This window comes from Rutilus rutilus, assembly GCF_951802725.1.
Source record: "Rutilus rutilus genome assembly, chromosome: 24".
NCBI lineage: Eukaryota > Metazoa > Chordata > Actinopteri > Cypriniformes > Leuciscidae > Rutilus > Rutilus rutilus.
Window position 1 is genome coordinate 8,922,465 of NC_140228.1, and position 134,284 is coordinate 9,056,748.

General features: G+C 36.3%; 6 protein-coding genes across 8 annotated transcripts; 5 read left to right on the forward strand and 1 right to left on the reverse strand.

Annotated features, from left to right (window-relative positions):
- Positions 1-18,036: 18,036 nt before the first annotated feature.
- Positions 18,037-34,294, forward strand: LOC311283714 (asparagine--tRNA ligase, cytoplasmic-like). Its single transcript, XM_084398325.1, has 15 exons — positions 18,037-18,239; positions 20,067-20,149; positions 20,242-20,307; positions 21,546-21,638; positions 21,740-21,829; positions 24,592-24,670; positions 24,836-24,906; positions 25,406-25,492; positions 27,542-27,763; positions 28,282-28,481; positions 29,343-29,478; positions 29,696-29,809; positions 29,902-30,033; positions 31,188-31,319; positions 33,721-34,294. Exons 1-15 carry the CDS (start codon positions 18,206-18,208, stop codon positions 33,850-33,852), a joined length of 1,671 nt encoding a protein of 556 aa, XP_084254451.1. The 5' UTR covers positions 18,037-18,205; the 3' UTR covers positions 33,853-34,294.
- Positions 34,295-38,344: 4,050 nt separating this feature from the next.
- On the forward strand, positions 38,345-72,013 carry palmdb (palmdelphin b). 2 transcript variants are annotated; one of them, XM_084399608.1, is made up of 9 exons: positions 38,345-38,424; positions 43,558-43,920; positions 52,689-52,740; positions 53,814-53,894; positions 54,163-54,293; positions 56,336-56,450; positions 68,688-70,755; positions 70,890-70,978; positions 71,056-72,013. In XM_084399608.1, exons 3-9 carry the CDS (start codon positions 52,696-52,698, stop codon positions 71,137-71,139), a joined length of 2,613 nt encoding a protein of 870 aa, XP_084255734.1. In that variant the 5' UTR covers positions 38,345-38,424; positions 43,558-43,920; positions 52,689-52,695; the 3' UTR covers positions 71,140-72,013. The 2 variants fall into 2 exon arrangements, with proteins under 2 accessions (XP_084255734.1, XP_084255735.1); XM_084399609.1 differs by lacking the exons at positions 38,345-38,424; positions 43,558-43,920; positions 52,689-52,740; ... (1 more) ...; positions 54,163-54,293; positions 56,336-56,450 and adding an exon at positions 62,711-62,791.
- Positions 56,755-59,057, forward strand: LOC311284550 (palmdelphin-like). The gene is made up of 2 exons (XM_084399611.1): positions 56,755-56,988; positions 57,978-59,057. The coding sequence occupies exons 1-2, from the start codon at positions 56,853-56,855 to the stop codon at positions 58,952-58,954; spliced, it is 1,113 nt and encodes a 370-aa protein (XP_084255737.1). The 5' UTR covers positions 56,755-56,852; the 3' UTR covers positions 58,955-59,057.
- A 244-nt stretch (positions 72,014-72,257) lies between the features above and the next one.
- Positions 72,258-80,838, reverse strand: frrs1b (ferric-chelate reductase 1b). Its single transcript, XM_084399610.1, has 16 exons — positions 80,731-80,838; positions 79,442-79,637; positions 79,193-79,344; positions 78,936-79,030; positions 78,355-78,502; positions 78,033-78,215; positions 77,493-77,591; positions 76,607-76,757; positions 76,413-76,526; positions 75,673-75,788; positions 75,507-75,593; positions 74,819-74,916; positions 73,835-73,893; positions 73,400-73,543; positions 73,090-73,190; positions 72,258-72,988 (listed from the first exon to the last, which is right to left on the reverse strand). Exons 2-16 carry the CDS (start codon positions 79,623-79,625, stop codon positions 72,896-72,898), a joined length of 1,824 nt encoding a protein of 607 aa, XP_084255736.1. The 5' UTR covers positions 79,626-79,637; positions 80,731-80,838; the 3' UTR covers positions 72,258-72,895.
- Positions 80,839-80,905: 67 nt separating this feature from the next.
- On the forward strand, positions 80,906-110,821 carry aglb (amylo-alpha-1, 6-glucosidase, 4-alpha-glucanotransferase b). 2 transcript variants are annotated; one of them, XM_084399607.1, is made up of 34 exons: positions 80,906-81,122; positions 82,345-82,451; positions 88,176-88,386; positions 88,467-88,636; positions 89,975-90,178; positions 91,684-91,865; positions 91,965-92,076; positions 92,171-92,297; positions 92,942-93,044; positions 93,148-93,245; positions 94,086-94,225; positions 94,369-94,556; positions 94,817-94,940; positions 97,131-97,294; positions 97,401-97,502; positions 98,530-98,685; positions 99,725-99,875; positions 100,086-100,210; positions 100,451-100,563; positions 101,652-101,786; positions 101,966-102,096; positions 102,175-102,311; positions 102,477-102,610; positions 102,695-102,870; positions 104,151-104,253; positions 104,334-104,559; positions 106,619-106,736; positions 106,828-106,963; positions 107,110-107,222; positions 107,533-107,744; positions 107,823-107,920; positions 109,139-109,226; positions 109,320-109,453; positions 109,587-110,821. In XM_084399607.1, exons 2-34 carry the CDS (start codon positions 82,370-82,372, stop codon positions 109,702-109,704), a joined length of 4,611 nt encoding a protein of 1,536 aa, XP_084255733.1. In that variant the 5' UTR covers positions 80,906-81,122; positions 82,345-82,369; the 3' UTR covers positions 109,705-110,821. The 2 variants fall into 2 exon arrangements, with proteins under 2 accessions (XP_084255733.1, XP_084255732.1); XM_084399606.1 differs by lacking the exon at positions 80,906-81,122 and adding an exon at positions 81,427-81,493.
- Positions 110,822-111,761: 940 nt separating this feature from the next.
- LOC311284323 (putative ferric-chelate reductase 1) lies at positions 111,762-119,306 on the forward strand. The gene is made up of 16 exons (XM_084399301.1): positions 111,762-111,784; positions 111,893-112,076; positions 112,738-112,874; positions 113,026-113,123; positions 113,218-113,317; positions 113,422-113,613; positions 113,960-114,061; positions 114,157-114,301; positions 115,368-115,481; positions 115,571-115,686; positions 117,163-117,249; positions 117,799-117,890; positions 117,978-118,036; positions 118,118-118,258; positions 118,966-118,991; positions 119,114-119,306. Exons 2-16 carry the CDS (start codon positions 111,893-111,895, stop codon positions 119,201-119,203), a joined length of 1,683 nt encoding a protein of 560 aa, XP_084255427.1. The 5' UTR covers positions 111,762-111,784; the 3' UTR covers positions 119,204-119,306.
- Positions 119,307-134,284: the final 14,978 nt, after the last annotated feature.

Consider the following 134,284-nt stretch of genomic DNA (forward strand, 5'->3'; position numbering starts at 1 on the left):
CACACAAAGACTTCACCTTAACATATGCATGGCCAACCTGTGAAAGAGTTCCTCAGGTTAAAGAGGAAGAGATAATACGATTTTGTTTACCTCCTTTGGGGGAGTATGGTGGAAATGTGAACGACAAGGGGAAAAAACTGTATTTTAAAAAAATGAAATAAATTTAATCGGGCAAAAAGATTTTGTACTTCCAAACTCCTCGACTATCATCATTAGAGGTCAAAACCCTTAGATGCCATGTAGATTTGTAAATATAAAATTGTATCACTAAACATTTCACAAAACTATAGTTCTGTTTCACTTATTGTGTTGGGATTTTTTAGTACTCTCAGTTTCTTTTTAGGTGTGTATTCATCATTTTGAAATTAAAACAAGACAAGGAAATTAAACCTAGCCTAAATATGTATCTGAGACTGTGCATCTTTTCAGTTTTCTTTTAAACTCTTTCAAGTAATTTATGTACAATCGTCTGTTTTTATACTTTTATTAACTTATAATGACTTTTGAAGGTTCCACCCATCCATAAATTTTATAGTAGGCCTACATACAAATATGTACAATGACTCAGACTCAAACTCAATGTTCATTTTATTGTATGTAATTAAAACATTTATTATTTTATGGTGTTCACAGGTGATGGATGTGTGTCAATGCCATAATTTCCAAAATGTGGTGTGAAAATATGACACTTTGGACAAAAAAATTAAACGAGTTGTTGTGTTTACTAAAATAATAATTCTGCATACTAAATGTGAAACAATTGGCTTCGAGTCACTGTAGGCTACAATGTTCATTACACTGCCCTCGCAAAAAAAAAAAAAAAAAAAAAAAAGATTGTAAGCGCGTTCGGTGTAAATGGCACCTTAGATGACAAATACTTTAATACATAACACATTTAAGATTATTAAATACAACGGATCAACTGTAACAGTCTCTAAATCAATAAACGCCTCCAAACTCTTCTTCACTGTCTCTGAACCTCGAGCTGTCTCGCTTCCGAATGGGTGAATCTGCATCTTTTCAATATGCGATGTAGCCTAACTCACTGGACCAAAACACCAATGGAGTGAACACACTGATCCAAAAAAAACATACAATGGAGCGAATTATGTGCCATAATTAAACAAACAAATCCAGCATTTTGCAAACAAACTCGATCTGCTTTGCAAAGGAAAACTCGACTCGCAAACAAACAGAAAGCAATATGCAAGTACAAAGGTCAGATTGAGTGAAAATGCAGTGGAGTAACAAATATGTATTGTGTTTTACAAATATAAATAAATGAGCCAAGATAATACTTCACAAATACAAACCATCCTACAAATTGCATGTAACCTTTGAACAAATACCAAATCTAGTGCATACAAATGCATATCTGTCTGTTATGATTGTGAGACACTTGGCTTTTTATGAGATCTCTCGGCTCGATTTTCTCACAAATGCAGTTGAGCAACTTCCTCTTCTAAAACAGTAGATGGCGCTAAGATAGGGGATTCATTTAGCGCTAGTCTCCCGGGAGAAGCACTGATTTGAAACTTGTCTTTGCCTACAGCTGAGGAAAATGTGTGTGTTTCTGTCTTAATTTATCTATAGCCTAATTAACCTTTTTGAGGTTTTCTTTTGCAAAATGTTTATTAGCCTACATAGGCCTATCTAGACAGATTAGCACTCTCTCTAGGATAGAGGAGTCTATAAACTGAAAGCTCTGCCATCATGTTGCTTTTTTAATTTTTTGTAAAAACGTTACATTTACTGAACAAGTCTATTTCTTTTGTTCTCCATAAATTAATGAGAACATTTCATTTAATTGAAAGGAGGGTCCCACTTATTTATTTATTTAGTTGTAATTCAGTCAGCTTAACTGTTAATTTAATAAAATAATTAATGAACAAAACAAACAATATACAATAGTTTCTTAACTTGCCTGTGACGTATGCAGTGCCCAACCCGCCTCTCAATTAAATGAAATGTTCTCATTAATTTATGGAGAACGAAAGAAATAGATTCGTTCAGTGTAGACATAATCACTAATTTAGTCATTTCGCATGCGTCCGATGTAGAAAAAATGTTCAAAAAGCAACATATGATGGTAGAGCTTTCAGCTTATAGAAGATTCCCCTATATCCTATAGAGAAAGTGAAGTGCTACTAAGTGCTAATGTGGATTTCTGTCAATGCAATAAACATTTTGCAAAAGAAAACCTCAAAAAGGTTAATTATAGATAAAGTAAGACAGAAACACCTGTTCACCGGTCATTTTCTTCAGCTGTAGCAGGCAAAGGCAAGTTTCAAATCAGTGCTTCTCCCGGGAGACTAGCGCTAAATTAATCCCCTATCTTAGCGCCATCTACTGTTTTAGAAGAGGAAGTTGCTCAACTGCATTTGTGAGAAAAATCGAGCCGACAGATCTCATAAAAAGCCAAGTGTCTCACAATCATAACAGACAGATATGCATTTGTATGCACTAGATTTGGTATTTGTTCAAAGGTTACATGCAATTTGTAGGATATGGTTTGTATTTATTTGTTAAGTATTATCTTGGCTAATTCATTTACATTTGTAAAACACAATACATATTTGTTACTCCACTGCATTTTCACTCAATCTGACCTTTGTACTTGCAATTTTTTTTTCTGTTTGTTTGCGAGTCGAGTTTTCCTTTGCGAAGTAGATCGAATTTGTTTGCAAAATGCTGGATTTGTTTGTTTAATTGTGGCACATAATTTGCTCCATTGTATATACATTAACGATGATTTGAGACAAATAAATGTACATGTACATCTAATGTAAAACTATGTAAATGGCGCTCTGTGGCGCGGCAGGATTTTGAACAAGGTCCTGAGCCGTAGCTGGGCGCCGCGGACAGACGCCGAAAGGCGCCACCTTCGAATTTAAAAGACGTGGTGCTGCGCGACGCGGCGCTGCGCGTCCGCTGTGCGACCCCCTTCAGGGGCACAGAAATAAGAATCCAATATATGGTGACATAACGCTCAAAATGTTAACATGTAGGCCTAATTTACATTTTAAATGATTTTCGTAAAAAAAAATATCTGGCGACATTTGGATTGCCAACCAATCAGCAAACAGCAGCTGACTGTGACCCCAGCAGCTCCCCTGAGATGTTTGCCGCGCAAATAAACAACAGATAATTTTTGATTACACAATCACATTGCTAGCTAGCAAAATGTCGCAGAGATCCCTGCTTAATTTTTTTTTTTTAGCAAAAAACCTCAGCCTGTTACAAGCTGTTCTGTGGAGCGCTTGTTTTCAGCAGTGAACCAAATCAAATCCAGCAACAGAGCAACCATGCTCACAGAAAGACTAAATAGCCTCTCTTTGCTGACCTTTGAACGAGAACTCGCAGAGAATCTGGACCTGGATGATATAATTGAGGCTTTCAAGGCTAGGCCACGCCGTCTCGCCCTTAAGCAGCTAACAGGCACTATCCCAGCTAACAATTTTTGGTTCCCATAACGTTAGTTTTTGGTACCCAGAACATTCTCAGAATGTTAGTTTATGGTTCCCAGAACGTTATTTTTTATGGTAACCACCCAGCAACGTTCTGGGAACGTTATTTTATTGTTACATAAAAATAAAACCAAAAAAGAACGTTCCCCTAACGTAAGTATTTGGTTCCCAAAAAAATAACCAAAAAATAACATTAGGGGAACGTTCTGTGTTAACTGGGATGTTATGACTATGTTATTGGCGATCTTGAGTGTAATGTGTAGTTGTATTTTCTATAGTTTTATGGTTATATGGGGCATGGTTATATGGTTATGGTTAATAATTTTGCACAGTTATCTGACAATAAATGTGGCACACCCAGATTTTCAGATGCACACCAGAGTCTCTTTTCTGGCTACGCTACTGGCTTAAATACATATAGGCTATTATTTTAGTAAATACTATAATTTGTGTTATCTTATAACTTTACTTCCTGATATCATCTCATAAAATGCTATACAAACTCTGACCACTTTTTACTGTAGAATTATTTTTTTAAGGAAGCTTTGAAAATGGAATTTTACACACTGCACAATGAGCTGCCTATTGCATTTTCTGCCCATCGGTGCTGTTTCTCGGCAGCCTCAGAGTGCGTTGAAGTGGACATGAGCCCATTATAGTAGCGCTACTACTCTAACGAAATCCAAAAATTGAGCAATTATTACTGTGTAACTATTTTTTTATGAAGCCTTGAACTTGACACATTACACAATGCACAAAGAGCCACCTATTGCATTTTCTATTTCGCTGCGCTGTTTCTCGGCAGCCTCAGAGGGTGCGTTTAACTGGACATTATCCCATTATAGTAGGGCTGCTACTCTAACGAATTCCAATTTTTAAGCAGTTTTTAATTATTTGAACATGTAACATGCTGGCTGGTCCCAATGGAGGTGATCTCAGGTTTTACTATTCTTGTGGGGACATTTGGTCCCTGCAATGTAATATAAACCTGTACACACACACACATAGAGAGAGAGAGAGAGAGAGACCACACACAAATAACTTATACAGAAGACTGTAATATCTTAATTTTGACTTTATTCTCAAAATATTACGACTTTATTCTCGTAATGTTTCTACTTTAATCTCGAAATATTTCTATAATCTCGAAATATTTAGACTATAATCTCGAATGCTAGACACTAATTCTTTAGAGTGTTGTGAAACTGTTATCTGTCAAGTAAGCATACGTCTATGATAACCCATGATTGGTAACAGTTTTGCAATTATTCACAAATTATGATGACCATGTAATTTTAATGGTCATATATAAACTTGCAACATCATGTGACAATAATTTGAGGAACTTCAAGTTCACAGAAAATGTATGTATATGTGTAGCATCAGGATGTATTAAATGTTCACAGTAGCATGACCATGAATGTATTGGCAGAGGGCAAGTCTCGATACTTGCTCTGCAGCAGCAATAATCAACAGCAGCAGCAGCAGCGTAGCAGATCTATTCCGCCAAGACCATATACATTACATTATCATATCCATTACTATGCCAGTTTCTCTGAGTTTTCATGACAAAGCTGTCATGAAGCTCTAGATAGTGCAGGCTGATAGGTCCTTAACTCAATCTGCTAGCAAGCACATTGTTATCTCATAGCGCAGCTGATTGATTGTTATTGAATCAGCAGCCAATGAGCTCGTTGCTAAAACATTTCAAATATAGCAGTAGTATTTGCTATAGCAGTTTGCAGCATGCTTTCAGAAACCATCCACCTTCCCCAGCTCCACCTTTATAGATCTGCTAGGGGGGGGGTTATGTACACTCAAAAAAAAAATTTGGTCTAAACATAAGATTTATGTATTTGAATTGCATAACAAATTTCCATGCATTTGGTTTACATAGTTTTAACATAAACCAATCAATACTCCTGAATGTGATTCATATTTTTAAGTCATACATAAATGAAACAGATAAGATTTATGTAATTGTATTAATAAACTGAATGGGATTTATATTTGTCAGTCATATGTAAATGAAACAGGTAAGATTTATGTAATAGTACACAGAAAAACGCCCATGTTAAATTAACACTGCTCAGTGTTCATATGTGTGCACACTACAGAGTTAAAGCGGTCTTGAAGTTAATGAGATAATTAAGTGATGATTGAGCATTAATTATGAACACCTGCTGTTAACAAGCAGAATCACTGAAGGAAAGAGAAACACAAGAACTACAACTGACTTCAGACACAGCCTCAGATTAAATCAACTGAAGAGAAAAGAAGACATTAAATCTGTGAAGATCTCAGCAGAGGAGGATTAAACAACTCCACAAACAGCATTACCAGCTTCACTTATAACCAGACTGACTTTATTTCATTTCCGTTTGAATGAAATCAATAGTTGTATTTTAAAGTCACCATGATGGTGGTTAGCGTTTGCTTTAGTTATTTTTTCATCTAAGGCTGTGTCTGAAGTCAGTTGTAGTTCTTGTGTTTCTCTTTCCTTCAGTGATTCTGCTTGTTAACAGCAGGTGTTCATAATTAATGCTCAATCATCACTTAATTATCTCATTAACTTCAAGACCGCTTTAACTCTGTAGTGTGCACACATATGAACACTGAGCAGTGTTAATTTAACATGGGCGTTTTTCTGTGTACTATTACATAAATCTTACCTGTTTCATTTACATACGACTGACAAATATAAATCACATTCAGTTTATTAATACAATTACATAAATCTTATCTGTTTAATTTAGACTTAAAAATATGAATCACATTCAAATTATTGATTGGTTTATGTTAAAACTATGTAATCCAAATGCATGGAAATTTGTTATGCAATTCAAATACATAAATCTTATTTTTAGACAAATTTTTTTTTTTGAGTGTATGTTAATGTGCAGCAGCGGCAGCGCAATGTATTAAATATTCACAGTAGCATGACTGTGAATGTATCAAAAGGGTCTGGCAGCAGACATGCACTGGCTTCACACATGCACATTATAGACAGCCTTAGAAGTCAGTTTTCTATACATACATATATATGCACTAACATTTGTATAGCATTTATGTACAAATAAAAAAGTTCCTGTGCAAAACTAAACTTGTAGTTAGGCACTGGTTTGGTATAAAAAAAGTCATTTTCATGCTGTGCAGGGCCCCACCACCCCTCTCGAATCAATGTAAATGGTACGACCCGCAGTTCAGGTGTTTCTGCTGCGGACCTGCGGTCGGTGAATCAGTTGATGAGACAGGAGCTGGAGTGAGCCGTGATAGGAACTAGGAAGACAGGGGAAGAGTCATGTCTTTCCTTAAGAAAGGAAATTCAGGGGCTCAAAAACGAAAAGAAAAGAAGATTAAAGAGAGAAAGGCAAATGAGGGCAAGCAGTTGCTCACTCAGTTTTTTTAAAAGAAAGGTGAGCTCCAAATGCATCATCGAGCATTGACATTGTTTTAACATAAATATCTACTCCAGGTAGAATAGCATACATTTATGTTCGTACTCTATTTGAATTATATATCAATACTTTATAGTATCACAACCTACATAGCGAGCAAACAATGTTTCTGGGTAAATAACGGAGTGAGAAGCAGACGGAGGCGGAGCTGGGAGCTCAACACACTGCCACTCCAGGCAGCTGCGCAGCTTGTCTCCTCTTCTGCTGCAGTTCTCCCCGGAGTCAGAAGTTTACATGAAAACACTGTATATTTCCCTCCATTGTCAAAATCTAACACCCGCGAAAACACAGATCGTTAGCGCCTATTTTACCGCAATGTTATGCAAATTAGCTCGCGCACGCTCTTACATTAAGTACAGGATTGTTCTCAGTTTAATGCACATCTTAATGATTGAAAATGACTTATTTTAAAAACGTAATTCAAAGACTGAATGTCTAGTTTGGCGGTTAGTGTACCCTGTGATTCTATAGTCTGCATTTATTTTAAACAGACAAATAATCATCAATTAACTTGTACTTTTGACAATAAAACAAAAATATATTAATCAGAGTGTGGCTTATTTTGTTTACATTTTAAGTGTTTTTATGATAACTTTTTTTTTTTATGATAAAAATTTGGGCCCCCGTACCAAATACCATAGTGATACCAATGGGTGGGGTCATTGGTATCACTATGGTATTTGGTACGGGGGCCCAGCAAGATGGTTTGTACCCAGGGCCCAAAATTTGGTGCTACGCCCCTGGTGACGGGTGCCAAAACGTTAAAAGTAGGCAAGTCATTTTCGCTGAACTCTTGATCGCGGTGACATATTTTCACCAAACTTGTTATGTTCATGTACGAGCTCATTCTGTGGTCACACAATAACATCTGCGGCGATTCATCACTTGGATAATAGAAAAAAAAGCATAAAACAGCTATATGCAACCGTTAGTCCGATTGACTTAAATTTGCATGCAGTGTCTTTGTCCAAGTTTCCTTTAAGATTTACGACAGCATTCGTGAATCTCAAAAAACATGGCCACCATCGGCCTTTGAAATTTGAGCACCGGTAATGGAGAGCGATAGGGACGAAACTCGGAGGGCCTGTTTGACTCATGGCCCTATAGAGGTCTGTGTCAAGTTAGAAAGAAAACCCAGTAGGCGCAATCACATTTTAGACCCTATACCAGGGGTGGGCAAACTACGGCCCGCGGGCCACATACGGCTGATTAGTGAGGCTTGTTAGGCTGTTTAATCCGGCCCGTCGAGTATTTAAAAAATTGTCTAAAGATCGCATTCATTTTGCCTTTTTCTTGCAATACTTTGCATATATATATATATATATATATTGCGTTGCATATATTTGACAATCGGAATATCAGATATTTCACACCATAGCTAGCAAATGTAAAAAAGGAAAAATGACATAAAAGCAGATCATCATTCATTCAGCGCTGTTGTGGCTGCGGTGTGTCACGTAACAAGCTAGACGCGTCACCATGGAAACCAAACAGACAGCAACTTAAGCGCATAGACTTGGTGCACGTTAATGTTTATTTCTTTTTTTGAAAACTCACAGAGAAAAAAATGTTCGGTAACCGCTTGCACACGTTTAGTTTTTCCTTTGATTTGTCTGCTATTTAGTTTTGCTACTGGATTTGTGGATGTATCCTCCTTTATCGCCCGGCTTTCGACTAACGTTACGCTCCCCTGTCTGCCATGTACAGAACCCGGTTTTGTTCATTAAATGTTCTGATCTGCCTTTGCTTTTTATGTTTTATTTTATTATACTTAAAATAAATTTGTATAATCGTTTATTTCGTTTTTTTTCCCACAAATGTATGACTTTTGGAAGTGCAAATTGATTGCCATGCAGTTTTAATAAAGTTGAATTAACGTAACATTCTGTCATTTTTACTCTTCTAAGTGTACACTTAGGTGTTTTGTTTCTAATTTACGGTTAGGCCCATTAAATAATAATAAGGATAAACAATATTTAAAAAGTATAGGCTATAATTATCAAACATCTAATTAAAAATTAACCTCAAAACATAACATGCTAAATGGGGGATATCTAGCATAAAAAATGTATTGTCAGAATGTCGTCTCTCAGTTGTTGAATTTCGCGCAGACGTTGCCACAACGTAAATGTGTTTGCTCAGCCCGATCTCATGAAAGTTCGAATACCACGAATTGTATTTGTAGTTCTTATGAAACGCAGTTTTCGCGTGCATATGATACGCACTTAAAGGGATAGTTCGCCCAAAAATTAAAATACGGTCATCATTTACTCACCCTCAAGTTGTTTCAAACCTGTATGAATTTCTTTTTTCTGCTGAACACAAAAGAATATATTTTGAAAAATGTCGGTAACCAAACAGTTGATGGACCCCATTGACTTCCATAGTATATATATATATTTTTTTCTACTATGGAAGTAAATGGGGTCCATCAAATGTTTGGTTACTGACATTTTTCAAAATATCTCTCAAATTATTTCAAATATTTTTTAAAAATTGCACTCTGCACCCCTAATCCTAACTAATGGGTTTACAGTGCGCAGCATATGCACGCAAAAAATATATATTTTTGGCGTATAAATGGTACGAGAAATTTAATTCGTGGTATATATACGCACTTTCATGAGATCGTGTTTCATAATCTGCTACTGGGCCGGCCCTCTGTCAAATTTTAAAACCCAGTGTGGCCCTTGAGCCAAAAAGTTTGCCCACCCCTGCCCTATACTGTAATGCAACGCATCACACATACACACAATATTCATATCATATGTTGATATGAACATATGATACTGTACATATGTATAATGTAATGTACATACTAATAAAGTTCTTTTCACAGGTGCTTGCATTCATTATAAAATCACTTATATAACAATCACTATAGCACAATAACAGGCTATTTTGTCAGAGTTTATCACTTCATTTGTTCTGAGCTGAGCTCTCAGTTTTGACAATTCAGCCACAATTCAGTAATGTGAAACCTGAAAATGGTGTTTTACAGAGGAGATTTGCAGTAAGCATTTTTTTTTTTTACCTATAATTTATCTGAACCCAACATGCATAAATACAATTTTTAAAAAGAAAAACATGACTCCGATGAAACTCGAGTCTGACCCATTTTTAAGCCCTGCATGTCAGCAGCAATTGGTGACTTTTTCAACCGGTATGACAGGCCAAAACCAGAGGCGAGAAGTGGCAAATAAAGGAGAGAAGTCACAAGACTCACCTTACTGTGGTCGTAATATAGGCTATTTGCAACGAAGATAAGTACGAGAATCGTTATATATTTTTTAATACATTTAATGACTTTCAAATACAAAATTATCATCAAATAAAGAATGACTAATTTAAATGTGAAAATATAAGCAAAATGTTTTATGATGTCAGCCTTTGATCGGCCTATATTTCCAGCACCTTGGTAAAAATAAATGAATAAATAAATAAAACAAAATAATTGGATTATTTTGTTTTATTACATAATAATAATAATAATAATAATAATAATAAATGAGATAACAACGTGATTGCTAGCAGATTAAGTTAAGCACCTGTCAGCCTGCGCTATCTAGAGCTTCTTGACAGAACTTTGTATTTCTGTCATGAAAACTCAGAGGCATAGTATTGGATATGATAATTATGCAACAGCTAAAAAGAAGACTATTGCTATACATTAGTAAAGCACATTTTCACTCTACACAGTTGCACGGGGTAATGGAAAAATAGACAATACAAGCGATATACACATACTTTTGAGAGAGAAAACGGCTGCTATCGGCAGATATGCATATCTGCACAATGAATGACACAGACAGAAAGGATGACAAACACCCCCCAAAACAGCAGATCTACCACCACATTTATAGCCTCGCTAATCCTGATTCAACTCATCAGCTCATTATACACATGAACGGCATTAACTTATTATAGGGAGACATCTAAATGTGCAGTGTCTGGGTATCAGGACCAAGACTGCACTGCATGTAGGCCTATGGTGCATCAGGCAAATAAACAAAAACATTTTTACATTGGATTAGGCAACTTTTCTGTGAATTTTAAGTTCCTAAAATGATTGTCACTTGATGTTGCAAGGTTATATATGACCATTCAATTTACATGGTCATCATAATTTGTGCATATTGCAAAACATATTGTTACCAATCATGGGTTGCCATAAATGTGTGTGCTTACTTGACAGATAACAGTTTTACAACACTATTCAGTTAGTTGGCATAACATAAATAAATGAGTAATTTTGATTAAAAAATCCTTAAGATGTTGGGTTAACTCAAAATTGTATATATATATATGTATAATGTATAATTTGAATGTATAATTACTTTAAATAAATGAAACAAATTATTCAAATAAACTTTCAAATATTTCTGAATGTATAATAACTTTAAAAAAAAAAAAAAAAAAAAAAGCTCGGAAAGCTCAAGAGCTGAAAAGGCTCATTATGAACAGAAGTAGGCTACTTAATGTGAGTTAACAGGTATGATTAAAACATCATAAATTACAATTATATAAATAAATATTAAGAATATATATAAATATAGTCATTATATATTAATTATTCATCATCAGTAGATCAAAATGATCACTTGGAAAGTTAGCGTAAATGTGGGCTATTTGGTGATTCAAAACTGTTTATTTATTTATTTTGAAACATGCCATGTTTGCATTTAATTAATTAACTCCTAGCCGTTTGAAGTTTAATTTTCTTATTATTACGATTCCTGTTTTTGCGTCCCAAGATTTAAAACCTCCTGAAATTAAAATTGATAAAGCAGCACTGATGGAACACACTCACTGAATCTAAAACCTTACACACAGCAGGGAGTCGCCGAAAATGCAGTTGCGAGTTCCTCAGGTGAAATGTTTTACTTTTTAAAAGTGTGTTTGTTTATAGAATGCTGTTGTCATTGCTGCAAACTCCCATTTAACTAGAACAAATTTTTAAAAAAATCGAATTTACATGCAGCCAGTAGGCCCCTCCCCAGTGTAGGCCCCTGGGCTTCAGCCCGTTGAAGTCTGTGCATTAATGCGCCCCTGCTTGCATTGACTGGAGATTGACGTGTTGTACACACCACCAAACATATTCGCCACCGGCATAACCGTCATCTTAATACGAACTGGATTACAAACTGGTTCCCCTCACAACACTATAGGCAGAAGAGCATTTTCCATATTCCACTTGAACATCCAATAACAGTTTCCCAGCACAAAATGAATAAAGTACAACATTAACATTAAACAACATTAAACACATTGTTATCTGTAACAGCAGCATTTTGAACACGTTACAGTACTATTACTTGTTAATAAATCACTCAATGGTCTATAGGACTTCAATATATTGCAGATTTGCTCACTGAATATAAACCACTCAGATCATTAGAATCGAAACGTTTATAGATACCGATGGTTCACTCAAAGCATGTTGAGTCTGCCTTTAGCTATTATGCCACCCAGAGCTGGAACAAGCTTAGAAGAGAACTAAGAAACTGTCGGTTCTTTCAAATGATTGAACTGACTTGTAAGTGTCCAATCCTTTCCCTGCTTCACTTTGGCTAATTCAGTCATTTTCACTTTTCCATGGAAATTTCTTTGTCTCTTTGTGTTTTTGGTTTATTCATCAGTGCCTTGTTTGACCCAGTTTCCCTGTATGTGTTTATTAGATACAGTTCACTCGTCATCTAATTAATTAGCTTATTAGTCCCTCGTTTGGAGTGGAGGTACGTCAATACCTTAATGAACCAGACTGATTGGGCATCCAGGGGACTTGCTTGTGAAAAGCTGGATCCACGGTCCTTCTTTTCTCAAAGAACCAGAGAGCAAGTGGCCTGAGACAAATCATGACATATCAACAAAAGTGGATGACAGTGAGGTTAAACACTCAGCCTCAGTGAATGTTGTGTGTGCAGTGGATGACACAGATGCTGTGAACAAATTGATCAATTATTACTCCGATTGGTACAAATTAAAGAGAGCCGTATACCATATACTGTCAAACTCGTAACATGAAAGATTATATAAAAAATTTACAGACAACATATGTTCACATTCATGGCACAATTCAAACGGGACCAGAAAATAATTATTTTCTCCCATTCACTTGCATTGACGATTTTTCAACCTAGAGGTCCAGTGGGGTTAGCGAAAGGGGCGGGACTTACCAGCTCTATAGAAATACACTCTTTCAAGTATAGAAATAGTACAAAACTAATTATGAAAGGTTCCTTTATTTTTCAGTGCATTTGTTTTACAATTTATTACTATCATGGGATTAATATTATAACTATTATTATGTAGTAGTGTAATGTAGACTGACACTGTAACTAAAAGAGGTTTGAATTTTTCTTTGTTTAATTTGCACACTGAATATGGGTTGGAGCTTTTAATTTTTAACTCTCAAAGTGCACCAGATTGATGATTGCCAAAATTGTTGCTGCATATCCCTCTGACACTGGGTAGTTGCGTCCCTGTCTATAGCCCTTGCGTTGAATACTTTTACATATATATATACTGTATGCTTATAGTAGTGGAACGAGTATAGTTAATGCGGGCGTGTACGCATGTGTAGGCCTATACCAAGGGTGGTCCGATTCGCATCCCTCCATAATGAAACGCCCCAAAATTCAAAGCACCTTCTCTTAAGTGTTGAGCATCCCCATAGCACCTGCAACAAAAAATCTCTGGAGCCGCCACTGGATGAGAGCTTGCATTCATTCCTGTATGAAGTCAATGGAAGCAATAATAAATGACAGACCACTTACCATTACAACAAATGACTCCACAGATCTTGAACCCTTGACACCTAATCACTTATTAATGAAAAGGTAACCAGCCTTACCGCCTGTTAATGTTTTATATATGCACATTGCAAATGGAAGCAAATTCAGTATCTTGCTGACCTATTCTGGAAGCGATGGGTGTGTGAATATTAACCTTTGCTCCAGGAGTATCAAAAATGGACTCAAGTAAAGAAAAATCTTTCAGTTTGCCATGTCGTCCTGATAATAGATGACTCTTCCCCAAGAAATGCATGGGTCTTTGGAAGAATCATGAAATTGTTTCTCTCCTCAAATATCAAGAAGTGTTTCTCTGCCACACAAAGAAATGGACATTTCAGAAAAACAGATAATGGACACTTAAAGTTCCTAAAGTGATGCATAATGTAAATATTATATCAGTATGGCTCCATTGGTTTTGTTGAAAAGGTAATTGTCAGTCTGCCTGTCTGTCAATTAGGGGCTGGAAGTGAGCCATAGTTCATATTTCAAAATGTATATTTTCACATTTTTATTATGTAAATTGGTATAATAATTATTTTTGTTAATTAGTAATTTACTGTAGTAATAAACAGTGGTATATGTCAAAACTTGTGGAATAACTAAAAGACATTCACATGTCCCATACACTTATTCTTTGCAGATTTTTGTCGTTACATTTTTTAGTAACTTTTTAATAATAAATTTAACAATGCGGAACTGATTCTAATTCAGATATTAAGGGATCATTGAAAGAGATGGTTGAAATGTGTAATAAAAGTGAAGAGCACACAATTGTGGTCAGAATTTAGAAAGGTTCATTTTGATTTATGTGGTTCTCTAAGAGTTCAAATTCTGGATGAGACCATATAGCTTGACCATATGGGAGCTAGAGCTGGAAGAGACTGGAGTCTGTCCAACAAGTGGGTAATAGGTAAGGACAGGCTGCAGAGAGAACAACAGGAAGTGCTGATGGGCCTTCAGCTTCTTTAGAAAGAGGAAGTTGCCATTTCTGTCAAATGTTTTCAACATGGAAAAGTTCAAGATTAAACAAGGCGGTCAAGTCATCAATATCCCTCAGTGAATGTAGACAACAACAACCCTTGCTGCAATAGAGCTTTAAAAGTTAACCCTATACACAAACTTTGTTCTTTCATGGTTTAGACATAACTGCTGCTCTCCATGCCACAATGTCAAAAATAATAATAATAAATTGCTCCAGCGACCTGTGATTTGGCCAACATATCATTTTATAATTCGCACAGACTTTTTAAGGCTGTGACTAAATGACAAATGCTACACTAACATTCTCTTCAAATACATAAAACATTAGCCTTATATATCGTGTTTCGTGAATAAAGAAAACGTTATAGGCTACTTAATCTGAATGTGTAGATTGTTTGATGTGTAGACACTGTAGGCCTCTCTGTGGCAGCAGAAACTCTTTATCCCCATCGTCCTGTGAAGATGAGCATTTGGTCGAGTATAGCCTACACTTTATAACACTATTTGTCATGGTGTATTGAGTAGGTTACTTACAACTGCCTGGGGTTCTGTTGGGACAGGAGGCTCCAACAGACAGATATTACCATCAGAACCTGTTGGGACCAACAACAACAAAAAAAAAAAATTTAATTTTTTTTTTTAAAATTTTTTTTTTATTATTATTATTATGCAATAACAAATACAAAACAACCATAAATGAGCAATAAATGAACATATAAACAATACACAGAAAAAGAGGGTTACATTACATAAACATAAAGAATATTAAGCTAGCTTAAATGATTGACACCAACGTAGAGTCTTACAAGCAGCAGAGTTTTTAGAATTCCTCAAGGAGTTCAAATATATATCAAAATCTTTCTTAAAAATGAAAAAGGAAGGAGTTTTCTTTGAAAACTTACACTTGTGAATATAAAATTTGGCAAGAAAAAGTAATAAGTTGAGAATAAATTTAAAATGATAAGGGTCTACTTTCATAGTCACCAAAAAACACAATTTTTTGGCTTATACAAAAGTTTACAGACATATATCTTTTAACAAAATTTGAAAAGTCACCCCAAAATATTTTGCAATACATACATTCCCAAAATAAATGAGTAATTGTCTCATCAACCTGATGACAAAAGGTGCACAAAGGGGAGATACTATTATTAAATTTAGCAAAATTATAATTAACTGGATAGCAATTATGAATAATTTTAAAAGATACTTTAACAACTTTATTAGATAAAAATAACTTTTTCTGAAGGAGCCAGAAATCTTCCCATACTATATTATTATCAAATTTGTTGTTCCAAAAGCTTACACAAGCAGGTAAAGAAATCTGATCCTTGTTAAGAATTGAGCGAATTTTCTTGTTTGACAATCTGCTGAAAGGAGTTTGATCAACAAATAAATTAGTGTTGTCAAATATAGGTGGAGAGCATAAAGGACCTTTAGGGCCAGGATTGACAATCAGGTTTTATACAATCAGGAATTGCCCCAAAAACAATGGCATATTCTCTTGGGGGGACTGGAAAAGAGAATTCTTGCATAAAGTGTTCATAAGAGAGCAAGACACCCCTTTCATCTAAAAGTTGACTCACTAAAAGTATATTTTTATCAAACCAATTGTTTAAAAAAAGAGATTTATTTTTGGTTGTTCCAAATAAAATAATTATGCAGAGAAAATGTATACTTATATATCAGGGACCAGCATATTAAAGTCTGTTTATGAAAACTAGAAAGAGTTAAAGTTGTTTTAGAAATGTCATAGTTGCAGCGCAACAAAAAATGCAAACCTCCAACTGAACTGAAAATATAATTTGGGATAATATTCCAAAAAGATGTAGGATTGTTCAAGAAAGATTTTATCCACTTAACCTTGAAAGAATTATTAAGAGTGGAAAAGTCCACTAAGTCAAAACCACCCATTGTCCGATCAGCTATCATAACACTCTTTTTGATTAAATGTTTTTTAGATTTCCAAACAAAGTTTACTATCATTTTGTCCAGCGTTCTAGAAATCTCCACAGGAACATCCAGAGCCATTGCAGGATAGATGACCCGAGATAACCCATCTGCTTTGGAAAGTAACACTCTACCTGATATAGACAGATCTCGCTGTAACCAAGAATTAAATTTGCGTTGAATAGAAAGAATAAGAGGTTCAAAATTTAGCATTGATCTTCTTTTTTGATCTTTACAAATAATTATACCTAAGTATTTCACTTCGGATTTGACTGGAATGTCACATACTTTATCATCAGTGGAATCTTTAATAGGTAAAAGTTCACATTTGTGAATATTAAGTATTAAACCAGAAGCGGATGAAAAGAGATCAATTATATTTAAGGCTACAGAAACTTGTTCTTTATTTTTTAGAAATAGAGTGGTGTCATCAGCCAATTGGCTTATTAAAATTGATTGGTTTGCAACAGAGATACCTTTCAGATTACTATTTTGAATATGGATGGCTAATAATTGCATAGGAAGCAGAAAAAGATACGGCGATATTGGGCAGCCTTGACGGATGCCTCTATCTATATTAAATCTATTAGTAGTACCTTGCTGTAATTTAATTGAAGCATTGGCGTTATTATACAAAGTTTGAATTGCATTGATAAAGTTTGGGCCAAAACCAAAAATATTCAAAGATTTAAGAATAAAAGGAAACTCAACAGAATCAAAAGCTTTATAAAAATCAAGAAAAAGCAAGAAACCGTCATCAGAGATCAGATCCGAATAATCTAAAGTATCAAGAACAAGTCTAATATTAATATAAAGTTTATAAACCCGACTGAAAGTCATCAATTATATTATCTAAAACACATTTAATTCTTTTAGCAAAAATCGAGGCTAGTATTTTGTAATCATTATTTAATAAGCTTATAGGTCGCCAATTTTCAAGTTGAGAAGGATCCTTTTGTGGCTTAGGGATCAAATTTATAACACCCTGAGTCATAGAACATGGGAGAGTTCCCTATAGGCTTTCTAAATACACTTGGAGAAGAAATGGAGAAAGAATATTTGAAAATTTCTTATAGAACTCTGTGGTCAGACCATCATTTCCAGGAGACTTATTAAGTTTCAGCTTGTCGACATTAATTAATTTTCTTTTAATAAAAAATAAAATAAAAAAAGTCACACAGTTAGTGGGGTCTTGGAGCCCCCCTAGAGGTCGGTGGTCGGCCCGGTGGTCAATCCGGCCTTGGGTTGAACTCGTTGCACTGTTGCACATTTTCCACATTGCCGCCTACTTTCGTTTACTTTTAAGGCGAGGCTTATTTGCGTCATCTTGCGAATGTACCAATCATAGATATTATGATGTCTATGGTACCAATCCCCAGCTGAAGCGACAACAGAAAGGCTTGCGCTTTTGCGCATGCGTCCTCAGAAGTTCGTGAGACGTGCGCCGGTGGTGAGTAGCGACAGGAAGAGAGACGGACCATCCGATTAACGCCGCGTTTAAAACAACTGCCGAACCGAGCCGGACAAAACTCATCTGAGGTCTAAAGAGCACAATATGGCGGACGAGGGTGTCGGTCAGATGTCGATCAGTGAGTTTGATGATGATGGAGATGAAGATGCTTCTGCATATTGTCTGCAGTGTTGCGTCAGATTATGCACTCTATACCATACATGCTGTATTTTATTTATGCATAATCCAGTGCACACTATACTATACTATAACCTACTATATAGGGATGTGTCCGAAGCCGAAAATCATGTTGGGAAAGGAAAGGGCGTGTATAGCCTATGGAGCCTCTAAAGGGAATACGAAATGGAAGTAAAAAATATATCTATTTCAGTGCTTTCTTTCGCAAATTATATAGGTGGGTAATAATACTGTATATAATTTGCGGGCATCTGGGAACCGCTATTAGAAAGCAGAGTAGGCCTATTGAAATCGCTTTTGAATGCGCTCTTGTTTCACTTTAACTTTCACTTTTGAGATTCGCTATCACTACTCCGTGTAGGGAGCGGCAGTAAGATTAGATATTCATCAATGGCCCTTGGGATCTGACAATCATTCACCATTGTCCAGTCTGCCAAATCTCCTTACTTTCTTCATGTGGTCAGACAGGGGTGTCCAAACTTTTCGCAGGGGGGCCGGATTCAATTCTGTGGACACACGAGGGCGCGCTAACTTGTATGTTCACCAAGGCTACATTTATTTAATCAAAAATACAGTAAAAACAGTAATATTGTGAAATTTTATTACAATATTTTAAGTAATAGGTACATTTAAAGTAAGAGTGATTTTATTTGATATTAATGCTGTAAAAATACAGTAATAAACCGTTATATTGTGAATTTTAATAATCAAACTAATATAAATGCCAATAGCAGTTCGCATCAAACTGGATTTAGGCTTCTGGCACACCCCTAGTATATAGGATAGGTGCTTCTCAAGCGGAAGGCTGTGTTCTTCCTAGTCCAGTCCTTCAGAGGCTTGTAGGTTGTTGTCCTCCTCAGCATTAAACGCTAGAATGAGACAGTCTAGTAAGTGAGTGAGCAGCAAGGATGCATCACACATGTTCCCGCCCCCACCGTCACAGCAGGGAAATACTATTAAAACTTCATTTTTGGAAATACTTTGAACATAACATGCTTTATAAGAAGATAAATCTCTCATCTATACGCTCATAATGTATTTAGTCATAAAGTGACAAGATCTGTCAAGTCTAACAGGTTCAGTGTTGTACATGTGCAATAACCTGTTGCTTTTAAATATAAATGCTTTACAATTTTGTGAATAAAAACGTATATGTTGATTAATCAAAAATAATCGGACTAATCAAATAATAGCTTTAATCCTAGTGCCAGGGATGGGTGATGCCAAACTGTTTTAGTTTGATAGCGATACTTTTGGTTACAAATTTTAAAATACCAATATCTATTTTTTTTCAAATGTGTATGTGAATTTTTTTTAGGAGAACACATCTATAATGGCTGTTTCAAAAGTTAATATTAGCACAATAAAAAAAAAATTGTAACAACAATAGGTGTAAAAACAATTCTTTATTTTACAGAAATATTGTGATTAAATAATTGATTATAAGTAAACATGAATAAAGTTAAAATTAAATCAAACTAAAATACCAACAACATAAAACAAGCTCATTTTGCACTTTCTTGAAATATATTCTTTTTCTTCTTAAAAAGGCCATAATAGCTGTTTAGGCCTAATGATTTTTGAATATCGATATATATATATATATATATATATTAGTACTGCAAAATCGATGTGTCCATCCCTACCTAGGGGCCTCAGTGGCACACTAAAGCTACAGACGTTGAAGAACCTTTTACAGCAGTAAAGTCTTCTGTGAATCTGCTTGCAAACTGGTGAATGTTAAATCTGCTGTTGTTTGGTCCTGCAGAAGAACTGTACGTGTCTGAAAAACATGGCAGTGATGTGGATGGAGATGGATCCGAGCAGAAACCCTTTAAAACCCCACTCAAGGTGCTGTGAGTTTTCTCTGCAATGATATATGATGCCATTTTCTGTGTTTTGTTTCAGCTTTTTCTCATTCATATATCTCTACATGTTTTCAGGCACTGTTGTTTGCGGGACAAGAACCTTTTCCAGTTATCTATGTGGATTCGCAGAAGGAAGGAGAGGTGTGTAAATTTGCAGTTAACAACTAACTAACCGTAACAAAAACAATCATATAAATCTCATAAAAATAATTATATAAACATAAATGAGTATTGATTTAACAGATTGGTTCCTGACATACACATACACTCTGCCCAGCAACTACAGTGTGTTACTACTTCCAAATTGACAGTTTTACAGTTGTAACCAAGCATCCGTTACTAATTCTAAAATGTCACCTTAGATCTAGTAACGAAGGAATGTTGAGTCGCTCCAGTGAAGCTCAATGTGTTTTGTACCTATTCTGAGTATTATTGTGAGAGAGAGAGAGATCGCCTGAGTATTATCTGCATCTGATACAGCATTCATTCTTCAGGTGGATGTCCATAATATTATATTCATTATAAAAACAATCAGTTTCAACATCCTTTTAATGGTTGAGAGGATTTCCCATGACAGCTAAAACAACTTCCTTTGTTTAAATTCAGTCCCTTTCTTTTGCAACTGACTTACTCATAAAGTCTTTGTTGCCATCTAATGGTGTAATAATGTAACTTTCACAGAAGTCCATATCACTACCACTAATGGACAATTTCTCAATACCAAATACAGCATATCATTTATGTAAAAGTAATATTTATTGAACAACAATATTTAAATGAACAACAATGGACATTTTAAAAGACAATAGGAAGTTTAACAATTGCGAAAGCAGTGCTCTAGGACAAGATTTAATTTAAATATAGCCTAAATCTAAAATTAGTAAAGTTAACAGCCCTTAACCCAATTTCATTTGCCCAGGAACAAGTAATATATTAATAAGAGCAAAGATTGCCCATTTCATACATCCAGAATTAATTATATCTCATGTTTAACCACTGTAAGAGCCAGCGGTAAAGACTGGCCAACATTGAAAAAAGTGTAGGGGGTCTGAATACTTTCTGAATGGACTGTATATATATAGTATTATACTATAGTATAGGCTATAGATAGTATTTTGAAATAAAAAATAAGGAAAGGTTATAATTAGCTATAATGTATCTGTTTTGATTATTTGACATTTTAACAAGATGAAAGAAACTAAAATGAATCTTAAGTCTAACATTGTCACACGTGCATTTTTGTTGTCATTTGCTGCATTCAAAATTAGTGTATATTTAATTAATATTTAAATAACTTGGCAAAGTTTTGTAGGAATAGCAATTAACCTGTAGCATATTGGTCTTAATAGTTTGACATTATGGTGTGTTTGTGTTGTCAGCGTTGGGCCGTCATCTCTAAGACTCAAATGAAGAGCACAAAGAAGCTCTTTAATCGAGACCAAGTGAAGAGTGATAACAAGGACAAGAAGGAGGTACCTGGAACATTCTGTGATTATAGACCAGTAATTCCTGTTGTATGTATCATGTTTTTTTTTTTTTTTAACCTCTGCCTGTTTGATGTCATGATTGACAGACTGAAGATGCTGAACGCAGAGAGAAGAATCTGGAAGAAGCTAAAAAGATCGTCATCGAGAATGACCCCAGCCTTCCTGAACCCAAAACCGTGAGTGTTTTCTTCATACTTCCAGATTATATAATAGCTCTGAGTTACAGTCTCTGGTGGTTTTAGGAGCAGTGATGGGTGTAAGTAATAATCAGCTGGAAGTTTGCATCTCTGTAAACTTTAAATTTGAGAATTCTGAGAATTTCATAGTTTTGGAATTCTGAGTTTCCATCTTGCAATTCAGACTTATTTTCCCCCCCTCAGAATTCCAAGTTTACATCTCAGAGGTTTGACTTTGACTTTTTTCCTTGGAATTCTGAGTTTATACACTGCCCGGCCAGTCACTGTTTGGATTTTAATTGGCATATACTTTAGAATCTATGATCAAATCATTATTACAGTGATTCTAGCATGTATTTTGTCTGGCAACAGTTCTTTTAACCCTAAAAGATGGAGTGTGTGGCTTTTCATTTCTCTATCAACTTTGTCAGGAGACGTATTGTGGCCATATTCCAGGATGCGAATGCCAAAATTTAAAGGGTTAAAATTGTCAAATAATGGTTGGTAGGGAGCATGAAGAATCATTTTCACACATGAATTGGCACCTCTGAGTCCTGACCTTAATTTCATTAAAAGTCTTTGGGATGTGCTGGAGGAGACTTTACAGAGTGCTGGACTCTTGCATTGTCAATACAAGAGCTTGACCAAAAATTGATGCACCTCTTGATGAAGTAAATGTTATTTCCATCAAGAGGTGCATCAATGTTTGGTCAATATACTCTTTTTATTTTTTCTGCTCCAAGAAAGAACACTTCCTGAATGTAGCAAACATCAAACAAAACTTAAATCTGGACCAATGTTCCCTCTAATTTATTATAATCTAATTTATTATAATCTATTAATTTCTATAATCTGAAACGATTCATTTCGACACCCCTAATTTTAAAGGGGTCATATAATGGTACATGCACTTTTACAAGTTGATTGTACTGAAACGTGTGTTGGCAGTGCCTGTACACAACCATCATATAATGATAGAAATCCATCCAGTGTTTTTTTTTAATCTCCTTATATGTTTTCCCTTGTCTCAAATCGAGCCGTCTGACCATGTGACGTCACACGGTCGGACGCCCCTCCCACGATTGTTAATTGACAGCAGCGTTTCAACACAGACCCGCCCTGAGCGAGCTGTCGTCATAGTCCGCGCGGACATTGTTGATACGCTGGAGCAGAATGGCGTCTAAGCGATTGTGGTGTTCTGTTCTTGGGTGTAATAAGGAACACAGCAGTCATTTTGATGTTCCTAAATCCGAACCGCTGAAGACGCTGTGGCTCACGATCAACGTCAATGCTTTCATGTTTGCGCGAATCATTTCTCTCCAGACTGCTTTATAAACGAGGGTCAGTATAAAGCTAAAGTAAAATGTTTTTCATGACCATTAGCTGTAACATCAATCTGTCAATGAACTAACTTATACATCAGTAAACACATAGCGTTCGTATCTCACTACTCTACCCTGCCAGTACATACAAAGATAGATCAAAGTGACATTACGTTAACCAACCATTCAGAAACGTCCTGTTCGAGCCTTAATTGTCGAACTTCTTCGGGGCCGTCATCTTGTTCCGGGTCCGACTCCGGTTCAGATTGAGACGGTTGCACAGATGTGTCCTCAGAGACTCCCGCTGCCACTCTTTCTCCAAAATATTCCCTCAACTGTTGTCAAGGCAACACTCCACGTTAGTGATGCGCGGGTCGTCTCATAACCCGCGGGCCCCGCGGGCCCCGCGGGCCCCGCGGGTAGCCCGCGGGTCGGGTTGGGGCGGGTCAAAAAATTGTCACTTTATTTGTGGGGCGGGTTGGGGCGGGTCATTAAACAAAATAAAATAAAAATCCATATGTTGCATGCAATGTCCAGCCTATATTAAATATTTGGGAATATCAATCTAATCATATTTTAGTAGGTTATTTGATAAGGCCGTAGCAATGCAACTTGCGTGATTTCCCCAAACCTTTGGCGTCACGTGACACAGCTCGCGCAAAGCAGCTCGCGCCAAGCAGCTCCCGCCACCAGCCACAACAACAAAGACAGAGAAATAAAAGTGAAGATGGAAGATGAGGTGCGGGAGAAATTGAGGTCGGGATTTTACATAATTAAAAGAAAAAAAGGTGAATGATGAATTAGATGAATACAAACACTGCTTTGTAAATATTGAAAATGTTTAAATCATTATTAATATGACCTGATTTATGGTTCATATTCAGAATCGTCTGTTATTGCCAGTTTACAGGGCGATGTTTCCAAGCACTTTCAGGCTGAAATAAAGGCTGTTTTCATTTACAATACAATGCCTAGTTTGTCTATTTAATGGTCGCGGGTGCGGGGCGGGGCGGGTTGTAAAAATAGATACAGTGGTGCGGGGCGGGCTGAGGCGGGCCAAATAATTTCATAAAAGCGGGACCCGCGGGTTGGAAAAAAAGCCGACCCGCGCATCACTACTCCACGTGTGTTGTGTCAAAACGCCCCACAGAACAGAGGGGCGGGGTGAGCAAAGCTCATTATCATTTAAAGACACATGCACTTAAATGGCGTGCTGAAAACAGAGCTGTTTTTGACCAGGTAAAATTAGTGTTTTCTTACAATACTAATGAGAATTTTTAATTAAATTATATTACAAACTTTTCATTTAGACCCTAAAGAATCATATTAACTTGTACAAAAATGGCATTATATGACCCCTTTAACGTAGGCTGTGAAGTCGATATGGAAATAAAAGTCTGCCTTATAGAGATTTTCTGGTTTGCTTTCTGTCACTCTCAGGTGAAGATTAATAAACTGGAGCCGCTCAGAGAAAAGAGGGTGAAGGTGTTTGGTTGGGTCCATCGGTTACGTAGACAAGGTGAGCAGATTTGGTGTGTTTGTTCATTCAGAATCGATTCTGTCTTTCTCAGCTTTCTGACTGAATGGCTTCTGTCTGAATCTCACAATATTTATAAAGCTCAGCTTCAACGAAAATACACAGTATACATTCCATTTAAAATGTATTTGCTAATTATTTTCTCAGGAAAGAACCTTCTGTTTATTGTGCTACGTGACGGAACGGGCTTCCTGCAGTGTGTTCTCACGGACAAACTGGTACTGTGTGTGTGTTTGTCGATATTTTACACAATTATAAATGTGTAAATCAGTCCTATTTACTCTGTTAGTTATCAGTGCTTTTAGTTATTAGGATTAAGGCTAGACGTGTTAGCAATTTTAAAAATCATGTTATAACATGTTAGCTACATGGTAAATCATACTAGCAACATGCTTGCAGTGTGTTAATTCATGTTAAAAATAAGCAATTCGTTAAATCATGCTAAAACATAATTTTGTTAAAACATTAACAATGTGTTAAAATATTCTATCAACTTGCTTGAACATAGCATTTTATTGACTTTGAGGCTTTGTCAAACCTACATCAACTTTGTTCACCTAATCATCTAGTTGGAATTTGTATTTGCTCTGAAATGTGTTGTTTATATTCAGTTATCTAAAACAGCTGTGTTTGATGATATTGAATGTAAGAAGTGAAATACAGTCAAAGTGTAGCTCAGATAGTTTCTGAGATGATGGATGTGTGTGTTGTGTGCAGTGTCAGTGTTATAATGGACTGGTGTTGTCTACGGAGAGTACCGTCGCTCTGTACGGAACTGTGAAACCTGTTCCTGAGGGCAAACAGGTGAGAAATTACCCTGATTAATTCATTACCATCAGTGTTGGGGAAGCTACTCTGAAACTGTATCTCGACAAGCTACTCGTAATTTAAAGTAGTTAAGTTGCATTTAAGCTACCCTTCTGAAAAAGTAGTTCGCTACACTACAAGTTACAATCAAAAAGTAGCTAGCTACATTGAAACTACTTTTCTTTTTTTCTTCTTTTTTTACAATGACATTGTTACAAATAACTGAATAATTGTTAATGAAGAATGTTATAAGTAAAATATTTGGGGTTTAAAACAACTTTTATTTCAATTTTATTAAACAAGTATGATTAGGGAGAGTAGGGTAAATTCAGGTTGATTGGGACACTTTTTCCCAGTCATTTTAATGGCAAAAGTGTCCCCATCGGATCCACACAATAATAAAATATAGCCTATGGGCCATATTTTAACGATCTGAAACGCAAGTATCAAGAGCGAAACGCAAGTAACTTTGTGGGCGGGTCTTGAGCGCTGTTGCTATTATACCGGCGGGATAAATGACTCTTGCGCCCGACGCAAATCCAAAATGGGTTGGTTATGGGTTGGTCCGAAGTAGCTTCATTATTCATAGGTGTGGTTTGGGCGTAACGTGAAATAAACCAATCAGAGCGACATCTCACATTCCCTTTAACAGCAGGCGCGCTTGTTCCATGGCGGATTGCTATTATAACGGCAGATTGGCCAGGAGCGGTTCACAGCCGAGGAGACCGACGTTCTCGTCAGGGCCGTAAAAGACAGAGAAGTTACATTGGGGATGGGAGAAACCCACCCAAATTAGCTTCGGTTAAACAGGCGTATAATAATTTGGGTAAATGTGTAAGCTAGATTTATGCCTATTTTTTCACATCTTCATGGACACAACAATGATTGGAACAACCTCGTGTGTTAATATTTTTCCTTGTAATAATGTATCGTTTTCTAAAAATGAGAACTGCTGTGTCTGTGTGTAGATGAGAGAAGCAAAGTGTATGTGCGTTGTGCACACGCTACATTGATTATGGCCAAGCATGCGCCCTTAAAATAGCATATGAATAACATGCGCAACGGGCGGAATTGTTTTCTAAACCTGCAAAATAGCATCAGGGAACGTTTGCGCCGAAACACGCCTCCTCTTTGCGCTGAACCGCCCCCCGGGAGCGCAAGTTCATTTCCTAATTTACCGACGTGCGTCTGTGGAGGGAAAAGTCCGTTGTGCGCGGGTGCAAAATAGGAATGATACATGCGTCGGTGTACAAAGTCAATTGCGCTGGGTGCAAGATAGGGCCCTATATCTCAATCTGACTGTCAAAGTGCAAAACTGCTACAACTGTAACATCAATGCAAGAACAAAATGTATGCAATTTAAATTGGAAACACAGGAGAAGTAAAATATGCAGGTTTAACTCACAGCATATTCAATATTTATTGTGAACGGAGCCGCTGTGAGACGCCAATCATGAGCTGCTCACAGTGCGCTTTGCTTGAAATCCTGCTGCAACCAGCCTTTGCCATGTGATAAGCGCTCTACTATATCACAATTTTATTTTCTGTTCGATTAGTGATCTTTTAAGTTTATTTCAAAACTTTGGTGGGACAGATTAAACTATGGCAGTTCATCATTGTAATTAAATCAGAAATAGAGCTGACATTTGATATAGAGTGCAATAATCAGTTTGTGATCTAGTTAGTAGAAGACTTTTAGAAGACAGTTTGTGATCTAGTACTAGTAGTAGTACTCTTACAGGCTTGCGACTCGTCAGAACGCAAAATGGAATGTAGCTTTTGGTTGCGCTACACCGCTACTTGCTGGAAAAAGTAGTTTGCTACTGGAAAAGCTACACTGTTTTAAAAGCAGAGCCGCTACTATAACGCTACTTGCAGCTAGCTAATCCCCAACACTGTTTAACATTAATATGATTTTAATATAATATAATTAATATTTTAACAGTTTATCAAGATGAAAGTTTGCTCACCCTTTAAGCCTTTCCCATACTTATTTGAATTCCAAAACAGAAAAAGAGTGTGTTTTTTTTTGGTCCTTTTTGAAAGGCTCCGGGCGGCCATGAGCTGCACTGTGATTTCTGGGAGCTGATCGGTCTGGCTCCGGCGGGAGGTGCTGATAACCTGCTTAACGAGGAGTCTGACGTGGACGTGCAGCTGAACAACAGGCACATGATGATCCGCGGGGAAAACGTCTCCAAGATCCTGAGAGTCCGATCCACGGTCATGCAGTGTTTTCGGGATCATTTCTTCAGCCGTGGTTACTGCGAGGTCATTCCCGAAGCCATGCACATGCACACATTAAGCACAGGCTCCTTGATAGTTCACCCCAAAATGAAAATGATCCAAAATTGACTTCCTTCTTTCAGCTGAACACAATCAGAGTTATATTAAATAATATCCTGGCTTTTCCCAGCTTCAAAATGGTTTTTGAAGCTCTAAAAAGTGCACCTATTATTCATAAAAGTAATCCATACGACTCCAGTGTGGGATGGGTTTCTGTAAGAAAAATATCTATTTTTAAAAATGTATACTATAAACTATAATCTCTGGGTTCTGGCAACAGCCGTACACGTGTCTACGAGAGAGTCAAGTTCCAGCAGAAGGGCGACCTCTGACGCCAAGTCTTAAAAAGTCTCAAGATTGTTTTTTTTTTTTTAAGTCCTATTTTTGGGGCATAGACCACAAAATTAAATTTCCAACTTAATTTGTTATAAATCTTGAATACTCTGGAGTACAGATTTAAGAGATGTTATTAAATGTGGAGGTGTGTTTGTTGTGGTCCTCAGATAACTCCGCCCACTCTGGTGCAGACGCAGGTGGAGGGCGGTTCCACCCTCTTCAGTCTCGATTACTTCGGTGAGAACGCGTACCTGACGCAGTCGTCTCAGCTCTACCTGGAGACCTGCATCCCTGCGCTGGGCGACACCTTCTGCATCGCCCAGTCGTACCGCGCTGAGCAGTCGCGCACCCGCAGGCACCTGTCCGAGTGAGTCTGGAGCCATTTACTGAAATGTGTAATGGAGTTTGGGATGATTATGAATTTTTGTTTTAGAAAGAAACCTCTTCTGATCACCAAGGCTGCATTTACTTGATCAAAAATACAGTAAAAATTGTGAAATGTTATTACTATTTAAAATAGCTGTTTTCTATGTTAATATATGTTTAAAATGTAATTAGAGAGACACCGATTGGAATCAGACGGTTTTTCACATGATCGGCCCGGACTGGTGACCGGCCGGTCAGTCTCATCCGTTCTGTCGCCAGCGGCACAGACAATAACGTACGGAGCAGTGCACATGACATGCATGAAAAAAACTCCCTCATTTTACTAAATCGTATGCAAAATATTTGCTTGTTTGTATGATGAATAGTTTTACAACGCATATACTGCATGGACATACAACTGCATGTGTGATGCACGAGAACAACATGAGAGTGAGTAAATGGACAAAGAATTTACATTTTTGGATGAACTAACTTTAAAGTTAGGCAATAGTCATTTTGACACACTTTGCGACTGTTTGCATTGATCATCTGAAGTGCATACATGCCGGATTGAAAGCGCGAACATTTAAATCACCATATCGCATTTATTTTTAGCAGTATGCTTATTCAAAGCATTTTAGATGGTTTATTCTTATCATTGCATTATTAGTCACCCCTTATTTAGAATCAACCCTAATTTAGTCTATACAGTTGCAATCAAAATGATTCACCTCTTTCCAGTCACAGAGCACTTTATTTTGAGAAAATACTGTAACTTGGTGCAGTTTGGGGGAAATTATATTGTTTGATATTTTATTTTAGTCCCCATAAACCATAAAAACCAACACGTGTGTGTTCTCAGGTACACCCACATTGAGGCTGAGTGTCCCTTCATGACTTATGAAGACCTTCTGAACCGGTTGGAGGATCTGGTGTGTGACGTGGTCGACAGGGTTTTAAAGTCTCCTGCTGCGCAACTGCTCTACGACATCAACCCAGTACGACCCCGACCTCACACAACGCCATTATATGCGTCTGAGTATCAGTAAAATATTATACAGAGGTTCTGGATGTTACTCAAGCCTGGAAAATTCATGAAATTGATACATTTTAAAAAGCATTGTGAATATTCTTCTAAAAATTTGTACAATATGGATCTTAAAATGTCAAAAGTATGGAGAGACTGGAATCTGTACATTACATCTATTTTTGCAGGACTTCAAGCCTCCCAAACGTCCGTTCAAGAGGATGAACTACCCTGACGCCATTGTGTGGCTGAGAGAGCACAACATCAAGAAGGATGATGGGAGATTTTATGAGTTTGGAGAGGTTTGTTATGATGAGTCTCATACATTGTTGCTCAACTGCGAAGAAAAGTTGAATTATAATGATATTTGACTATTTGTGTGTCATTTCTACAGGATATCCCAGAAGCCCCTGAGCGTCTGATGACTGACACCATTAATGAGACCATCCTGCTGTGTCGATTCCCGGCTGAGATCAAATCCTTCTACATGCAGCGCTGCCCTGAGGACCGTCGCCTCACTGAATCGGTCAGGACCAGACTTATTAACCTGTCATAACCAGCGTAAAACAAAAAAATCCAGTAATAAATGATTTTTTCCTGTCTACACCAAAGCCATTGCATTCAATGAGATTTCACTGTGGGCGGAGTTACCAGCCAGGCACTAAATGAGGCGGAGCTAATAGTGATCAGACACTGGCTGAAACAAAACGTTTTACAAGCAACTCATTTTAGGTGATTTAATGATCAGTTGATGGCAGTTATCAGTTACTGTCACTTTTTTGCTATCCCATATTTAAGTTATCATAATTCGAAAGCTCAAACACTCAAAATTCATTATGTGAAAACCATTTTGAAATTGGACATTGCGTTACCATGGAAATTGTACTTTAAAACCTCTTAAAACTAAATTTTTGTTATCTTTACTATATTTGGTTAGACGTACGGCTAAGATTTTCCTGCAAATCTAGCAATTTTCAAGTCCAATCTATTTTTGTAAAATATGCATTTTTCTATAAAATATAAACGTTAAAGTGCCGCTCTTATGCTTTTTTGCATATTATTCCTTTTCATGCAGAGTGTAATAGGGCTGCAACTAACGATTATTTTATTTTAGAATCGGTTCAATTTTTTTATTATTTTTTTATTAAATTTCTTATTTATTGACAAAATACACTACTCCACATCCTGCCCAATTCTGTCCTTCAAACAAACGTGTCAGCTGAGTGCTATGAAAACATACATAGTGAATATATCTACCCTTACAAAAATTAAACATGGTTTTACAACGAATAAAAAAGAATAATAAACAAATAAATAAATAAAACAGAGTTGCTGTAGTTATTCCATGTTAACCATAAATTAATCGTGGTTTTGCTTCAAATCCATAGTTTCATTATGGTATTTGTGTGTGGTTAATCAAATGGTAATCAATAAACCAAAAAACATGGTTTTACTATAATAATGGTGGGGTTTAGAGAGACTGAATCCTTAAGTGAGCTATTTCGGACAACAGTTGATGCTGCAGTGGATATTATTTTATGACAAAATTTGTGTTTTTTTCGACCTTGAATGCATGTAAACCTGTTGTAGGAGACACAACTTTCCGTAAATGAGTCTGTAGGAGAGCAGTATTCAGCTGAATTGTGTTGTGCATGGCTGATGTGTTTGTGTTTATGTCAGGTGGATGTGCTGATGCCCAACGTCGGGGAGATCGTGGGAGGCTCCATGCGTATCTGGGACTCTGAGGAACTCCTGGAAGGGTATAAGAGAGAGAAAATCGACCCCACACCCTACTATTGGTACACTGACCAGGTAACCGCCTTCTGCCAGCAGTTCATATAGACCAGAGGCCTCAGCAAACTTGGAAAGATTAAAATGATCTAAAATAATACAAAATTATTTAAAAATAGACAAAGCAAGCATTAAAGGGGTGGTTGATTGCTATTTCACTTTTTTCATTTTAAATACTGTGTAATGTTGCTGTTGGTGCATGAACAGTATCTGCAAAGTTGCTGCGCTGAAAGTTCAACGTAAGCGGAGATATCGTCTTTTAAAAATCAGGAAGTTTAATGCCTACAAAAACGACTCGAATGGGACTACAACGAGATACTTCCCGGGTTTTATACGTAACTAACCCATACATTTACATCAACCCTCCCTCCGGAACATGTTCTGCTGTCGAAGAGGAGGAGTTATAGTGGAGAGAGCTGTAGCTGTCAGGTCTTCTGTGTTCAGGCTTCCTACAGACACTGTAGTTCGTCAACAGTGGTTAAAATTTAAGTTTGATTATGTTCCTGACAATTACAATCGTAGTTTAGCTCTCTGTGCTGCGCATTTTACGGAAGACAGCTTCCAGAATCTACACGAGTTCAATGTCGGATTCAACAAGAAACTATTACTCCAACATGAAGCAGTTACAGCTATAAAACCAGAGGCAGCAGTTGTTGGGCCACAACCTGCAAGTAAGATTTAATCATTTTAAATGTATTTGCCTGTATAATTTAAGACGTAATGTTTTAGTTTTATCAAGGATGTAAAAAAATGCCAGCGCTGGCTTTAGTATATGACAGATGCGTACAAACATTTTGGATCCGAATTTGTAATATGTAGAAATTTTGTAAACGTATTTTCCATGTATACTTTATGACGTAATTTTTTGATTTGATCAAGAACGCAAACCAATGCCAAAGCTGTTTGGTTATAGTAGCTAGTTAGTTCGATGTTATTTTGTGTGTATAAGAAACGTGTACAAACTTCAAAAAATGATCGCAACAGCAAACTTCAGCTGCTGTTATCATGTAAGAAAACGACAAACTGAGTAAACTACCGGTAAGTTTTGTGAATAGTTAAACGGTTGTTCATTCTATCAATTAAAAAACGGTATTACTCAGTCATGTATTCAGTTATATTAAATGTTTAATCAGGGGGAAACCGTATCTCAAAAGCTAACAAACAGTAGCATTTTCAAGTATCAGCGTGTGGAATTTCTTTGAGAAAATAATAATAATAAAAAAAAATTACCATTCAGAAACGTTTAGTAAGAGCCGTGTTTGCGGAGGTTCTGCTTGACTCTCTTCATCACCGCTCTCTGGGTCTGATTCTGGCTCAAACTGATGAGGCAATATTGACACCATTACATTTGACCGGGTCCGGAGCACATGCAACTGTCGCCCGTAAAGGTAATGGGCGTGAAGATTCCGGACGCAGTTTAGCCAATTACAACACACCGGCCGAACTAACCAATCTGAGCTCATTGCCTCTTTCTGAGGGAGTGGTTTCATAGACTAAGGAAGTCAACCGGTCGTTCAAATGACAGAGGAGGAAGCGGCTTACAATAAAGGTGAAATTTATGAAAAATAAGGCGTTTTTTAACAAACGAAACACGAAGACATGTTATATTGCAGCCCATAAACACAATCAAGCAAAGAAAAAAGGCAGTAAACCACCCCTTTAAAACGAGCAACTTCAGAACAAAAAAAAATGGGAAATGGGGGGGATGGGAAATAATTGTATTCATCAAGGAAGCATTGATTGATTTCTGAAGGATCATGTGACACTGAAGACTGGTGTAATGATGCTAAAATTCAGCTTTGATCACAGGAAAAAATTACAGTTTACAATATATTCACATAGAAGACAGGTATTTTAAATTGTAATTATATTTTACAATTTTTACAGTATTTTTCAGCAAATAAATGCAGCCTTGATGAACAGAAGAGACTTCTTTCAAAAAAACATACAAAATCTTACCGACCACAAACTTTTATAAAGGTGTACATCTTAATATTTTTGTATTTGCCCTGAAGTCATCTATATAGTGGATTTTTTTTGTTTCGAAATATCCATTGCTGGCAAGTAGATTAACAAAATATATATATATATAATGTAAAATCTAAATCTAGTCAATAATTGTAATGATATAATAACTAAGCCTGGTTTGCAGGAAGAATGTGAAATCATTTTCATTTACATGCAGCAGTATAATACATAATAATAAACAGCAATATTTGCCTGTATATACAATATTTTAATATATGAGTGACATAGTTTTTGTCAGATTTATTTATTGAAATGGCTTGATCACAATAATGCAATTGAACTTGACAAAAATGCCACCAAAATCATCTTGAATATTCAATGTATCAGCCAGCCCTTTGTGATACCACATTGATTGAAATATTCACCTCTAAGTGTGTAACATTGTGTGTTGCAGAGAAAGTTCGGCACGTGTCCTCACGGTGGATACGGTCTGGGATTGGAGCGGTTCCTCACCTGGCTCCTGAACCGCCACCACATCCGTGACGTCTGCCTGTATCCGCGCTTTATTCAGCGCTGCCGGCCTTAAGCGCATCCACACACACACTGCAAGAGACCAACTAGGAGATCCCATCACTCACACTTATTGCTGGAGAGAGACCATATATAAATAAATATATTTCTAATGTTTGAAGATCTAATCAAAAGATGGTTTGAAAGATGATTCAGTGGTCCATTTTTTAATAGATAACAAATACACAAAATGACAGTATATTAAGCAATAAAAGTAACATACCTTTTGATTTTCATTAACTTTCTTATTAGAGAAATCAGATATATAGAGGTTTAAGACTTTAATAAAAAGGTTAAAGAAAAGCAAAATTTACTTTTTGTGTATAAAAATACACATTTCTGATCAATTAATGGGTCCATGTTATTCCATAACATAAAGTGATTGTCTTCATAATGATATTCAGATATAAGAAATTTCACATTACAGAAATAAAGGTTTGTGAGATTTTAATGTGGTATTAAGTGTTCTGATCTCATATTTGCAAGCAATAGACAGTTGAGGCAGTGAAACAATCCTTTTGATAATAATGTGGCCAATAATTCTTACCTAAACATTCTGTCATCAAACAAGGATAAAGATTTTATGTTAATGACAAACTGACAACAACAACAATAAAAACATTTTTAAAAAACTTTTTGTTGATTTGGTGACATGAAAGAACACTTCAGGGAAGTGACACTTTAGGGATGCGTTGTGGTCGTGTCAATTAGGAAAGAAAATCCCCTCCTTTAGCCCTATCTTATATCCTATATATATCATTACTAAAGGTAGTAATTGATATTATGGACATTAAATATGAAGGCCCTAACCTGCAACAAATACAGGAAATAATAAAGGGGAAAAAAGAAAATACAAAAATAAATTTAGGACTAAGTGTGTGTGTGTGTGTGTGTGTGTGTGTGTGTGTGTGTGTGTGTGTGTGTGTGTGCTAAATGTCTCTCTGCATTAGAGAACCTTTCAATAAACAACTTTCTAGCTTTCCATAACAGAAACATGGCTCTTGATCAAACATATCAGAGATGATTACAGTAAAAAATACATATTGATTCAGTGCAAAGTGATTTCACACAGGAGGAATGCTATAGGCCTACCCTCATATCAGGCTGGAGAATGCTATAGAACCCTTGCCAGAGATTCACTTCCCTCTATAAACCATTGATTCCAGCCATTACATTCAGACCTTTAGTTCCAAATCCCCTCACACACCAGATCTGGCACCAGTAAAGCCAAGTCAGTAAATCCAGCACAGGTGGGAGACTGTTTTGGTTATTTATGGATGAGATAGGGATACGGGTTGGAACTTATTTAAGCATGCTATGAAATGGTTTAAGTAAATTACTATTAGTTTCTGCCTGCTAGAGATTTTGTAAAACAAACAAAGCTGAGCTAAAGTTAAAAGTGACAGATATCTGCAGGAAAGGGGTATAAAAATGTTTATTGTAGCAGTAAAATTGTTTAAATAGAGCCTGTATATAATCGTACAAATGCACAAACATATGGATATCTATACTATATAAGCAATATTAACATATTTTTTAATGCAATTCATATTAGGCTATACACACACCTCTTAAAAACGTATACTTTGTATATAGATATCGGCAGAACATTTTCCTCCCCTATATTTCTTTAGGAAATCGAGTAAAAATGCTTCAAACAATAGGCTAAATAGTGGGCATACCAAAGATACTCATGGGTTTTTTTTTAACACACTCTCTCTCTCTAGGATATATATATATATTGCTAAATATTTGTCGTTATGATTATTTAGCTTATCTTTAACTTAATTATTTTTAGTTGGTCACCGACCGTTGCACTGGAAGGGCAAGATTGTGAGCATTGAGGGTTTTCAGATAGATCTATTGAGTTGATTTAGATTGATTAAAACTCGTGAATAATTATAATGGATAAAACTGTTGTTTAAATATGCGTTTTTAAAATAAGCTTGTGGTTGTGAACAGGCCAGCTATGAGTTTTTGAACGATTCTTTTGAGGATTCTTCAACTTTTTTTAAAGACGTTCACTCGTCGCCACCTGCTGGCTTAAAGGGATAGTTCATTCAAAAAAAAATAAAAAATAATTCTGTGATCATTTACTCACCCTCAGGTTGTTCTAGACCGGTATAAGTTTATTTGTTTCGCTAAACACGAAGATTTTTTGAAGAATGTTTGTAACCAATGGTTGTGGGCTACATTGACTTCCATAGTATGAAAAAAAAAACTATGTTTTTTTTGTTTATTTACCCAATGTTGCCCCACAACTGTTTGGGTACAAAATATCTTCTTTTGTTTTCAGCAGAAGAAAGAAATCCATACAAGTTTGGAACAATTTGAGGGTGAATGATCACAGAATTTTCCTTTTTGCGTGAACTATCCCTTTAACTGTGCAAGTCTGAAAGATTTGGTAAACAGTCAAAAGATTCAAGTCCCTAGATCAAATTCCACTACTGTTCTTCTGGGATGTGTAACAGTTTGGTAACTGAGGTAATGGACAGTTATGCTCAGACATGTCAGGCCCTTCAGTTTAGGCGATTCCATCGAACTCCAATGCCTCGAAATCGATGAATCAATTATTTTTGGAATCGAATCTCATACCTTGCAACCATCCACAGCATCATTGTGGCACCATGCATTCATGACTCACATTTTGCTCAGTAATACAAACTCTAGTTATTTTTGTTAGAACATAGTGAGAGGAGCAGAACATGAACCTTTCATTTCTATGGGTTTTCTGGCTGCCATGGCAACAGAAACAGTACCTGAATGGAGAATTGGGCTACAGCTGACAGCTGGGTCGTTGTAGGATTTCATGATCATAAAACATACTAATTCTATAAAGAACATGTGTCAAACTTTATATGTAGGCCTACATGTGCCATTGTGACTCCTAATGCGATTCATATGTTCCTGTGTCTTTTTCAGGAAGTTTTACACAATATGTGCACTGGAAACATGGGGAAACTGCTCTAATATAAACAAAGGTAGGCTACTTAATTATTCTGTTACATATCAGGTGACTTCCAGCCAAAAGCATTTAAAATAAGGCACAGATAAGTGGATTTATAGGCATGTATTGAAATGTCTACAGCAAGGTTGTTAATTTCTCATCATCAGCAGCTGTTTTGTCATTTTTTCACGCAAAGCTCACAGTAAAAGTTAACTCTATATTCTCATTCAAACTCTTTTTCACATCCACATACATGGATTCCAGAGTTCTTGCTCTATAATATCATAATATTGAAGTTATGAACACACTAAAGCAGATAGATCTCCCTGCAGGCCAAAATAAGTGCTGTGTAATTGGTTGAACAGTGAAATCTTAGGTATATGTGTATTACTTTTTCTGAAAGAAATTATAAATATTTTATTCAGTAGCAATGATGCATTATTTGATCAAAAGTGACAGTAAAGACATTTATTGTTACAAAATATTTGTATTTCAAATAAATCCTTTCCTTTTTAATTTTTCTTTTATCAAAAAATCCTGAAAAAGTAGCAGTTTCCATTTTCAATATTGATAATAAATATATATATATATATTTTTAGCAGAAAATCAGCATATTATAATGATTTCTGAAGGATCATGTGACACTGAAGACTGGAGTAATGATACTGAAAATTCAGCTTTGCATCACAGGAATTAATCAGATTTTAAAACATATTCAAATAGAAAACCTTTATTTTAATTACATATAATTATTATAATGTTTCACAATGTTACTGCTTTTACTGTATTTTTGATCAAATAAATGCAGCCAGTCCATTTCTTTTTTAACAGTTAGTGTGACCATAAATAACTACACTTCTATAATCAAGCAAAAGTACCATTGAAACGTGTTCTCTTTTGTGACTGACAGTTCAGTGAGATCAGGAGAGCATTGTGGGTGTTTGTGCGATCAGAGTCACTCCAGCGCTCTGACAGACTCTTTGTGTTGCTGATGAGGGAAAGACGCTCTAATGGATCAGAGGAAGACACTTCAGTTTTACCACTCGCTGCAGGGCCACAATATATAACATTGAGATTGAGTCTGGTGTCACATCTGTCTGTCTGTCTGTCTATCTATCTATCTATCTATCTATCTATCTATCTATCTATCTATCTATCTATCTATCTATCTATCTATCTATCTATCTATCTATCTATCTATCTATCTATCTATCTATCTATCTATCTATCTATCTATCTATCTGTCTGTCTGTCTGTCTGTCTGTCTGTCTGTCTGTCTGTCTGTCTGTCTGTCTGTCTGTCTGTCTGTCTGTCTGTCTGTCTATCTATCTATCTATCTATCTCTCTCTCTCTCTCTCTCTCTCTGTCTGTCTGTCTGTCTGTCTGTCTGTCTGTCTGTCTGTCTGTCAATCTATCTATCTATCTAGCATCCTGTTGTTATGCCATTCACAAAAGAGTTTATCTCTCTTCCTCTTTCCCCCCTCTCCTCTCTATTGCTCTCCTGCAGGGTTGTGAAAGAGAGACTATATATCTATCTCCAACGAACAAACATTGACTGGCGCTTCAAAGACGTCAAGCTGTCATTCGGAGGGTTCATCCTTAACATCACAACTGCATCTGGAACTGACAGATTCATAAAAGGTCTGCATTTCTTAGATGTTCAAATGGATGTACAGTTTTCTTTTACATGGATTAATTCCTCTCTTATATGACAGACTGTGTGTAGGCAGCTTGGCTCCATATTTTACAGGACAGCGTTCTGGTGACAGATCCGCCCTGGGTTTCCGTTCATTAGAGAGCCAGCAGGAATGTGGCAGGCTGCGATGGTGTTGTACGATGCGTAGCCAGCAGCAATGTCCCACATTTCTGTTCACTCTGCAAGCTGTCCCCTTGTGTGTGTGTGTGTGTGTGTGTCCTGGTAAACCCTACATTATGGGGACAAAATGTGCTTGAAATATCACTTACAGCAAGTACCATAGCATTTCCATGTTTTTTTTGTTCATGGTATCATGATAGTACCATGGCTTTTAGAACCTGGTAATTCCTGGTATATAAATAATAAAGTAATATGTTAGTCACTCACAAAAAGTGCATGGTACTAGTACTGTGGGACTACCATGGTTTATTTTATTAATATTCTTAGAAGTATGTAAATAAATACCATATTACATAGTACCATGGTTTATTTAAGAGTACCATATATTACCATCTGATACCTTCACTTTACCATGGTACAGCCACAGTACTATTTTGTAAGCATGGCTAACACCAAGTAAGAGTACCATTTTAAATACAATGTATATGACTGTGGTAATCATGCTACTTATCAAAGTATCATGGTAATACAATCAGATATTGTCATACCATGGTATTTTATGTTACAAGTAGCAGCCTGTCTCTTGTTTCCTTAAGCATAAGCGTCTTGTTGTGTTTTTCTTTTACAGTATGAGGTACAGGTGCTGATGGTTTCGGAATCTCATGCAGTGCAGACTTTCCCGCGTGTGCTGCGTGGGTCTATCTTTAGTGTGCTAGGACCAAATAACTTGGCATGGGATCAGCCCGTTGCCATGGACACTTTTGTACAAGCTCCAGGCTGCTGATTCGTGAATGTAGGGTGAAAGCACGTGCCACACAACACAGCAGATCACAAAATCTAGCACACATTTGCCTTTGTACATTAGGAATTACATCAGATCATCCGAAGCATTATTTAGTTTAATTTCACAAGTGTGGCATAATTGAACACACATGTGCGATTTGATCAAACTGGGCAATAATGAGAATGTGATTCCTGCTGGGGGGCAGAGCAATATAGAAATAATGAGCTCGGAGCTCATCAAGTTAATTACAATAAGAATGGTCATGGGGATTTGTGTAGTCTTGGAGCAAAAAGGCAACACTCCCAGAAGAACAGTGATATTAAACTAGAAAAACTGGACTTACATTAAAGGAGGGAGCAAAGTGGTATCTAGGAACCGGTATCAGCACTCACTTAGAACATCATAGCAACTATTTAGCAATGTGCTGAAACATTCAGAACACCACCACATAGCAACGCCCTGGCATCCATCCATGTTGCTATGCAATGTTCTGAGTGTTTTTAGAATGCTTCTATTTTGTTACTATGTTGTTCAGGTGGTTGCTATGGTGCTTGATTTTGTGATAGTCTACCTGGAGCAAATGGGCAACACTTCTAGAACAACAAACTAGAAAAAAAAGTGGATTTTAAGGAGAGAGACAAACTGTATCTAGGGACCAGAATATCCTGGGTCACCCTAAAAAACACTCAGAACATCGTAGCAACTGATGAGCAATGTGCTGAACACATTAGCAACCGCATAGCAACATCCTGGCAACCACAAACTACTATGTTGCTATGTGATTGCTGAGTGTTTTTAAAATGTTTCAATGTTGTTCTGGTAGTTGCTAGGGTGCTAGATTTTGTGATGGGGATTTAAGTAGGCTACCTGAAGCAAATACACAACACTCCCAGAATGGCGATATTAAGCTAGAAAAAAGTGGAAGCCGTATCTAGGGACAAGAATATCACATTTCACCTTGGCAACCACTCAGAACATCCTAGGACACAACTAGAATTGTTTTTTGCTTGTTGTATTCTTCATTTGTATGCTGTGTTGGATAAAAGCATCTGCTAAATTAATAAATGTAGATGTAGCAAAGTGCATATGTGCTAAAAAAAAAAAAAAAAAAACCTTAGCAATCTCATAGATACACTATGGCAACCACCCACATCTATTGTACATTACTATGCAGTTGCTAGGATGTTCTAAGTGGTTGCTAGGGAGATCTATGATATTTTGGTCCCTGCATATGTCTTTTCTCCCTTCATAACAACACTCAGGCAATCACCCACAATCCTATGTGGTTGCTAAGGTATTCAGAGTATTTTTTTATAATGTTTCTATGTAGTTGCTATGTTGGTGGTTGCTAGGGTTATTTACGATGGTCCCTAGATAAAGCTTGGCTCCCTTCTTAAATGTAAGTTCATGAGAGTTGAATTGTCCAATCATTTAGAAATGGACTGGCAACATTTCCCCTCAACAAGGTGCATGATTTGAGGTATCATTCAGAACTTAGCTAGAACACATTAGCAACTGCATAGCAACACCCTGGCAACTACCCAAAACTACGTTGTTATGTGGTTGACAGGGTGTTTCTAGACATTGCTAAGCAACAGGCCAGCCATAGAGTCATGCAATTATACTATTCTCACGCCACACGTCCATTTTCTCACGCAGTGAAAAAACACCAAGTCAAGTCAAGTCAAGTCATCTTCATTTACCGGTATATAGCGCTTTTAACAATGTAGATTGTTTCAAAGCAGCTTTACAGAGATGGAGCAAAGAGGACACAGACAATGCACTAAATTATGCACTAAATAACTAAAGGTCTCAGCTTTCAAATTTTTACATTTTTATTACGAAATTCAAATAATAAATACCGATTTGGAACTCTGAATATGGCGTAACACGATCGACAACGGCTCAGATCAAGTGAAGCGGGAGCGCGCGCACTTGAACCGATCATCTCTCCCTTTTTACTTCTAGTTGTTACAGCACAAAATAAACATAAATGAACATCAGAAGGTATGTTGAAAGAACCAGTACAACTTACTGAAATGTATCTTGTCTCATGTAATCGCTCAATCAGTGTTTTTGTAGCTCTTGTCTTGAATGTCACGTAACATTGCATTTACCTCAGAAAAGCCACTCAGGTCAGTGGCCATAAACTGTACAGTAGCGAGAAAAAGAGCATTTTGCAAAAAAGCATTATATTACATATTCATTATTTTTACTCTAATAGCCTACCATTAAAAAGTTATTGCTATAACATTATTATTATTATTATTATTATTATTATAAAAACGGCCTTAATGTAATTGTATACAAATCAGTAGCCTACTTATATGTAATTGTATACAAATTGTATCACCTTTAATAACAGTTTTTTAGTAAAACTAACTTGTAGGGTAAGGTAGAACAGGGCTAAATAGAACACGCTTTTCATTATAATTGCAGAAAATAAAGTCCTATAGGCCTATGTTTCAATTGAACGTTGATGAGTCAACACATTTTATGGGAACATAAATCATAAAGTTGTTTGTTTCGCCTAAAAAATCTTGTAAATGCGTGGTGGCAAGGAGGGTCACCAGAATGGGGCAAAAGGCCCCCATTACTGATACAAATACTTAAAGGGGTCACCGTATGCCCATTTTCCACATGTTGGTATGATTCTTTGGGGTCTTCATGTAAAGTTTGTAACATACTTTGGTTAAAATTCCTCAAAGGTTGTGTAAAACAACACCCTTTTTACCTCCTTAAAAACAGCTCTGTTCACAGCGACCCGTTTCGGTGCATGTCTCTTTAAAGGAACACGCTTTTGGGGACTTTAGCTTATTCACCGCATCCCCCAGAGTTAGATAAGTCCATACACACCCTTCTCATTTCTGTGCAAGCCGTAACTCTGTCAGACACACCCACAGCTAGCCTAGCTTAGCACAAATATGGGAGGTAAACGGCTCCATCTAGCATACTGCTCCCAATAAGTGACAAGAATATCGCCAACATTTTTCTATTTACATGTTGTGATTTGTATAGTCACAGGGTGTACAATTTACAAGGTCACATGAGACACAGCCATTTTCTAACCATCTTCAACTTCTAACATCTTAGACTATACAAATCACAACATATAAATAGGAAAATGTTGCCGTTATTTTGTCACTTATTGGGAGCAGAATGCTAGCTGGAGCCGTTTACCTCCAGTATTTGTGCTAAGCTAGGCTAGCGGTGGGTGCGTCAGACAGAGTTACGGCATGCATGGAGATGAGAAGGGTATGTATGGACTTAACGTTATCTAACTCTGGGGGATAAGGTGAATAAGCTAAAGTCCCAAAAAGTCGGCGTGTTCCTTTAAATGATAATGAGCAACTGCTGACCCCATCCCTCTCTTCTGTGGGGGGTGTCGAGACAAGACACATAAAGTGCTGCCTTGGCAGACAGTATACAAATGGCTGAGGGTGGAAATATGCTAATATGGGACAGTACGTCAGTAGTCGTGGGCGGAGCAAGAAAATCCAAATGGCTTGATTATTGAGAGTGTTTAGGCTTTTTGAGGATAAAAAAAAGGAGTGAATGGATTTTTTTCAAAATCAAATCGCCAACCCCCAAAATCTCACTCAAAGCTGAACTCAAGAGTTGGCAGCCCTGGTTATTAAGATGATCTAAGTGGTTACTAGGGTGTTGCTATGTGGTTGCTAAAGTGATTTGAAAAATGTTCATGTGGATGCTATGTTGTTCTGGTGGTTGCTAGGGTGATATTTGTAGTGTGAAATGTCCAGGATGCGCAAATGTTTAATACCTAAACTGTTCAAAATATGTTTTTTAAAATAGGTCTTGTTCACAAAATCTGCCTAGTTTGAACGTCTGCCGTGAGGGGAAACTCTGTTTTTTTAATATCACCACTGTGACATGAAACTGAGAGGGAAATAGAGAGAAACAGATGAAATATTACCATCTTAGCGGGGGTAGTTCACCACAACACACACAATACACACTTGATAAAGCCCTAGATAAAACTAGAGTGTTTGCAAAACCTTTGAGCTGTTCTTTTAAAAACTAATTTTGGAGAGGAGTAATTTAACAAATTGTGTGTCAGCATGTTCATGTAATAGAAACAACAGCTGATCTCTCTCTCTCTCTCTATCTCTCTCTCTCTATCTCTCTCTCTCTGTGTGTGTGTGTGTGTGTGTAGGCACAGTGTGTTGCAGTTGTACGTGGGCTAACACATGGTAGAGCAGCCCGGCTCTGACAGCTCGAGAGCGGAGAGAGAGAAAGAGAGGGGATGAAGAAGAGGGAGGGAGATAGAGAGAGAGCGAGTGATAGCATGACAGAAAGCGAGGGAATCGGAGAGTTAAAGAGAGAGAGAGACAGCGAGAGGGGGCAGCCTGCCAGTGAATGGTAACACAGGATCAACCCTCAGCCTACAGTACCTGCACTTGAACACACACACACACACACACACACACTCATTACACACTCATGCAACCATGCTGGAAGGAACAGACTGAATTCCGGTCAGCGCTTCCCAACTAAAACCATCAGCAGAAGATAACTGGTGAGCATTGCTCTCTTTCTTTTGTTTGTGATTGTGTCTAAATATTGTCTGTTTAGTGTAATTCAGCTTGCTATTTTCCTTCTAAATGTTATTTGCTGCCTGCCACTTAACAATCTGATAGTACTTATGCTTGGTTAACTGGTTAGCTCAGTTGTGTTCAGGTACTTGCTCTGTATGTTTTTGTTGTGTTCAGTGTGAAAAAGAGCTGGGGGGGTCCATTGATTCGTAAGCTTTTAATTCCCCTAAGCTTGCCTTTTTTTGCCCGCTGTCCTGGCTGGACGCCGGTAGGTCCGTAAAGCCTTTGTCAACTGATTTAATGGGGTCTGACTTTTAGACTGCCAGTTTGTTGTGTGTCAAAGCATCAGGAGGCTTATGGCGTCATTGTGTTGGCATCACCCTAGCCGGGGACACCCTCTTCTCTCTCAACTCACCACAGAGTGACTGGAAGTCTTGTATAGTCTCGTACCTGCGAACGGTACACACACATGGAAAACCACAAGGGGGGAGAGAGAGGCTTTGCTTCTCTCTTCCACCCACATATATGAATCAGACTGCATGCGAATATTCTAGCACACCACGTCCATACACATATGATTTAGTCTGTCGGTATTTCATGATGAAGGTTACTTGTAAAACCTGTGTAGTTCACTTGATACACAGCACTGTCTGATTGGTTACTAAAAGTGTTTAAGTACACTGTAAAAAAAAATTACATCCCCAAGTCAAAAATTTCAAGTGACCAATAACATCTACATTTTTCAATTAATCTGACGTATTATTTCTCATTGAGCCAATGTTAACAGACTATTGCAACAAGAATTTCACTTGGGCCAATTGAAAAATTTAGATGTTATTGGTCACTTGAAATTTTTGATTTGGGAGGGTTAGAAATTTTTTACAGTGTAATTATAATGTTCAGTCAGCTGGTTGTTATTGCAAAATAAATTCTGACAGGGTGATCAGGACCCCATCATGAAGGCACATAGACTTGCATCACCCTTAAGCGGTTTATTTTGTCATAATAAGGTTGATTGTACACTATCATCTTCATTATAGGGCTACTGACCAGTTTTTGTTAAAAATATTTATAATAAATCATGTTTGAGTTGAAATTACAATATTGTATAGAGGAAAGAGACCACAGTGTGATACTAGAGAGATGAAAGTAGTCTGTTTTTTCATAGACAAGTCATAGATTTTACATTTAAAAAAATAAATAAACATGAAAATTTATATCTTAAAATTATGTATTAAAATTAAGTTTTAAACAATACAGGTTAGTGAATGGTAATGCAACTACATTGAAAATATCTATTTGAATAAATCTAATTCACAACATTTTTTAATAGTCTACTACTTTTGCCAGGATTTTTTTTTCTTGAGTTGATTATTGAGTTTTTGAGAGGAAATCAGTTGCCAGTAATGATCAATTTTAATGTTTAAGGGTTATTATACTGAAATATTTGACAGCAGAATGTTGAAATTGACCAATGAGAATGAAGTATTCCAGAGATCTGTGTAATACCTTTTTATAATATAGATAATATAATACTGTTACAAGTTTTGAAATAAGAACAGCAGTTTTGATAAGTGAAATTGGTGGTGTAAGGAATTAGTTTTATACACAAGAGAGTTTAAGGGTTTAAACCTTGTATGATGCCTTGAGATAAACACTGATGTACTTGTGGTGTTAGTGGAATACTTAGTTTCTCTGTTGAATTATTGAAAATTAATGCATATCTGAGGTTTTGTTATAAATTCTCACCTTTGGGTGTCATTACATGGAAATACTTTAAAACAGGACGTTTTCCACACACTAGCTGCAGACCCCAAATTTGACTTTTAAACCATTAGAGATTAGATTAGAGACTGGAGATAATAGGTGTCTGTCTCTAGACTGAATCTGAGCGAAATCTTTCTGTCAGACTCGAGCGAGGGAGATCGGGCCGCTATAAGAGCGTGTTTGATCGGTATTATATCATGCACCATGAAAACCTTTGATCTCTGAGCTGTGACTGTGGCTGAGAGGCTGTTTGCTGTGATCGCAGCAGGATTAGGACATTTTTTTAGTTATTGCGTTACAGATTTTGAAGTTAAAGTGCGACACTGTGGTTCAGTGATGGTATCAGATGGTATTACCAGGGTACTTTGTACCTTACCATGCACTGCCATATTAATTTACTCTGGTATTTAAATGGTACTGTGGTGTATATCAGAGTATATCATCATAGTATTTTATGGTAATACCTTGAAGAGTACCCTGAATTTACTATGTTTGTTTGGACATGCACAAAACAGTACAGTGAAAATAAAGGATTTACATCTAATTATTGCCATGAATTCAATTAATTCAGATTCATGGTATATACAGAGATCCCATGGCAAAACCCGTTAATATTATCAAGTTTTAAAAAATAAAGTCATTAAAATGAAAAATATTAAGTCAAAGAAATTTCTTTAGTGATTAGTGAATATATTTTTCTTCTAAAATTATAAATGTATTATACGTAATAAAATTATATCCACTATAGACATTTCTATGACTTTTTAAGATATTAGTTTTCATGATTTGAAAATGTTAGTAAAATCATATCCATTAATCACTAAAATTCATGAAAATGAACATTTTATATCACAGTGAATATATTTTTTATATCTTAATTAATTAATTTAATTTAACTAAAACTATAAACATACATTTTATTTAAATAAAATAAACTTTAACTGAAAAAAAAGAAAAGAAAAGAAAAGAAAAAGTAAACTTATTTTATTTCAGCTATAGTTGCCCAGGCATAATTTCTCATTTCCATTATGTGTAACTTGATGTACTAAAATAACTAAAACTAAAATAGAAAAAAGTAATAAAACTATATAGACACATTTAATATAAATATAAAAATAAAATCTGATTCAAAATATTAATAAAACTATTGATGATACTCAGTGGTACTATTACAAAAATAACAATATCTTCCTAGAAATAAATTAATATCTGAAAAACAAAAACAGAAAAGCCATAAAAACGTTTATATCTACTCAATAAAATAGTAAATATATATATTTTTTCAGTTATGCTCGGCTCGAAAATATTTCATTGGCTAGAAATTGTAGAAATAGTAGTATAATCAAATTGTTAAAAATCCTAATCCTATCATAATGAACAACTGGAAAAATCATAGAAAATTAAAAGGTGGGAACTCCATATCATATCATCAACGCATAAGTGTTGCTATATGATACTATCACTGTACCATGCTGCCACCACAGTATTTTTTAGGTACCTGCTTGTGAGTCATGCAATCAGAGAGATGGAAATAGAAGATGAGAGGAAGAAAGAGAGCAGTTGGCATGGTTTGGAGGAGGAGAGGGGTGCATGTCTTAACAGCTGATGGATCTCAGAACTCAAGAGAGGTCGGGGGCCAGCGTTTGCCTGACTGTCCAGCACTGACAGTCCAGCTGTGAGACGAGCACTATTTTCTTTCTTGCAGTACCCGTCTCAAACCTGGCAGTGAGAACCAGCGTGGGCAGAACTAACTAGCATGACCTTCTCCTGTTTGTCGCCACACTGGGTGTCCTAATTCCCTCACTGAACCCTGCCAGGCTGCTGTAATCTGAGCTGACTGAAACAGAGAGGAATGATAATGCATCGGAATTCTGGATGCAGGAATTAGAATTCCAGTTCTGTGGATCTGAAGTGCTTCGGAACATTAAACTGGGAGACATTTATATGCAGCAGCTTGTGTGGGTGTATGTGAGTCTGTGTGTAATATCCTCCCTCTCTCTCTCGGGATAATTTTTAGCTGGGGCATAATTTATTCTGATTTGTTGCATAAATTAGCTCTATTGTGTGAGCATCTTTCAAACACTGCAGAATTGAAGTGCAAAAGGAATGTTGTAGCTTTCATTAAAAATCAGGGGGGAAAAAGTCATTATAAACCAGAAAGTATTTCATGCTGTTATTGTGCTTGGCCGGTGAGGTATTTTTAGAGCGAGGACAGAGAAAGAGGTCAGATTAAACACAGGTGAACATCAGTTTCCTGACCTGCCCTGTATAACTACAATACTACAACTAACCTGACTGTGAGCTCATTATTTTACCATGAATGAAACTAAGGCTTTCACCATGTCAATTAAGCGAGCTGTAGACCTCTTCTTTGACAGTGTATGTTTCCATCACCCTGTTTTTATGCTCATTTTGAAGTACAAGTGATGGAAACCCCAAATTTAGGGAAAAAAAATCCCGTAATTTGCAAAAAAGTTTTTACACTCGCTTTGATGTGGTTTTTGACTTGTGCGAAAAAGAGTTAATGCGAATAATGGTATTTACCGAATACATTTTGACGTATCGAACATTAAACCCGCGTGACTAATCGGCTGTTTCCGCTGATGGTGTTTTATTTACTGTTGGTTACTAGGTTACCAATACCACTGTCATCCACTCTAAACAACGTGATGGAAACGCACCTAATTCGCATTTGTTTGATTTTTTTTTTGCTAACTTTGAAAAGATTCCCTTTATGTTTGGATAGAAACCCAGCTTATAATGGATCTTACATTGATCTTAAAGGGGTCATATAATGCCATTTTTGTACAAGCTAATATGATTCTTTAGGGTCTAAATTAAAAGTTTGTAATATACTTTAATTAAAAATTCTCATTAGTATTGTAAGAAAACACTAATTTTACCTGGTCAAAAACAGCTCTGTTTTCAGCACGCTGTTTAAGTGCATGTGTCTTTAAATGATAATGAGCTTTGCTCACCCCGCCCCTCTGTTCTGTGCGTATACCGATTTTAACACAATAACCATAACACGTTGTTCATTATAAACGTGGGATTATGAATTATAATGAGAACGTCGTACATAAAACATGCCGTAATGTACCCTGAGTGTAAACAGCCGCATTCATCGTGAAGCGTGCAGCAAGCGATTTGCAAAGATTAATACAAATATTAATATAAAGGTTAATAAAACGTTACACTCACTTCTTCTTCTGGAGGTGCAGCAGGAACACGAATAGTTGGTACTGATCCTTTTTTCAGGAGCAGCTTCTTAGCAAAACCAGCTTTATACTGACCCTCGTTTATAAAGCAGTCTGGTGAGAAATGATTCACGCAAACATGAAAGCATTGACGTTGATCGTGGGGAATATTCCCTTCGAAAACAAACTCAGCCACTGCGTCTTCAGCGGTTCAGATTTAGGAACATCAAAATGACTGTGTTCCTTATTACACCCAAGAACAGAACACCACAATCGCTTAGACGCCATTCTGCTCATAGACAGTGCTCCAGTGTATCAACAATGACCGCGCCGGTTCTTGCGGACTATGATTGACAGCTCATGAGCGAGGGCGGGTCTGTGTTGAAACGCTGCTGTCAATCAACAATCGTGGGAGGGGCGTCACACGGTCGAACGGCTTGATTTGAGAGAGGGGAAAACATAAGAAGATAAAAAAAAAAACACTGGATGGATTTTTATCATTTTATGATGGTTGTGTACAGGCACTGCCAACACACATTTCAGTACAATCAACTTGTAAAAGTGCATGTACCATTATATGACCCCTTTAATAATGAATAGTTCAGCCTTGAAACTCTATTCACATTCTGATTGGTTGTTTCAACGTAACTTCCACAGCCAATCGATTTCACGTATTCATTCCTACTAGCCTTTATAACCACGATGCATCCAAAATGAACACACTAAGTCTGCCTGCTATGCAAATTCTTATTTTAGCCCTCCTCCTCCCCAGCACCACCTGCCTAGACAAAGAGAGTAAAAAAGAAGACAGTATGCCTTTTATTTTATTTTAAAATTGTGACTTTTAGCCATATACTGTATCTGTTAGCTTTGATGCCATCTATGATTGTGTACTCCTGAACGTTGGCAATCAACTTTTCAATTTTAGACTAATTTCAAATATTCATGACATTTATTTTACTTTATTTCATAATTCCCATACTTCAATTTGTTATTTAGAGCTTTGATTACTTAGCCTAATAATAAAGTTAAATTAGTTGGTGTGTCCTAACTTTTAATTAGTAGTGTAATTCTTGTCCTTGTCCAGAAAAAACACACTATTTACCATGGTACTATGTCCAAAATACCATGCAGAGTATTTCTTAGTAAAAGCAGAAAGCAGCTGCTGTAAATACTTTATTTATTGTTTGTTTAAAAAATAATCTCTCTTTTTTTAGTGCATTAATTGACTGTCTGTTTGGTTATCCTTTAATCCGAAATATTTATTTGGTTCTAAGTATACCCATTAATTCTAATGCTTATGTTTTTCTAAGTGCTGAAAGGGTATGTGAGGACAGGGACGTCTCTGATTGCACATTCTAACACAACCTGATGCACTAATATCTGTAAATGCATCTCTCTCTGCCATACTACTTAATCTGCATCTTAAATTAGTGAGGCATCTTGTTAAGCGGTGAGACATTTAAAGGCATGATGGGTCGCTCAGTGGTGTCATCAGGGGAAATGTCATTTTTGTTTGTGAGTTCTCGGTTCCTTTGAGAATCTGCAGGGAAACTGACTTCATGTGTTAAGGTCACTAACTGCATTTAGATTTAAAAACAAAATAGTGCTTGTTTGCTTTGTTGTAGATCAATTTATTAGATAGCGTCAAGGGTGTCAGTAATGTGGACAGTCACCAGGCAGAGAGGATGGGTGCAATCGGAGCAGGCATTACACTTAGTGCAGTATGTTAGTCACAATGATGTCAGATGGATCCTCATCTGAGACAACACACATTTTCAGGACTGTTTGTTTTTAAGAAAGGGACAAGCCTGATATTTTAAACCAAAGGCCACATGTGACAACGCTTAGCACACTCTGTCCATGTCGCAATGGGCTTTCTACTGTTTGAACTCTTCACCTGTCAGATGGAGCATAGGTCACATTTCACCAGGGAGAGAGGGGCACATGGAAATATATAAAAATTTTTTCAAGTTTGTAAAGGATTTGGCCCCATGAAATCTACAATTGTGACTTTTAGCCCATATGTGTTAGCTTTGAAGCCAGCCATATATGCTAATGTACTCCTAAAAGTTGAACATCAACTTTTCAATTTTAGAAAAATAAAAAATATCCAGTATCTACTATAGAATTTTTTTATTGTTATTATTTGTATTTTATTTTATTACTTCTTCCTATAAATTAGCTTTGAATACTTAAATTGAAAAATGGAAATTACTCGCCTAGTAATACATATTTCAATATTCCTCACCAAAACGTCCTGTAGCAATAGGAAATATGTTAACATAGGGAAAAAAAAACTTTTGGGGGTGACATTTTATATCACACCTGTGTTTCTGAGCAGATCACAGGGCCTCAGAGGGTTCGGTCATTCACGTGTGTTTCATAACCACATGTCGTTATCTGAATGCCATTTAACCTTGCAGTCCACCTGTGACAACAGAGTGTATATCTTGCTGACCGTGTGTTTATTTCTGTACAAAGGGGATGAGGTCTGTCTTCAGTGGGCTATTCTTAACCCAACAACTTTTGCTTTGCAAGTCCAAACATCTGAGAAATGGCCTTGAATGAAATTCAAGATACATGACATCAATACTGAACAAATACAAAGCAGATATTTACAGAAATGGGTTGTCTCACTGTGCTCAGCTCCATCTCTTGATAAATAAACTCAGCACTTTCTTTTCACGCACCCGATATTATATAAAGCTGTAATTACTTTGTCCTTTTCCATTTTATTGTACAGAGAAAGATTTGGCAATAGGGAAACCTGTTTGGAAACCATAGTTGTGTTTGCTAATTTAAATAATTATAATATTGGTCTATTATTAATCATTCTAGTACCTTATATGCTTTTAAATTATTATAATTTATGTAATTATATTTAATGAAACGTTGTATAATATTCTTCAATTAAATATAATAAAAAAAAAATTCAAATAATAATAATTGTTATTATTAGAATAATAAAAAGTAATGTTATTTTAGGAGGGCTCTTTTGATCATCTAGCAAATACAAGAAAATCCTAGTGATCTTATCACATGTTCTAAAAGACTCCAAGACATCATAGCAATGCCGTAGCAACACCCTGGCAACCACCTACAACACTTTAGCATCATAGCGGCTACATCTGCACACACAAGTACCATTTTCTTCAGGAAATGAACAATTTATTTAGCAATTTCTTTTGATAAAGGTTCAGTCTTCCTTTAATATATATTTTTACATACTACATCATCAGAAGTCGCACTTAACGCAACCTCTTCTGTTAGGTGGAAGCTAAATGACCCCAGGTTGTAGCGCAGTAATGTCAGGCTATTTATCTATTATTTATTGACATGAGACATTATGTTACTCTGTCCCATGGGCAAAGCACTCCACGTGGAGATATCTGACGCATGAAGTGTCAAAGAGTGACACGCTAGCTATGGAAGTTATGGTTAGTTAGCACATCATGGATAGCAACAACCGACACACACACACCCTTCTTTTGTACATCTTTCATCTTTTATGTGCTCGTTCCTCCTTCAGGCAGAGAGATAGTGGGTGAAAGAGCCCCCAACAACTCTTCCTTCCTTTCCTCCAGCTTTGACGCCCACCATCAAGTCTCCCCTTACCAAAACTTCTCTCATGCCAAGTTGCCAACCCACATGTGCCAATCAAAGCTTGTTACCAACCTGTTCTTAGTCTTCTAGACAGACATTGACGGAGGGTTGTTAGTGAGAATAGGTTGTTTATCTCTCTCTCTCTCTCTCTCTCTCTCTCTCTCTCTCGCTTTTTGTGTCAGGAGCATAATGGAGGAGGAAACCCTGCTGCGAGAGAGACTGCAGGCTATAACAGTGAGTATCAGGCTGTTCTTTTTGGTTTTGTGGAACAGAGAATCGAGGTTTTATATTGGCAAGGGAAATATTATCACATTATATATTGTTATTTGGCTTTGGTGTCAAGTTGGTGATCACAAAACCTTTCTAGGTGTTTGAAACGTGTATATAACAGATGAATTTTTCTCCGTTGTGTCTGGTAACCTTAATAAGGTGAGAGTTTTTAGTGTGTCATTTAAATAAAAGCACTTAATCCCAGCATTATGATCTTAATACTTTTGTGGCTTTGATGATATGAACCACACAACCATTCACTTTTTCCCTACCAGGATTTTTTTTCCCAACTTGCCAGCCACCGGCAGCATTTTTGATAATTTTCTCAAAATTTTGATGGCCCCCAGAATTTTTGTATGAATACGCAATATATCAAAATAAAGAACAGAGTCTACTTTTAAACAAACAAACATTAAAGGTTTATTCTAGCTTTTTGAACACTTGAATGCGAGTAAGTTTCATTTAAAAAAGCAACATTTTGAACTTAAAGCTGAAAAAATCACTTTTATTTTTTATTTTTTTGACTACAAAGCAATGCTTTTTATCACTTGTTTTGTGCTTCTTTTTTGCATGTGTTTTGATCTGGAGATTCAGAACTCTTTCAGAAGATGTGTTATAGCGCCCCCTACCGTATAACAGTGCAAACAAAGGAAAGCTAGAAAATTCCGTCAATGGCGGCGAAAGAGTTAATGGCCAGACAACCAATCAGAGAGATTAATCCTTGTATATCAGTTTCTGTCAGTATGTGAACTCCATCAAAGAACATTCAGAGCATATATGGAGATATCTGTCCATGTGTTATTTCTGTCCACACACAGCCTTTGAGCTGTTCATTTTATAAATGAAGTCATAGTTTATTAGAGAGTTAAAAATAATGCTGCAAAGCCTCCCTCTCAAAAAGACTATATTAGTTCTCTCCCTATGCTTGTGTTAATAGCAAGACGTGAAACAACAAAAGAGTATGGGGTCAAGGTGAAACTGAAAAAGGTTTAGGATCTTATTTTACTTTACATAGTATGACTCTGTTTTCTCATCAGGACAAAAGAAAAATTCGAGAGGAGATAGAAAAGAAACGAAGGAACACTGAGGAAGAGAAATTAAAGCTACAATATCTAAAGGTATGTGTTGTTATGTAATTATATATATATATGTAAATGAAATATTGAAGTATATATGAAGTATTCAAATAGTATATCAAAGTATATCAAAAGGTGAATAATTCAATTAATGTTTACATTTGTTATGTCAAATGATCATTATATTATTGCAACAGATTGTGTTTGCATTTTGTGATTTTATTATATTAATTTACAACACTGTAATGTAAAGAAAAAAAAGTCAGTTATCTTGATACAACATGCTGTGTCGCTTTCTTTGCCCGAACAGAAAAAAACTCTACGAGAACAATGGCTGATGGATGGATTGAGCACTCAGAGCGAAGAGGAGCAAGAATCTGTGAAGGCCCAGACTGAAGATTTCCAACAAAAGACTAAACTCCTGCAGAGCAATATCGACAGGTACTCTCTACAAATAAAAAGTGAAAAAAAGTTTGTACTCCATCACTAATGGTTGGCAAGGTTCTCGACTTCCTGATTGTGAGAAGCAATTGGATTATTCCTGTTTAACCACTGTGATGGGCTTTCAGTGTTAGCCAAGGTTCAGACAGATAGACCTCACTCACAGTATTACATAAACTGTCTACTTACACAACCCGCCTTGGCAGTGAGAGCCTGTTGACTTACGACAAGCTTTGTCTGGGAAAAAAACAACAATCATTATGCAGGAGGTCATACCTGGCGCAGGAAGCATGACTAACAAAGCAAAAGGACAAAATAACTGAGGAAAAATCTTTTTCAGAGATAGAAAATGAACCGCTCTCAAGTTACCATAAGCTGTAATACAGTATATCTGTGAAACACTCTCTGCCTGGTTTCTCCATGTGGAGCTTTATTTAGATGGAATGGAAGTTTGCTTTCAAGAAGTTGTTAAGGTTGATTTAAAGGACTCAAATCTCCAAAGAGCTTTCTCAAATAGACTCTTCAATATGATGGCTGCAGTTTAAACCAGTTGGATTAAGAGCAAAAAAAGCAATCAGAAGAAAATCTCCGCCATCACAGGACAGGCTAGTCATTTCCCGTCAGTTATCTTGGCGTATAGGTTCATGGCCCCGCTCAAAAACATAAATGAGGGTATACATTCTGAAACTAAAAACTCATTTTTTGATATCATCAGCTCTCTGCACATGCCACAGGCCTGGGGAATGTTAAAGATTGAACAATACTGAAACATTACACAAGGAGGTGCCATTATATAGAGTGATTTTCATGAAATTAGGTTACTTCAAAAAGGGCTAAAACATTTTTTTATACATTTGTTACTATATATATATGAAATAAAATAAAAAATAAAATAAACTACTGAATTAGATTACATATATGGATGATGTGCAATAATGGTGAAGCACTCGTTCAAAAGAAAACGGAGCTACTTGTTTTGTTTAAATCTTTTTTATTATATTATATTATATTTATGTACAATGCATCTTTTTTAGTGTTATTCTGAAATGCTTTTGTACAATCCCTATGCAATATATAAATATATAACACACACATACACACACACACACACACACACACACACACACACACACACACACACACACACACACACACACACACACACACACACACACACACACACACATAACATATATATATATATATATATATATATATATATATATATATATATATATGTATATAACAGAGTTAACAAATTGAAGTGGTTTGCACTACAAAAATTAAAGGCATAGTTTACCCAATTTTTTTTATTCTGTCATCATTTCCTCGTGCTCATGTGGAACCAAACTTTTATGACTTTCTTTTTTCTGTGAAACACAAAAGAAGAACAATGTTTTTTAGTTCAATGTTTGTCCACACAATGAAAGTAGGTGGTATTTCAGTGTTTTGGACCTCTTTGACTTTCATTGTATGGACAAAACCATTTAAAACATTTTCAAAGTATCTTCTTTTGTGTTCTACAGAATAAATAAAGTCAGATTTGGATCAATATGAAGGTGATGAAATCATGACACAATTTTCATTTTTGGGTGAACCATGCATTTAAGTAAAAATATGATGTTGCATTATTTCATCTACATATAACTTAATTGAAAAATAAGCTAAATTATATAAGTACGTAAGTAAAGCACCTTTAAAACTTATATAGCACCTTTTAAAAACCGTTTACAAAGTGCTTTACAGATCATAAATACGTGTGCATTCACAGAAAAGAAAGACATACATACAGACACATAATAGAGATAAGATTATAAAGAAACAGACAACAATAAAATAAATCAAAGAAAGACCGTAGTGATCAAATGTGTTTTGAGAGACTTGCATAGTGAGTCGATTGCTTGTAGTTCGTCAAGAAGAGAACTTGGGACTGAAATGACTAAAGGCTGACTCACCCATTTTTAGCTGTGTTTTTGACCTGATTACTGGCTTTTAGTAAAAGAGAGTCAAGATATGTAGCAACATTCCCTGCGTCTTTGCAGAATAGAGCTGGAGATTGCGGCTCTGGAGACGCAAGAGCTGGAGATTTCTGCAAAAGAGGAGATTCTTCTGAAACAACTGAAGGAGGTGGAGAAAACTCCAGAGGACATCATAAAGGTATTGCTTGTGTAATCACTTTAAAAGGCCTGGAGACTCCTTACCGCTTATTACAACACCGAGCCTCTTAAATTGGATCCGCTTTTGAGTTGGGAACTAGGGAAATCACTACAATGCTACATGCTGTGATGATTCCCCTCGGTTTCAAATTGACGTCAAGATAAAATTGTTTGATGCCAGTTGGTGCTGTGAGAAAAGGATCTGTTTGCGTGATATGTGATTTGTGTGAAACCTGGTTTTGTTTTATATCTTCAATCAAATCTGGTTTTGGCACTGCGCAAACTACTGTATTTCCCCACAGGAAGTAAACGCAAATATCCTCCCAGGTAAATACATTTCTTCTTTTTCCTATATATCTATTTGTACGGCATTTTTCCCTTGACACTTCCTCAACAGACCTTTATGTTGCTTCCTACAGAACCAGTCCAATACATCTACACTGCTATACCTGATGTCCCGAAGAGCTATACTCCCACAACTAGGAGGAGAAGTGTCACACCAGGGAAACACAAAACTGATGAAGAGCAGGAGAAAAAAGGTACAACGCAAGGCAACTATTTGCTGATATAATTCAGGATTTCCTGAATATTTTGTTTAGACAGTGCAAACATGTCATCAAACTGTCCACTTCTGTAATTATAGCAATTCAAGGTACATACAGTAAATGCTGTCTTTCATTTTTCATTTTCAAACATGAAAAAGATGGTTTCCATGACTTTAATTATGGGCATGACATAGAATTATGAAATCAAGTTATCACCATCTGAACACTGAACAGGATATTGTATATAGATACAGATTGCAAGATCACAATTTTTATTAAAGCAATAAGCCTCAAGAGGCCATGTGTTACTGTGTTTTTACCACAGGTATTTTCAAGCATATTAATTATAATAAATAGAATAATTCTTCCACCAAATACACTTCCGTTCAAAGGGTTGGTGTCAGTAAGGATGCACTCATCAAAGAATCCTGAAACAATTTATCACGGTTTTCACAAAAATGTTAATCAGCACAACTGTTTTCAACATTTATGATAATAAGAAATATCAGAATGATTTCTGAAGGATCATGTGACACTGAAGACTGGAGTAATGATGCTGAAAATTCAGCTTTGCCATCACAGGATTCAATTTTATTTTAAAATATTACATTGTAAAATATTCTATATTTTATTATATTCTATATGATATTATTTTAAATTGTCATCACAATATTACTGTTTTTACTATATTTTTATCAAATAAATGCAGCCTTGGTGAACAAGAGAGAACATGAAACATTTTTAATTTTTTTACAAAAACATTAAAAATCTTACCGATCACAAACTTTTAAATGGTATTGTATTTTAAATCTTTTGTGTTTTAGATATATTTAAGTCTTTGATTTTTGCTAATAATTTTTTTAATATATATATACACACATTTATTTAAATGTTGGATCAATTCTTGTTTTTGTTTGTCTGTTTTTTTAATCTCATGATTTGATTCGCAGTGGTTTGTGTTTAACGCTTTTCTTTCCTTTCAGCTACATACACCATGAAGATCAGTGTGGAAAAAGATCTCCGCACCGGTGAGAGTCACATCCTCTCCACGACCTCCATCGCACCTCTGGATCTCCAACAGCAAGGGATCAAACTCTTTGAAGATGGGCGGAAATCTGTCTACGCCTTGCCACCTGATGGCCAGGACTCCCAGAATGACATGAACGAGATGAGCCCTCTTGAAGTAGAGGAACTTCTGATGAAAGCCGCGGAGAAGAAAGTCCCATCAGATGTGGAATACCACGAACCTGTGTTTTCAAGCCCATTCAGTCGACCTACAACCCCTCAGAGGACAGAAAGAGGTTACATCAGTCTTCATGGCCTTCAGATGCCCAACAAGAACCAGAGTCCTTTTCAGGCTGAGAAATTTACCAAACAAGAAGCTCTTTACATTCCAGCCACTAAAACCAACCAGTATTTGGAAACCAACCAACCAGCTCAAAATGGACCATATGCTAACAATGAATACAGCGACATTACCAGGATCAGCCCGGGATCTTCTCCCATACAGGAGTGTGAGGAACAGCTTCGGATAACTCCAACGGCAGACTCCGGGCTGGGATTCGGACGGTATTCCCCTGTGAATCCGATGGAAGACTCTAGTCTCAACTTTGTGAGCTTACTCCCACCCGAGGTGGAATCTGGTGAACCTGTTACCATGATCTTCATGGGTTATCAGAATGCTGAATCCGATGAGGAAGATGAAGGAATCCAGGCTGAACTGGTAGTTATTGGTGATGGTGATGATGATGATGATGATGATGAAGCTCCTCTGTCGTACCACCCTCTGGGCTACCACAGCAAGATCTTCAAACCCAACAGTGTAGTGTACCGCTCTGAGATCAGGCCTGGTGCCATCAGAACCTCCGGCTCTGGAAGACACACGTTTGGAAATGAAACTGAAGACCCGATAGCCACAGGTACCATTCGAAGATTGAGGAGACACTTTGGTTTCCAATAACATTTCTTAGTTCCTTACATGTAAATGTACTTGACAATGAGGTTTCATATAAGGGAGAGTTCACCCAAAAATGAAAATTCTGTCATCATTTAAGGCCCGTTCACACCAAGAACGATAATATTAGCATCCACAGCAACGCACAATATTGTTGTGCACTTATAGCTGCCACTTTAATTGCTCAAGCTCTTTAAAGCAGAAAGGATTTTGATTGGCTGTTAATGTCTTTATTGTTTATCAGCTGGGAAAAAAAAGTGATTGGACTCCACTATTCTCATAGTTATCATTATTATTCTAGTTATCGTCCTTGGTGTGAACGGGCCTTCGTTTACTTGAAGATATTTTCGAAAATGTCTTGACAATGGAAGTCAGTGGACTCCAATGTTGTTTGGTTCCTTTAAATATCTTCTATTGTGTTCGACAGAAGAAAGAAAGTCATACAGGTTTAGAACGACATAAGGTTGAGTAAAAGGATGACAGAATATTCAGTTTTGAGTGAACTATTCCCTTTAATGCATCAGTTATCATGAACATCCACTTTTATAGCATTTATTAATCTCGGTTAATGTTCATTTCTACATTTTAAGTATATAAATTAACGTTAGTAAATGTTTTAAGAATAAACAGAAGCTAACAATAAAATATGTACACATTCACATTAACCTAGATTAATAATTTCTTTAAAACAGTTTAGTTTAGTTCATGATACCTAATGTTTTAACTGATGTCGAACCTTACTGTAACTTTAAGAATGCAAAGAAATATCCGGCAGCAAGACTACTAAAAATACTAGACTTGAATGTTTATAATCAACTGAAATATGCTGCATTGTGTTTGGAGCATCCGCACGTAATATTATATACTAATAATATTAAATAACACAAATGCATGAAATTAAACTTATTGTTTGTCTTATAACAACTGTCTTGTTTTTATATGAATAATAAAATAATTTCTGCTTTGACATTAACTTGCTGTTGTCATACTTTTTTTGGGACATTTTGGAGTAATATAACAAGATTGCTAATCAGACTTTAGTGGCTTGGGATTTAAAAGACAAAACTTTTCTTACAAAAAATGTACCATGGTAAACAGTTAATGACAAAAACAAACAAGCAAACATATAATCTGGCACTTTTAAGACCACTGCACACTGTCAAAAATAATCCAAATACAATAATATTACAGAAAGGAAATCCCATATTCATTTATTGTAGTAATTTCTGTGGCGGAGACTGGTTACCATGGTGAATGTGTGCAATGGCTGATAAAACATAATGGCTTTTAGATATCTTTAAGGACATGTTATTCATTTCTTTATTTTGTTTCATTATAGGTTCAGCCGTTTCCGACAGCTAATGTGTGAATTAGCATAGTATTTTTTTTTTCTCCTCCAGAGTAATGCGCCGTTCCCGTCCATCAGCTATAATTGAGCACTTTGCCCTTGGTTGCTTTTAAGACATTGTGTCTGTTCAAAAGATCTTTCATAACATCTGCCAAAAAGACAGTTATGTAATAATCCTTGGCTTGCGTTACGTAAGGTGCAAAATGAATGCTAAAACCTGCGATGTTCGGCATATTCATTGTTTTCTCTGTTTTGTCATCCCCTCATTTTGGCTCGTCAGTGCAGGGTAAATGTGCTAACTGCAATCCCATCATCCTCTCTAATGACAGATCGCAGACAAATCCAATGATTTCATTGATTGATTGGATCGTACTGGATTTTGATTGGGGTTGAAACTAACTATCTAAGCAACTGCATGCAGAATATCCAGGTGTGGTTGAACTGAAATATTCTTACTGTCTTCTCCACAGCGCTGCCAATGAAATGTCTCAGCTGAGAAATACATGTAAGCTCTTCAAAGCAAGATTACAATGTCGGCAGCTTGTATTTGCTGATGAGGATGGAAAGGACTGAGAGACTGATCTGAAAAAAAAAAAACAAAAAAAAAACTGCTTATGACATGAATCATATTTGAGTGCCATCATGTTGTACATAATGTTTTTCAGTTGACTGTTATGTAATTTATTTTGCTTTTTGGTAAAGTTTTTTTCTGTTTTTTATTTTATTTTATTTTTTTATGTTTCTTTATCAAAGTGATGGATGATACAAATTTTTGGTAACACTTTACAAAAAGGTCTCATTTGTTAACATTAGTTAATGTATTAACTAACATGAACTAACAATTAGCAATTCATTTGTTACCGTATTTATTAGGGGTGTAACAATATATCGTGTCACAATATATCGCAATACAAAAATGCAACAATATGTATCGTGGATAGTGAAAATATGTATCGTGGAAAGTTCACCCAAAATAAAAATTACCCTGTGAGAAAAAATGGAAGTTTTCAGAGTCAGTAGTACTACATTAAACTACAATATATTATGTTGAATATAATGTATAATAATGGGGGGATATATGTGGGTCCTGATAATGCATGTTATAAGTCTTATGTTACCTGTAAAAAGTGGCCTACATTATTTTAAATATATCTAGCCAGTGACAGAGTGCAAGCATATTCGTCTAAAATAATTCTGTATTTTCAGCTTCAGAGTCATGAATATATTTATTCTGGTGTCACCATTGTCTAAGCCTATTCATTTACACCCACAATGTTATATCAAATTTAGCATTAAATCAACATTACATTTTTTCCTAACCTTTTATTATATGTCTTGGAGTATCGCAATAATATCGTATCGTGAGTTCAGTATCGTGATATGTATCGAATCGTGAAATTAGGGTATCGTTACACCCCTAGTATTTATTAATATTTGTTAATGTTAGTTAATAAAAATACATCAGTTATTGTTTGTTCTCTGTGCATTAACTAATTTTAACAAATACAACTTTAGATTTGAATCATTTATTAGTAAATGTTGAAATGGACATTAACTAAAATTAATAAATGCTGAAGTGTTGTTCATTCAACTAAAGTAGATAACTAATGTTATGAAACCTTATTGTAAAGTGTTACCATTTTGTCTGTCCCCTCCCCAAAACCTCCTTTTGCAGGGGCAAAGTTTTATGTAAGGTGACTTAATTGAATATATTATAAATAATATTACATTTAACAAACTGAGTTGTATCTTGCCAACATTCACACTCCAAATGTTATTTTCCTAATCAACATTGCTGTCATATTTTCCAGCAAAAAAAAAAACATCCTTCAAATAATATACATTTACTTTAATTTTTTAATTGACCAAAATTGCTAAATATATATATATATATATATTTTTTTTTTTTTTTTTGTTGACCATAAATCTAACAAAATGAGTTGTAGAGCAAGAAAGAAAGCAGGAAAAATATCTAGTGGGGGTTAAAAATTAAATTTGATATATTCTCTCAAAACAAGTTTTAATGTTACGCATTTAGTGAATTTGTAAATTTATCCTGCTTTGATATTTTTACAATAAAAAAAGATACAAATATTCTTTTTGCCAGTCTAATGTATGTTTACATGACACACATCAAAATGAAAAGAAGTGACAAGTGTTTAAACACATTAAACACTTAAACTTTATCACTGCATCAGAGCAAAGGGCAGGTTTTTGAGCGGATAGTAATGAACCATATTACGTCATATTCTCTAAAGATGAGAAACCGATTACATGAAACCTTGAGAATATGCTTGATTGACAGAAAAGCTTTTAAGAAATTCCTTGTGAAACTGAGTGCGCGCGTCGGAACGGCTGAGGCTGCTCAGCTATTGGCTGTTTCTGGCACATTCAGAGTAAGTCACAGTCTCTGTGGTTACAGAGAAGCAGAGCTTCAGCCAAGACAGAATCGCTGAGCACGTTCCCTGTCCTCCGTCTGCTCGTATCACAACAAGGTAGGACGCAGAGAACTTTATAAATGGTCAGACTTCTACTTAATGAAAATGTATGGGGTGAATGAAACTTGTTTAGGTGTCATGCTGTTGGTTTTACATGTAGTTTGTGCTGGATTGCTGTTATACATTTTTCAGTGGTGCTGTAAAGAATGTGATATTGTTGAGATGCTCTGACAAACAGATGCTGAACTCATTGGGTTTGTGCTAACGTGGTCTAAAGAGACTTGATTTGGTGCAAACAAGAGTGTGAGAGTGTGTGCGCTTGCATGGGGTGATAGGTTTCTGTCTGCTTTTCCGACTGAAACATTTACTGTATTAAATGTGAAACTTAATATTGTTGCATCATAAATGTGAGAAGTGAGATTGCATTGATACTTGATGATATGTATATTGTTACATTTTTGTAATCTGGCTTAAATGACATCCATGATGTGCATCTTTAAAGCATTATGAATTAAAAAATGCCAGTCATATCAATAAAACTCATTATTTTGGGCTTCAAAATTCATCAACGTCCTCTCTAATTTAAACCTGAAGCGTGAAGATGGAACAACACGAAGAACAGAAGCTGTGAAAGTTTAATTAATCCCAGGCTGCTTGTACAAACCTCGAGCACTTCAGAAAACGTGGAATATGAGATCTGAGATGTTGTCAGACAGCATCAGCACTGGGCTTCTCAGCTGAATGTGTGTGTGGGTGTGTGAGTGTGTTTTAGAGTGAATTAAAGTGTCTGCGTGGGTGAGTGGAGGCGTGCGTGTGTGTGTGTGCCTAGGGTAAATGTGAGACAGAGATGGATCCTCTTTGGAACTGATTACAGATGAGAATGTCTCCTGGTCCATTTCACCCTCCCATTAATGCAGAGAAGAGCAGAGAGCTGACACATGAACTGTTATTAATATGTCAGCAAAAATATGGGTAACACTTTCTATGCAGCCTGTACTCATAATACACAGTATTCATTATGGCTTATTTTAGAATTTCAAATCAGGTATGTTCTTTTAATTAATTGAAACCAATACTTGAAAATTCATGGTTAAAACACAGCATAATCACCAAATTTCACATATTATAATGGATTATTCTCTTGATTATATTGTATTCATAATAATAATAATAATAAACACCTTGACCAAGTAAATAAATATAAAAATGTATATACAGCATGTATATAAAATCATATATAATTGTATTTATAAAAAATATTTAAATGAAAATAGATATAGTTTGCATTCATATTATTATTATTTTTATTATTTTTCATAACAATTACTGTGAAGTCTAAATGTGTGTGTGTGTGTGTGTATATATATATAAATATTTTCTAACAATATAGATCTTAACTATCACTTTTTATCAATTTGACACATTCTTGCTGAATAAAAGTATTAATTTCTATAAAAAGAAAACAAAATTACTGATCCCAAACTTTTGAATGGTAGCGTAATATTGTTATACAAGATTTCTATTTTAAATAGAAATAGAATAAAAAGTAATTTTTTTACTTTTTATTCATCAAAAAATCCTGAAAAAACGTATCACAGGTTATAAAAACATTAAGCAGCACAACTGTTTTCAACATCTATAATAAATCTGCATATTAGAATGATTTCTGAAGGATCATGTGACACTGAAGACATTGCATCAGCTTTGCATCATATAAATAAATTATATTTTAAAGTATATTAAAATAGAAAATCATTATTTTAAATTGTAATAATATTTCTCAATATTACTGTTTTTTTTTCTGTATTTTTGATCAAGAAAAAGAGACTTCTTTCAAAAACAAAAATAGTAATGTTTCCAAACTTTTGACCGGTGTGTATATATTTACATATTATATATACATACATACATATATACATGTGTGTGTGTATATATTTTTACTATTTGCACTGTAAAAAGTGAACAGTTGGATCAACTTAAAAAAATTATGAAAAATGAAAAAAACTTAAATTGGTAACACCTAAAGAAATGAAGTTTTCTCAACTTAAATTATCACGTTTTATCGTGAAAAACGTGATAATTTAAGTTGAGAAAACTTAAATTCTTTAGGTGTTACCAATTGAAGTAATTTTTTTAAGTTGATCCAACTGTTCACTTTTTACAGTGTGGTAAAGGTCTGAAGTAATATCTGAACTTCATTTTTGTATATTTATATTTGTATATTATATTATATTGCTATATTTTTTTATAGCAATAAAATCCAAGATCCAACTGTTCACTTTTTACAGTGTGGTAAAGGTCTGAAGTAATATCTGAACTTCATTTTTGTATATTTATATTTGTATATTATATTATATTGCTATATTTTTTATATATATATTTATTCTCTTGTATTAAAAACTATTTTTATGTGCAAGCAGCTTCTCTAAATAATTTCATTCAAACTGATGAATCTCTACAGAATTCTCCCTTCGAGACGTTTGTGTCTTATTCTGCAATGCTCTCATGCCGCATAGTGATTTTTATCACCCGAGAACATCGCCTTCCCATTTCCAAAGGCTCAGTGCTCAGTCACATGCATCTGAATGGCCACCTACGCTCTGGCCCCCCAGCACCTGTTACTGTGATGCTCCACACAGGTTATTATTTCATTCTGAATAGAACAACCTTGAGCATGAAATGTTCTTCTTTAATGGCCTTTGCTCACACAATGCTGCACACAGCCTATAGATACCGAAACAGTTACCTTGTTACCAGTTACCTACAAAATATATACCTTGCTTATATTTATTAGTGAAATCTCTGCACCAACTATGACATAACTTTCATTTAAGGAAACCCATCGACCTCATTGACAAGCCACTTATTGATCAGTCAGCCAAAACTGCAGCTGTTAATGCAAAAACACTGGAGCGGCAAATCAGAGTTGAGATGCCCTGAGGTGACCACTCATGCCAACATCAGTGACATCAGATCAACTCGCAATGGCATTTCTGCCAATAACTCCCATATCAGGGCAAGTTCACTTCCTATCCATGCATCCACAAACTATTTACTCAAGCCCAGAGTGCATGCAGGTTTCACCAGGAAGATTTTCTTGGCAAAGTGGTGATGATCTCCTTCTGGCTCCTGTTTCTAAAGCTCACGGTAGGTATTGGGACACGCTGGTACCTCCGTCTGCCTTCAATGCAAATGTTATTGTCACTGAATAATTTGTGGATTACAGATTGTCATGACACAAATGCTGAGACGGAGAGGGTGCGAGAGCGTTGAAGTTTTCTCACAAGCTGAGCTGCTAGAGGAGGAGCCGGGTAGGGGGGTGTTGCTATGGTAGTCAACACTTTACCGCTTGTCATTTTCATGAGGCTTTGTGCCTTTTGTGTAGCTTGATTGGGGTGAAATGGGCAGGCGCTGAAGTGGATGGTAATTTCACATAATTTTGACTGTTTTTAGTGGTCGCATTAGCATGCCGCTTGAGTTCTGAATGATTGTGGGAGACTTTCGTGCAATGCTGGTAATTGTACCAAACGGGCATCAAGGAACAGCTAGACGACTGAAGTATTTCAAGCCAAAATGAACTTATATAATCTATGAATGGTGCTGTCAATTTATAGATTTTGATTTCAACACAACCCCCATATTGTACTGATATTGTGTTATGTTCAGCATTCAAGTGTGTAATTGTGGTTTTGATGTTGTGAGAGAGAAAAAATCCCTTTTCTAATCCCCATGGCTGCAGATTTAGTCTGTCAGAAAGTGTTTGAGTGTTAGATCACACATCACTTTGGCACTTGGTACGAATGAGATCAGAAAAATCCATGTAAACAAACCACGCTGCCATGATCAAACGCTCTGCAGTGGCGCATCAACAAGACAAGACAAGACAAATAAGGACATGCAATGTGTGATTGATTGTTTATTCTCATATAAAATGCTCTCTCAGTATGCAATATAAGAAACCATGTGGTCAGTGCAGTGGCAGTCTATGAGGGTGTAATCTTTAAGAAGATTTCTTCTTTCTTTTCCTGTCTGATCCAGAGCCTATGCTGCTGATTAAATACAGGACATGAATAAGAGCCAGTTCTGCAGTCTTATATAATGAGTCTACCTACTATAACCCATTTTTGTGAAATAATTCACTGTAATTAAACAAGTGATTTCACTTTCTTCTTAAACCCTAATATAGGGAATAAATGTTGCATATTTTACATAAGGAAGCCCTGGTGAATTTCAAATATTTTAAAAATAACGTTCACACTATAAAATGTGTTAAACAGATGTAACAAGGTGCAATTTGGGAGAGTCTGTTCAAAAGGTAAGCATTTCTGTGCAGAGTGAAACTAATGCTTGTGACTAACCTGTTTTTTTAAGTGCTGTGCAATTACAACAACAACATGGTGCCTTTCAAAAATCATAGGCGTTGCTGGACGTTTAGCAGTGCTTCTGTCGCAATTTTTCATCTCAGCCTAAAAGAATAACGTTACATAAAAATCTGTCATTATTTTATCTCAATTCTTACCTGAAAAAGAGGCTGCAGTAACCAGTAAGCTATCTGAGGTTATTCACTGTTCTTTACATTAAATAGGCCGCTATATATGCTTTCTTCTCACAGTAGATTCGCATCTGTTCTCTTTCAGAAGGTCCTATTAAAGAGATAGTTCGCCCAAAAATGAAAATTCTGTCATCAGACAGAAACATTCTCACCCTCAAGTTGTTTACATTCAGCAAAATATCTACCTTTGTGTTCGTCAGAATAATGAAATTCATTTCATACAGGTTTGGAATAACTTGAGGTGAGTAAATGATATAATTTTTATTTTGGGGGGAACTATCCCTTTAAAACCAGGACGGAATGATATTGATAACGTTCGGTTCCATTGCCAATTCCGAATACTCGGAAGTGTCCGACATTTCAGTGCAAAACGAATGAGTCTTTTTAGTGAATCACATACAGCACGATATGTGAAGTCCCGAGCTAATGATTCATATGAGCCGGAACATTTTAGTGAATCAATACGTATGCAACGCGATCAGTGAAGTCAAATCACTCAACAAATTACTCTTATTAGCAGTTCTTTTAAATGATACAGAAAAACGTATAAATCAGTTGAAGCAATTTCACAATTATTCTCATTCATTTACTGAACAGCAAGTCATTAATTTCATCATGTCTAAGAACAACATTGTTGTTCATATGACAATGTGTTGTTAAAGATACACATTATTTTTGTGGTATTTAAAAAAAAAAAAAAAAAAAATTCTTATTTAAAATGTATTAAAAGGATAGTTCACCCAAAAATGAAGGTTGATAGTTCACCCTTTATTTCTTCTGTTGAACACAAAAGAAGATCATTTGAAGAATGCTGGTAACCAAATAGTTGATGGGCCCCATTGACTACCATTGTAGAAAAAACAAAAAATACTATGTAAGTTACCAACATTCTTCAAAATATCTTCTTTTGTGTTCAACAGAATAAAGAAACTCATACAGGATTCGAACTAATTGAGGGGGAGTAAAAGATGTCAGAAATTTCATTTTTGGGTGAACTATCCCGTTAACAACAGAATTGGATTTTTCCCTTAAATTCAAATAAATCGTTAATGGAACCATTAAAGAACCGGAATTCAATTACTCAGTATAGAATGCATTCATATGTGCCATCATTCCTGATGTATTTTAGTGGTTTTACTTTATTTGTAAAAGTTGTTAGTCAAGCAAGTTTTTCAACCTCCTGCCAGGAATATTACTTTTAGCTACGTCAGCTCAAGCTCAGGAAGTTTCCTATATAAGAATCAGCCCTGAAAAACGTAGAAATTTAGTATTACATAAGATCGGTACTAAAGATGAGTGGGTGCAAATTTAGCTTTGGTATGCTGTGAATGTTTTGGTGATTAGGGAAATGAGATTCCTCTTGCTGCTTTTGAATTTATTTGTCGTATTTCTCTCTTGCAGGGAGCTACGAGTGAGCTTGAAGAGGTGGACAGACTGGAAGAGATTGCAGGTTCTTCTCATCCTGAGAATCCAGAGCATACAGAGCTGAAGTCCCTGTCTGAGCCTGTAACCATGGAGACAAGTGAAAACTCCGGCACAGCAAACATAATTGACTGTGAAATGGAAGTCCTGGAGACTGAGTTACCTGAGAGCAAGGACACAGGAAACATAGATGAACAAGTTTGTCATGATGCTGATGTTTTAGAGTCCATTAGTACAAAAGTTGTGGCCGACATTTTAGCAGGCTTACCTCCTACGGAAACCAAGGCTGATGAGCTGGAAGACATTTGCAGTCCAAAAGAGGCGCTTGTCTTGGAGGACACTCAAGAAGAACTTTATCGCAATGAGTCAATTACCTCTTCGATATCCGACACTCCGTCAAGTGCTGAGAGCGTGTATGAAAATGACGTCACGCATAAGAGGCAAGATTCGCTGAGACAGGAACCGTTGGAGAACATCGCACCTCAAACAGATGATGTTGACGATGCAGATATGTTAGACCCATTGGGTATAGACTCACATGAAGACATCTTAGAAAGTTTTGGATGTGAGGAGCCGGAAGAAACCATCCTTGAGCACTACATCCGAGAAGAAGTTCTGTCAGACGTCTCCACAGAGTCCTGTCACGACCCAGACGAAATAGACGAGTGTCTTCGTGTCGAAATAGCTGCAGCGTCATCAGACAGCGAAACCGATGATAAATGGAGGTGCTTCTTCTCTTCCTCAATCAATAAGGAAGATGATGATTCCTACCTTGACAGCCTTGAGCTGAGCGCACAAGAACTCTTTATTCAAAAAACAGAAGTTCTGAATACTGAGGAAATTTCAAAGGAAACTGAAGAGCAGGAGGTTCCTGTGGGAGAAGAAGTGCTAGAACAACCAGGGAATGACCCAGATCAGCAACCGGAAGAGATATCTTACAATTCATCCACACTGTTCCACGGCTTGTCCAAGATTTCCGAAGATGATGAGGATCTTGGACGAGGCTCAGCAACCCACAAGAGCAATTCATTCGATTCCGTCAAATCCGATTCCGGCAAAAAGGTGCCGAAAGATTATTGTGTGATTCAGGAAATGAAAAGCGAGAACGTCAGTACTGAACATGTGGATTTCAAAGTTGCTCGCCAACAGTGGCTAGAGATCGAAGAGCAAACGAAAAACTTGACACACCATCCAAGCACACCAACAACTCGATCTGGCACCTGCCAAGGTAGTCACAGTTTCATGTATACGCCCGTCCGCAACATCGACCGGCCCAAGAGGGACCTTGAGAGCTTGTCGCTTGCAGAGGACTATGCGCACACCCAGTTTAGCCCTTGCTCTGAGGATTCAGGTCTGGATGACTCTAGTTATAGATCGCAGTTTGAAGACCCAGAGACTCCAATTGAGAAAGAGATTCGCATGACCATGGAGCGTGAGGACAACCTGAGGCGTGAGAGGGGAATGTCAAAATCTTACTCCAGTGACTGCGTACAGATGAGGGTGAGATCTGCCAGCTTGAACCCTGGAAAGCTATGCCAAGAAGTCGATGAGAAAAGGAAGATGTTTGATCACCAGGATGACGATAGTAGTATATCCAAATCTCTCATCAGCATGATGCCTTCTTTCACCATTACCTCCTCACCATCCAAAAGCTCACAGAAACTAGACTTGGCCACCAACAGCGTTATCGTCCTCGAGCCAGAGCCTTTCCCTCCAAGTCCACGACATGGAAAGATGGTGTCCTCCAAATCTGCTGACTGGAGACCTGAAGATACCCCTAATCTCATCATTCTGGAGACATCAAACCTCATCATTCGAAGTGCATCTGAGTTCAACTTGAATTCTGCTTCTGAGGAAATCCAGGAGAAGATGTTTCTCAACAACCCGTTTTTTAAGCTGCGGTCCAGGAGTACGATATCTCTCGTTGATGAGGAGATTAAGATGGTGAAGCAGCGAGAAGAGGAACTGAAGCGTCAAAGGGCCAGTGTTTACTCAAAGGATCACTTCCTGATGTCTCCAAATCGTTTGGACAGCTCATCATTTACAGGTACTGCATGCCAACAGAAAATTACAGACAGAAGTTTTCATTCCATTGATCTGAAGTAATGACTACATCACTGAGACTGCAAAACACATTGTCAGAAAAGATCTGTTCATTATTGGTTTTCAATATAATTTCAGATGATGTGCCAATTAAATGTAAATCATCCCCTTCATCTCCAATGAAAACATGCAGAATGGATCGTTCAGCTTTGGCTTGTGATCAGAGAGTAAGTATATGTATGTATATATATATGTATATATGTATGAATGTAAATGAAAATCACTTTTATTGTCCTCTCAATAGTTTCTTGAAACCTATGCTGGAGGCCGACGTAAAAGTGCCATGGCTTTGCGCTGGGAGGCAGGGGAGTTTGCGAACAATGAGTAAAATAAAACCAAGATGGACACTGATCGTCAATTTGCAGCTGTTTTACGTAAGAGAATTTTCAATGCTCAAAATTGTTTGTTTATTGTGACAGCATATACACTTGCTACTGCTGCTTGTGTGACTTTGTTGTTGATCCTGAAACAAATCTGCATAAGCCGAGATGCCTAAATGTTATTTGAATGTACTGTTTCACGCATATTTGTGATTCCTCTTTGATGAGGTATCTAGAGAGACTTATAAACCATATTTTTTAGTGTTTTGTCTATGAAGTTGAGGAAAATATGTACTGTATATTCGTATATTCATATATTCGTATTTTCTTGTATGGAAATGTTTGTAAATCCCTAAATAATATGAAAATATGAAACAGTATTAAAGGGTTTTAGGATCAAATTTAAGTCAAAATATACACAAAATGGATGCATTTTGTTAAATATCGCAGAAAACATCAATTTGGTATCTTTTGTCAAAAGGAAATCATTGAGAGATTCCTTTTTTTTAAAGAATGAATATGAATTTGATTGCTAGGAATAGAGGACATTTTTTGAAGATACTAATCTGCATCCAGATAACATTTCAATACTTCAGTTACACTCAGTATGAGCTTAAAGCTTAAATCTATTCAGAAAATCATCTACTATCTAAAAATGACCTGTTGCTTTGTTGTCCACAGAAAATGTGCATATTTGTCAAACCGCCATGCTTTTAAAAGAGTATTGCTTGCTAACCTTGCTTACCATGTCAGTCTCAAGAAAATACTTGCTTTGCATACCATTTGAACAATCACATGTTCAAAACAAGAATTAAAAAATAAATGTCAATTAAAATCAATTGTCTTTTTATACTAAAACAGTTAACTCTGACGAGCAAACGCACAAGATTGTTTTTTGTATTAACACTTCACAGGAGAAAACACATTTCCTCACACAAAAATGTGATTATCACACACACACACAAATAAATGGCATGATATTCAATCTATATGAAATAACTCACCAAAAGATGATTTTAAAGAGAGGCAGCAGCACATATTCTTAAACGGCTGAAATTACAATGCAAAGAGATGTATTAATACAAAATATATGCACAAATTCTAGAAGATAAAGCCAGTAACACAGTTTAATTTAAAAAAAGCTTTATTTAAAAAAGCAATAGATCTGTCATAGATTGTCTTTTGTGCAAAAACCTTCATTAAAACTACATTCAGTCTTTGTACAGAATGAACACACTAGTCTTTAATGCGGTTGTGAATGTTTACATCTCAGGCAACAGTAACAGTCTTTAAATCCACAATTCACTTTCAGAAATCCTCATCCAGAACACAGTGTTCAAAACCATAATTGCATATTTACTTGATCAGTAAACATGATCAATAATGCTTTCACCAAATAACACACAAAGGGAATACGTTCTTCAGATTCGATAAAAAAAAAGCAGATAATCAGGAGACATTTAAATAAAAGCATAATTTGTTCTTTACAACAAATACTTTTATAGGTAAACCATATATATATAATGTTATAAACCATATAACATTTATAATAAAAATAAATTACAAAAACTTCTAAGAAATTATACAACTAAATTGATTTATACCTCAGCAGTAAAGAAATGTAATTTCAAGTTAAACAAATTAATTTTAAATAATCACTGTAAATTGACAGGTAGCCTACTCCATATTTCTTTGGCTTGTTTTAACATAGGCACAACTGGTGAAAGTCCCAGAGACTAAATGTGGAAATGACTGCTGAGAGTGTCATACTGAACTGATGGTCCAAAGGAGAACAGTCAGAAATCCCAGATTTCCACAGAGATAAACAGCCAAAACTATGTTTTTAAAATAAGATTCCTAAAAAAAAAAAAAAAAAAAAAAAATGCAATGGGTATAACGTTAATGTAATGCGCATGTTTGTCATGACTCATGAGGAAATAAATACAAACTCAACTCACCATGCTAGAAGTCTCATTCTCATCAGGAACAAACATAATCTCCTCTTTGTCATCAGAATTAATATGTTCTGTGTAGATTTTGACGTTTTTAAAATATTTACCTGAAAAGGACACATACGCAAAAACTGAAGCTGATCAGCATTCAACCCAATATGTCAATTACTAATGCAGTGTAATAAAAACTTTTACAATTTAATGGATTCATACGGCAAAATTGATTTCCAGGCGAGACGCTAAGAAACACTACTCATAAACAGTAAATTGAGGAATCCAGGTACAAAACCCAGATGGTTGGAGGCGGTTCACTGACCTATTGGTAAAATCCCCCTTCGATGAACTTCCAGAACCAAATCTGCCAGCACAAACCAGATCACAATGAACGCCAGGACCACTGTGGACCATGGAGCCGGCAGGAACAGAGCTTGCTGATGGATCCCGAGGAAGATGGTGACAACTAAATCAGGAAACACACACAGCTCGCTTAACACATACTGCTAGTGTTTCAGGCACTCTGAACTAATATTACGCATCATAACATGACTAGCCTCCATAAATCTACAATACAACATATTATACACTATATGGCATGCAATCAGTTATCTAGACAATTTTATTCTGACAAAACTGTTCACTGCGCAATTTTACTGAGCTTACAAAGCCGCTTTCTGCTGTCAACATTGTTGTTACAATAGATCTGAGCCACACAATTACCCATCCGAGGCTATTTGACAGCATTGTGTCTTACCAGCTATGATTTGAACTATTGTTCCTGTTCCAAAATGCATCCAGTTGAAGATGTATCTCCTGAGAGCAGGTTTACAGAAAAAACACAGACATTTCAAACAAGACCATTTCATTTCACAATTAATATTAAAACTGTAATTCACAAGCAATCTACACTATAAAAAAAATTGGGAAAGCCCCTAACAAACAATTTAGAAGTCACGTTTACTGGAATTGCATACAATTTATGCATACTGTGTTTAACATTTTTAGAGAATATTATAGTCCCTGACAGACAATTCAGAAGCTTGGTATATTGTTCAGGATGGTATATTGTACAATGCCATTCAAAAAAAACTATTATTATCTATTTTAAGATATTATAAAATGTAATGTGGCAAAGCTGAATTTTAAAGCTTCAGTCACATGATCTTTCAGAAATTTGGTACTCAAAACACATTTCTAATTTTGAATGTTGAAAACAGTTCTGCTGCTTAATAATGACGTTTATTTGAAATATAATTCTTTTGTAACATTATAAATGTCTTTACTCTCACTTTTGATTTAAAATGTCCTTAATGTGCTGAATAAAATTATGAATTAAGCCTCTTACTAACCCCAAGCTTTGGAACGGTAGTGTATACTGGGTGTTTAACAGGATTCTAAAATGTAATAAACCCTTACGGAAACAGTGTATGTTCAGAATGGTATACTACCTTAATTCTCACACTATTACTTGCACAACATACAGTATATACTGTGTATGAATAGAAAACCCAGATGACCCACTACATTTGCCAGTATATGTGCAGCACACAATCAGACCAGATTGTGAGAGACTCTTTATCCCGCATGCAATGTAATTTTTTTTATTTTTTTTTGCCAACTCTACTTTAAAAAAAAATAGTATGCAGTGCACAGTACAAACTGCAATGTATGCTAATAGTTCATACTGGGCATTTCTTTTCTGGCTGTATTATGCAGTGCAACTGTTTCCAGGATTTACCTGGAGGCATCTGGTGCTGGTCTGAAAAGCGCCATGACAGGTTGGATGACAGCGAGTGCCATGACAACACAGCCCAAATAGGGGTGTATGCCTGCCCTCTGTGGACAATAGATTACAGATTAGAACTGTATTCATCAAGCTAATTTTGTCAACAAACTTCATAAAGAAATTAGTAATGACAGGGAACAGCTTTGTACAAGTTTGATGGGTATTATTTTGTGTGGGGGCAGGTTTGACAATTGGAACAGGGCGCCCTCAGCTGGTCATACACAGGAAATGACAGAAGCTGTGACAGATAATTGGCAAGAGGGATGTCACAGATGCCCCTGGTGAGTCACAAATGTGTCCCTCATGCCCAGCCTTACGGATGGATACACGTGTCAGCTTGAGGCTCAAATAAGCCAGCACTTGCAGAATTATTAAGACACTTGATCAACACTGTGCTTGATTAATCACTGAAGAAAAGTGGCCATGTTTTTCATAAACGAGCCAAAAAGATGGGTCACAGCTGATGAACACGGGACATTTATTGGCTCTTTTTTATTCTGAGCAGACAGCATGTGGGTCTGACACATTGACAGCGCTGTTGAACAGTCAGAGGTGTGTGATAAAGGGGGCGAAAATATGACACGCTGTTAAATCATGAGTCTTACTCACAGGCAGACGTTTGTGTCTGAGTGTGTGTTACCTTGCTCCAGCCTCCTCTGTACATAAAAGGCAAAACAAAGCCGACCGTGGTGAGCAGAACTGTGAGGGTCATCAGCATTCGGTGTAACTGTGGAAACAGGAAGCCTTGAAGATGATTCACATTTGAAAATGTTCAGAAATCTACATTTTAGCAAACAAGTTCCTACCTGAAACCAGACCTTCTGCCCCAAAATATTCCTTTCAGGCCAATCGGGTTTGAAGTATCGTGCCATGATGACACCAGCACTTACTGTTGACATCCAGGCGATCAGCATGAAAGCCCCTACAGATACAAACAGATACTGAGCTTTAGAACAGTCAACAGAAACCAGATGTTTGTAAATGTTGCCACAAGGATGTTACTACACAATTACTATGGTATTTTGGGTGTTTGCTAGGTTGATGTTTATTGCCCCAAGACCCCAAAACAGTGTTATTTTAGCATTATTTTCTACTACAGTACTTAATCATGTTTTGTATTGCCGTTATAAATATATATATGTTTTTTGTAATTTAGTTATGTGCTTTTGTCACTTCTATTAGTTTTTGTGTTTTTTATATTACATAGCTTTAATTTATTTTCATTTCAGTTTTAGTAATTTTAGAACTTTTATTTATTATTTCCATTAGTTGCCAAGAATTTTCTATCAGACGGAGATAGAATTTTAATTTATCCGAGTAAGAAATTGGATAGAAATTGATCGGAGATAGAAATTTAATCTGAGATCATTTAAGTTTTTTTTAAAGTTAAATATTTTCTTCTAATATTTATGTTTTATTTTATTTCAGCTTTATTTCAATTAACAATTCTTATAACGATTCAAACAAACAATCTGCCCAGTGAAAAGCATTCAAATGCATTGTATAAATCACATTCAGTATGCAGAGTTTTGTTATTTAACATCACCATGATATTTGATGAGCAAGGGCGATCGAGAACCAGTTAGATCCTCAGGAGGTCCCGTTATGACTGTCTGATAGGTCGAAATCAGAGGTTGGCGGTCATGTCGATGAGTTAGCCCTAGAGAGAGAGAAAACAGAGTCTTTGACACCACTGGCCACAGAAAATAATCAAAGAAACAAAAAAAAACTATTTCTCACCATTTTCAGCTCGACCATGTGCCATGAAGAGGTAGTACATCTGGTCCAGGATGAACCGGTTCGCATTTTCAGGTTGGAGATAAATGTCTCTGCGGAAGCTACACTGAATCACTCCGTCTGATAGTCTCCAAGCTGTGTCTTTCAGAATGTTCTAGGAATGAATATGAGCACATAGACTAGAGAGTAAATTCATATTAATAATATATTGGGGGGGGGGGGGGGGGTGTCTTTAAATATTTTAGTATGTTTTTAAGGTAATAATTTAAAAACAAAAATCAAATTCCTGTTATCATTTATTCACCTTCATGTCATATTCAAATCCATTCTTTCCTTCTTCCATGTAACAAAAATGTGCAAAGGTAAAAGGTAAGCAGCGCTGTCAAGCTTAAAGTCACCATGAAATCAAAATTGACAATTCTCAATTATTTTATCCATGCACATTTCTATTTTTTTATTTTTATTTGCAGCAATAGCAAACCACAACCATCCAATCAATTCTCGATGGAGAATATTTTTTTCTCGATGGACATCCTCATTTTTTCTTGTTTCAGAAGCTGTTTCAATCAAATATAACTGCATTAGTCAAGACTCCATTTCCAGCTCAAAGATGATTAAAAGAATTAGCAACAGAGGCTTGGGATGATATGCGATAAGCGTTTCAAGGGCAAAAACCTGACAAATGTCTTTAAAAATAAAACATTTGAACAATATTTTGAGGTGTGGAAACAGTAACATATGCTGAATAATTAAAACCAGGCCGTTGAACTCCACCTCGGCTGTGCATTGTTTTTCTAATAAATCAATGGCCTGTCATAGATTATATCTCACTTAAACCAGGGTGTGTTGTTTGTTAGATATTTCCACTGTTCAATCAATGCAAGAATACCTCTGAGGAGATTTCTGGGTGAGTCCGTCCTAAAACAAATGCAGCCTTGATGTCAACTCTGTCTGTGTCTTTGATACACAGGTAGACATCATCGTTCCCCTGAAATTCACAACACAATTTCTATTATTTATGCTAAGACATGCTAGTCATTCAAAGGCATAATGATAATAATATTTTATTTTAGTATCAATGATATACTATTACATCACTATTATAATCCATGATATACTATTATACTATATTTAGTTTAAGTTTTAGCAATTTTTGTCATTTATTTTTCTTGAAAAATATGCCTATATATATTTTATTAAAATTATTTTAGTGCTTAAAGTAAAAAAAAGAAAGAAAGAAAGAAAATACAATGGAAATGAGTTTTTTATACATTTTAGTTTTAGTTAATGATTATAACCATGATTTCACACTTTCAGACTATTTATCAGAAATCATAGAGTGTGTCATGCTACAAAAGGTCAAAGTAATACATGTTGTACACAATATGACGTAAAATATGACATTATTCAAAGTTTCTGTCTACATTACCATCCATTTGTCCAGTGATAAGGCAAAGGACACATAACCATCTGCAGGTCCACTGAGCTCAAACATCACGCCATTGCCCTCTCTCCTAAAGGACAGGAAGTGACACGCTGTGTCATTTTGTGGGTCACAGCCCTGTGGATCTCTCAGACAGGACTTCCTGATTCCACAGCCCTCAGAGGTGAACTGAAGAGGAGAAGAGAATAGTATTAGTATTCATTAGTATTATTCACATATTCCCAACGATTCTGAGCCTGAAATGTTCACAAACTCATGACAGTGTGTAAACTATCACTCCAGTAACTTAAGCAGTGTTTTGACTCACTGAACGTGACAGTGTTGAGAAAGCTGTGGTTTTGGCACCAGTGGAACCTCCAAAGGTAGTTTGAGGTGGAGGAACGACACCACTTTGGGACACCACTGGACCTGCAATCTTCACCCAATATTCCTTATAGCCTTGGGCAACTGTTAACCTGAAAGAAAAAAGAAAGAAAAAACAATCCACATTAAAGTCACCATGAAATACAGATTGACGAACTAAACATGCAATATTGCAGTATCTATAAATTATTATATATATTTTTTTTCAATTCATGTGCCCTCGTAATATTTCATTAAAATAACTTCCCCTCCCTCTTGCAGCGACGTCTCTTCTCTGATGACGTGTTTACTGGCGTGAGGGTGAGACAACCTGTCACTCACACGAGATTGACTAATAGCAAAGCACAACCATCCAATCAATTCCCGATGGACAAAATCAAGTCCCACCCTACATTTTTTCGTGTTCCGAGAAGCCGTTTCACTTGGATAAACATCACAATAGGGAAGAAAAGACCATCACAACTTCTGTTTCATGCCAACTTTAAGTTTCGTAACTAGAAGGTGGATAAAAACTTGAATACTTACATAAACTGCACACTGGAAGGAGAGTCAGGTGGTGCTACCCAGATCACCTGGACCTCTGTCTTATGGGAATCGCTGGTATGACTCACAGCAGAGTTCTGTGAATATTGAAAATACAGTAGGTTCAATGAATTATATTCATTTGAGATAAACAAAGTACCATCATTTCTTAAGTATTTAATCTTTTTAGTTTAATAAATAACAAATAATAGTAAGAAAATATTTTTGTAAATATTTTGTGCTCAATAAATGTCACTGACCACTTTATTGTCACACTGAAGAAGCTGAGAAATGTCAGAATTTATTAACTTGAATGATCCGACTATTTCGCTGAGATTCCCAGCATTCCTTGCTTCTATGAGGAATCCTTTGAAGTACCGTTTGGTCCCTGAAGACGCCATTGATAATGTCACTGCGAATATGAAAAACAGATTATACTGTACTTTTATGTCAGAGCAAGATTTGAAAAATTTTAACATTTGACAAGTATACCAAGACAGCATTAATACCTTTGATTTCATCTTCAGGGCTGAATTGGGATTTGTCTGCTGTGATGGTGAATGGTGGCTCTTTGGGGCTGGGATCATAGCCATGTTGGGGTGTCATGTTCCCACAAGCCACTTCAACCTTTCCATTACTGTAGCAAAGGACTGTATCTAAACATAATGGGAGCAGCAGCAATACAATCCTCATCTTTGTGAGAACCTGAAATAAATGGATAATTACTGTGAAGCCCAAACTTTACACTTTAGTTTACGGTCCAATCCTCACTACTAACTAGTTGCTTATTAGCATGCATATTACTAGGATATTGGCTGTTTATTAGTACTTATAAAGCACATATTAATTACTTATTCTACATCCCTTAATCCTACCCAATACCTAAACTTAACAACTAGCATACCTTACTAACTATTAACTAGCAACAATTAGGAGTTTATTAACACAAAAGTTAATCCTGAGAATTGGACCCTAATCTAAAGTGTGACCAAATTTCTTTCTTCTGCCGAGCACAAAAGACAACATTTTGAAGAATGTTGGAAACCAATCAGTTGATGGGCCCAGTTGACTTACATAGTATTTAAAAAACAAAACAAATTATGGAAGTCAATGGGGTTCATCAACTGTTTGGTTACCCATATTCTTCAAAATATCTTCTTTTGTGTTCAGCAGAAGAAAGAAATTCATACAGGTTTTGAGGGTGAGTAAATTATGACAGAATTTGCATTTTTGGGTGAATTATCCCTTTAACTTCTAGTCCATGATTCAATGATACAAATAAATATAGTCAGCTGCGCATTACAAAAGTTGTAAAAAAAATGCCTGTTGTCTAACCAGTTTTTGCTGAGAAACCTGGACAAAAAGATAAGGAGGACTGTGACTGTAACTGATTACAGAACAGCACTAAAAGACTGCAGCGTTTCAACACTGGACACTGGTCTGTAATATCTGTAAATATGTGTGTGTGAATATGATATTGGCCAGGTTAAGGTCAGGTTTCTGTCTCTTCCGTCAGGCTAATGACATCTACTGATACAGACAGATAAGAATAAAAGCGTTAGTGAAAGCAAAGTGGGGAAATTCGACCTCTTCCAAAAAAAAAAAAAAAAAAAAAAAACTAGGGTCAAATGTAGCAGCTACACAAAAATAGCAGCCACATTCACCTTTACACTGTAACAACAGCTACTTCCTAGTTGACAAGACGTCTGCGCATGTGTATGAAGAAAACAAGCAGCCAAGCAGACAGACAAGCACAATAAACTGCTGACGGAACGATAAAATAAGTGCATATGCTTACCTCCGTTCATCTAAAACAAATTACCATCACACTATCACGTCACGTAAAAAAAACACACAACTGTGTATGAGGCGGATGTGCACGCGCACGTGCTGAGGTATGGGCGGTCTTTTTGCTAGGAATCGTTTGATTGGTCGAATGCCGTGCTCAAAAATGATCTCAAAGACATGTAGGTGAGGCTAAAAAATGAATGACAAACGATAGATGTGTTCCCATTCCCAAGCGAGGGCATTTAAAGGTCGGAGCATCTGTTTTTTTCCTGAACGCAAGCCAAGTAGTAATTTGAATTTGGCTAAATCACACGAACAAGAGTTCAACGTCTGTAATACTGAATATCAGCATGGCCGTGATTAACGTTACCTGAGGCTTTGGGCCTGCCGCCTCAGGCGCAGGTAATCCAAGTCGAATTAATATTTAGGCTGTTGTCAGCTCGTGCTTGTGTGATATTACTGAAATACACTATAATAATAAATGATAATAAATAATTCACTATAAAATATACATTATTAATAAAAAATATTATTGTTACTGGAGGAATTACAATAGTTCATCAAATGTTATCACACCTATGTGCTGCATGGACAACGCATGTACTGCACAGGCTTTGCCTGATGTAACCAGTGAGATGTAACTAAAGGTGCTGGCTATATTTAGGGTCACTGAAAGGTCATGTCACCTCAGATGCATGACCTTATTAGATGCATAAGGTCTGCTTGACTAACACCGGGTGACACTCCAGTGAGGAGTCTGTCGGATGTTGCTGGTAATTAAACTTTTATTAGTTAATTTCAATTATGGCTCCTCATTTTAATATTTACTTATTGCATGAAATGCATGATGCTACTATAAAATGGGAAAAATAAAAGGCCTCTTGTCAAGATAAGTATATATATTTTTGGTTGTTTTAATATTTCTCTCAGCATATCTTACATGTAAATACATTATAAGCTGGATTTAATGTAACAGCACTTAAAATGTTTCTTTTAAAGTTTTCCAAATTTGTACGATATAAAGTGATAAACAAATAGGGCCTACTTCTTTAATCTTTTATTTATTTTAAACTATGCATGTCTGTATTTATGCAGCATTTTAAAAAAAGTACAGTATATTTTTGCTTATCTAGCTATCTATCATCTGACTATTTTTATCTATCTATCTATCTATCTATCTATCTATCTATCTATCTATCTATCTATCTATCTATCTATCATCTGACTATTTATATCTATCTGTCTATCTATCATCTGACTATTTTTATCTATCTATAGCCTATATCTGTCTATCTATCTGACAATTTTTATCTATCTATCTATCTATCTATCTATCTATCTATCTATCTATCTATCTATCTATCTATCTATCTATCTCTATCTGTCTGTCTGTCTGTCTGTCTGTCTGTCTATCTATGTCATCATTTTGTCCATATGCTGTTGTTTCAGGTTAGGTCACTAGGTCAAATTTTTTTATTCAAACATTGTTGAGAAACTGGCAAGCATTTACAAATCCCCCACTTGCCTATATTGATTGCAACAGATTGTTCACATGTTGATCGTTATTGTCGTATGATAGCCCACACTCTTGCAAATTCAGAGGTTACCTCTCCTGTGTTTAAAGGGCATCCTAAAAAAGCACCGCCAACATGTTCCGTGGCCAACAGATCCGAGTGCTTCTCCTGAATGACATGGAGAGACTGGAGCGCACTCTATTTCGCTTGGAGCAAGGTAGGTTGTCTTCTCAAAAATTGTGCAGTGCAAATGCAAATATTTTAATTGACGTCATCATCAGTTGTGCTATCATTATGTTTATTTTATTTTTTTATAGATTTTTTGTATCATTTATAATTTTTAATGCTGTTGTTGATGCATACATTATTCTGTCCCTTTTATTTTTCTTACTTTATTACTCTCTGCAACTCAAGACTTTGGAACCCAAGGAGCTTTGGATAGATTTATGCATTACTCGTGGTGCATGACCACCGAATATCACATTCAAAAATCTGTCCGCTATATATAGCGGAGGAATGTGCTGGTGTTCTATCCTGTTTGCTGTGGTGCTCATATGTTTTGCAGTGTAGATAATGTAAATATAGTTTACTATGCAACTGTTAGATTGTCGCTGACAATTACAGAATAGAATACTACTAATAGAATCAAACTGCTTACTACATACTGCACGTACTATGAAGCAGTACTATTATGCAACCATAAACGTGAAAATCTTTGATCCATGGGTTCCCTCTGGAATTTCTTATGGGTTTGTAAAATAGCTTGAATAAATATCTTTTTACGAGTAAAATAAAATCTTAGTCTATTTGATTTTCATGTTTTGTTCTACAACATAAAGGTTCTACAGCAAGTCTTTTAAAAACAATTAAATGATATAACCATTTTCAATAAATATGGATTAAAACAGGCCTTTTCAGATCAAATTTAGCAATCTTCCAAAGAATTATGTGAACGTTTTTTTTTTTTTTTCTTAATTAAATTTTACAAGCATGCTGTTTAGTGAAAAATCTCAATATCACCCTAAAATAAAAATGTAAGATTAAAGATTAGACCATTTTTATTGTATCTTTTATTAAGTTGACTTAAGATTGTACTTAAGATTATTATTATTATTATTATTAGTGGTGCTTAATGTTCTCTTGCATACTAATAATAAGTTTAAGTACAATATCAGTAAGTTGGCTCCCTCAAGCCATGCAAGTATGCAAGAGAACAATAGTGATGCCTATAACTTTTTATCTGTTTGCTTTTGTTGTCATCTTGTTTCTGCGCTGTTTTTGTGTGCCTTTTTTACAGAAAGCCCTTTGTCTTTGAGACTTGTTCAGTTTTTTTCACTTGCTTGAAGCCAGTAGGTGCACCTTGCAGATTTTGAGCCTTTTGGATAAATTGACCATGCGAGAATGTGTCATGAGAAATTCCACTGAAAGGGACATTTGTACCTGTTTCTAAATGATCAGTGGTGTTAGTTGTAACCATTTTATCTTGATCAACTGTGTGGTTCTGTTCATCAAAAAGATGATCACTTGATGCTGCTACATTATTGTATTGAATTGGATCTCTGGCTCGAACAGACTCTTGAGAAACTACAGTAGGCCTACTCTGGTCATTGTTGAGAATATTGTTATCAGAAGAGATGGGTGGATGAAATGGCTCTAAATTATTAAGAGCAAGACACTCATGGGATTATGGCAGTAGATTAAATTGTTCCCGATCAGTCAGTAAGAAACACCCTTGAAACATTATAAGAAGTCTCTCTACCATGTCTTCCAACTGGAAAAATGTCAACATTACAGCAGTACCTGTGTCTTCATCTGTTGGTATGCCATCTGGTGTTCTGCTATGCGAATCAAAATAGGCAAACCTCCCTGAGCGATCTCTGAACACAGCGACACACGAGTTTCCACACAGAAGCAGCGCGTACCTCACTTACGCCAGCTCGGAGACAGTGCAGTGTGTTCTCAACAAGGTTGAGAAACTCGCCGATAACTGGTGTGTCTCGTAAAAATCCAAACCTCTGGGGATGTTTAAGGATGTTGTAGCAACTGAAATTTGTTTTAATATCGGTAAACAACTGGGTTATGAAAGCAAATGGTAACCGTTTGTGAAACACCAGATACAAACACTTACTCAACGAACGTTAGTTCTTCTTGTTATGTTTTGTATTACAATATCAGTTGGACATCAACTATCACAGTCAAACAAGAAACAATCCCAGCAGTTATTTAAGCTATTAGTTTTAACAGATACTTTAGTGGAAGGATGTAAAGTCAACTAAATTCTAGATTTAACACAAAGTATTTAATTGAAACAGAACTAATATTAAATTAGACAATTTATCTCAAAGTATTTGACTATAAATTTAAAGTTGTCTGTACTGTAATGAAAAAACAGTAAAGTTAAATAGTCCTACAGTATGTGATATAGACGAATACAGAAACTGAACTAATGCAATGCTAAAACAGATGATTTTGCTCAGGTTAAATATGCGATACAAGACTACAAAAACCGAGAGATGGTACTAAAATGCTAAACACAGATATCATCAAAAAAGATTTGACTGGTGTATAAGATGTCACCCAAAATATAATGTCACTTGTGAAATCAATTATACAACATAGATCAATGTTACAAGACCGAACTTACTGAACGGGAATAGGACTTAAAGGGATAGTTCACTTTGAAATTAATTTTTGATATGTTTTAGCTTACCTCAAGGGCATCCAAGATGTAGGTGTCTTTGTTTCCGCAGTAGTTTCAATTTTGATATTTTTAGGTCAAACCGTTCTTGTCTGTCAGTCATATAATGCAGGTCGATGGTCACTGTCTCAAAACACAAGCACAGAGTCCAAATTAAAACAATTCCCCATCGTCCAAATTAAACAATTCCCCTTCGTAAGTACACATTGATGGCCTAAGACACGAAACGAGCGGTTTGTGTGAGAAAACGAACAGTATTTATATCGTTGTTATCTCTTGAACACAGCACACGTCCAAATGATCTGACGGCGCGGGCGGGTATAGATATATACATAGATGTCGCCTTGGCTACGGTTTCGTTCCAATGAACTGCAGTAGCGAAGGCGACATCTAGTGTATACATCTATACCCGCCCGCGGGCCGGTATAGATGTATACACTAGATGTCGCTTGGCTACGGTTTCGTTCCAATGAACTGCAGTAGCCAAGGCGACATCTATTTATATATCTATACCCGCCCGCGGGCCGGTATAGATGTATACACTAGATGTCGCTTGGCTACGGTTTCGTTCCAATGAACTGCAGTAGCCAAGGCGACATCTATTTATATATCTATACCCGCCCGCGCCGTCAGATCATTTGGACGTGTGCTGTGTTCAAGAGATAACAACGATATAAATACTGTTCGTTTTCTCACACAAACCGCTCGTTTCGTGTCTTAGGCCATCAATGTGTACTTACGATGGGGAATTGTTTAATTTGGAAGATGGGGAATTGTTTTAATTTGGACTCTGTGCTTGTGTTTTGAGACAGTGACCATCGACCTGCATTATATGACTGACAGACAAGAACGGTTTGACCTAAAAATATCAAAATTGAAACTACTGCGGAAACAAAGACACCTACATCTTGGATGCCCTTGAGGTAAGCTAAAACATACCAAAATTTTATTTCAAAGTGAACTATCCCTTTAATGATAAGAGCCAATTAAGCAGTCAATTTTACAAAAGGTAATAAATATCTGATAAATAAGACTATAGAAAATTAACACTATGTAATCTAAAGCCAAACAGTTTGTTATCAAACAAATGACTGTGTGTGTGTGTGTGTGTGTGTGTGTTAATGTTGTTGATTTTCCAATGTAGTCCTTAGATCAGTGATGATCAAGAAGGCAGCCGGGCTTTCTGGCTTTCTGGCACTGCAAATCAATATGTTTTGTTTTTTGGGTTTGGTTATTGGGTTCAAAGTTTGTGTTTGGTAATTGGGTTTGGTTATTGGGTTCAAAGTTTGTGTTTGGTAATTGGGTTTGGTTATTGGGTTCAAAGTTTGTGTTTGGTAATTGGGTTTGGTTATTGGGTTCAAAGTTTGGGTTTGGTTATTGAGTTGGTCACACACACACACACACACACACACAAGAAGAAGAAAACAAGTTAGTTACATTCTTAACACAAACAAACATGCCTAGTACAAGAATAATTGAATCATTAAATGTAAATAAGAACTGTACTACATTGGCATCGTATTAATCATGAATTGTGTTTAAGTAAGCGCTGTCTAGTGTTTCTATAATATGTTTATATTTTAAAGTTGGGTAATGTAGTCCAGCCTTAAGGGTTAATTGTTGAAAACAGGACAAAGGAGGAAATTAGATTTTTTTTTTTTTATCTTAGTAATCACCATTCCCACTACTTTCCCTATAAAGATATTGCAAGAACCACCATGTATTAAATCTGAAATGTTTAACAATGTAACTTACCTAGATGGACAAGATGTCCATCTACTGTAGACAACAAAAAAAGACTAAATAGATTTGTTCACAGCTCGAACAAAGCCTGTATGATCACATTTACCAAAAAGTTTACATTGTTATATAATGTCCTTCACGATATATTATGTCATCCAATAATGAGCTGATGACATATATCAGGAGTGTTTGATTGGGACTCGAGGAACGTGGATGAGAACCACTGATCTATATGTTACAGAGTTTTAAGAAGTTTAGATTTTGTGTGCACAAATATGTATATACTTTAAGTGTTTAATAAAAATACTGCAGATGCAAAAATTTCATTCAATAATAAAAAAAAAAGTTAAATGTGTAATGTTTGACAATGTTACGTACATACATAGACGAGACGTCCAATCTACTGGAAAACATAAATGAAGAAAAAAGACAAAATAACTTTAAACTCAAATCAATATTTTATGTTGTGTACATTTTTCTATGCCGTGTAATACGCAGATAATGTCATCATTGGGAATTATTTTATTTTTTGCAATAATTAACCACACAAATAATATGTAGGCTAATATTTATGTCTCAAAAACAGATTCTGATGGAGAGAACCGATTTCTGTATTGGATCTTTAAATCTGAAATGTTTGACAGTGTTACTTACAAAGATGGAAAAGACCTCAGATCTGTTAGGGGAAAAAAACAAGATTTATTATTAATAGATAAATTATAGTGGCATAGGAGTACAGCATTTCTTCAAGAAGGTGGTGAAGTTAAGATACCAGCTTTCAAAAACACATTGACTAGTGCTCTCAGCAGTGGAAAACAAGTATATTTAGCTCTCAAACACTGTAAAAAATGTCTAACCTTCCCAACTCAAAATTTTCTAGTGACTGATCACATCTAAATTTTTCATTTGGCCCAAGTGAAATTCTGTAAATTTAATTTGATAATTTACAGAATTTCACTTGCGCCAATTGAAAAATTTAGATGTGACCAGTCACTAGAACATCTTGAGTTGGGGAGGTTAGAATTTTTTTACAGTGAAAGCGGAGAAGAGGCCGAATTTGAGGAAGGGATTACATATGTAATAAAAAATGTTAACATGCTGATAAACACAGACATTCTCGCCTTTTAGCTTAAGGCGAACGGGAAAGCTTTCTGAACTGTATGTCTCTAAAAATGCATTAAAATACAATGCAACAGCTAAGTTTATCAAATTGCACACCAAAACAATATATGAATAAACAACCCACTGGCTTCAAGGAGAATTAAATCAAAGATTTATGAGGAAAATAAGATCTTCTTGAAGTCTACTTGAAGGGATTTTCATGTTTTGTTCTAAAACATAAATTACACAGGATCTGATATGTATTGTTGCATTGCTCTGAACAATAATTTATGATTCAAGGATCTTCTTTGATAAATGCACTATTTAAAGGAAGACTTCCGGGGTTATTGGATATTACCCTGATGTTTTCTCATGTGACTCACATTTAATTTCACTTAGGCTTTGAGCTTCAGTTCCGCCTGGGCCCGACCCTACAGGGCAAGAGTGTGCATGTTCACACCGATTACCCAGCACATGGCAAGAGGTTCGTTGGCTCCAGCTTCCGTCGGCTGGAGTGGGTGAACCCCAGTGGCAGAGAGGATGACTCAGACAAGTACTGCAAACTGGACCTGGAGATAGCAGGGTCTTATCAGTATTACTTTGGGTGTGGGTGAGTGAGAATTCTTGGAATTGTGGCAGTTTCTAATTGTTACCATAAAAAAGAAAGATGTTACCATATTGTGTATACAGGAATGAGGAACGAACCGGAGGTGGCTACATTGTTGTGGATCCAGTGTTGCGTGTCGGCCATGAGAGGAAGATCCTGCCTCTGGATTGCATTACAATTCAGACTTACCTGGCAAAATGTCTGGGCCCTCTGGATGAATGGCTAGACAGACTAAGAGTGGCCAAGGAAACTGGTATGAATCATTTATCAGTGTCTGTTGAAACTCATTTATGAGTTTGGTATTGCTGTAGTACTTGTGTCTCCAGCAAAAGACCATCTGAATCCCCCTCATATAGAAAAATATGTACTAATGTGTATAAAAAGGATATTTTTGCTCCCCGTTGGTTTTGGTAATCTATGGGTTATTGGACTTTACCAGAATCATCAAAAAGTAGGGGTGTAACAATACCCTCCTTATGTCACGATTCGATACATATCACAATACTGAACTCACGATATGATTATTGCGATACTCCAAGACATATGATAAAAGGTTAACAAAATTTTTTACTGTTGAATAAAATGCAAAATTTGGTATTACATTGGGGGTGTAAATGAATAGGCTTGGACTTGGTGCTGGTAACCCAATGCATAGGACAATGGTGACACCAGAATAAAAAATATTCATGATTCTGAAGCTGAAAATACAGAATTATTTTAGACAAATATGCTTGCACTCTGTCGCCGACTAGATACTTTTAAAATAATGTAGGCCACTTTTTACTTGTAACATACGACATTTGGCATGATCAGGACCCACAAATATTCCCCCATTGCAATATTATACATTATATTAAACATTATATAGTAGTGTAATGTAGTACGGAGTACTGACACTAAAACTATGTAAACCTTTTTTTTTTTCACACAGTAACTTTCATTTTGGGTGTAATATACACCATACAGATTGTCACTATCCACGATACATCTTGCTGCATTTTTGTATTGCGACATATTGTGACACAATATATTGTTACACCTCTTGCATGCCATATGTGCATGTTTGTGATCTATTTTTGTGGACATTCTGGACAAGTATTTTCCAATTTGACAAGATTAAGAATGAAATTGATATTAATTTTCCTTTTCAGCCACAGACAGGCTCAGTTTTTTTTTAAATTAGTGTTGGTTAAAACAAGCTGTTGTCTCAGTACTTGAACAAACCATTAACTCTAAGTATTAAACTTTGGTGTGAAACTTCTTCCCCACCATTTGTGCTATTGATGAATGATACCTCAAATCATGAAGACTGTTGGCGAAATGTGTTTTCTTTTTTTCTATGCTAGATTTTCACTTAAATAAAACCGTAAAAAAGATGATAAAACGGGTGAAAAATATTCCCCATAGACTTACATTGTAGGAGTGACCAAAGCCATAGGAGTCCAGAATCTAATAGAGATCTGTGGGTAGACTTTTTTTATTCCAGTAAGTTACCATAGCAAACACCCTGAACACCATATCAACGCCCTAGCAACTGGCCAAAACACCCTAGGAATCATATAAAAACACATGTTTTTTTTTTTATGTTCAGGTTACAATATGATCCACTTCACGCCTCTGCAGAAACTAGGCTTATCACGGTCATGCTACTCCATAGCTGATCAGCTAGAGCTGAACCCCGATTTCTCCCCACCTGGAAAGAACTACACCTGGATGGATGTGGGCAACCTAACGGAGAAACTCAAGAAAGAGTGGAATGTGATTTGCATCACAGATGTGGTGTACAACCACACAGGTAATTTCAGCTGTGTCTTTAGCACATAGTGAATAATGTTTGGAGAAACTTCCAGCACTGCATCTTTGGCTATTTATCTCATTGGAATGGCAATGTCACCTCTGAAGAATGACACAGCAGATTAAGAAAGAAGTGGTTAGGCTATTTATATATCAATTGCAGCAATCAGAGGGTAGATGAAAGCTGGTCACATCTGTGGCACAATGTTTAAGATTTTTGACCTTTCAGTCACACTGTAGGAAGATTAATGTTGGCTGCCTCGTTCTTTGTGACATTCTAATGTTTCATGTTGCCCTCTGCTGCATGTGTGTCATAGGAACACATTTTAATGTCTGCCCTTATGAACAGCATATAGTTTAATTGGGTGTCAAACTAAGAACTGTTTCTTGCCAACTAGCTTTGTTTTGGTTAGTCTGTAAAAATGTGCTCCAGCAGGGTGTAAAAGTAGCTCTACAGGGTGCCAGAAGTTTTTTGTACTTTTCCTTTCGATCTTTTGCTTTTGCTGTGGTTAACATGCTTTAACTATGAGCCATCGGCATTTACCGACTATAAACAGCTCAATTACTGTAACCCTCAGAGACTCACAGTCTGATACAAAATTACAGCAGTTGTTTTAAAGCCATCAAATCAACTTTTCAATAAATATGGGTTAAAACTACATAAACCTGCAGCTCACACTCTGAAATATATTATAGCAACAATTTTGGCAGGGAAATAAAAAACAGTTTAAGTCTCAATCACACAATATGATGTGACTAATGTAGCAATTTTCCAAACAAGTAATTTGATTTGTCTTATTATTTTTTTCCATGCATGTTGATTAGTGAGAGAAATAGAAAATGGATGTATCTCCCGAAACGGTTGTATAAATCCTAGTGGTCATTATTGTTTTTATTGTTATGCACACAACAGAGCTTATTCACTAAATCGTAGATTAATTATTCCGGATAGGTTTGAGCATTTTTTTTCAAGTGCCACAGAAACTGTTTCCTGCTCTTTGAACCTTTGAACACAGCTGTCATCTTTGCTTAGAAGCAGAACGGCTGTGATAGTGTAAATTTGGAATCAGAGCAGCTCTTTAGACACCAGACTGAAGTTTATCACTCTTAATGAGCATTTTGAAATTGATTTTACTTGCCATTTATTATGTGCAAACATACCAATCCTTATCAGGAACTCACATACAATTATTCGCCATTTACTTTCCAACCAATCAACTATGTTTGCATGACAACTTTTCATTTCCCTCACACTTTTGACCCAGCATGTGTAATATAATCTTATACTAACAGGTACAGCAGATTGTATTTCCATACGTTTGGTTTTTGAAAGGCATGGAAGTAAAATGAGTACTTACTTTGGAAGTAAAATGAGCCGAAGGCCATAGTGATGATGAAATAGTCTATGTGGCAGTTTAAATAATATCTTCTGTCTATAGCTTAGAAAAACAGATTTTATTTTATTTATATATAAGACTATGATTTTATGATTGTTCCCTTGGTTAGCTGCCAACAGTAAGTGGATCAGACTCCATCCAGAGTGTGGCTATAACCTGGTAAACTCTCCTCATCTGAAGCCAGCCTGGGTGCTGGATAGAGCCCTGTGGCACTTCAGCTGTGCCGTAGCTGATGGGAAATACAGCGACAGTGGCCTTCCACCTCTTATTGAGAGTGAGAAACGCATTACTGTAAGTCTGGAGGCTGTCATGGCTTTTTAATATGCCAAAAATCCTTTAAAGTTTGTGGTAACAGGCCAAGAAGTGATGGTGTTTGGTTTGATGTTTCAGATCCTACGAGGGCTTCTATGGACGGAAGTTTTCACCCAGATGAAACTATGGGAGTTTCTGCAGGTGAACGTTGAGAAAGCCGTGGAGCAGTTTAGGAAGGTTCTTCAGGCTGGTGAGCGTTTGAAGTCTGCTAGAATGTTCTTGGATGCTCTGTCATTTGCATTTTGTAGGGTCGGAGGTAAGTTGGATGTATTTGGCGTCTGTAGGTAACAAACCTGAGGGCCCCGAGGTGACGGGAAAGACAAAATTAAAAGTCATCCAGGATTCACAGTATGGACGCCTCAGCAACACCGTAGACATGCAACTGGCTCTGGAGATGTTTGGCAGACACACGTGAGTCCACTTCCGGTTCAAGTTCTGTTTAATGATTGGTTTTTTTTTTATAGAGTATGTGTTTTCTGTTATCAAATATCTATGTTAAGTTTTTAATGATCTCAAATGAAAAGGTCAGGGTAACCAAGATCATTTTATTGTGATTATACTTATCTTGGTCACCCTGACCTTTTCATATAATAATCACAATAAAGCAATAATATTCTAATGGTCATTTAATTATCAACAAGGAAGTCCCTACATCACTTATATCAGTGTTCTTCAACCCTGCTCCTGAAGGACCCCCAACACTGCACGTTTTCTTTGTCTCCCTAATCAAACACACCTGATTCAACTCATGAGCTCATTAACGCATGTGATAATGAGCTGATGAATTGAATCAGGTGTGTTTGATTAGGGAGACAAAGAAAACGGTTGGGGGTCCTTCAGGAGCAGGGTTGAAGAACACTGACTTATATGATATATGATCACAGTACAATATATATATATATATATATATATATATATATATATATATATATATATATATATATGTATGTGTTTTCATCCATTTTTACATTAAAATTAGATCTGTTGTTTTCTTATTATGCCAGTGTACTACACTTTGTGTTAACTTTATTTTCCTGTACATATCAAAACAACAGTAACGGTCCCAAATCCATTCAAGAGTCCTGTGATTGGTTTAAGAAGAGTCTTGAGGAACTGAATGTGGAATGCTATAAGGAAATGCAAAGTCATCATGAAAAGGTTGGTTTCTGTTAGCCTTAGGTGTGTGTATGATTCACAGATTATCTTACTGTTTATACCTTTGTTGTCTGTGTGATTTATTTAAGTAATTTCTCCCATGCAGGCTATAAACTGCATAGTTGGAACGGTTAGTTATGAAAGACTCGCCACCCACGGTCCTCTACTTGGACCTGTCACTCGGACAAACCCTTTGGTGACTAGGTAAATATCAAGAAATCTCGCAGAGCAAGACTGGAGGCAGTCTGAAAGTCTGGTCTACTTTGAAACTTATTCTGGACAAGAATTGTCCACTTAGGAAGAAATCATCTGATAGACATAAACACAGCTAACAAAAATATGCTAATTCTGAATGTTTTAAACATGTTTTTTTCTGGGTTATGCAGTCGTTAAAGGTCCACTGTTACTTTTGACACTAGCAGTTAAAAAACAAAACTGCTTAGCATAGACCGATAGCATAGATAAGCAGATGCGTATGTAAAATAACGCGATCATCAACATTAAACAGCATATCCAAACTGCCGAACGTTACCGAATAAAATAACGACCCAGGACGAGCTATATAGGACTGTGCAAGCATAAGGGGTGTTGATGAACTCGATTTACTCCATCTATGTTTTGATCATTGTTCTGAATCCGATCTGGATGTGGCCTTTGACGAAAACGCGATTTTCTCAGCTTTTTCTCAAAATGTTGCTTTTTTATGAAACTTACCCACATTCAAGTGTTGATAAAAAAAGAATGCATTAAGCTAGAATAAAACAGGGTTTTTGTTTAAAAGCAGATGCTCTGTTCTTTCTTTTGACATAGCCTATTGCATGTCCAGATATGCATACAACAAAATATTCTGAGTGCCGTGAAAATGCTTATGTATTCTAGTCAAGGGCCTCAAACTAAACTTTTTAATGCCACAAATATATCCAAATAACAATTTTTTTCCCCTCAGAAGCCTCATGATATCTTGTAAGCTTAGCATTTTATAGTGTAATACGCTGATGAGAACGGCAGATTTACAGTTTTTTTTTTGTTGTTTTAATGATTCAGATATTTTACCTACCCATTTGAGGACATGCCAATGGAGCAGGAAAACCAGCTGATGCTGAATCCAAATGAGGCTTGTCATCTGCTTGCCCATAATGGATGGGTCATGGGTGATGACCCGCTCAGAAACTTTGCAGAGGCAGGTGAGTCAAAATATGTGTGTATGCTGGTTTCTTCTGAACGGTAATGAAAATACCTGCATGCTGGTCCACACTGGTTTATGTTGGTTTGGTGCTGGTTGGGCCAGCAAAGCCATTCAAAAAATGTTCATTTATCTGTCTGTTAGGGTCTAATGTTTACCTCAGAAGAGAGCTTGTTTGCTGGGGTGACAGCGTTAAACTTCGCTATGGCGATAAGCCAGAAGACTGTCCATACTTATGGGCTCACATGAAGAAGTACACAGAGATCACAGCCAAACATTTCTCCGGTGTGCGTCTGGATAACTGCCACTCCACACCCCTTCATGTGGCTGAGGTACGTGCTCAGATTTCCACTTTATTTTTGATCTGCAGGCATATTTCATGATATATTTATACAAATGACACCATATGCTACTGACGGGAATTCAGAATGTTTTGCAATGTCATTGTAGATTTGTAGATTATATCTGAAGAATGTTATCACTTTTCTTTCATTCTAATTTTGGAAATATGTTGTTTCATTCCTTCTGAGTTTGTACTGCAGGTTTTTCATGTGTACTATTAAATGTGGCATCTTGTATGTTGTGTCAATAGGCCATGTTAGCTGCAGCCAGAGTGGTCAGGCCCAATCTTTATGTGATAGCTGAACTCTTTACAGGAAGTGAACAGCTTGACAATTTGTTTGTAAATCGGCTGGGGATAACCAGTCTCGTCAGAGGTACTGCAGACTGCAAAATACACGTTTGATGCTCAATTTGCTCTTTGTGTTTTTTTTTCCCCTCCTTTTTGCTTTCTCAAAACATTAATACCTTACCATTAATAACATACTTTTTCTCTCCATAACCTAATTTGACCTGATGCATTTCATGTGCACACAAATAACCTTTATACACTAATTAATTACTAATACACCTACATTATGTCCTTTATGCTTTACAATGTAACCTGAGCATGTTCCTACTCATTGTCATGCACTTCACACATTGTCTGTCTTGCTTAGTTTACCTACTACACCCATATCTATCCATTCATCCATCCATCCTGTTTTCTAACCCTGCTGCTGTGTGCTGGATGGGCTGTAGTATATGTTAGCTTTCGCTCGTCATCACAGGCCTGATCTGTATGTGGTGGCTGAGCTCTTTACTGGCAGCGAAGAGCTGGACAATGTCTTTATGACTAGGCTTGGCATTACCTCCCTTATCCGAGGTAAGACGCAAAGAGATTGGGAAATGCAGTTGCAGTGACACTCAGAAATAAATGTGAATGCCATGTGAAATACAAATTTACAGCAGATGTGAATCATCCTCAAAATGAGCTAAAACAACACCGCTGCTGTTGATAGAGTTTGAGTTGTATTTCACACAGAATATCCTTAGATGTTAGATAATAGATGGATATGGACTGGTTCTTGAACTACTGGCACTTTTATGTCACAGGGGTTCATTTTTACGTATTAATTTCTTTGATGAAGACCACATTATTTTTTGTCATTTATTTTTTCTACTTTTAAAAAGCCATTTATGTTTGCATTGTATTGTTTTACTTTTGTCCCATTTTAAAATTTAAAATGGACAGGTCAGGTCAGGTCAGGTCTGTCAGCGTTAACGCATGCGATACATTTTTGTCCAGTTTAACACGTTAAAATATTTAACGCAGCATCCGGGTTTTTCCGTCATCCTTTTGCTAGCGTTACATTATATGATAACGCTCTTATTCATGCAAATGCTTTTAAACCATTCAAGCGCAACAAGAACGCGCTGCATGTGAATGTTCTATGTCTATGTGACACACGCACACACCACGCACAGAAAGACGCGCGCCCGTATCGTGCGCACAGACAGCGCGCCAAAATACAGTTCTCTTTCGCGTTTGAACGAACAATAACACACACAACTATGCCAAAATGTCCGTTTTGTCGAGTATCCTCATAACAAAGCATTCTTAAGTTAGTTAAATAAAGTCTTAAATTAATGTAAAGAGTTGTGAGAGAATGAGGTGCGTGTGATGTGTTATGCAGCAGCGGCTGGTTTTAAAGGGACAGCAGCCAATAAAGCTTTCTATCAGTAATAGCCTATTAATCAAAGAACAAAGTAGCAAAGAAAATGACTCACTGCTCTTGACTAAAGAACTTTTGTAGCTTTAATAAGGATTAGTCAGACTGTTTGATAACTTTATTCAATTTATGTTAGTCATGAAGGAAGGGCACAGGTAAATATGACATTTATTATGGGTTTATGTGAGGATTGTTTGAAGTTCACTTGAATTAAAAGTTGTTATATTTTTTGAAGCCTGATGTTAAAAAATTTATAGCTTTTACACTGTAATGTTGAATGGCTATAATTAATGTTTAAAATTGAGGGAAAAAATCATTTTAATCGAGACATCAGTAGCTGTATTAGTATCAGTGATTCTGACCTTCATTCAGTCTCTATATTAATTTCGAGATTAACTGTGAAATTATTATATTATAAAATATGTAAACTAAATATAAACCTATAAAAATGTAAGTGTTTTGAATTGATTAATCGAGTTCATTTTTAAATCGACTGACAACACTATAATAAAATAAAACTATTATCTCAGCAAAAAGTGAACTGAAAACCATTCCAATATATTTGTGTAAAAAATAATTTATATATTTATAAATGTATTATATTTTACAGGTTTTTTTGGTCCAGTGACGAAACAATGAATAAAATTACAGATTTCCTCTGTGATGTATGTACAGTACTGTGTATATATACTATATATAGTTAGTACACAAATCAAATAAACTCTTGAGAGTATGAAAAGTGCCAATAGTTGAAAAAACATCCAAATTAAACCACAACATGAACCCTGTCATGTAAAGTTTGACCTTTTTATCAAATGTCCCATTTACTGATAAGATTTGTTCCCTCATCATCAGAGGCCATGAGTGCCGGGGACAGCCATGAGGAGGGTCGACTGGTGTATCGTTTTGGAGGGGAGCCTGTAGGGTCATTCGTACAGCCAAACCTCAGGCCTTTAGTGCCGACGATCGCTCATGCCATGTTTCTGGATGTTACCCATGACAACGAATGTCCCATTCAGGTCAGCAACACATAAAATGTATTTTATGTATCATGAGGTTTATTTAATACTGTTTAATATACATTTTTAATATGAAAGATCTGTTTTTCTTATTCTTGTCGTGTAGGTTCGTTCGGCATATGATGCTTTACCGAGCTCTGCTATCGTGTCTATGGCCTGCTGCGCCTCAGGCAGCACTAGAGGATACGATGAGCTCGTACCTCACCAGGTAAAAATGTGTTCATTGACTTTGGCTGTGTCCTAAACTTAAACCTAAAGGTCTTGCTGTCCAATCAATCAATGACTAAATAGACAGGATTTTAGTATAAAGGCACCTCCTAAGAAAACTGGTTGCAGAAAGGCTTTCAACTGACTGATCACTGATCTAAAACAAATTCAAGGAAGCTTAACATTGATAATAATAAGAAATGTTTCTTGTGCTGCAAATCAGCAAATGAGAATGATTTATGAAGAATCATGTGACACTAAAGACTGGAGTAATGATGCTGAAAATTCAGCTTTGCAATCACAGGAATAAATTAAATGTTAAAGCATACTCAAATAGAAAACAGTTATGTTAAATTGTAATAATATTTCACTATATTACTGTTTTTACTGTATTTTTGATCAAATCAGTTCAACCTTGGTGAACATAACAGACTGTTAAAAACAACGGTAGCTGTATATTGAGATTTTGTTTTGTTACATAAAAAAGTTACATAACTTACTCTTTCTCCGCCAAGTTTTTATGTATTTTTATATAACAAAGCAGTCCATCTCAATTACGTAACAAGAATCATTTGTTCTGTCAGCACCTTGATTATAAAACTCCCATAATGAATTATTTCTTTACTTCACACTAACAAAGAGTCCTCTGTTTATGGGTCGGTATTCATACCTAAACAAAAGCCTTTTCTGTTTTTTTTTCCACGTCAAAATATTTCCCTGGGGTTTCTAATATACCTGGAGAAAGCTATCTGTTAGCATTTACATTCATCTAAATGGAAGACAATGCATGCAACACTTCAAATTAAAATACACAACCTGTCAGTCAGTAAAAGGGAAAACAAAGTTACTTTGCTTACTTGTTTGAAAAAAAGTAACTCCGATATTTTAATGTGAATTTAAGTTGAAGTAACTTGAAAAAAGTAATCTGATTACATAACACTCTTTACCAACACTGCAAATATGTATGTACATATGCTTTTTGCCCACATAATGGTGTTGGTGTAGTATCAACCCGCTTTTTTTCTCAGATTTCAGTAGTAAAGGAGGAGCGTCTGTACCCTAAATGGAATCCTGATGCACTGCACTCTTCTGTTGGGGAGGTGAACCTCCAGACTGGTATAATGGCAGGAAAGCTGGCCCTCAACAAACTCCACCAAGAACTGGCAGAGAAGGGCTTCACCCAGGTTAATGTTTACTCATATCATAAATAAATGTATTATGAGTCACAATCATTAACTGCAAGAGGAGACTTTGATACTTATTGCCAAGTTTTTACTAACTACTGATTTCACGGATTTGTTACTTACTGTAGCAGACACCTTAAAGGGATACTCCACTTTTTTTGGAAATAGGCTCATTTTACAACTCCCCCAGAGTTAAACAGTTGAGTTTTATCTCATTACGCCTGCTGGACTCATGGTACGGCAGCAAAGTTTCTTGATTATTACGCAGGAATGAGAGTATAGTTCCTAGCCATATCAGTCTAGAAAATCGCAACTTTTCATTTTCCGTCGGTCTTAGTACACGATGTAACTACAGAAGAGTCAAGTTTTAAATAGGAAAAATATCGAAACTCTTTGGTCATTTTTTTGGTCCTGTCCGATTCAATGATCTATGCTAAGCTATGCTAAAAGTGGTTCCGCCAGACCCGGAGTTCGGCTGAATGGATTCGATAAACTCAACTGTTTAACTCTGGGGGAGTTGTAAAATGAGCCTATTTCCAAAAAAAGTGGAGTATCCCTTTAATCCTCTGGATTAAACTGAAATGAAGGAATCTGTTAAGAGCAGAACTTACATTGGAAGATCATTTTAAAAGCAGAAATGTGAAGCTCAGGTTTTTACCAAAACACTTAAAGAGTTGGTTTTCAGACATTTTCTCAGAACAAACTTCACTTTTCTGAGCCCCTTTTGCTGTCTAACATTTGTTATAAAGTATCCAAAATTATCCAAATATTGTTTTGATCATGTTTTTTTTTGCATGAAAATATTGCTTTAAATACCACTCAGTTTTACTCTAAGACATTAGACATATTTAGCTGTCCAAAAACTTTTTTCGAACCCCTATAAATTAATTCTTAATGTATTAAAATGTTATTTGAGCTGTAAAGTTGTCACTAGGGTGGTGGGACTTGTTGTTATATTTATACCTGTAACCTACACCTCTCAGTCTTATGTGCACATTGCTGTCTGTTTCTTTGTATTTGTTCATCATGCACATCACAGGTTTATGTAGATCAGCTGGATGAAGACACCGTGGCTGTGACCAGGCATTGCCCCAGCACACATCAGTCTGTTGTGACTGTGTCTCGAACAGCGTTTAAAAACCCTGAAACACACCAATACAAAGAGCATCTGGCCCCCATGTACATCCCAGGTATAGACGCGAACACTTATAGTGCTAAGCGCTCTTTGCTTTCAGATTACGCTGTTGATATCAAAGTCATCTAATATTATGTAGAGCACATTAAGTAGTTTGACAATTCATTTTCTCTTCAAATGTCACTGAAGTGCAACTAACTGTTAATCAGTCATCCTTGTAAACCAGTTAGACATGTTCTGTCTAATCTGTCATCATGTTACACAGGTAAAATTGAGGAAGTGATTTTAGAGGCACGTACAATCGAGAGAAACGCGGAGTCATATGCGAAAGATGAGACGTGCATAAACGGCTTGCCGAACTACACTGTTGTGATCCGTGAACATATCCAGGTAACTTGACACTAGTGCTGGGTGCAGCTGTGCTGTGACATGAAGTGTCTGTATGCTGTCATCAGGCAGAGAAAAGACTAACAGACAAAGATCCTGTTCTGTGGAAATTTTGGGTATTTGTTGGCTTTTAGTATGCTCTTTTTATAGCTTCTTAGTGTAGAGTACTTTAATTCTGTACTTGTGTGCAGAGCTTGTCCCTACTGATGTAGGCCTGCATATAACACGTGTTTTTGTTTTCAGTTAAAGGACAGTGAAATTGTAAAACAGGGAGATGCTACCACAAAGGGCCGCAGTGAGTTTGTTGAGGAGATTTTGTTTGAAAAGCTCACTCCCGGTAGTGTAATTACATTCAGGTAATCAAACACACACCAAATTAAATTTAAAGGGATAGTTCGCCCAAAAATGATATTTAACCCATGATTTACTCACCCTCAAGCCGTTCGAGATGTATATGTCAATCTTTTTTCAGACGAACACATTTTCAGTTATTTTAGAAAATGTCTTAGATCTTTCAGTGGTTATAATGTGAAGCAATGGGGTCCACCTCGTTCAAGTCCCAAAATGTGCATGCATCCTTCACAAAAGTAATCCATCCGGCTCCAGGGGGATAAACGAAGGCCTTCTGAGGGTATCCGTGCGGTTTTGTCGTAAAAATATACATATTTAAAACTGTATAAATGAAAATAACTTCACATTATAACCACTGAAAGATCTAAGACATTTTCTAAAATAACTGAAAATGTGTTCATCTGAAAAAAGATTGACATATGCATCTCGAATAAATCATGTGTTAGATATCATTTTTGGGCGAACTATCCCTTTAATGTGTTTCACTATAATTATGTCACTTATTATATCATTTGTTGCTTAAACTGAAAAAAAATAATAATAATAAAAATAAAAATATATATATATATATAAAAAAAATTTTATAATAATTTGTGTGTGTCTGAAACACATCCAAACAATTTCTTTTTTTTAAAGAATCTTCATATAAATAATTTGCAACCCTTCTTCAGATGAAAATGAAAATAGCCACTGAATCTGAATGTGTTAACCACAAACAAACCCACACAAATATAATGTCATGATAATATAATCATGGTGACCATGGGCTGCATAAAAAGAGAAATGCTGTAATTTTTTTCCATGGAACACACATACATCTTTTTTTTTTATGAAACTTCGCCACACCATCTCCAAAAGCATTTGGATTATAGACCATAAATCATATAGACAACTTTAATAGTGCTTTTAAAGTGCTCTTTTGTCCTTTTTGGTGCTATGGAAGTCTCTTTTTGTGTGTGCGTGTTCCATGGGGGAAAAAATTAACAACAGCATTTGATTGTTTAAATCCACATGAGCGTGAATTATTTTTAGGTGAACTGTTCCTTTAAATGAATATTAATGAATTCATTTCAACATGCAACTGATTTCACAGGGTGAGTCTTGATCCAAACTCTCAGAAAATGGTCGGCTACTTGCGAACTCAACTCTCACAGTTCAACCGGCTCTATAAATCCGGCAGTCTGACTGACAGCAATGTTCCTGGCATCCTGAAAGTAGCTCTAGAATTGTAAGTCATATTTACGTTTACGTTTTACAAACTCAATTGTCATTAATTAATTTGCTTAGAAAGCGAAATATCAACTGTGCTGTTTAACAGTTCATTTTACTACATAATGATATGAATCAGTTCAGTTTCTTTTAACTCAATTCTCTCACTAAGACCTGTTGTTTTAAATTACGTGGCAGTTTAATATCCAAACTGACTCTGGCCGAGCTGAACGTGTTATTATTCCGCTGTGATGCGGAGGAACGGGAAGATGGTGGTGGCTGCTACAATATACCATCCTGGATGCCGCTGAAGTACGGAGGCCTACAAGGTACCACAACCCAAATAACATGATCGGCCACTGTAGTCATGTGACTATGAATAAACATCATGCTTTCAATACTCGCAGGTTTTGTCTCAGTGTTGTCTGAGATTCGTCCCAAAAATGACCTCGGACATCCGTTTTGTGACAATCTCAGGCAAGGTGATTGGATGATCAATTACGTGAGCACTCGCCTGATGAATAAAGGTGGAGCTCTGCGGGAGGTAGGAAAGGAAATGTGTGTTTCAGTAATGAAGTAATAAATACTAAACCGTAATAAAGTTTGGTGTGCAACTCAGAACAGATTAGCAAAAATGTAAAATTGTAGAAATGTTTTTCACACTTTTGATGTGGCATATTTCTGTCTAAATGTTTCTGATTTATCCTAGGTCGGAAAGTGGTTCAGTGCTGTATTCACATACCTCAAGCATATTCCACGCTACTTAGTGCCGTCTTATTTTGATGCCATTATTATTGGGGCGTATGCCACGGCTGTAGATGAAATCTTCAACCAAATGTCCAGGTCTGATTTGTTCTCTGTATAAGTTTAATATTTTGTGAGTAATGTGTGTAATAATGTGTGTAATGGGTTCTGTTGAACTGACAGCTTTGTTCAGAACGGGTCGACCCTGGTGAAGCAGCTGGCCCTGGGCTCGGTTCAAATGGGTGGGGTAGGTCATGTTCCTGCCCTGCCCCCCCTCTCCCCCGAACTGGAGGATGTCCCGGTCCGAGTCAACAATATAACCAAACAAGAGGAGCAGTGTTGCGTTTCTCTTGCTGCAGGTTGGATTCATACACATTTTCATTGACTATAAATAATTAGATTGCCTGGAATATTTAGATTAATTCATGCTTTAAATTTCCTAAAACAAGGCCTTTTTTAGGCCAAGAAACTCCCATTGCATATTGTCTAAAATTGAGATGCCGGGCCTACTGTATAATATCATGCAAATAGTAACATAATTAAATAAAGATTATTGATGTACAAACTCATACACTTGCACATTTTTATTGTGCTTAAATTGCACAATTATATTATTATAGTATATAGTATTATAATGATAAGCTGACAGTTTTTGTCTAATTAAAATTCTTTACATAGTGCAATTTTGTAAAATGTTTAAATTATGTGCACTCTCATAATGCACAGGACATACAATATGCCATAAGTACGATATCAGATCAAACTGTACAGGTTATTGCAGAGTTAAAGAAAAAAAATGGGTGTCATTAGTGCAAAAATAAATATACCAAAATGTATTTGAACTAAATTTATTTTATGCTAAGTTATACTACAAATACATTTACATATTTATGTACTTAATATAAATACCCTGCAATTGTACTTTTAATATACTTAATTGATATACTTAAAGTCTGCTAAATTTGAACAGCTAATTTTGTACTAATAATAACTTCTCACAAAAAACGTATGCCTAATCCACAATGCATGTGTACGCACATGAAATTGTTCTTACCCTGGCTCTAATGTTATGACTGATGCATGTCTAAGGTTAATAATTTTAATAAAAATGCCCAAACCATCCCCATATAAAGGCTTTCTTGCACAACCTTTCCTTTACTGTAGGCTTTTTCAAACTGGGGTCTGGACACCTAGAGGGAGTTTAAATAAATAATATAATTTAATATAATATAATAATATTATAATGTAATATAATAAATTAATTAATAAAAATAAGTTTAAATAATTAAGCAAATAAATTAGATTAACTATAAATCATACAAAATGTGATAAAATATAAGTTAGTTATTAATCTATTAAATAATGAAGCTAGATTAAAATAACTAAAATCATTTGATTAATATAAATAGAAATGAGATTACAATAAAACAAAAATATAAATAAATACATTTTACAGTACATTACTATAATGAGTACAAAAATGTGTGTAAATACATAATTATGGCACAATATACCTATTCTTTTTTGCCTGGTTTAAAATGCAACAGTCAATTTTATACAGCATGTCACAAGGGTTCATACTTCGTCTCTTGACCTGATAAAGTTGAGGATGCCTGTGGTTCAACTTTCATCTGCGCAGGTCTGCCGCATTTCTCCACTGGAATCTTCCGCTGCTGGGGGCGAGACACATTCATAGCTCTGCGCGGCCTCATGCTTTTGACAGGGCGGTACGTGGAGGCCAGGTGAGCATCTCATTTTAGAATGCATACTAAACACACCAATCCCGCCAAAATCATCTTCTAATCTGGTGTGTTTTCGACAGAAATATAATCTTAGCCTTTGCTGGCACGATGCGCCACGGTCTGATCCCTAATCTGCTGGGTCAGGGTGTCGCAGCCCGTTATAACTGCCGTGATGCAGTGTGGTGGTGGCTTCAGTGTATCCAGGACTACTGTAGCATTGTGCCCAACGGCACAGATATTATAACATGCCCTGTGTCACGTATGTATCCCACTGATGATTCTGAGGCACAGCCCCTGGGGACAGTGGTAAGAAAAAAGGAAACAATCTTTGACTGTTTATGATACTTGATACACTACAATAGACCTTAGTCAGGGTGGTGCCATATTTAATTTTTGACAGGAATGATCAATTGTTCAGCTGATCTTTCAGGAAAAAAAAATCAGTAAAACTCACTAAAAAGTTAAGTTGTGAAAGTTACGTTATCTAGAACCTTTATAGAATCTGTGGCATTGTAAAGACTGTAAGTTTATCATTCAGATCCTTTTTTTCATCCACTTTAAATTCAATATGGCAACCAGTAACCTGACTAAAGGGGCTTTCGCACCGGACACTAGCAACCAGGGTGGTTCACCTAGAACTAATGGTTCCTGGTAATTTTCCTGGTTGCATTCGCACTGCCAGTAGGAACTATGAAGTGACGTAAGCCACGCTTGTTGTTGTGAATTTTAATTTGGCGGCGCGGCGGACCTTTATTTTGACAGCGCTGAGAACGCCAGAGCCTGAGCACACAGTGCTCGCATTCTCCTTGTTTAGTTTATGGTGCGTTCAAGTCCTCCTGGGAAGTTCGTACTTACAAGGTGGGAAGTCGTGTTTACGATGGCAGGTGCATTCAAGTCATTTTCGTCGGAGTAAGATGGAGGTGTACTTTCTCTTAATTAATTACACAAAAATACAGCAAGGTTATACTCTAGTTCTAGAAAATAAAGAACAAAGAAATGTGCATCAGGTGTGCTTTGGTTTTTTATGCTTTTAATTAATTTATGAAGCCACTGTAAACTTTATCGTTACATATTACATTGTTATATTATAATGCCATCATATTCTGTGCAGGTAATTAGCTTACTTCTTTGTTACTAGAAAAGCCTGACAATATCACAGCTAAATACCTTTTGGTATTGTGGTATTCCGCCATGTTTCTCAGTGACACGCCCACAACTCGTAAAGATCAGGGCTTAAAGAAAATTCCGAGCTTCACACTGGTATTTACGACATTGTGGTGGCGTTCATGTGCGTTCAACTCGTAAAAACGATCTATGCGAGATGACTTGAACGCACCATCAGACCCTACTCTGAAGTAGGAGTTAAATTAGTTTCTCCAAAAAAAGTTCCTAGGACTAAAATCGTTCCTAGTTCCTGCGGTGCGAACATGCCAAAATCTAGGATCTAGGTTTTAGGAACTATGAAAACATTTTTCCTTAAATGCCCTTTAAAAATGTTCCCAACGGAACCACCCTGTTTGTTAGTTCCTAGAACTAAGTTCCTAGAACTATCCGGTGTGTACGCCCCTATGCCCTGGCCTATATGCCTCAGTAAGGGGAGTTTTTTAATATTTTGCTACTTAATCTACTACACTTCCATTTAACATCCAAAATATTAGCCACTGAAATAAAAAAAAGCCTTTCATTTTTATTATTTTGTTTCACAATGACCTATTACATTAGCATTACCTATTACTGTACATTAGCATTGGTAAGCAACTTTCAAGGCCTTTTTTTAATAAAATGATTAAAATGTGACATTTTGCTTATAAGTGTAACAGCATACACTTTATAATAGGTTCAGACTTTAGATATTGTAAGTTTTAGATATTGCTCACCCTCAAGTTGTTCCAAACCTGTATGAATTTCATTCTCCTGCTGAACACAAAAGAATATATTTTGAAGAGTGTCAGTAACCAAACAGCTGATGGGCCCCATTGACTTCCATAGTATTTTCTTTCCATATAATGGAAGTCAATGGGGCCCATCAACTGATTAAGTTACCCATATTCTTCAAAATATTAATGCATATAGGTCTGGAACAACTTGAGGGTGAGTAAATGATGACAGAATTTTCATTTTTGGGTGAACTATCCCTTTAACTTTCATTTAATATTTAAATTATTAGCCTCTGGAATTAATAAACATTTCATTTTTATGATACCATACTTTTATGGTGGTTTTTTGTCATTTTGTAGCTTAACAACCCCAGTCCTCAGAATGAAAAGTGTAGCCAGAATATTCTTCAAAAATGTAAAAAAAATGTTTTGGTATGGTTTCAGATTGACTGAATGCTGTTCATATTTTTGTTCATGACTTGAATCAGGATCACGACCAGCCACTATATGTGGTCATTCAAGAGGCTATGCAGCGTCATATCCAGGGAATAGTGTTCAGAGAGAGAAACGCGGGTCCACAGATCGACCGTAACATGCGAGATGAAGGTGAGTCATTGTCTATGAATGTAAAGAGGACTCTGTTTTTCCATGTTTGTCTCTAACCATGCCTTGCTTTTGCAATTGCCTTGCTTCATAGGCTTTAACGTTGAGGCCAAAGTAAATCCCGAGACAGGCTTTGTTTACGGTGGAAATCGCTTCAACTGTGGGACGTGGATGGATAAAATGGGAGAGAGCGACAAAGCCCATAATAGAGGTGTTCCAGCCACACCCAGGTACTATAATTACCTGCTAACATACCTGTGAGGCTAAACCTCTACAGTACGCTTTTAATGTGAAACACTGAGACTGAGTGGTTTTGAGCCTGGATAAACCAGTCCTCCATATGCCAAGTGAATGATGGCATTGTGTTTATGTTCAGGGATGGCTCTGCAGTGGAGATTGTAGGTCTTAGTAAGTCAGCGGTGCGCTGGCTGATGATGATGAATGAGAGTGGAAATTATCCATACTCCTCTGTCACAATACACAGAGATGGTACGTTCTTTGTAACACATTCTCATTCTCAGTGAAAATGTCAGTGTCTATTATTTTATTACAAAAATAAAGTGACACTTTCCGATCCTGCACTGTTGAAAAGCCACAACTTCAATTGTATCACAATTCACTGTTATACATATTATAAAGTGACACTTTCCGATCCTGCACTGTTGAAAAGCCACAACTTCAATTGTATCACAATTCACTGTTATACATATTATTTACAGCCTATTCAGCTGACAGCATGAAAATCACTTTTCATATATTTTAACGATCGATCATGACCATTACAATGTGGTTCATCCAGGAGCAGAACAGTCAATGTCATATAAGGAGTGGAATCAGCTGATCCAGGAGAATTTTGAAAGGTTATTCTACGTGTCAGATGACCCTGCGGACCCAAATGAGCAACATCCCGACCTGGTCCACAAGAAATGCATTTACAAAGACAGTTATGGGTCCTCTAGCGCCTGGTGTGACTACCAGCTCAGGCCTAATTTCACCATCGCCATGGTTGTGGTGAGTCTTAGTGCTTGTAAAAATCTTTTCAAGTGTTTTGGAGACTGTTCTCTTATATACACCACTTTGTTTCACCAGGCACCAGAGTTGTTTACAGTGCAAAGAGCCTGGAAGGCTTTAGAGTTGGTAGAAAAGAAGCTGCTCGGTCCTCTGGGAATGAAAACACTGGACCCAGAGTAAGTAGAAAACAACACCTGCTGTCTGCCTACTGCCTAAGCAGCTACTTGTGTTAAGAGTGTGCTCTTCTGGCGTGCTGACTGGACATTCTTTGATAAGTGTTTTTGGTAACACTTTCTTTGAAGACCATGCTTAGACTGAATTATAGCTGCATTTATACTTATTTATAAGTAAGTATTACTATTTTATAAATATATTTATAAAGACTCATTAATAGTGCATAATAAGAACAGTTATAGTTACATTTATATTATTTTTATAATTACTTATGTCATGCATTTGCTTTTTCAATGTGCATGCTCATAATCCATTATACACTAATTAATAAGTATGAATTAGTCAGTCCTATGGTTCCATGAATGTATTTATAAAGATGCAGCCTGGATTGCTATAATGTTATTATATTATAGTTACAATTACTTTTTTTAGTCATTCAGATTTATTTCTGTCAAATAAGTGAATATATCATTATTAATAGCCGTGTTGTGTTCTTATAAATACTTATTGTGAGTGATAATACAGTTACTAACCTCTGTAAATGCATCATTGATGGCTTTAAGTAAAGTGAAAACATAGGATGCAATTTTCTCATTATACATTTAAGTTGTTTATTTGTAAATGTAATTAATTAGCAATAATTCCTGTAATAAAATAATGAACATGTTCAACAGAAATCATTAATACAAACAGTTGACAAGTTACATACTAGCAAAACACTGCAACAATATTTTTTTAAGTATAATTCCAAACTGCTATAAGCAATACCATGCATATAGCTGAGGAGATATAGATTTCAACAAATCAAATTTACCATTCATGACCATAATGCAAACATTAGCCATTAAAGACATAATAGATAACTAATAGGTACAGCAAACAAGTGTCTCTGGAACTATTTGATATTTGATCATTTATAAATCAGTGTATAATGGATTATGAGTATGCACATTGAGAAAGCAAATGCGTCACTTATAAGTACTTATAAAAAATAATATAAATGTATAACTGTTCTTATAATGCCGTATAAGTCTTAATGAGTCTTTATAAATATATTTAAAGAATAGCAATACTTATAAATAAGTATAAATGGGGCTATAATTCATTGGTCTTCATAGAAAGTGTTACCGTGTTTTTTTCCAGAACTAGAGTATGTGCATCAGTGAAGTCATTCGCATGTAGATATCTTTGATGTTAGTGTGTCTGTATTTGTCTAACAGTGATTTGGTGTATTGTGGCGTTTATGACAACGCCCTGGATAATGACAACTACAACTGTGCAAAAGGATTCAATTATCACCAAGGACCTGTAAGTATATTTTTGAATTATCTCAGATGTGAGAGATTTCTTTTTTTTTTTTCTTTTTTTTTTTACCATGCACATTTAATCATTCGTTTTCAGGAATGGCTGTGGCCAGTCGGATACTTCTTACGAGCCAAACTTTATTTCGCTAAGAAAATGGGCCAAGAGAAGTACAACGAAAGTGTGTACCTGGTGAAGAATGTTCTGTCTAGACTTTATACCCATTTAGAAAGGTATTGCAGATCTCACACACAAACAAAAATGGTTGTATTTCTTGTGGAATTGTTGGAATCTACAGGAGATCTACTATTTGAGTCATTTGCACAGTATACAGCAGCTCATATCTATATGTTGTCTTTGTTCTAGATCACCTTGGAAGGGTTTACCTGAGCTGACCAATGAAAACGGACAGTACTGCCCATTCAGTTGTGAAACACAGGCCTGGTCTATCGCCACTGTTCTGGAGGCCCTCTATGATCTATGATTATGTCAAGGACCTTGAAGATCTCATGTACTACTTGCCACGTAACTGAGAAGTCCAAAGGACATTATTTTACATTCACAACCTTGTCCAGAGACAAATGTGTGCTGCTACTGTTACTACTTTAGTGTTTGTAAGAAATTGGAAATACTTTATATGTTGATTGTGCCAACTCATTTTAGAGAGCTTTTTGTCATGTTTACTACCAGCATGAGCATATTCAGATTGGGTTTGTTGGTTAAGAGACAGATTTATGCCCATTTGTGATTATTAAAACACATCTGATGATCCCTCAAGACAAAGAATAGATTCCTTACCTCGAAATAGAACTGGTCCTTTACTTCATTGTTTACTTCATCGGCAATATGGGCGGTCTTTTCCAAGGGCAACAAAAGCTTGTTCTGCTTTCATGAACACAACAAACTACTTCATCATAAGATGACATACATATTTTAGTCTCACTCATGCATTACAGAGCAGATACACCACAGTTTCATGAGTTATTTTTAATCTCAGCTTTGAACTAATATAAGAGCTTAATAAAACAATCCGTGTTCAGTGTAATTTTAACTCTCTATGGTACAATGTTGGCTTTGTAACCTTGATCTTTCTTCCCTTTCTTGCTATTCAGAAACAAATATATAACACATTGTATGGTTAGAATTGCAAAGTCATTTCTGTTACCTGGGTCTCCCTTACATGGAAAATACATGCTGATTTAGAAATGTACATTTCTTCTGCATCTGATTTCCCCCTACGTCTTAGACATTGAAAGATAAATTTTGTCTAAACTACAGTAGTTTTAAAGAAAATTGAGAAAACATACTATACTATATACAATATTTACACATTGGAATTACAGTAATGCAATTTCACTGGCAATTTCTATCAATTACAATAGCATCAGTTATATTATTGCTGTTAAACTTGTGCTATGTTTAATGGAAAGGACATAAAGAGGAGTGATCACGTCTTTATAGAACAATACTGAAGAATAAATACTGATTCATTCAACTTTTAGGAGATTCAAATGTATGAATGTATCAATCTTCACAAGAAAAATTTACTTAATTTGTGGTTAAATTGGGCATTGAGTACATAAACGAGTACAATTTATTTTTATTACCTATTTTCTGTCGAAAATGCTGCATTATATTGCATCATTACAACAAAAGATCCATTCTATGGAACAGTGGATCTTAACTGGAACATAACATAAATTGATATAATTTATAACATAAATTAAAACATATAGTTTGTTACAAAACAGCATTGTTTTATTTAAATAATTAAATTTAATTAAGGCATTTTTCTTTTGTTTTTGCTCTGGAGAAAAATCTTATCTTCATATACAGTTTTTACTACATTGTGCAGCCTCAGCAAACAAATCATCAATTGTCAAAAAAAAAAAAAAAAAAAATGTATAGACTTTTTTTTTTTTTTTACTGTGTATTCTTCTAACAGTTAGAGGCCAGACAAATTCTGCATCTGGAGAACTTAAGAAAACAATTAGTTACTTTTTCTTTTTTTTTCTTTAAAAAAAAAAACACAAAAAACTTAAGATTAATCATAATTAACAATTTTAACCCTTGTGTGTCCTTACGGACATTGGATATTTTTGTCTTTTTCAGTTTTGTTTTTCTGATCATTTTGCCTGTGTTAATGCCAACTGCATAAATTTTGGCACAAGTGTGTATTTTTATTGGAATTTTATTATTTCACCCCATTTCCTTTAATGAATCTATTTTACACTTACACTCAGGACAAAAATGTCCCCATTGAAACCGACAGGTAGTATTGAGCCAGTAAACAACATGCATTGTATATTTATTTAAGTATGATTTATGTGACTTCATGAGAAACTCGGGATCTCATGGTCGCCCACTGTTGCATTACATCATCATTTACCTCTCCAGGTAAAGCCCTGCCCACAATGACTTTACACTATTTGCAGAGAAGAAGTGGCTGGAGTCTTGAGCGCGAGCACACGCAAGCACACACACACACACACACACACACACACACGGTTTCAGCCAAAACAAAAACAACTAAGTTATACCCTCGCCCGCCAAATTTTCCGAAGGTTGTTGTTTTTATCCATTTATTTTATTTCTCTCTTCTCTTCCCCGTCGCTGTTTATTGATACTCTCGACGACTTTATTACTTATAGTGAGTTTTTAAATCTCCTCAGATGTTCCTGCATGTTCTCCTGGCGTGTGTTGGGATCGTGCAGTGTTATCCTAGTGGACAGGTCAGCGGATCGTGTGGATCTTTGACGCCTAGTCACGGGACTAACGTTAACGGTCAGACCAACAACTCTCCGTTCACCGTTACTGCTGGCAAGACCACCTTTAAAGAGGGAGATGAAATCACAGGTGAGGCTGTTCTTCTGCAACTGCTATGAGTTGTGTAGGACATGCTTTAGCATTTAAAAGCTTGTACAGCTTTTAGGGGATTCATATGTTGACTGTTAATGAACAGTTTATTTTATTTTGTACACCTTAATATGTGTTATAGAAAGTTGTTGTAGTTTGTAGTAGTTGAAAGTAGTTTTGATGTAGTGTACACTGTACTCTTTATAAAATAAAGAAGGAATATATAGTCTACTAGACTACTTACTAAGTATATGTATATTTAGCCTGACATTTAAAAAAAAAAATCGATATTTCAGACATTAAATAAATATTTGACCACTGAATGTTGTTTGACCAATCAGAATCAAATAAATAATACACAACATTTATAACACCTACAGTAACATTTGAATTGTTAACTTTAGTTAACTGGATTAGTTAAATCGCCTAATGCATTCACAATGGATAGCCTACTATAATTATACTATACTACACAATACTATACTATACTATTAATTAATTAATGACTGCCAATAAGGTTTTTACATGGTCTATTTTGAACTATTTTAATAATAAGATTTTTTTTTTTTGTCGTATCATAATCATACATCAGTTTATCTATGCTAGTTCAGGGTCTGTCTGTATCTAAGGAAATTCCACTGAACTGTTTCTTCTTTCTCAGTATCTCTAAGCGCACAATCAGGAGATTCTTTTAAAGGGTTTATGTTACAAGCAAATCAAGTTGGATCGATAAATCCCATTGGCACTTTTACTGTGACGGACAGTGGAGCACAGGTCATCTCCTGCGGTAGTGTGGCTGTGAGTTTTTCTACATTGTATTTTTATTACATTACTTGCTTCCATTACTAATAATCATAAACTAGTATTGGATGACATTGATGTATTTTTTGTTTTAAAAATAACAGCATTGACATTATTATATTATATTATATTATATTATATTATCCAGAATGGAGCAGTTTCTCACAATGCAAGATCTGATAAGACTTCAATGCAAGCTAAATGGACGGCCCCTACATCTGGACAGCTTGGCAATATAGAGTTCAGGTATACATTTTCCTGTGTCATTAAATGTATTGATTTATAATTTGTATGATGGTATTACTTAGTGTGATTTTTAATGGATTTTGTTTTTTTTCAGAGCAACATTTGTTAGAAGTAAAGAAATCTTTTGGGTTGGTGTCAAGAGCTCTGCTGTTGTGTATAATGGTACAGGAACAACTGCTACTGTAGCTCCGACTGTACGTTTTACACCTACACCTACAAAAACATGAAATCTAGGAATATGTCGATCTGTTCTCGAATGTTGTTTTATATTCAGCACAAATTGCTCTGTTCATTTCAGGTTCCATCAAACCCTGATTGTGGGAAAACCAAAGTCTGCTTCAGTCAGCCTAACAACTGTGACCCAACTACCAGCACATCCTGTTACTTCATGGCAGTTCAGACATCATCTAACCAATCTGAAATGACCATCGAAATGTTTGGCCAGTCTGATGGATATGTCGCCATTGGGTTTTCAGATGACCAGAGAATGGTACATGCTCTTATACTTGCTCATGAGATATCAGCAGGCCCAACTGGAATCTGCAGACCTTTTCTACTTAATTTGTCTAAAAATATTTAACAAACAAAGTGATGGGTGTGGGACTGTTATGTGTCCATACACTGTAAACATCCAAGTCGGTGTCACCATTTTGGACATATTATATTTCACCTGAAACATGAGATCTATCTGCTGAATCTTTCCGTCAGCACTGACTCATTATTGTGCAATTCTCAACAAACATCAGCAAAACCCATGTGTGATTTTGTTTTTCCAGGGACAATGAGACAACATTATGTTCATATGGGTTTAAGAAGTGTTTTGTTTGTATTTCCAGGGCAATGACGACATCTATATCTGTATAAAGAACAGCGTTGGCGTCCTCCAAGTGCAACACGCTTTTTCCACAGGAAGAGAGACTCCAAATATTCTCGAACTGGTACAGTTCGCTTCCATTCCTCTAGTGTGCCACCATTTCTAACTGTTGTTTCATATAAGATCATCACTCACATACATATTCTTCATTATTTACAGGGGAATGTGACTAATATCAAGACAGAGTTGACGAATGGAAATGTCAATTGTTCCTTTACTTCACGTAATGCCATTAGCACAGGAAGTAGAGCAACGTCCACTAGCCAGTACTTCCTCATGATTGCTTCCGGACCCTCCAATCAAGGTCAGTGGTTTATCGAGCCTGATTTAAAATGTATATGTTGTGTAAAATCAAAGATTTGAACAAAAACTGTCAAATGTAATGCAGTGTTATTTTAGTACAATACTATACTATTATAGTATTTATTAATAATCTCACTTTTATTTTATATTTTCCGTGTCACTTTTAAATGTAGTTTTCATTTTTAATAATGTTATGTGCTTTTGTAATTTTATTAGTTTTTAAATGTTTCTTTGGCTTTATTTTTATATGGTAACACTTTAATTTAGGGGTCCAATTTTCACTATTAACTAGTTGCTTATTAGCATGCATATTACTAGGATACTGGCTGTTTATTAGCACTTATAAAGCACATATTAATGACTTATTCTACATGACCTTATTCTACATCCCTAATCCTACCCAATACCTAAACGTTACAATAAGCAGCAAAAGTAATAGTTAATAGTTAGTTAATAGTGAGAATTGGACCTTACCCCTAAAGTATGACCTTTTATTTTATTTATTTTAGTAATTTCAGTAATTTAATATTTCAGTTGCCAATGCAACATTTCTAATTTTCATTTTTCATCTAATATTTATATTCTATTTTAGTTCAGCTTTAAAGAAAGGAAATTATTTTTTTTTAATTATTTTAAAACAATAACAACACTGATGTAATGCTTTCATTCTGCTTTAATATACCAAAAGGGCTAGTCCACATAAAAATGAAGATTGTCATCCTATACTCACCCTCATGTTGTTTTAAACTCAAAGGACTTTTGTTCTTCCGTGAAACACAAATCAAGATTTACGCAATGTAGGGTTTTCAGTGAATAACAAAAAATCCTCACAGAAAGCTGTCAGAAGACCGGTGCACAAAACACTTTTATACTAATCTTATCGTTCTTTTTTGAGCTTGGCTGTCTCTAGTCAACGTATGCTTTCATTGTATGCACAAGAGTGGCATAAACATCTTCTTTTGTGTTTTCTGGGAGGAAAAAAAGTCAGTGGTTTGGAACAGCATGATGGAGAGTAAATGACGAAAGCATCTTATGTCCTTTAACTGAAGAATTACTTTAATTTGTAGGTAACATCCAGTTTCACACAACCCGATACGTCAGCAGCACCAAGGCTGATTTACTGAATCCATCCCTGGTCGACACAAACAATGAACAATTCCCAGCAATCGTTAAAGCCCATGGTGAGTACATCATGAAACACTGCCATTGGATCCACATTAGAGCCTCACATCAGTGTTACTGTGGTCCTAATGCTACTGATCCGGTTCAGGTGCCCTGATGTTAATCGCCTGGATGACCACGGGCAGTATAGGGATGATGATAGCACGATATTTAAAGGGAGTTGCCAAGGGCCAAAGTTTAGGCGGTAAAGATTTCTGGTTTCTGGTAAGTCTTTATCGGTTTTATCTGTTTCTACATTGGTTTCCATATTAATCACCTACACAATCATCAACAATGCCAAGAGGCAAAAAACAGAAGTACAGCTCTCAGTATGTAAAGAGAATAGTAGATAATAAAAATGCACATTTTACCCATAATTCAAATCGCATGTATGCATTTGGCTTTTATCCAACTGCATGCAAGGTATCTTTTTTTTTTTTAAGCTCATGCATTCCCTGGGAATCAAACCCATGACCATGCGTTGTTAGCACCGTGCTCAACTCTTGGACCTATTATGCACTTTTTCAAAGTCTTGATTTTGGTGTCTACTAGAACAGGTTTTAATTTCATATTTTAAATTGTTGCAGCAGTGTTCTCTGATTGGTCACCTGGACCAGTGTGTTGTGATTGGTCAACCACATATAGCGTGTTTCGTAAATGTCACACCCATTAATTACCATAACAGCGAGTTTCAACACGGTACTACCAAAACCTGACCAGGCCTCGCCCTTTTTTTTTTTTTTTTGGTGACTTGTACATTCCCAGGAGAAAACTCAAGACTACAATCGAGTCGTTTCAGGGAGTTCAGAATCAGTGATCAAACTCCCTTTGGAGTGACTCTGTGCTTTGTGCAGACCTTTTCATACTCAAACAGCAACATTACACACTAAAGAAAGTTGAAAAGTTGAAAAAGCGTTTTAAAAAATCAGACCTTAAACTGGATCAAGTTTGTAAAAATATGGATTTTGGATTTTCATTTTTTGCTGGTTAGACTATACATGCCAAAAAAACAAAACTAAACAAGGCCAGTGTCCTGCCCATGTGGGCCCCTTTATCTAACTCGTCATCTCATTTGTAAAGTGAATTACATGTCATGTTGACATATCTGTTTCATTAGCATGACAGTGGGAAAAATTCTTTGATAAATGCTTTGTAGTAATACGTATGTGTGCAGTCAGTGCAAGCAAGATAAGATAAGAAGTTATGGTGTGTGAACATCACTTGCCATTGACAATCTTTATTGCATTATATAACGCTTAACAGTTTACAGCAATATTACTTTTATACAACCGATCTATAAATGCATAGATAATACTGAGTAACTTGCGTTTCAGCACAATATCAGCACTCTAAAATAAATGGACTGGATCTAGCTAATGTACATTCAAAACATCTGATTCGTCTATTTTAATACATTTTAATTTTGAATGCTTTCCTGTAGCTCAAACAGTAGAGTGTTGGCGCTTGCAACGCCAAGGTCATGGGTTCGATTCCCAAGGAAAGCAAGAACTGATAAGAATATAAATGTGTACTGTTAAATGCAATGAAAGTCACTTTAGATAAAAGCGTCTGCCAAATGCATAAATGCAAATGAATGTACATAGACTGGTTTTATGCATTATGTAATGCTGTTAAAAACATACAGTAAGTTTAACCAAATGATTGAAAATAACTAAATATGATTTATTTGTTGTTCCACAGGCCCACGTGTCTCTGATGGTCCTGTCGGTCATAGCCACAGCCATTGCATTTATACTGGTGTTTTCTTATGCGCAGGATTGGGCTGGGGTAAAGCAAAATAAATTGAATTTTACACACACACACACACACACATACACACAAACGTTCATTTTGTTATGTTTTTGAAAGAAGTGTCTTATGCTCTCACCAAGGATGCGTTTATTTGATTAAAAAAAAAAAATACAGTAAAAGCAGCAAAATTGTGAAATATTATTATAATTCAAAACAATTTTTCAAATGTAATTTATTTCTGTAGTACAAAGCTGAATTTTCAGCATAATTTCTCCAAGTCTTCAAGGTCACATGATCCTTCAGAAATCATTCTAATATGCTGATTTGCTGCTGAGCCAAATTGTTATAGGAATAGTGGAATATGTATATACTATAGCAACACAGCAACATGATGACAGACACTATTGTTCAATGTTCAGTAAATGAAATAATATTAAATTTGAATAATTTGCAGTAAGAACATGCAGTGAAAACACTTCCACACAGTTACAGTATATAAAATATATCCATATAAAGACATTGTGTTTTAAATTGATGTTTGAAGTGAAGTGTTTTGTGCTGACGTACTGTGATCTGTGTGTGTAGGGAGCTCATCCTGTCCTGGGCTGTTTGGTGATGATCCTCAGTCTCATTCAGCCCATAGTCGCTGCTTTCCGCTGTGAGCCGCAGGATGAGCGGTGAGAAACTTCACTTCTCTTATGCAGAAAGGACATGGAAAGGCGAGGGGTCACGCATTATTATTAATCTAATGGTTTTCTTTGCAGGAGGTTCATTTTCAACTGGGCCCATTCCTTTATTGCTTTAGCTATCAAAGCCCTCGCAGGTATGACAACAGCTTTATTATCTTCATCAACATCTTCCATTTCCTCAGATGAAAACAATATCTCTTTTTATTCTGTGACAGTTGCTGCAATTTTCACTGGTCTGCAGCTGTTTGAAGCATATCAGACGGATGGATGGATGGTGAAAGTTATGGGAGGTTTTATTACCTGGGAGGCCCTGACGTACATTCTTCAAGATCTTAACTTTCGCGCCAGGAAAAAAGGTAACGCTGCATTCGCACTGGGAAGTTACTGTAATTTGAAAGAAGCATAACACCCTTTTTATTTATTTACTTATTTTTTATACACTACACTACCTTTTAAAAGTTTGGGGTTGGTAACATTTTTTGAAAGAAGTCTCTTCTGCTCACCAAGGCTGCATTTATTGGATCAAAATTACAGTAAAAACAATAATATTGTGAAAAATTATTACAATTTCAAATAACTGTTTTCTATTTTAATATAGTTTTAAAATGTAATTTATTCCTGTGATGCAAAGCTGAATTTTCAGCATCATTACTCCAGTCTGATCAGTGTCACATGATCCTTCAGAAATCATTCTAATATGCTGATTTGATGCTCAAGAAGCATTTCTTATTATTATCAATGTTAAAAACAGTGCAATTCTTTGATGAATAGAAAGTTCAAAAACTGAAATCTTGAAATTTTGTAAATATTTTTACTGCCACTTTTGATAACTTTAATGTATCCTTGCTGAATAAAATTAATTTCTTTAAAAAAAGAAAATCTTACTGACCCCAAACTGTTTGAACAGAAGTGTATATTTATATTTGTGCATCACATTATTATTATTATAATTGATTGCCACTTTTTCTTGGAATTACGCTTTTGGAAATTATTATCTGAAAATGTATTATTTAAAAAATCCAATGCATAAAAGGTTTATTTCACCCTTGTCATTTTATTTTAGATTCTGATATTTTCAGCTGTGGATCGGTAAGTCCAACTTTAAGACATATGGGCATAGTCTCATTACAGTATATAGATAATTTAGTAGACTATATAAATAAAAGGCGATTTCATGTTTTAAAGTAATATGTTTGTTTTATTTTTGTTAGACGAAACCTGAAATAGTCCTGCTTCTGGTGTTTTTGTTGGGAAACCTGGCCTTCTTGATAGCACTTCTTGTTGGAATAGGCACTACTTAAGTACACCCAATATGCATCGGCCTTCCTCACTGGTTGAAGCAACACATTATCATTGTACAAGTATAGTTTATATATATATATATATATATATATATATATATATATATATATATATAATTATCATATGATCCCAGAAGTATCTCTACACACTTTTTTTTTCCATTTTTTAATTAATATTGCATTCTTTCTGTCCTAATACCAATTATAGATTCACCATTGTGCCTTTGAGTGTAATGAATGTAAGTGTGAGTTGCTGTTGGGAGACCGTTCTTGCAATAACTGTACTGTCAGTTGCTCACTGAGATGGAAGAACAATAGTGGAATCATCTCGGTCTCTAATTACAGAGGTCAGAAAACAAGTCATCCAAATGTGTTTTATTTTAAAACTTTACAAATGTTAATTAAAGCATTTAAGGAGAATATTTTAACTAAGGGTTTTTATATATTTGTATGTATATATAGACATTATATTGTGATTGTAAATTAAGTGTACATGTCTACAGATTACATCCACTAGATGGCAGTGTCATGACAGGTATTTTTAAACAACTATGTGACATTTTGTTGTACAGGCTATTGAAGGAATAAATACGAACTCTCTGATATATATTTCGATACATTTTTGGATTAATAATTGCTGATTTGCTCACGCTATGATGTATGAATGAATGATGAATATTAACTGAATGACTAGTTAAACTGTATGATAGAAATCAGGAAAAGATCTTTTATAAGCGTTGACAAGCCTTTTTTAAAAATTGTTTTATTGCATGTTTAATTTAATCAAATGAATTAAGTGTCTAAAGAGCACTTAAAATGATTTAAGCCTCTATTATGTGGCATATTTCTGAGTAAAACAGGATAAGAAAAAAGCAAGAAAAACAGAACTGGAAAAGATATGAAGTATATTAGGAATAAAGTGTCCTAAAAGGACTTGATGATGTCAGCAAAAATAAAGATAATTTCAGAGGTGGAGAAAGTTGTTACATAGTCATGAAAGATTATGAAAACAATTTAATTTGGAAAAACTTGCACAGATGAATCGTTTGCATTAAGAGCGGAATGTGTGTTGCTGTAAACAGTATCAATTTTGCACAATTTATGCCTTCACTTCACCTCCCTGTCTTGATAAAACATTACACAAAGAAGGGAAAGAAAACTCTTAGTTACAGTATGTGGGTGTTCATTTAGTCTTCACACACAGAGCGCTGTGGTGTTCTGGTGTTGATTTAGCAGCTTTTGTGAAGTCAGCTGGTTGGCTTTTATCTTTTACAGTGTTGTGCCTCATGGTTCTTGCTGTTTCAGCACAGGCCTCCTGGTGTTTGGCTGGTAAACGTGGAGGACAGTCGTGGCACTGAGGAAACACACAGGAAAAAAGCGCAATACTAGCAGTCTGCTGTGTGCCCGATTCACAGGCCGACTGAGTCGGGGTCAGGGGCCGTCCTTTCAACTTGCTTTGATTCAGAGTCTCCTCTTTCAAAGTCACCACAACAATATTTCATATTGGTCACTTTCTCAGTTGCAAAAAAAGTCTATTTTATGACAGTTTTGTCCAAATCAAGAAGTGATGTCATTTTCAGGTGGGACGCAGTTGCCACACCAGTGTTATTTTAGTGTTATTTGTATACTTTTATATATATATTTTTTGTAATATTTTAGCTTTAATTTTTACAGTATGTTTTAATTTGTTTAATGTTTAGTAGTTTTATTTTTGTCATTTTTATTCATTTATTTATTTCCAGTTAGTAATTTTAGTGCTTCAACTTAAACTTAAGTTTAACTTTATTAACTTAATTAAAATTTTACAATTTCCTCGTCTTCTAGCGTTATATTTAACATAATAACCTGATACAAAATCTTGCGCTTTCTGATTTTTGCGTGATGAAAATCATTTGAAATAATTTATCACTAAACAAAAAATAACGCATCTCTCAGCGAGTTAGTCGTGTTATCATTTTGTCTACCTGTCACCCGCCCTTGAAAAGCGGTGGACGTGGTTAAGTTAGGTCAGTTTTGAACTTTTGTCCACAATTTTTTCCGTAAATTTCATTAAAACGACATGACAGAATATTGACTAAATTTAAAGGGGTCATATAATGCCATTTTTGTACAAGTTATTATGATTCTTTAGGGTCTAAATGAAAAGTTTGTAATATACTTTAATTAAAAATTCTCATTAGTATTGTAAGAAAACACTCATTTTACCTGGTCAAAAACAGCTCTGTTTTCAGCACGCCATTTAAGTGCCTGCCCTGTGTCTTTAAATGATAATGAGCTTTGCCCACCCCGCCCCTCTGTTCTGTGTGTACACCGTTTGTAATAACACAATAACCATAACGCTTTGTTCATTATAAACTTGGGATTATGAATTATATTGAGAACGTTGTACATAGAAAACATGCCGTAATGTACCCTGAGTGTAAACCTTAGCCGCATTCATCGTGAAGCGTGCAAGCGATTTGCAAAGATTAATATAAAGGTTAATAAAACATTACACTCACTTCTTCTGGAGGTGCAGCAGGAACACGAATAGTTGGTACCGATCCTTTTTTCAGGAGCAGCTTCTTAGCAAAACCAGCTTTATACTGACCCTCGTTTGTAAAGCAGTCTGGTTATAAATGATTCACGCTAACATGAAAGCATTGACGTTGATCGTGGGGAATATTCCCTTCGAAAACAAAACTCAGCCACTGCGTCTTCAGAACATCAAAATGACTGCTGTGTTCCTTATTACACCCAAGAACAGAACACCACAATCGCTTAGACGCCATTCTGCTCATAGACAGTGCTCCAGCGTATCAACAATGGCGGACTATGATGACAGCTCGCTCAGGGCGGGTCTGTGTTGAAACGCTGCTGTCAATTAACAATCGTGGGAGGGGCATCCGACCGTGTGACGTCACACGGTCAGACGGCTCGATTTGAGATGGGGGGAAACATGTAAGGAGATTAAAAAAAGACCACTGGATGGATTTTTAGCATTATATTATGGTGGTGTACAGGCACTGCCAACACACATTTCAGTACAATCAACTTGTAAAAGTGCATGTACCATTATATGACCCCTTTAAAGGATATGTTCATCAATAGACAAAACCTGTAAAAAAAGAACACTGCAAGCATGCATATCTTGTTATGAATATAGTGGTATTGTAAATTGTGAGTTAAGGTTAGGAAAAGTCAGCTTATCTAGCTGGCTCGGTCATCTGAGCCAATTGATGAGACTAAAATGAGTGATTCGGTCCTGGTCAAGATAGACATGTGCTTTGGTTTTTCATTAAATGGGAGCGGGTGACCATGCAGGATCTGGATTTGGAAGCACAGGCTGGACAGCAGTCAGACAAAGTGGGCGTTTGGTATATTTGGGACGTCGCACCCCAGCCTGAGGTAAAGTTAACAGCCTTGACATCAACTGAAAAACCAGAGCGAAACTTAGGCCCTGCCGCATAAAACAAGACGTCAAAACACCACAAATTCTACAGGTAAATTATTTATCTTTACGCAATGGTTTGCTGGAGTTCCTCAATTCTCATTTGAATCCCTTACTGCTTTGAACTTGCCTTGATGATGCAGTGAACTGCAGTGTGAATCATGGGAGACTGTCTGAATGATGTTCATTAGCTTGAAAGGTCAGTGATCCGGAGATGCCCTCAGCAGAACTGCCCCGGGCCCCTGGCCTCTGGACTTGAATAGAGGCAGGGCTGGCGACGCCTGCAGCATGTTTCTGAAATGCTCACTATGACTTGTTGGATGTATTTCCCTAAACAGGGGATGTTTTTAATTTGTTTTGGAGGATTATATCCTGCTGGTTTTCATTCATCCAAAAGCAACTTGATGAAAACCATATTAGATTCAATGTATATTTCATCTATGTTCCAAAAGATATTAATTAATAATCACAACATTAATCTGATATGAAATGCACTTCTGGTCAGATATATATTTCTGGCTTTTAGTGGAAATCATTTTCTGGGCTGCACAGATTAAACTAGTATCTGAAGTTTATCTTTGAAAATGTCTTGTTGGAGATAGGGAAAGTAATTTTCTTCAGGATGTTTCCATCAAATAAATAAATAAATAAATAAATCAGATATTAGGACATTTAGTTCACCCCTAAAATGTATATTCATTTACTCGATTTTTTCCATACAATGACTGTGAGCAGTGAGATTTACATAACGCATGAAGTAATTTTATGATACTTAAATGATGGTTTTTGATCACCAGTGACTTTCATTGATATGCAAAACAGCTGCGTGAAAATCCTGTCTATAACGTCTGCTTTTGTGTTTGACAGAAGAAAGAAAATCATACAGGTTTGGAATAAAAACGATAACAGAAATTTCATTTTGGGGTGAACACTCTCTACAGTTCATTAAATTAGGCTGCTTATGCGTTTAGTTAATTTTTTCAAACATTTGTTGCCGAATAATTTACTGAAAACCAGTAAGTGTTTTAGACTCACTACAGAATAACTACAGTATGAGTCTCTCTGCGTCTGTGGTTTCGCGAGAGCCGTTCGTTCTGATGTAATGTCTGTAGCATTAGGTGTGTCTTCCCATTACTGCTGATATATGTAGACACGAGCAGCACAGCTTTCTCCCACTCTGAGATTTCAAAGATTTGGTTTCATCCTTGCTGATACTATTTACAAAGTATCTACATTCAAATCGGTGATCAATTTAGACTGTAAAACTGACCCTATTTTGCATTTATTTTGTTTTCCATCAAACTGTAAATCATTAAACGGTTGTTTTTCGCCATGGCAACTGCAGCATACAGTATATGTGCCCGAATGAGATGCATGTTGAAACTTCCTCTTGCACAAAATAAGTTTCTGTTCCTTTAACATGATGTTATCTCTCCATATCCTCTTGTTTAGGTGAAGTTATTTAAATTCACATCACTAAACTCGCAGCCCAGTCGAAACTACAGCCGGTCACACGAGTGACTACTTTAAAAGTAGCCTAAAACGTTTGTGTGATTAAAATAATTGAATCTTTAAGTGTTTCATTTTTCCTTGACTTATTTTTAATAAATGCTCACATGCATTTTCCATCCCACAAACTTTAAAATGTTCCTGTCAACTGTTCCATCATAGTGGACATTTTAAATACTTTAACATTAAACAAGAGCACCAATGCAATATTCAGCAACTCAAGCCATTAATGTTGCTACATAGAAAGTCAATTTGGCCAGACCTTGCTGAGGCTTTACGGATACAATTAAACTGTCTGCTGATTCACAATCATCTCGCCAACTTAAGCAATAAGGGGTAACCAAATGTACTGCTCCTCCAAGACTCCCGGATTCCTTGCAGTACCATCTAAATCACACTAAATTAGACATTTAACCTGAATTTGAAATAAGGGAGGTACATTAAAATAATTGTTTATATCACTAATGACCCAGACGTAATCTGGAATATTTAAAACTGACATAATATTTAATTTACACAATTTTGAAAGACTTTACAAGTCGAGACATAACTCTTTAAGTAACTGTACTTCTAGAGTTACAGGTCTAGACTAGTCTCTCAGCCGCAGAGTTACACCCACGGACCATTGGCTGAACATCTGATGCATAAGGCACACGAAATGGGAAACACTTTGGGAATTTCGAAGTCGTCATCTGATTGGTTGGATTCTGATGGATTTCTGGGAGACGTGTGTGTCAGGTTCTTTAACAGTTCGCCTGGAAACAAAGCTGTCGAGATACCAAACCCCCTCATGGAGAAAGAGAGTCGTCGTGTTCACAACTGTGGCAATGACGCTTATCAGGATCAGCTCAATGCTGGACTTTCTAAAGCATGTGAAGAGTTCAAGAGTTTTTTCTTGAGGCATTTAGGCCCTGTCCCAAATGGCACCCTAAAAACTTGTGGTCTTCCAACGAGTCCGTACTTTCGTGACGTAACGTCGCTTTGACTGACTGGAAGAATTCTTTTGAGGAGCTCGCTTCAGTGGCTCAGCAAAAGTGAAAATCATCAATGACAGAATGTTTTTGGCAGAATATGGGAAGTTGTGTGTAGAGTGATGAATTACAATGAAACACGAGTTGCATGGTGATGCTCCAGAGCGGTGTCTTGGAAAACCCAGTGAGAACTATAATAATATATGCATCTCTTCCACAGTGAAGCATGGAGGAAGAGGTGTCGTTGTGTGGGGAGCCTTTTTAGATGCTGGTATTGGTGAGTTGCTTCACTGTGAAAAGTCATTTAATGCTTTGGAGTACAGGAGAATATTGCCGAATGGCTTGCTTCCCACAAATGAAAAGAGAAAAACAGATGTTATTTTTCAACAAGACAATGCTCCTGCCCAAATTACAAAGACAACTAAGAAGTGGCTTGAGAACAAGTCCATCAGGCTCGTGTTTTGGCCTGGCCAGAGTCCATATCAGTGAATATTTGTTCTCATATTAAACTCAATCTAACTGGGAGACATTTTTCAACTACTCATGAACTGTTTGAAGCCATTAACATTGAGTGGAACAACACTGACTCTTCTTCCTGTAAAGCTGTCTGTAAGTTGGGGAAGGCTATTCCGTGCTGTTACTTTATCTACAGCATTTGTGCAATTCTTGCTAATTTCCTGACCAGTAATTTCTAGTTAAAATGGTTAAGACTGTTAAAAGACCACTAATTATTTTGCCATTTTTGCCCAGGAGTGTATAACGACGCCGACTTTACATTTTCACACCCCTGGTTGACCCCAGGCCACTGGTTCCCCTCATTTTGATCCCTCTGTTATTTTGGCCCCTGCACCCAAAACCTTCAATTTCATCTCAGGTTTAACACATAAACAAGTGTCGTTGGGTTTCTCTCTTCTTCAGAGGATAACAGAGGATTACAGGTGAGGGATCCTCCATAGAGCCGAGCTGCACTGAGAGGTAGGTGGACCAGGGCTCTCTTCTGGTGGTGAGGAGTTGGCACTCACTGTGATTTTTGCCAAGTAAGAAATGTTCCTGAATCAACATATTTGATCCTGGAACAACAGTCTTGTCTGGAAAATTGAGTCCTAACCCTACTCATAACTTATCACTAAAATCAGAAGTGCATAACACTGATGTAGAAACACCTAACCCTGGTTGTAAGCCTAAACTTGACATAAACTGTAAACTTGTCCCTCAAATCTAATTGGTTGATTCGAATGTTGTTCCAGGACCAACAAAGATGTCGATCCAGGAACATGTACTTGGTGAAATCACATACACCGGTGAGAAGTTGGCACTGCGGCCCACCTCATGTGTTTGAGGACACAGCAGGTATCACCTGGAGTGTCTTGGCTAAGTTCATCTTTTCCTGGTTCAGATGCCCTAGAAAAGGAGTATGAAAGAACAACGGTTTGATTGGACACTGGTTTTATGTCTCTGAGGTATTTTTCCCTTAAACAAACTATAGTAACATATGCCAGACAAGCTGTTACACATTTCAGCACATCTGTTTGTTTGATTTCATATTTTACACATAATTTAACACATTAGTGATATTTCCTTTAAAAAATAAGGTTCCAAAATGAGGTTTTCACAATGATGTCATAAAATAACCATTTTGGGTTCTCCAAAGAACCTTTAAATGGTAGGCAATTTTCGGAGAGGCTAGCAATAGCAAGCTTTGAAAGCATAAGATCCTACCCTAACTGGTTTGGAACAAATGAGCGTAAATTCACAAACCGCTCAGAGTATTACATCACGGGTTTCCATTTCTTCCAAATTACAGAAGTTATGGCGTGTATGCGGCACAAGCTCATTGTTTTTGGTTCTGGAGGAACTGTAAAAGGTGGCTGCTGTTCGATGACTGACGTCTGTTTAACTCTGCATAGCATGAATCGCGCTGATGACGTGTGATGTGATCCTACGCCTCCTACAGAAGATATTTATACAAATAAAATTGACATTTAAACCACTAAACTTAGTGATTGCTATCAGGATGTGAAGAGACATCCACCCAGCATAACAAAAAATGTTTCTGAAATTCTGATAGTGGATATACACTCACCTAAAGGATTATTAGGAACACCTGTTCAATTTCTCATTAATGCAGTTATCTAATCAACCAATCACATGGCAGTTGCTTCAATGCATTTAGGGGTGTGGTCCTGGTCAAGACAATCTCCTGAACTCCAAACTGAATGTCAGAATGGGAAAGAAAGGTGATTTAAGCAATTTTGAGCGTGGCATGGTTGTTGGTGCCAGACGGGCTGGTCTGAGTATTTCACAATCTGCTCAGTTACTGGGATTTTCACGCACAACCATTTCTAGGGTTTACAAAGAATGGTGTGAAAGGGAAAAACATCCAGTATGCGGCAGTCCTGTGGGCGAAAATGCCTTGTTGATGCTAGAGGTCAGAGGAGAATGGGCAGACTGATTCAAGCTGATAGAAGAGCAACTTTGACTGAAATAACCACTCGTTACAACCGAGGTATGCAGCAAAGCATTTGTGAAGCCACAACACGCACAACCTTGAGGCGGATGGGCTACAACAGCAGAAGACCCCACCGGGTACCACTCATCTCCACTACAAATAGGAAAAAGAGGCTACAATTTGCACGAGCTCACCAAAATTGGACAGTTGAAGACTGGAAAAATGTTGCCTGGTCTGATGAGTCTCGATTTCTGTTGAGACATTCAGATGGTAGAGTCAGAATTTGGCGTAAACAGAATGAGAACATGGATCCATCATGCCTTGTTACCACTGTGCAGGCTGGTGGTGGTGGTGTAATGGTGTGGGGGATGTTTTCTTGGCACACTTTAGGCCCCTTAGTGCCAATTGGGCATCATTTAAATGCCACGGCCTACCTGAGCATTGTTTCTGACCATGTCCATCCCTTTATGACCACCATGTACCCATCCTCTGATGGCTACTTCCAGCAGGATAATGCACCATGTCACAAAGCTCGAATCATTTCAAATTGGTTTCTTGAACATGACAATGAGTTCACTGTACTAAAATGGTCCCCACAGTCACCAGATCTCAACCCAATAGAGCATCTTTGGGATGTGGTGGAATGGGAGCTTCGTGCCCTGGATGTGCATCCCACAAATCTCCATCAACTGCAAGATGCTATCCTATCAATATGGGCCAACATTTCTAAAGAATGCTTTCAGCACCTTGTTGAATCAATGCCACGTAGAATTAAGGCAGTTCTGAAGGCGAAAGGGGGGCAAACACAGTATTAGTATGGTGTTCCTAATAATCCTTTAGGTGAGTGTATATATATATATATATTTTTTTTTTGAGTGTTAAGAAATTTTTTAGCATTTAAATAACCTTTTTTCTACTATAATTTTTTTTCTACTATAAAACAGTCCAGAGCACTGGCATAGATGCTACTCTAAATGAAGTGCTTTAAGACCCTTAAGAAAATGAGTTACAACGCAGTTTGCATACGACACCAAAAAAAAGTTTTACTGTTTATACTTTGCATTTTAGTTAATGATTTCCTGTCTGTGCAAGAAGAGCAGACGCCTGAATGTTTCTGAGGGTACCTGGCAGCAAGAGTTACGGCCACAGACAGTGCTGTCTCCTCTACAATATCTCCCACCTTCCAGTGTACAGCACGACTACTGTACCATAGCCAGTTTAAATCTACATCACATCCTGTTTAAGGTATCCGCTTACATAAATTAGGCTAAAGGCTAGATTCCATGTTCCTTATGAAAGCTTTTAGACTTCAAATTCTTTATGGCCTGTTAATTAGGAGTGTGATCTTCAGGGCCTCTGATGCTCAATGTCAGTAAACAGGAACTCAAAAATTTGGTCTGTAAGTATTTTTAATGAGTAGAACTAAATTGATCAAGGAAGGCAAAATTCGAATATTGTGGAAAAAGAGATGCAATATGCCACAACATGAAAAAAATGTCATGTTAGGATGCACAACACAGGAGATTTGGTGAAATAAACTGAATTTAATAATACAGCAATGGAGAATACTCAGTAGAACACAACCATTAAACATTGACAAGACCGGATCAAAAACTAAGGAAAACTCTGGTTATATGAAGCAGGGAGATAGTGAGTAGCACAGAAACAGGTGTGGGAACTAATTAACAGCCAGGGGAACTAAAGGGAACACAGGAAAATGGGAAACGATCAAACAGAGTGAAAACAAAACTAAAACAGGACATAACTGAGCAAAACCGTTACAGTGTGTGTAGGCTACTAAAACATCTACACATCCCTGTTAAATTGTAGCTTTTTGAGATGTAAAATCATGTCAGATCTTTTTCCACCTTTAATGTGATATTTAAACCAACAAAATTCAAGTAACAAACAGAAAAAAAAAGAAGAAAAAAAAATCCCTTTAACTACTTGGTTGAAACACATTTTACCTTTACTACAGAAGCCAGTCTTTTTGAAGAAGAATCTTTCAAAGAATTATTCCCTTGGCACCATGTTAGCCTGTCCTCCCGGGTGCAGGCCATCTGCGACACCAAGACCAAAAACAGACTCTCATAACCTGATTCATCAGATGCGTATGCTTTCAGAACACAGACATGCTTCATGAGCACAAATTAAAAAAAAAATGTCTAAAATTATACCTCGCTGCGGTCTCTCAAACTGTCACCCCGCACTCTCTCTCTCTTTTTTTGCTGTCCTGTAATATTGCTATTAAACATGTTGTCATGTCACGTTATCCACACCCCCGACCCCCCTAAAAAAGTTCACCCCCACATAGACCCAGTGGTCTTTTATAGCATGATGGAATGTATGAAATGAATGGTTATTTCCTATCGGTATCAACCATAGTTTACTTAGTGGAAGGACAGAACAAAAATGATAATGGATGTTTTTGGCCCTTAATGGTTAGTAAATCATTTTATAGGTACTCAAGGCTGTGACTATGATTATAGTAATGCTGTACCTACTGTAACAACAGAGCTTAGTCATGAGTATGTTTATAATATAGCTCAACGTCGAACATTGTTTGATTTTAGACAAGGGTAGACAAATACCAGATCCAGGCAACGTGAAGTTATATTAATCATCCAGTAGAGGGAGCACTTCTAAATCAGTTTTTTTTTTTTTTTTTTTTTACCTGTGGAGATTACATTTTCACAGATTACAACAGTACTATATAAAAATATTTGAAATAAATTCTATACTTTGAATTTTCTATTCTTCAAAGAATCTTGAAAATTGTATCCGTTTCCACAAAAAAAAAATTGCAGCACGTTTTCAACATTGATTATAATAAGAAATATTTCTTGACCAGCAAATCAGAATATTGGAATATTTCTGAAGGATCATGCTCTGCTTTGTCATCAGAGTAATACATTACATTTTAAAATCTATTCAAATCATTTTTTAATAGATAGATTTAATAGATACAATTATTTTAAATTGTAATAGTATTGCAATATTACTATTTTAGCCTACTGTGAGTGTGTTTTTTATAAAATAAATGCAGCCAGTGTGAGCATAAGAGACTTCTTTCCAAAACATTTAAAAAATCCCAAACTTTTGAACGGTGTGTTCAGGGCAGCTCTTTTATTTACTTGCCTTGTGGCTCACGATTACAGACCTGTGACCCTTGTGACTTTAGCTGTCTCTATTATATGCTCCTCTTTGTTTATCGTCCGGTACTTTGCCCCTGTCCTTGCACAGCTGACAGCTCTATGCCCGAGAAACCCTATCAGATGTCTGGCTCTGTTCCTCCTGGGGTCTCTGGCTATTGATTTCTGCTGTGGACTCTGTGCACTGCACATGGATCAATACTTCTACAAATGGGTTTTAACTAAAATTGTTTCATCTAGATATTAGTAAAGGGCCATTACCTTTTCTCTCAGAACACAATTTGCTGTTAAATTGTGCGTATCATTGAAATATTAATTGTATCGAAATTATTTGACTTCAAAAAAGCCTAAATGTGAAGCTCATAATTTTATAAACATTAATATTTTTGTTAAACCGTGTGTATTATTACATAAGTTATATGTATACAGTTGTTTAAATGTTTATTTAAACACTCACACTCATGTCGTTCTGAACCTTTAGGTGAATTACTTTCTTCTGTGAAAGACAAAAGAAGATATTTTGAAGAATGTTTGAACTAAACAGTTTTGGATTTCCATTGACTTCCATTGTATGGACAAAAAAATACAGTGGATGTCAATGTGAATGGAAACTGTTTGGTTATCTTCTTTTGTGTTCAGCAGAAGACAGAAATGCATACAGGTTTGGAACGACATGAGGGTGAGTAAAGGATGACACAATTTTTATTTTTGGTTGAACTATCCCTTTAACTTATATTGAACCCGTAACACACTTTTAACAATTGTTTTTTTAAACGTAACAATTGACTGTGTAATCTTAGTTCGTATTCAATTTCGAACACAACCTTGATCTTTGCTTGTGAAATATAATCATGATGCTAGTCATCAGGTATTGTCACCATATGCAGTGTCATTAGCACGCCGCGTCTGGCTATAAATTACCTACACAATGCAGGTCATGCAAGGATGGCAGTTATTGGAATTGCAGCAATGTGGCAGAGCGCTAGTCTCTCTGAGCATTTGGCAAGCGTGTGACGCTTTGATCATCTGTCAGCTCAGAGGGGGCTATCTGCCGTGTGCCAAGTCTCTAAAATTGTGGAGGGAAACAGAGATAGACATTGGCTCCAAACATCCTGCATTCTCCACTTCCTTCCTGCGCTGGCCCACATTGTCATGCTTCCTCTTTCTCTTCTCCAGCCAATCACAAAGCATTGCTTTACAGATAAACCCCTCCCACCATGTGGAAACGGTCACAGCAAGGCTGATTCGCGTTATTACTCAGTCTGATAGTCTCTCTGGGGATTGATATGTGATTGATGGAGGCGTCCATCCCTTCCAAACCGGTGTTAAATGGGATAGAAACACAACCTGGGTGATGAGTGAAGCAGCATGGGTTCAGGAAATCTGCTACGCTGTAGCATCCTGCGTCACACCAGCCGAGCTCCCCTCGGTCAACCCTAAAACAGAAGGAAAATAAATAAAGAATTCCACCCAGAGCTTATTAGGCTCCTAACACACTTTGGTTATGACAGACAGATGGTTTAATTTACTGTCACGGCACGCTCAAGACTCCCTGGTCCACCGTCTCTCTCACTGCGGCCTTCTAAAACATGTAAACATCTTAGCTGGTGTTTGTTGAACATGCAAAGAGCTATTCAAATCAAGTCAATTCAAACACATTAAAGTCGGCATGAAAAGGAAGTTCTACTAGAAAGATTCGGAAGGTGAGATGATATCACAATAACATTTATAAGTTAATAGACCAGAAAACGAAAACAGAAATATTGGATGGTTAAGTTCTTTGGCGTAGTTCACTTTCAGAGGGTAGCGGCTCTGCATATCCTGCCTGAAGATGAAGGCAGGGGCGCAGCCGACCCCAGGGGAGGTATGGACAGGGACCAACCTGGGGGTGGTGGGGAGGATGGAGGTGGATGTTCGCATCATCATCTGCGAACTCAAGTTACGATCTTTTATACTCTAAGTGATTGGATAGACCAGAAAGTAACGAGTGACCTTAACATTGAGTCTTCCTGGCAGAACTTTACGCTAAAGCTTTCATTTATGATATTATTTTCTTCCCTATTGTGATGTATATCCGAGTGAAACGTCATCTCGAATGAGAAAAAATGTAGGGTGGGCTTGATATTGTCTATTGGAATTCATTGGATGGTTGTGGTTTGCTATTGGTCGATCTCGTGTGAGTGACAGGTTGTCCCGCCCTCACGCCATAAAGATTATGAGGGCACATGAATTAAATTTTTTTATTTCTGCAAGCTTAAAAGACAATATTACAAATTTACTGTATTGTAGATTTGATTTTAGTTCTATTCAAACAAAGCGTGAGTGGCAAAGCGTGACCGTGCATTTTCATTTCATGATTTCTAATGCTGAAGTGAAAATGCACATTCTTAGTTGGCAGTGTTGAATAAAGACCGCCTTGAGTTCATCATGACAGGAGCAGAGAGACAGATACAGGATATCCATGACCATGCATCATCCTGTTTCACTACTGCTTATCTGGAGAATGCTCTCTTCAGCCAACACTCATTCAAACTTCCTTACTGAAAAAACTGCAGATGAGGTGAACAAATAGGCCTCTTATTTCAGCTCAAAGTATGTCTGAATCTTCTGCCATGTAGTTGGGGATATGATGCAAGTTTGAAAAGGTTAGACTGTGGATATGGACTGATTTAATCATCATACAGTGTCACCCAAAATGTATTTGGACATGCTTAAAGAGATAGTTCACTTACAAATTCTGTCATCATTTACTCGCCCCCAAATTGTTCCAAACTTGTATGAATTTCTTTCTTCTGCTAAACACAAAAGAAGATATTTTGAAGAATATGTGTAACCAAACAGATGATGGGCCCCATTGACTTCCATAGTATAAAAAAAAAAAAAAAATGCTATGGAAGTCAAGCTGTTTGGTTACCAACATTCTTAAAAATAGTTAGTAATAGTTAATGGATTACCTACTATTAACTATCAATGATAAATAGGCCCACATTTGTTACAGTAAAACATTTTTTTTACGTTTTAATATGCTTGGGATATATAAATGCGGAAGCGATATGGTAAATAATGACAGACCTTTATTCGTTAGGCCTGCCGTCCAATGTACACATAAGTTGCGTCTCAAATGACACACTGCACTTTTTCTATGTACTTGTGCACTATGTACTTATCCATGTAGTGTATCAATTTTATATGTTTATTTTGTCATTGAACATCTGAGTCTGATGCCCCTCCCCCTCCGCTATGCAATTAAAGATGCGACAGCATGGTGTCCAAAATGTAGGCTGCGTCTGAAATCGCATACTCTCTTGAGTAGTTACTTATTTTGAGTAAGTAATTACTTCACTATCGCTAAAAAAGTAAGTCCTATGTAGTATGAAAGTGTGTAATGTAATCTGGATGTACTACTACATTTGCCATGTTGCCCTTACCACATGACCTACCAGCGTCAGCTGTGTCGCTTCACTGCCTTTCATAAAACCTCTCCCGTGGCCTCATGGGTTTTTTCGCCTATAGCCTATGGTATAGTATACCTATATACTGTATGGTATGCGATTTCAGATGCAGCCAATG

Excerpts from the sequence above, each read along its gene's own strand:
- LOC311284323 (XM_084399301.1), top strand. The coding sequence starts at position 111,893 with ATGTTCCTGCATGTTCTCCTGGCGTGTGTTGGGATCGTGCAGTGTTAT. Across the intron at positions 113,318-113,421 it reads CTGCTACTGTAGCTCCGACT|GTTCCATCAAACCCTGATTG; the intron begins GTACGTTTTACA and ends TGTTCATTTCAG. Across the intron at positions 117,250-117,798 it reads ATGCGCAGGATTGGGCTGGG|GGAGCTCATCCTGTCCTGGG; the intron begins GTAAAGCAAAAT and ends CTGTGTGTGTAG.
- frrs1b (XM_084399610.1), bottom strand. The coding sequence starts at position 79,625 with ATGAGGATTGTATTGCTGCTGCTCCCATTATGTTTAGATACAGTCCTT. Across the intron at positions 79,031-79,192 it reads TTCAGTGTGACAATAAAGTG|AACTCTGCTGTGAGTCATAC; the intron begins GTCAGTGACATT and ends CAATATTCACAG. Across the intron at positions 75,789-76,412 it reads CTTGCTCATCAAATATCATG|GGGCTTTCATGCTGATCGCC; the intron begins GTGATGTTAAAT and ends TTGTATCTGTAG.
- LOC311283714 (XM_084398325.1), top strand. The coding sequence starts at position 18,206 with ATGGCGGACGAGGGTGTCGGTCAGATGTCGATCA. Across the intron at positions 18,240-20,066 it reads TGTCGGTCAGATGTCGATCA|AAGAACTGTACGTGTCTGAA; the intron begins GTGAGTTTGATG and ends TTGGTCCTGCAG. Across the intron at positions 24,671-24,835 it reads CCATCGGTTACGTAGACAAG|GAAAGAACCTTCTGTTTATT; the intron begins GTGAGCAGATTT and ends TTATTTTCTCAG.
- aglb (XM_084399607.1), top strand. The coding sequence starts at position 82,370 with ATGTTCCGTGGCCAACAGATCCGAGTGCTTCTCCTGAATGACATGGAG. Across the intron at positions 93,246-94,085 it reads ACAAACCCTTTGGTGACTAG|ATATTTTACCTACCCATTTG; the intron begins GTAAATATCAAG and ends TTAATGATTCAG. Across the intron at positions 98,686-99,724 it reads CAGAGAAGGGCTTCACCCAG|GTTTATGTAGATCAGCTGGA; the intron begins GTTAATGTTTAC and ends TGCACATCACAG.
- palmdb (XM_084399608.1), top strand. The coding sequence starts at position 52,696 with ATGGAGGAGGAAACCCTGCTGCGAGAGAGACTGCAGGCTATAACA. Across the intron at positions 53,895-54,162 it reads TAAAGCTACAATATCTAAAG|AAAAAAACTCTACGAGAACA; the intron begins GTATGTGTTGTT and ends TTGCCCGAACAG. Across the intron at positions 56,451-68,687 it reads CTCCAGAGGACATCATAAAG|GGAGCTACGAGTGAGCTTGA; the intron begins GTATTGCTTGTG and ends TCTCTCTTGCAG.
- LOC311284550 (XM_084399611.1), top strand. The coding sequence starts at position 56,853 with ATGTTGCTTCCTACAGAACCAGTCCAATACATCTACACTGCTATACCT. Across the intron at positions 56,989-57,977 it reads TGAAGAGCAGGAGAAAAAAG|CTACATACACCATGAAGATC; the intron begins GTACAACGCAAG and ends CTTTCCTTTCAG.